The sequence below is a fragment of the Ochotona princeps genome, chromosome 2 (genome assembly GCF_030435755.1).
Source record: "Ochotona princeps isolate mOchPri1 chromosome 2, mOchPri1.hap1, whole genome shotgun sequence".
Classification (NCBI taxonomy): domain Eukaryota; kingdom Metazoa; phylum Chordata; class Mammalia; order Lagomorpha; family Ochotonidae; genus Ochotona; species Ochotona princeps.
In genome coordinates this window covers 48745405-48889583 of record NC_080833.1, presented here as the reverse complement: position 1 = coordinate 48889583, position 144179 = coordinate 48745405, and the positions used below count along the sequence as shown (strand labels likewise).

The 144179-nt window shown below is 42.1% G+C and overlaps 2 protein-coding genes and 1 pseudogene across 5 annotated transcripts; all 3 read left to right on the top strand.

The window, feature by feature from the left end:
* Positions 1-18817: 18817 nt before the first annotated feature.
* On the top strand, positions 18818-54961 carry LOC101531357 (cytochrome P450 2J1). Its single transcript, XM_058657245.1, has 9 exons — positions 18818-19149; positions 28599-28761; positions 31988-32137; positions 32507-32667; positions 34309-34485; positions 36717-36852; positions 40178-40365; positions 44178-44316; positions 54515-54961. Exons 1-9 carry the CDS (start codon positions 18940-18942, stop codon positions 54691-54693), a joined length of 1503 nt encoding a protein of 500 aa, XP_058513228.1. The 5' UTR covers positions 18818-18939; the 3' UTR covers positions 54694-54961.
* An 8590-nt stretch (positions 54962-63551) lies between these two features.
* Positions 63552-137763, top strand: LOC131478359 (cytochrome P450 2J1-like). 4 transcript variants are annotated; one of them, XM_058657267.1, is made up of 9 exons: positions 63552-63754; positions 101853-102015; positions 106478-106627; positions 107333-107493; positions 109344-109520; positions 110552-110687; positions 113317-113504; positions 121093-121231; positions 137283-137763. In XM_058657267.1, exons 2-9 carry the CDS (start codon positions 101853-101855, stop codon positions 137459-137461), a joined length of 1293 nt encoding a protein of 430 aa, XP_058513250.1. In that variant the 5' UTR covers positions 63552-63754; the 3' UTR covers positions 137462-137763. The 4 variants fall into 4 exon arrangements, with proteins under 4 accessions (XP_058513250.1, XP_058513237.1, XP_058513259.1 ...); XM_058657254.1 differs by lacking the exon at positions 63552-63754 and adding an exon at positions 93164-93539; XM_058657260.1 differs by lacking the exon at positions 63552-63754 and adding an exon at positions 96142-96199.
* On the top strand, positions 77321-78175 carry LOC101531105 (histone chaperone ASF1-like; annotated as a pseudogene).
* Positions 137764-144179: the final 6416 nt, after the last annotated feature.

The window sequence follows — 144179 nt, the reverse complement described above, 5'->3', positions numbered from 1 at the left end:
CCCCTTCCTATTCTTGACTTGGGAATTAGGTGACAACTGTGCCCTCTGCTGCTCGAAATCTGAATAGCAGCATAGTCCCCTAGGACTTCATTAATATTCTGTCCTTTCATCCCTGTCAATCTTGTCTCCTGAAAACGCGCTTCCCAGGCTGATGCAATTGCCTCTATGTAGTAATACCATCAGTGAGGCATTTTCCAAAGCAGCTGACTCATGACTTTCTTTTCAATCAAAAGGAACCATCATTCTGGGCTGAGTTAGAATTTGAATAGCTGCCTGTTCTCCTATTCCCGAAAAGGAGCCCTGCTCTGGAGCCATTGAAGAGGGCATTCTTCCCACCTAGAGAGCAACAGCACAATTGGAACAGTGTAACAAATTGTTCTCATGCACGTATGGATCCGTAGTGTTGCCATTGTCAAGGACAACCCATTCGTCTTGTTGAACAGATAACAAAACCACACACACACATACATGCACACCTCTCTACCTTCGCATTTCTAACTCCCTTGTGAAAATTCTATCCTAAATTCATTTTGGAGGAAATATCTCCCAGCCCAATAAGTCCCGTAGCCTCAGTGAAATGGAGTGTCTCTCTTTCCTTGGTTGGGGGACCAGCATTCACTGAAAGCCAACATCCAGAGCATAGGGGTGAAGCTGGACAGAAGGAACAGCTGTTTATGTCTGTAGGACATGGCATGGTGACTGCCTCACAATGACTAACTGTATAGTTCCACACAGTCCAAGGAGAATACTGTGGATATTCTACAGGAACATGACAACTGGCTATACCAATTATCCCAACCTAATCATTTCATAATTATGTATGTATTGACATATAACATGCTGAAATAAGTGTAACTACTATCTATTGAATTTGTCCAAAAATAATTTTTGAAGATTTTTAAAAATTCACTTGAAAGGAACATTTATAGAGAAGCAGAGTTGGGAAGAGATCTTCCATCTCAGTTACAGATGTAGTAACTGAGGCTGGAGACTGGGGGTCGAGAGCCACACAAGCATCAAGTAGAAGTACCTGTCGACTCCCAAGCATGAGCTCTTTTCATCATCCCACATGCAGTGCAGAGATTTAGTCACCCTGGGACAATCACAGTCTGTAGGTTGTTCAGAAGACCCCTGCAGTCACCAGGAAGCAGACACCTGCCAGGTGTGGTTGCAATAAGGGGGAATCCTCTCTCACACTATTCACTGCCCAGGGCCTGAAGTGGGACACCAGGCCTGGAATAGTAGCATGGTCCCCTAGGGCTTCATTAATATTCTGTCTGTTCTGCCCTGCAAACCTTGTCTCCTGAAAACGTGCTTCCCAGGCTCATGGCAACCCTCGGTCATCCAACAAGAACCTTGTGCTGTGTAGAGCCTTCTAGATGATGGAAAACCTCCAGATAATGTGATCTACTGGAAAATTCCACTGAAAAATTCAAGGTTAAATGATATCAATTCTACACAAACTCTTTAAAGCTTGTGTATATACATAACCCTATTCACATTTCACCCAGATATCAAACCCAAAGACATTACAAAGACACCTACTCATTGACATCCCTCACGAACATAATGCTCGGGAAATCCTTAACAAAACAGGAGCAAATCAAATCCAACAAAGCCAATAAGTATAATGCCAAATGATGAATACCCTGGAAAAGCAAGGCTGGTGAAAACTTCAAAGATCAATCATTGCAATTTACTGTAACAATAGACAAAGGAAGAAAAACAAACTGTGCCAACATAATATGGAAGAGCCCAAGTCTGGCATTCCTTGGATGAAAGGCCAGGAATTGAGATGAGGCTTCTTATGCTCAGAAATGACTGGTAATCTGGCTTTTGAAACCTGCGCTAGAGAATATTGGGTGGGGTGGTGCTGTCAGCAATGCAGGGAACCTGAGACGTCCATATGTGCAAAGGATAGTACCCAGAGGCAACCTTTGTAGTTCTCACATGTTTGGAACCTAAATAAGGAAGTTCCAAGCAAGTGACTCAAGCTGCAGTATACTGGAAAACATTTGAAGTTCATCAACGTAACCCCAGCAAGTGGGAAGGGACCGTACATGCCCCTCACTTTCCAAAAGAGATGTGAACTGTAAACAGTGAAAACAACAGAAGAAATATGTTTAGTCATTTTAAAGACGGGAGCCACTACTTTGATTTTTTTTAAATCACAGAATTGTCATCAAACTGAGGGCAGGTGGGAACCAGCTGTGAACACTGACACGAAACAATGGAGATCTCCCAGTGTCTCTATCCCTTCCCAGCCAGGATTCAGCTTTGGGACCTTCACAAACATCCACTCTCATCGACTGCCTGCACCAAGCCGTTGGGTGAAATATTCTTTCTCCTTTTCTGTAGTTTCTAACCACAAAGCGAGAGGTTTCTTTACTCTTAATTTTGGCTGTAGGAAAATACTGTCAAAACCAAAAATTCCTTTTTCCTCCATTGCAATTTCCAGGATTCTGGCCTGGAAAATCATCCCCCCCTCCCCCCGCCACCGCCTCTCTCCTGTCACCCTTCTGTTTCTTCCATGTCTTGATTCAGAGCACTGCAGAGAGTATATACTGCTGCACCTGTGTCTGGGGTCAACAGGCAATAATCAAAGAGCTGTAGAATCCAGATATGCCTGTTCCCCATGCTCTTCCTGTTACACTAGCCTTTTTAATCTGTCTCAGTTTGTTTTTTAAGATCTATTGTTCAAAATGTACTCACAGTCAATGCATCCAGTTATCTTTCGACCGCAATTTATAGACAAGGAGATCGCAGCCTAGTGAGGAGGTTTCTTCACACAAATGTACTTGTCATGAGCTGTAAACTCGGACCATGCTACAGGGTATACAGAGGCATCCTAGTTCACAGCCCCCAGAAGGTGCGACAACATTGGTGGTAACAGCAAATGTATAAATAGTGACTTAAGAATCACAACCTTTTCATAAGTTTTGCATTCCATGCCCTGAGTTACATATTTTCCCCTCCGCATCCTATGGAGCAGGTGCCATGCTCCTCATTTTACTCCAGAACACAATTCAACTGGAAGCGGGCAGTCAGCAGGCCAAAGTGATGCAGAGGTGGTGAGTGGCACTCAATAGATGGACTCAAGTCTGATACCAAAGCCTGGGCACCCCATCTGTCCATATCTCAGAAAGCCAGAGTCCTATGCAGGGTGCAAATGGAGATGTAGAGCTGGGTGAACACTGCGGGCTGGAGTGTCAGAGAACCAAGCCAATGGTCACATGTACCCGAGGGAGAAGATTGAGTCGTTTTCGAATGATGGGCAAGATTTGGCAGTGTATGCAGCAAGCCGACTTGGGGTACAAAAATCGACTTTGTAAACAGAGAATAACATCCCTGCTTGGGGATCAGATTAAGTTGTGGTGTTTCACAAGAAATATGCTACTGAAATGCAGGACAGAAGGTTGAATTCATTTAACCTTTTATAAGTATCATTGTAAACATTTTTACAAAAGCATGGCTCCTTCACTCTGGAAAGTCAGTTGCAGCACAACTGAAAGTTCTATGACAGCGTAATAGCTTGAATCTACTAATCAGAACTGATAGACACCTGCTAGAGACGTATGTGGTGCTGCCAACCAAGGACGCACCAGTGTTGCCCACATGACCGAGGACAGGAGTCTGGAAGCAGGCAACAGCTTGTGCCAAGGCCCAGACAGGAGACATAGTGTGTCACTTGCTTGGGAGGCTGCAGGTGTTCTGCCTGACTGAGAAGGCTAGAGCAGGTGGAAACTGATAACATGCGAGACAGAGGCCAGGGAGCCTACCCTGGGGTCAGCTGTGATGAGGCTGGGCACGAGTGGGCAGGAGGCTGCCCTGGGACTGTGCGGGCACGGGCAGTCAGTGGGCAAGTCAATTACGCCCTCCATCGACTCTCACCCGGTGTATTTAGAATACATGGAGCTCGCCTGCCAAACATCTGCTCTTGCTATTAACCATGCCATGGTAACCAGTGCACTCCCGCGCGTCAGCACCACCAGGATTGGTAATAATCACAAGTGTCAAGACCGGGAAAGAATGGGGAGGCAGCGCCCGGTGGCATACAGCGGCAAGAGGATTGGTTGGCAACTCGCGCTGGGGCTCCGCCAGCTGCGCCTTCTGCCGCCCCTGCTGGGGACAGGGGAATTGATGTGGCTCTGGCCTCCTCTGGCCCCTTCTGTTGATCTTCTTGCCTGTATTATTCATCCACTCCTCCCACAGACATTGGAAAACGGGTCGCGCCGTTGCCAGAACAGCATATGTGCCGTGCGTCACTGTATGTGACAGATAAACCCGCCTGTACCAGTTCTCCAGAAACAAGCAGGCGGCACAGGGTCCCGGCAAAACGGCCGCGCGGGAGCCCCGGAGGAGGCCCGGCTGAAGCTTCCAAGGGCGCTCGCCTCCCAGCCTGGAGACCTCAGGCACACAAAGAACCCGGGCACTGTGCTCGGTCCTTCGTTCCGATTAGTTTTCATAATGACATGTAAGGGAGACATCATGAGGCCCGTTTCACAGATACAGGGACTGCGGCCAGCAGAGGGCAGGCCGCACCTTGTGGACAAAAGGGCGCGCTCCGTAGCCCGTGTCCAAACTACACTGCCAAGTTCTTCCTATTTTGAGCCAAAATCTCTGTTGCTGGGCCCATGAAATAAGCCGTTTCCTCTTTCAAACCAAAGCCCTTCAGAAAGGCAGAACCAGCTCCCACCACTGCTTCCCGCATCTTCACTTTTCCAGCACAAACCTCCCTACTCGCCGAGCAGGATCCCCATAATCACTGCTGCCCTGGGCACCTGCCAGGGTCTCGTTCGGGCGGGCGGACCTCCGGTGCTTCTGGATGCCTGCGTGTGATTATGTCTTCCCTTACAGGCCCATGGGTCACCGCGCTCGGGAGCGCGTCAGGGCATCTGATCCTGGTGCTGGCAGCGCTAGCGCATCCTCCGGGACGCAACCGCTCCAATCACTTCCCGCCTGGCTCCAGCCCTCAAGCCAAAAGCGCTGCGTATTGTGGGCTCCGGCGCCCTCTAGTGGGAATGCGGAGAAACCTGAGGGAAATGGAGGTCAGCCAGCCAGAAGAGGAGCGCAGGCGCGCTCGTGTGCACGTGTGCTAAGGTTAGTTCTGCGAAATGTATGATTACATACAAGGTCCCCGGGTCAGCAAGGGGAAGTCACAGGTGAACACACCTGAGCCCGTGGGGCTCAAGTAGAGATGCTCTCTGTCATCCCTCTCCAGGACGTTAGCGAGGTGAGGGCAGGGAGGGAAATGGGAGCAATGGAGGGTGCACCTGGCGTGGCCGCGGGGAGGAGCTGCGAGCAATCAGAGGTGGGAGGGCTGCTTGAGTTGGAGCTCGGGTTGCCAAGTCATCCCACTTGCGCCCTCCTGTTTTACGCAAATGTTAACTACGGGAGTCTCATTTGGGGCTAGAAACCATGTGGTGGTGGTGTGCAAGGTCCTTCCCCGCAGTTTAAATATCAATGAGCCTCATCCTAAAATGTTCACCAGGTCAAGGCAGCTTTCTAGCTGACTCCTGAGAACTCGGATCGCCTGCCTGCTGTGGGTTTATACTGAAGTAAAACATTTAGGACTAAGGATGGGTGTTGTGTTGCAGCCAGTTAAGCCACCTTGGAAACACCTGCATCCCTAACAGAGTGCCTGGGATTGGGTCTCTGCTTGCTTGACATCAGGCTTCCTGCTGATGTGCACCCTGTGATGCAGGAGCTCATGTCTCAAGTCCTTGGTTCATTTCTACATATATGGGAGATGGGGACTGAGTTTCTGGCTCTTGGGAAATGAACTAGCAAATGGAAGATGAGTCTTCCCTTACAGAACTGCTCTGCAGTGAAAGCCAGCAAGCAGCTGCCCTGATCAAGCTGCGACACCCCCATCTCTCACTCCTTTTAAAGTTAGAGTTGGGGGGGGGGGAAGGGAGTGGGAAGGAGACTTGCGAGAGGGTAAGGGAAATTCCAGGGCGTATGGAACTGTACCATAAAATGATAATAATAATAAAAATGGGAAAAAGGGGGGGGGGAGTCAGAGTTAGGAAGAGAAAGATGAACATAGCATCTCCAAGGCTGACACAGCTGAAACCAGGAGGTAGAAATTTTATCTTACTTCTTCTACATGGCAGAGGCCCAAATATTTGGGCCATCCTCCGATGTTTTCCCAAGCACATTAGTAGGAAGCTGGATTGGAAGTGAGCATCTGTGACATAAACTGGTGCCAAAATGGGCTGCCAGAGTCACTTGTGTTGGCTTTAACTGATTTGCCAAGCCAGCCCCAGTATCAGCTTCTAGCAATCCAAATCTGATTCAGTGTCACCCCTTACAGACGTCAATGCAGAGTAGGTTACAACACATTCAGTTCACATTCCACTCATCCAAGGGCTAGTGTTATGATATTGCAGATAAGCCACCGCCAATGATGTTGTGTTCCATATAGTGCCAACCAACGTCCCAGGTGTTCCACTTCCCATCCAGTCCCATGCTAAGGGCCTGGAGAAGGCAACTGAAGAACATCCTGGTTCTTGGGCTTCTGCCATCTGTGTGGGAGACCCAAAGGACACTTCCAGCTCCTTGCTTCAATCTGGCCTTACCCTGGCCATTATGGCAATCTGGAGAATAAAGCAGCAGATGGAAGACCTCTCTGTCGCGCTCCCTCTCCCATCACAGCTGTGACTTTCAAATAAATCGACTTATTTTAAAATGGAGAGAGCAGGTTAGAATTATGCTTGCCACCACACAAGTTTCACGATGCTCCATTCTTGGGACTTACAGAAGTATAGGAGTCACAGTACTCACCATGCTGCGGAACTGTCCAGCCGTTTTTCTTTCCACCTGCAATGAAAACGTTGAGTTATTTTTAAAGATTTATTTACTTATTTCCATTGTAAAGCTAGATACACAGAGAGGAGGAGAGACAGAGAGGAAGATCTTCTGTCCGATGATTCACTCCCCAAGTGGCTGCAATGGCCAGAACTGAGCCAGTCCAAACCGAGGAGCCTGGAGCTTCCTCTGGGTCTCCCACATGGGTGCAGGATCCCAAGACTTTGGGCCATCCTCGACTGCTTTCCCAGGAAACAAGCATGGAGCTAGATGGGAAGTGGGGCCGCTGGGATATGAACTGGCACCCATATGGGATCCTGGTGCATGTAATGCAGGGACTTTAGCCACTAGGTTGCTGCGACAGGCTCAAAAAAGTTGAGTTTTTTTATCTCAAGACATAAATGGGATGGGGGAGGCATTGTAAAGCCTTCTGCTGATGATTTAAGTTCCAACTCTCCTGCTTCCAATCCAGATACCAGATAGTGTACCTGACAAGGCAACAGAGGATGATGTAAGTGTTTGGATCCCTGCAATTCATGTGGGAGATCCAAGTGAAGTTCCAAACTACTAGCTTCAACTTGGGCCAGAACTGATATTGTAGCCATAGGGGGAGCAAACCAATGGATAACAGTCTCTCTCTCTCTCTCTCTCTCTCTCTCTCTCTCTCTCTCTCTCTCTTTCTCTTCCAAATATATAATTTTAAAGGCAGAGTGACTCAGATTTTGCATTTACAGAAAAATATATAAAAGAATTCATCCAGCTTTATTAAAGTCTAATATTTTATTACTTAAAAATAACATAGTGGGGTGTCCTGAATTTGAACAACTTGTTACATGTTTTGTGAGAAACCATAGGGAAGTTTGAAGGTGTCCAGCACAAAGAAATGATTAAGGAGGTCAAAACCCTAATCACCCTGATCTTATCATTACACAATATATTCATGTATCCAATGATTACAAGTACTATCTGTCAATGAAAATGTATAATTAGGAGTGTCAATGGTCTGTTAGAACATAACTCCTCCATGCATATCCCCAGCACAGCCCATTTCACCTCATGAGGTAGAAACACAAAAAGAACTGTGCCCTGCAGCCGGGACATTGGAGGCAGAGGCTTTCCTGAGTGTGTTTTCCTTCTCACGCAAAATCAGAGCCCAAGAAGCCCAGGCTGGCTCATAGATCTGTGCTCAGAAATGGTGCACACAAAAGCAAGCCCCTTCTGCAAGAGGCAGATAACACGGCAGGTGCAGGCAAGCAGAGCCCAGCACAGGCTGGAAGGGAAGTGCCAGCCTAAAGAAAGCCTTGATAACAGAATCCCCATCCCTGCTGCTTGAGGAAGTCCATGCTAATGCAGCTTAAGGATTATTTTCTCCTTTAAAGAATAGGTTTTAGAACCCTGTCTCCTACCAGCCTACAGGTTCATACTCTGCCAAGGTCTGTTAAACACTGACTCATTGGAAAGGAACGGCCCTTTCCAAAGAGGAAATTGGTTGTATATTTGTGTAAACCTCCTTTAAGAGGTTTGCATAAACCCCTTGTGATTACATGGCCTGGAGATTTGTCCCTGGCTTTGCCACTCCTCCAGCCAGTGGTTTCTTTCGTGGTTATCTCAGCTCATTCTTAAGACTCCTGTAAGCCTTTGTATCTGGAGTTCTCAACCTAAACTATAAAACTGCATCTACCAAAAGACTGGCTGGTTCAGGGATGAAGGTTAAGGTCATATTTCAAGGGGATATAAAAGGTGAAGCTTGGATATGTATTGTGACACCAAAATGATTGGTTTAGAGAGCGATTTTTGCCTGAAGAACTTAGACTTCGTTCAACTAAACAGCTTGCATTTTTAAGCCACCCACCGCCAATACTTACCTGAGACACAGAAACCCTTACATCGCATTGATTAAACAGCCAAGAAAGTGGAAGTTCACTTTCAGTTATTTGATATGATGACATGAATGAAGCTTTACTTTGCCTGCTTTTTTTTTCTTTTCTTTTTGCTCCGAAGTGAATTCAGCCAAATCCGTATTATGTGAAGATGGTCTCAGAGAGCCTTTATCTGCCTCCATTGCAACTCACATTTTTTTCAAAGCTGTTTTTGCAAGAAAACAAATTTAAAAAATAAAAATAAATCCTACTGGTTCTTGTTTTCTAGTAGCTCCACCTGCATGTTTCCTGGTAACATTGATTTAGTCCTAAGCATCAAGCCTGGCCTGGCCCAAATTCCCCCGGTTGCAACCGTGCAGCTGGGAGAGTCAAGAACCAGCCAATACTCACTGAGCTCCACCTACAGCATGACCATGGTGGCTGGAGTCAGAATCCTGAGCATGTTGTTGACAGATGTTGAGCAGGTCTAGGCATGCTCAGGACCCTGGCTCTGCCCACCGCCGCCATGCTGTGTGTGGAGCTCAGGTGAGTCTGGGCTGAGGTGCTGGTCCTTTACTCTCCTGGCTGCCTGGCTGCAGCTGATGAAATCCAGGCCAGATGGCTGCGGCTCCAACAGTACCAGCCAAAGCCCTCGGGCTGCCTAGCAGTGCACTTTGGGAATTTGGGGATGTGGGGCTACAAGGAGTCCGGGAGATGGTAAGGTAGGGATGAGCAGGGACCTGAGGGTTCATGTCCAGGTGAGGAATTATTTCTTTGAGACTTCCATGGGCAAGGCCTGTACTTGAATGACTATAACATGGAACCCACCAGTGAGTGTTAGAAAAGGGCACAGGTACTGTAGGACTGGGCCATGAAATCGACAAATACGTGAGTGAATCAGGTCTGGGGGTAGAATCTGCAGGGGAGTATGTGGGCTTACCTGTGTGGAACAGCAATCTGTTGGCATGTGCAAGAACTGTGGCTGGGAATAAGCCTGATTGGAGAGCTAAGGGGACACCCCAGCTGGGCTGGAATTCCTACTAGTGAATGCAAGAGCCAGAATCGGTGGCTTGTGCTGGGGTGAACATGGCTGCAATCTCCCTTGGCATGGGTGTGGACTGGGTCTGGGGAGGACCAGACTGGGCTAGACTTCAGTACCAACTGGTACTTGTGAGAGTCAAGGTAGGTATAGAATGGGCTGGGCTTGGTCTTATCTCCCACTGAACCATGTGATAGCTGTGTCTGGGCATAGACCAGGTATGGCTGAGCTGCAACACCCAAAAGTAACAAGAAAGGATTGGCCAATTGGGTAAGTACACCATTCATGCCAGAATGAGGTGTGGACAAAATCTACCTGTACCAAAGACCCACCAGTGTGCACAAGATCTGCCACTGGGAAAAGACTGGACAAAGGAACTTGAGGAACTCCTTTGTCAGATTTCAGACCCTGAAGGTAAACACAAGAAACAAGGCAAGGGACAGCCCAACCCAGACCAGGTTACAGTACCTGCTAGCATATATGTGGATCAGGTCAGCAGGTGGGCCAGGCCAGGCCAGTTCATAACACCTACTGACAAATCCTAGAACCAGGTTGGGGTGCAGGAGGATTCAAGTTGGGCTGCAACAGCAGCCAGTCACACTCGAGCTGGGACTACGGGTTGGCTAGGCAAGGCTAGGTTATAGCACCAACCAGCACAAGCTGGAACTGGAACAGGTTGGATTGAACTAGGCTGAAGTACCTGCTGGTGGATGTTGCGGAGAGATGAGCCATACCACTCTTGGGGCAGTGGGTGCCACGTCCGTGAGCCCCAGGGACAGAGGAGTCGTTGGACCTGCCTGTGAGGTGAGTGAGTCCCAGGGGTGGGGGATTCGGTAGGTCCCAGGTCACATAACCTGGGGCCTTTAGTTCACCTGTACAATGGACACTGGATCTGTGAGCCCCTCTGGTGGAGTGTAAGGAGGGGCCTGGATCTCCTGGCCCAGGGACTGGGGCCCACCTGTGTGGTGGGGGTCAGGTCCATGAACCCCAGGGATGGGGGTTTTGGCAGGATCTGGGTCATATGACCCAAGACTTTCAGCCCACAAGTGAGGTACGTGAGGGATTCATGAGCCCTAGGGGTGGAGGCTCTAGAGGGTTCTGGCTCTTCTGGGCCATGGTGGCTGCTGGATCTGTGAGCCTCAGTGGTTAGTGGTCCAGAGGGCCCTCAGTCTCCTAGTCCAGGTCCTAGGACATGCCTGCACAGTGGGTACTGGATCCATGAGTCCCAGTAGTGTATCCTGACATTGTAGGTACAGAGAACAGCAGAGTCCAGAAAACTATTATCAAGATACATTTAGCAGTTTAATTGGGAGTCCATCTTTGGTTTGGAAGAAGAGATGCATACTGCATTATATATTCACATCTGGTTATGATAATCTCTATTACACGGTTACTATATGTTCCCTTAAATGAAAAGCCATAAAACAAAGTCAACAATAGGTAGAAATAAAGTTTAAAAATGTACAATGCCATGAAGTTAAATAACATGCTACTGAATGACCAATGTGTCACTGCAGAAATAAAACAGAAAATCAAAAACCTTCTTGAATGAAATGATGCTATCGCATGACCTATGAATCAGTGAAGAATTTAATAAGAGAAAATAAATTATTTTGAAGAAATGAAAATAAAAACAAAAATATCAAAACCCATGAGTTGCAGCAAGAATAGTACTGGAAAGGGCTGTTGAGCTTATATTTTGCAAGAAGAGTACATTCTATCAGAGAGAACATTTGGTATTTGTCCTTTTGGAATTGACTTATTTCACTGCATATAATGGTCTCTAGTTGGGACCAGTTGGTTTCAAACAGTATAATGTCATTGTTTTCAATGGCTGAGTAGTAATTCCATGGAGTAGATGTAGCACAATTTCTTCACCCACTCCTCTTTTAACGGTCAACTGAGTTGCTTGTCTTTGCTCCTGTAGATTGTGCTGCTGTAAATATAGGAGTACAGATCCCTTTTTCACAAGCAGATCTCATTTGCTTTGGATATATTCCCAGCAGTGGGATAGCTGGGTCATACAGCAGGTTGATTTTCAGCTCTCTTAACACTCGTCATACTGACTTCCATAGCAGTTGTACTAGCCCACACTCCCACCAACAATGAAGGACCCCTTCTCTTTATAAAAGAATATTATTTATTTTGAGTTTAATCTATAATTCCTCACATGTAGACTGCATTTAGGTATTCCATCCCAGAATAGCATACAACAGACGTAACAGACACAGGTATCATTATCTGGGAGACAAAATACAAGATGTTCCCATTATTAGTATTTTTTATGGGCTGGTTAAAGTGTTTTCACATATCTCCACTATATAGTTGCTGTTTTTCCTTCACAAATAAAAAGTATACAGTGGAGAGAAACTTTAAAATTATGAAAATATTCAGCACTTCATTAAAGGGCCCTTTTGATTCAGCATCTATTGGTGACCCTTGCCTCAAAAAGTCTTTACTACGATGGTACACAAAGATAACGACTTTCTATGTCCATCATCCGTCATATTCATGATGGTTAGGATTCTATGAAAGCAAGAGTCCTTTTTATTCCCATATATGAGAGATCTTCAAAATTCATGGAAATATATATTGTGGGGAAAAGGGTATAGATTTCAATACATATATATATATATACATATATATACATATATATATATAACACTAAAATGAACTTGCTTTTTAATTTAGCTTTTCCAAAAATTTTGAAGACTTTTCCTGTGTATTTATATAGTGAAACTGCTGATTCCATAAATATTAACCCACTTCCACAGAACGCTTTTCTATCTTCTCTTATTCCACATTTTTATCCCTTCTTTTTTAGGGAGATTCTTGGGTCCTAAAACATCAGCATATGTACTCTGGGACTTGATCCTATAGTGTATTTTTAAATATTCCAAGAATTTAAATGGACATTGACATAGTGGTTAAGATGCCCATTAGGAAATCCCATGTCCCGCAATGGTGTCCCTGGGTTTCTTTTCTGGCTCCAGGTCCTGTTCAGACCCTGAGATGCAGTGGTGATGGCTCAAGTAGTTGGGTCCATTCCTTTCCACCTATGTGGGAGACCTAAATTGTGATCCCAATTCCAGGTTCTGACTCCAGCCCATTCAAACCATTGCAGGCATTTAAGGAATGAACCACTGCCTGGGGATTCTCTCTGTCTAGTTATGTCTTGCTGACTCTCAAGTAAATAAATAAATAAAATTTCAAAATATATCAAGAATGGCTTTGGCCATACTTATGCATAAAACAAAACTACAAATAGGATCAGGATTTGTTGGCAATTTCTCCCAATCACTCCTCCCAAGATTAACTATATAATTGTAATTATTTTCTGCTGCTAATACACAGCACAACAGACCGTAGACGAGAAAACTTACAATGAGAAGAATTTTATTGGGGTCATAGTTCTGGGACAAGATCAAGTGGGCAGCATTTGAAATGGCCTTGTTGGTGGATCCATGAAGTAGTATCGAGGATCACGGTGACAGATAGGGTTACGGATACACAGACACATAGCCATTTCCTCTCCTTCCTTTATTTTATTTTGTCGATTTCTTTCTTTATCTACAAGGCTGAATTACAGAGAGAGGGGAAAATATGGAGAAGTTTTCCATCTGTGCATTTGTTACCCCAAATTGTTGCAACATCTGTGGCTGAGTCAGGCCCAAGCCAGGAGCCTGGAATCTCATCCAAATTTTCCACACAGGCTCGGGGATCCATGGATTGAGCTGTTTTCCATCACTTTTCCAGGTGATTAGAAAGAGTGGATTATGAGAGCAGTAGCCTATAACTGGAATTGGATCCCAGGAGGTCTGTCAATGTTACAGACAAAGGCTTAACCCACTGTGTCACAATGAGTGCCACAACGCTGGCCTCTCTCTCATCTTATAAAGCTGCAAGCATACAACCATGGGAGCTCCACTCTCCAGTATAAAATAATAGGAGCTTCACTCTGACGACCTTACCTAATCCTAATCACTTCCCAATGGTTCCCTTCTAATGACTATGACTGGATTAAGTTTCAACCCTCTAAACATCACACAATAGGGATTACAGTAATTCCTCATACCACCCCCCCACACACACAGGGACAACACTGTCTTCTTTATTTTTAAATATTCACTTCTTTATTTTCAAATTATGCAAAGGCAGAGAGACACCGAGCGGTTGTCTATCTGCTGCTTTACTTTCAAAATGGCTGCAGCAGCCAGATTTATGCCATGGTAAATCCAAGACCCCAAAATTCCATTCAGATCTCCTACATCAGTCGCAGAGTCAAATATATGACCTATCACCTGCACATTGCCAGAAGTTTGACTAGAATCAAAGCAGTCACCCAGAACTCTAAGCATGCATGTGGTATGCAATGCAGGCATCCCAGGCAGTACCTTGGCACTGCATCAAACACCCACAGTAGCCAGCATTGCTAAAACTGCAGTCTGTGATATTGGTATCCCACAATGGCACAGGTTTATGCCCCAACTGCTTCACTTCTGACCCAGCTCCAGCCAATGGCCTCTGAGAAGCAGTAAAGTCCGAGTACTTGGGCCTCTGTTACCCATGTGAGTGAGAGGTCCAGATGAGAGATCTTGCTTCCTGGCTCCAGCCTGGCACAGCCCTGGCCATTGCGGCCAGCTGGGGAGTGAACCAATGGAGAGCAGATCTGATTCTCACTCTGTCTCTCTCGCACTCTCTGAAGCTCTGACTTTCGAATAAATAAACAAATTTTTTTAAAAAAATAACAACCCCATGTCCCCACACTGCTGTATCTTTCTATCCACTTACTTAGTTATTTCATGTTCACAACAACTATGACTGAAAGAATATGACAGATTCCTAATTATTTTCTTCATTTGTCCCCTCAAGAATGAAGGCAACCCACTTTTATGGTGCTTCTATAATTTAACGACGTGTGATCCCTACGCCTAATATAGGGACATAATTTCTACTAAGAAGAAGGCTCAAATAATATCTACTGAACACATGCTTAACTGCTTCCCATACTCATTGCCAGAGCACAACTTCAGTGTAAACAGATGTCATAACCTTAGTGAATATGTGCATAAAGAATTTACCTGGACTCTGACATAAATGGAGCGACAGTCTTCACCTAGGACCTATCGCATCATTTGTACTTCCTTACTGGAATGTGTATTGGACTGACCAGAGTAGAGCTTCTCTAGGATTGTTCTGTGGTTTCTCTGATTTGTTCTTTTTAATTCTCTTGCCTTCTCTGACTACACAAATCTTGAGTTTCACTGCCTTCCAGTTGTTCAATATACTTATCATACCTTACCAATTCCTCCCTCCAAAGCTAACTGGACCTCTGCTTGCTTATTTTATTTATGAATGCACATGCAAAATCTTAAGAACTACAAATACCAAAACATCAAACTGTCCACTTTCAACATACACAATTACAAATTTTCTATCAAGATAAAGATTTTATAAATAATGTTACCATTAATAATAAATCTTGAAAAATAAGTAGATATATGAAGCCAAATTTTAAAAGCAGGAGGGACCACCTTTTGTTTGCTGCTATATATCAAGTGCCTGTATGCGTTGGATAGAGTCTGGTAGGAAACATGCCCTCAATACACATTTGTTGTATGGATGAGCACATTGATAACTGGTGGATCTATTGTTTCAGACACTGAGCATTGATTCATTGATAACCTGCACCTCTACTGCACCATGCCAGAGAACTGACCTCAATCCAAGAGTAACCCTCAGTGCACACTGGTTGGCCACCAACATGTTCAATATGCTGGGGTAGGTATCATCTCAGTGTTCGAGTTGCTCCTGATGTGCGTTGTCATTGCATTGTCTTGTTCTCCCTGACTCAATAAGCAGCTGTCTCCTCCTTCCAAGAAGGGTTCTTCCCAGTATCCCTCTTGCTGTCTTCATTACAACCAACACCAATTAAGCAATGTCTGATAATGTTACCTGGCATCCTACATGTTGGCATCTGGATATCCCACCCCTAACAAGTCCCATGCCTCCTGTTGAAGATGCCATTGTTAAGCACCAGCTGATGATAGCCCAGACAGAAGCCATCTGCTGGTTATTAAGGAAAGCTTAACAAGCAGAGGAGCTCTCGGAAAATTTGCAAAAAAAAAAAAAAGTGCACAGAGAATTGGCAACCAGGCGGCCCCTCCCTCTGTCACAAGGTTCACTGTGGCAATATTAGCCATGCTTCCGTAGGGACAGCTGAACTCACTGTCTTACAGGAAGACCCCCATGGAAGGCTACCCTCGTGCTCCTCCACTGCACAAAGGCAACCCACAGCACACCACTATTTATTTCTGTCAGTCACTGTCCATATCGTAGTCTCATGATGAACCTGGTTCACAGCTTCAGTTCTGTCCAAGTTGTATAACATATATAGAACTTTGTTTAGGGTAGACAGTGGTGAGCATCACATACATCCCCCTGATCCTCAGCCTTCCCTCTGGCTTTTTACGTGCTTTGAGCAATAAAACTGAGCAAACATGATGCACTGCCAGGTTGGGCTCTGACCTTAAGTTGCTTCTGCCTTCTTCCTCTAACAAACCAGCCAACACGGAGGAAAGATTCAAGCTAGACAATGAGTGATGTGACAGATGTGGCCAGCGAGACCATATACAAAAATAACAAAGTGCCACCACAGCACATAGCATGAATGCCAAAGATGTCGACTTATAATGTAATGTGATCTCCCAGTTTCAACTATGCCACACAGTTCACTCTGCATAGAACTTAGGCAAATATCCTTTCTAAGTTCTATTCCAGCTGATAGATACCATCTAGACCTGGAGAACAATCCAACTATCCAATTCATCCTCAGACCCCATTGCCTCCAACAGAAAAAGGATGCAGAACAAAACCTTCATGCATTCCATGTATAACAGCCTTACAGAGCCTGTGGGAAACTCTGGGGGAACAAGTGTCAGGGCAGGCACCCCAGCATCCTAGCCTGTGGAACTACAGTGGGTCCAAAGAGCTTGTCATGAACTCGATGAATTGTGACACGCTCAGGGAAGCTCACAGCTGTCTGCAGCAGCAAAGGAAGAAGCTTGAGTGTGGTGGAGAAAGTCTGCAGAAGGACAGGCTTTTCTCTTCCACCTTCCAAATCTGCAGCTCACGGGCACACCTCAGGTTGTATGGAAAGGGGATTCTGGGAAATGGAGTCTGTGACTATGGTTCACCCTGAAAAGTGCAGTGACTTCACATAGAAGATTGCAAAACTAGAGTTTCTTGAAAAGAATTGGACTATCCAATAAGATCAGAGGAACGTCCCCTTCTTCTGCCTTGGGATTAGTCATGCAGATGGCAGCAGCAGTAACAGGAGGGAGAGGAACACACAGAGCAAAATATATTCAGGTGACCAGGAGCCACTAAGAATATTGTGCATTACCATGCAATCAGTTTAGACAAATGATATTCTAGAAATATTGAGACATGGCCAGTCAGAACAATGGCCTTGGTTTGGGGGATGGAACAATTGGAATAAACCTGAATATAGCTGAATTATTCAAATAGCTGAGACATACGGCTCGCTTCTGCAGTTGCACATTATTACCACAAGGGGGCGGGCTCAATCCATAGCTTTCTGTGTTTCAGTTTAGATCTTCAACCAGAGAATCTGATTTCACCTGAGATTTCAAATAATTCCACTCTTTGGTGCTGAGCTCTGTATTCCGTCTTTGAGAGAATTTTTTAAAACAGATACTGATGTTGATTTACATGTTTCCATTAAATTACCCACAAGTTGGATTCTAAGCTGTTTGCTTGTTTGTTTTTATGATGTGAACTACAGACTGCATTTCAAAGGTTCTGGCAGTGCAGCCACTCACAGACCTTGTAAATGCCATTTGCTTTACAACATCAGCACACTGTGGAAATAACCTCATAATTAATCTATGATAGATATGTAAAAGGATAGATATGCAAAGGTCAGGCTGGCTCTGTGGGACTCTGGATTGTTGGACTTGGAATTCTATTGTCAACTCTATGGTCCACATTCTACCACTAATCTACTTGGAGATGCTTTGCAAGTGCTTTAAGCCCAGCTCAAACAGAGCCATAATCAAACCACCATTAGTCTTCAGAAGGCTTGGTGGCCACTTGGCCAGCACAGCATCTTCAGAAGAACACACCAGCCTCCTACAGCTGACCAATCCAGAGAAGGCCAGGAGCAGTGGGGGAGGGGGGCTAACAGGGACACACCCAAGAGCTGCTCACGGACTACTCATCATTGCAACACTGTCATCTTTGAGATTCAGTTTCCAGTATCTTGGGGAGTGGAGGAATTGAAATGAAACCTGTGCAACTCCTTGCTGTGTGCATTGCAAAATAAGCTGCTACATTCTTCATTCACTTTGGTGTCAGTAAAATTGGTCTGATGCCAAAGGGTGAGGTGATCCAGTTTGCAGATGGGGGTTAGGTGACAATTCCTACAACTAGTTTTGGGTGCTTTTGTAACAATAGGGAATTCAAGAAAGAGTGGGAGGTCAGAGATGCCTCCACAAATGTTAACTGAGACCCTATCACGAACAACACTGATGCTGAAACTTTTGATGTAATACTTTTTCATTTTCAGAACACTTTCACGTGCAGGGTTTTCCATGGCTGTGTTTCAGACCTGTGGATCCAAAGCCATTCAGCATGTACTTTGTATTTGATCTATGTTGGCAGCACTATCAAGAGCATCTCTTACATAATTTTATCAAAAGCAAATACTATGTGGGAAGCCGTGCCAGTGCTGCCTGGTAACATGGTAGATACCCAGGAAACATGCAGTGCTGTCCTTTCCATTACCAGGCACAGTGCCAATCCCTGAGGGTGTTGAGACACGGGGACCTCAACAAACCCTAGAACCCAAATACACCTGAGCAACACAGGAGTTCTGATTCTAGAACAAATTCTAGGCCTTTTTTTTGTGATCAGGAGTCCAGCCTCCACACTGTGGCCAGCCTGGCCAGGGACAGGACGATGGGGGAGCTGAGCTATGCAACTGGGAGGAGGGACGCTGGCTAGGGCGGGGCGTCTCCAGGCCTGGGCGCTGAGGGCGCAGACACACAGACCTGGCCCTGCACTGTGGCCTTGGAGACGGTCAGGGGAGGAGCTTGGGGCAGAAGGGGTTTTAAGCCAGAGCAGGTGGGGCGTGGCCGAAGAAGTGTCAGGGACTGACAGAGACTGTTTCCTGCTCAACCAGCCCCAGAACTGGACGACCACAGAGCCATGCTCTCCATGTTGGGCTCCCTGGTGTCCGCCCTCTGGACAGGGCTCCATCCCAGGACCCTGCTGCTGGGGACCGTCGCCTTCCTGTTCTTTGCCGACTTCCTCAAAAGGCGACGTCCCAAAAACTATCCGCCTGGTCCATGGCGCCTGCCCTTTGTTGGCAACCTTTTCAGTTTAAAGTTGGAGCAGATGCTGGAACACGTTGAGGAGGTAGGAGTGGGCGAAGGTGTGACTGGTGCGGTCCCTAACCCTGCTGTGCAGGACCAGGGATCTTCCAGGGAGCAGGGTGGGAGGACAGGTGGCTCAGAGGCCAGTGTAAATCAGTTGGGTAAATCAGCTTCCATGGCTGTTTTCTTTAATCTCACTGCTGGCCTTGACCCCGCCCGCACTTGTTTAGGGGTGAACTGTAGCTAAGTTTTCAAGGTTTAAGTGTGCCAGTGGCACGTTACTGCTGCTCGACTTGTTTGATTTTGTATTATCTTGTTAAACATTATCGGAACACATTTTTTTAATATCGTGATCCTCTCGTCCTCTTTTGTGTGATTTCTTTTTAAAATGCAGTATTTTTCCTTCTGCTGTACATGAAATCATGACGCTACAACCTGAAGCCTCAACTCATTTGAGTTTTTCCCAGCCCCACAGGGAGCCCGTCACCTCTACCTGCTCTGGATGCAGAACACTCACTGAAGTGATGGTTTCCCTCCTTCCTCTGCTTATATTTTCTTAATTCCTCCCATTGCCTCCCAGACCAGCCCCTGAAAAGCAAAAGAGTATCAACTCTTAATTAGTAGCACCTGAGGATACTCCTTGACCCTCTTTCTAGCCCTCCCTTGCATCCTAGAATTCTGTAAAGTTCTCGTGGACATCACTTTCTCAAAAATTCTTAGCTCATGTCCTTATTGCTCAACACAGGTGACATGCTGAGCAACAAAACTGGCAAGTGTTATGGAGATGAAATAAAATGTTCAACATTAACATGGCTTATAGTTGTGTACAAGAATTTTTAGTTTTTTTTTCTTTTTTTTTCCATACTAATGCCTGGAGTGCTTTTAACATCCCCATAGGACAGACACTTGGCACAACCAGTGAGACATCGCTTAGGGCATACACCTACCATGACAGAGTACCTGGCACCTCGATTTCCTTCTAGTACACAGCACAGGAGCAGGTGATGGCTCAAGTGCCTGGGCCCCTGCCACCCACTAGGCCCGGGTTCCTGAGTTTCGTCTGATCTTGTCCTGGCTGTTGTAGCTTTTTGAGAGTATAAGATAAATAAAATTATTGTTTTCCTTAAAATTTTTCAAGTATACACCTGTGTTCTTAGAAACACATAGACAAGGCTCTATCTCTCTTCAGGAGAATCACCAAATTGGTAGCTCTAAGTGGCAGGATTAGCCACAGAATTCTAACCCTGGGCCACTATGTCTGTGGCTCTGTTATAGCAACTTGTTGACTTTCAAGCATTTGGAAATTTTCTTTTTGTCCTGCAACTAATGAACTCCAGTTTGAGTACAGTATGTTCAGAGAGCATGCTCTAAATAATTTCAATTCTTTCAAATTATAAAACCTATCTAATGATGCAAAATATACTCTATCTTGATAAATGTACCATGCTTGCATTTTTAGAAAAATGTGTATTCTTCTGTTTCTTGAGTATAGTGTTCCATAAATAGCAATTAAATTTCATAAGATAATAGTAATTATCTCTATATAATTGTCGGCTTTGTTTCTGAAGAGTCTGTCAGTGGTCCAAAGAGTTTGTTAACATTTCCGATATATTTGTGTTGATCTGTTTCTCACTTTAGTTCTGATAGTTTTCTCATTCGCTTGAAATATCTTTTACTATCTTTCACTTTCAATTTCCTCTGATCTTTTTTGGTGACATGTGTCTCCTCTAAGCAAATGATAGATAGATCGGTTTTGTTTTTGATCCAGTCCTCTAATCCATGGCGTTTCATTGATGAGTTAATCATTTAATTCAATATTTGTATGGATAGGTGGCAGTTTGGTCCCGTCATTTTAGCAATGGGTTGTTCTTTGATTGAGCCTTCTGTTGGCATTTTATTGGGATGCTCCTCACATTTATCTTTGGTTTGGGTAGTTGCTTTTTGTTTTCTCTTCCAAGAGAACATCTTTTGAGCAACATTTGTAGGGCAGGTTTAGAAGAGGTAAATTCTTCATGTTTTTCTTTACTGTGGAAGAATTTTATTTTATTTTCAAAGATAAAAGAAACCTTTACTGGGCACATTATTCCAGGCTGAAAGTTTTTCCCTTTTAGAATTTGGAATATGTCACCCCATTTCCTTCTGGCCTGTAGAGTTTCCTCTAAGAGGTCAGCTGTGAGTTTAATTGTGCTTCCTCTATAGATCACTTGATTTTTTTTGACAAGCACATCTAAGGATCTTTTCCTATGTTCAGTTGAATAGAACTTGATGATCATGTGTCATGGTGAAGATCACTTTTTATCAACTCGGTTGGGAGTTCTTTGCCCCTCCTGGATATTGTTTTCCAATTCTTTCTTCATATTAGAGAAGTTTTTGTTTATTATTTCAGTGAATACACATTTAACCCCAGCTTCTCTTTCTGCAACTTCTGGAACTCCCATAACTCTTACGTTTGCCCTTTTAATTGTGTTTTAATTCTTGAACACCTTTCTTAAAAGATTTTTTAAATTCTTATTGCAAAGTCAGATATACAGAGAGAAGGAGAGCAGAGAGGAAGATCTTCCATCTGATGATTCATTCCCCAAGTGAGCACAATGGCTGGAGCTGAGCTGATCCTAAGCAAGGAGCCAGGAACTTCCTCTGGGTCTCCCATGTGGGTGCAGGGTCCCAAGACTTTGGGCTGTCCTCGACTGCTTTCCCAGGCCACAAGCAGGGAGCTGGATGGGAAGCAGAGCTGCTGGAATTAGAACTGGCGCCCATATGGGATCTTGGCGCATTCAAGTTGAGCATTTTAGCCACTAGATCATCATGCCAGGCCCTTGAACAGTTTTAGCTTGACCCAGCTCTGCTTCCAGCTTTTTTGTTGTTTCCTCGTTGTGACACAAAATATCTTCCTATTCTGAGATTCTTTCTTATGCTTTTTTCATTCTATTTTTGAGACTTTCCACTGTATTTTTGATTTGTTCCACTGTGTTCTTAATTTCTAATATATCAGCTTTGATTTGATTAATTGCTGCTATTTCCTGTGTGACATATTCCTTAAATTCATTGAACTCGTGCATGTGCTTCTCATTGTTGTTCAGAACTTTGAATTTTCTGAATTCTGTTTCCCCCATTTTCTCAATGTCTTCCTCAGTTTATTCTGAGGGTGGTAGAGGCTTTTGCTCCTTTGCCAGAGAGTCTTCACTAATATTCATAGTGTCTCTGTCTCTTCTTGCACCTTTGGTCATTGCAATCCTAGTTGGCAGATTCTTCTCCTTAGGGCAGGTTTCTAAGATGTGTTACCCACTGGTATCACCCACTGGCATTGCTGACACTTGCTGGCCGTTAAGTCTGAGGGCTACCTTGAGCTATTTTGGGTGTCATGATGGAACTGTTTTCTCTGAGGGACGTGTGCAGTGCACTAAACTGGAAGTGATTTTGCTTTCAGTTTAGTGCTTGCGTAGATCAGCTGTTGTCTCTCCTGTCCTACATTGTCTGGTTCCATGAAAATGGTACCTGAGGCCTACTGATTTAGTGCATGTGGAGTTTACTACTGCTCATCCTGTCCTCCCAACCCTTGCCCCTCTGTGCAAGATGGCATGTGGCAGGGCACTGGTGGAGAACCAGGGCTGCTGGCTGTCAGATTCTGGGACCACACAGACTCTACAGGATGTGAAGTCAGTGTTGCTTTCCCCTTGGGTTCAGCTCAGTGTGATTAGCGAGCAATAAGCCCACTGCAAGTCATCCCTTCAAGTCTGCACCCTCTGCCAACTACACAAGATGGCACCCGATCTGGCACTACTGAAAGTTTGTGCTGTGAGATCCACCCTGCCCTTGAACAGCCTCTTGGAGTCCTTTGCTCATTCTCTACTCATTGTTGGGTCAAACAAATTGGCAGGACAGGCAGTTCTTAGCCTGTATTCGACCCCCAAGCTCCTGGTGAGTTCCTGCTCCCACCTGACTGCTGCAGGTGCTCTGGCCACTACTAGGTCTCTGGCTGCCACTGGAGCCTGAATCACTGTCCTCGGGACTCTAGGTACCCAACCCCTACAGCCAACCACCTGACCTGTATCTTGAACTGGAATCTGCTCCTTGTACTTCAACCTGTCTAATGATTCTTCATCATCCCAAACCTGTCTCTACCCTATACCACCATCTTGTCATCTCTCTTAGTTATGATACTTTTCCTTCATGTGTTGGGAAGTTCTGTTTTTTTTTTTCTGCATAGTATATATCTAAGGTTGTTATATATTCTATCTGTGGTCATTTTTGTTTGCCTGGATATCTAGTAAAATTTAGCTGCATCAACTCTTTCTAAATTAGTATTTGCATGACATATGGTTTATAGCACTTTTGCTTTTAAGCTTTTATCATTAGGCTTGAAACAAATATATTTTTAACAAAAGAAATGATTTTTTTTCACCTGAAGTGTTATGCAGTGAGATCACAAGTGAGCGACAGAGAGAGAGAGAATCTTCCATCTTTTGATTCATTCTCCCAAGTGGCTCTACTGGAGCAGAGTTCCGCTGGTCCAAAGCTGGGAACCAGGAGCTCCTCTGAGTTTCCCATGCAATGGCAAGGACCAAACGCCTTGGGCCACCTTCCACTGCTTTCAAGGGCTATAGGCAGAAAGTTGGATTGAAAGTGAAGCATCTAGAAACAAATCCAGTGCCATATGGATGCTGATGATGGCAGGGCAGAGGATTAGCCTGATACAACACCATGCCAGCCTTGAAACAGTTTTTTGTTATGTATCATATACTTATATGAAATACGTTTATGTATTTGTTATACATAGCAAATACCTATAGATAGGTCATTTTTATGTTCATTTGTTCAATGTGCAGGAAAACCGTATTGAGTTTCAGTTTCCTAGGTTTTGATTTGGCTCAATACAAACTGTTGTGGGCACTTGGGGAGTAAAACAATGGATGGAAGGTCTCTGTACTCCTCTCTCTGTCATCTCTCTGTCTCTTTGCTTTTCAAATGAATGGAAATTAATTAATTGATTAAATTGGAGTGCTTTTATTCATTCTGGTTTGCAAAGAAGCTTGACATATTTTTGCTTTACCACCAAGTTGGATCTGACTTGGGAAGTCAGCTGCTTTCCTAATGTCACAAAACTAAGTAGTGATACAAGATATCTTATACTTGGTCCAGTGAGTTTTCATTATGTTTTATTTTATGTAGGTTTTGATCTTTATTTATGGGTGTAAAACAAATGAGATTAAATGGTGAAATTTGATTATAATTAAAGTTACACTCTTTGGGCCTGGTGCGATGGCCTAGCGGCTAAAGTCCTTGCCTTGAATGCACCTGAATCCCATATGGGTGCCAGTTCTAATTCCGGCAGATCCACTACCCATCCAGCTCCCTGCTTGTGGCATTCGAGGACATTCGAGCATCCGAGGACAGCCCAAAGCCTTGGGATTCTGCACCCACATGGGAGACCTGGAGGAAGTTCCTGGCTCCTTGCTTCGAATTGGCACAGCACCAGGCATTGTGGTCTCTTGGGGAGTGAATCATCAGACGGAAGATCTTCCTCTCTGTCTCTTCTTCTCTCTGTATATCTGACTTTGCAATAAAAATAAATAAATCTAAAAGAAAAATAAAGTTACATTCTTGCAGTTGGGAAATAGTAAGTAGTAGTTGATGGTTATTGTATCATTATTGCTATGTTCTATTTCAATTTTCATGATTGTGGGGAGAGGGATCCCGAAACCACTCCCTAAAATAGGAAAGGCCATCACAGGATGGCAGCTGGCCCAGGGCCAGGAGGTGCGGTTGGTCTCGCCAGCAGGTAAACAGGAAGTCACAGGGATAGGCTGATGTCCTCACTGTGATTATGTCATTGCTACTGGTCTATCAAGTAGCGCCTAGTGGACCCACGGGGAGAAGTGATTGGTGGAGAGCAATATAAAAAGCAGCAGCTAAAAGCTGTAAGATGGACAAGGAGAAGAATGGGGCAGCAGAGAGGGGTACAAAAGCAATAAAACCTACGGGGACAAGAACGGGGAGAAAGCAGCAGAGAAAGGGCTGGAAAAGCAGCAGAGAAAAGCTAAGACCTTCGGGGAGAAAAGCTAAGACCTACAGGAAAAAAAGCAGTGGAGAAAGAGTATAAAAGCAGCAGCTTTTGGCAATAAGGGGTCCGGTTGCGGTTCCGGCTTTTCCCATTCACTCAAGAGTGCCTTGTAGGTAGTGTTGCTGCTGGTCGGCGACACATGATAGACACTAAAGTTGACTATCCATTTGAAAAAATGTTTGAAAGAAAAAATAGATGACTTTTAAAACTGCAACGTATAGGTGGAGGGGATTTCAGATCTTGGACACATGGTTGTAGGTGCTTTTTGTGTACCGGTGATGAGCTACGCTGACAGAACAGTGTGTGGGGATGGCAGGGAATAGACCCTCTGCTGCTCGTGGGCATGTGAATGATACGCTCTTTCCTGACCCTCTCCTTGTGTCTTCATTCCATTGGCACTTAAGTTTGAGATTTAGATTAAGTTGAATCTCTATCAACTTTTAATCTTTTCATGACAATCTCTTGTTTCATTAAGTTCACATTTGTTTTTCTTTGTTCTAAAGCTTTAATTTGCTCCATCTTATTTCTTGATACTAAATATTACACCTGGAATATTGTAATTTTATTTATTTATTTGTGTGTTTGTTTTGTGTGGGAGAAATGGAATGAAGGAGGGAAAGACCTTCCACCCACTCATTTACTCCACGGTTTCCAGCAACAGCTCGGCCAGGCCAGGTAAAAGTCAGGTGTTGGAGAAATCCAATCTGCCGTGCATGTGGTGGGGACCCAGTCCTTTGCTCTATCACATGCTTATACTCGAATGTGAATACACAGAAAACAAGATTAGGAGCAGAGCTGAACCTTGAACTCAGGCATGTAATATGGGATGTGGGTGTCCAAAGCAGTGTCTTAACCATTAGACTGTCTGCTCCTGCATTTGGAATTTTTATTCCTAATGTTAAATTTCTTGTCTCCTCATGTTTTTGTTTGCGGTTTACAACTTCTGTTTCAAGCTTTTTACTTCTGTTCTTCATTTCTTATTTTAAGCCTGTCGTGGCTTTCTGAACCATTTTATTGCCATAATCTTTGTGTTCCACCGGTTTCAATTTCTTTTCCTACTTAAAGATACACACTTAAAAGTATATTCTGCCTTTTGAAGTCTTCTCAGTTGCCCCCTGGATCATTCTTTCTATGTAAAGTAGTTGGCCTGATGATAGGGTTCTTTTAAAAACCATTAGACATCGCCACCTTCAGCACTGGGAGGCTATTTAACTTCTCCATGTGTATACAGTGATGATACTATAAAAGTTTTGATCCAATTCTGTTGAACTAGGGATTTACATAGAGAGCTGGTAGAGCTGATATTCATTTTGACTGAGGTTTCCAGCTGCCCCAAGAACTTGTTTGCTAAGTATTTGAACTTAGTACAAAAATCCTTGTAAGGGTGAAAAAGTTCACCCCGGTATTAAGCAGGATGAAATCTAAGAATCTGCTAGATTCGTGTGGACGCATGGCTGCCATTTCTTCTAAGCATAGGCTTGTATTTTAGAGGCAGAGTAGCTTGAGATTAAAATGTGTCTGTGGCCTATCAAGACAGCACATATAATGCTAGAAATGGATACTTAATGAGAGACCCTGGCCTACAAGCTCACAGAAAGTATGGGGTTAAACCACGATCTTTACTCTGAGAATGAGATGATACAGTGAGACTGTAGGAGTAGGAGTGGGGCTGCAGAGCTGAGATTTCAAGAGTAGAATTGTAAAGATGAGTGCCTAGGAATTGAGATGTGAAGGAGAGACCACATGTACCTGGAAGATCTGGCCCCTCCAGTCTGATATCATACCTCAAGTAGACACACCTGGGCAAACACAAGACAAGTGGTGAAAGACTGGGATTAGTGACCACTCACTGCCATCCAACCATATTTGCACTAACTGGCACAGCTGTGGAAACAGCATGGAAACACCCTCCTCTATTCTGCCTCTATTCTGCCTCTTCAGCCAATTCCCTTCCTCACTTTTACTGTTTCCTACTACATATCAAACTCCTAGAGCCATCTCAAGTTCTCATCTTTATACTCAGGTTTTATGTAACATCTGAACAATTCCTTCTTATGCCCAATAACTTTGTCACCTTAGCTATGTGTCTTCATCTAGAACCCTTTTTGGTTTTCTGAAACGCAAGAAATATCCTTGTTACCAGCAAGTCGTCATGAGATAAAATGTGAAACGTGCTTAACTGAGCACCTCATAAACATGGTTGGAGCAGCCATAAAACTCCTTCCTCTGCCTCTGCTTGTCCTGTGTTGCCATGAGCAAGCACCTGCATCCATCTGTACACAAGAAGCATTCATTTCCCCAAAGACTCACTGGATGGCCATGTGCCCCGAAGTAGAAAACAAAATGTCTTTGGTACTATTACTCTCTTTATTCCTCACAGAACCCTTCAAGGATGGAATTGTTTTCTCCCTTTTAGAGTTTGGGTGCTGAAACTCGAAACCTGAAGCAATTTCCCAAAAACCTCCTGTAGTGACACGATTTTCATATAACGTGGTGCTACAGTGCTTCATACCTTACCATGCCCTATCGTGCACTTTGTATTCTTCCTCACATAGTCTTACAGGAAGATTTGAAGAAGGAAACATTACCTTCTGCTTTATCAAAATTCTGGTTTACTAAGAAACCTGTGCTTCCTTTTTGTTTTTTTAAAGATTTTATTTATTTTATTACGAAGTCAGATATACAGAGAGGAGGAGAGACAGAGAGGAAGATCTTCCATCCGATGATTCACTCCCCAAGTGAGCCGCAACGGGCTGGTGCGCGCCCATCCGAACCCGGGAACCAGGAACCTCTTCCAGATCTCCCATGCGGGTGCAGGGTCCCAATGCATTGGGCTGTCCTGGACTGCTTTCCCAGGCCACAAGCAGGGAGCTGGGTGGGAAGTGGAGCTGCCGGGGTTAGAACCGGCGCCCCTATGGGATCCCAGCGGTGCGTTCAAGACGAGGACTTTAGCTGCTAGGCCACGCCGCCCGGCCCCGAAACCTCTGCTTTCTATAGCAGACCAACACAGAGCAGATCTCAGCTCCTAGGCAGGTCAGAAATGCTGTAATCTGTGTCTTCACTAGACTCAAAGATGCATAAGTTTAGAGAGCTTGGTTTTTTTATGACAGTCACATATCCTTGTGTCTTGTTCTAGGAACACATGGTAGATGTACATGCAAATTGATTGAATGTATGAATGAAGTGATTTATAAGGGAACTTTCAACCTTACAATGAATTGAATCTCAGTTCAGATGAGAGGAGAAAAGGAGAATCATTTTCATCAGACAAAGGGACAAAGGAAGGTGCATGCAGACACAGAAACATGTATATAAACATGCATACACACTCCCCTCACTGTGAGCCCTTCAGCCACACATACTCCATGTATTCTAGGACACAGACAACTGACATATGTATGTTTAACTGTGATTACTTAACTATTTTTCAGATGGTGAATAAATATGGGAATGTTATTAGCCTGGAAATGGGTAACTTACCTATCATGATTGTAACTGGATTGCCCTTAATCAAAGAAGCCCTTGTTCAAATGGACCAAAAGTTTCTGAACCGCCCCTTGCCCCCTATCCGAGAACATGTGTTCAAGAAATATGGTAAGGCTTTGGTCAGTGTAAGGTGGGTATTTGATATTCTTGTGAGCTGTTAAACATGCTTCTGTGACTATAACTTTATGACACCCCCACCAATCAGCCTCATTATCACATTTTGGTTGTGAATGGAAGCTAGATACTGATATTTCCCAATTGAAAAATCTTCAGAGAGATATGAGGAAGTACCATGTGCTCTGCATAACTCCCTCTGACGACTTTGATGATCAAAGTATCACCTAACTCAGTTACAGCAGAGGAGTGTCAGTGGCTTCCTCTGTCTCACATTCTCATCCTAAACCTCTTCCTTTAGGACAGTGGATATGGACCTGCTGCTTTCTGCTGTGCCTGCTCTTGGTCCTTATGCTCTACTGAAAAGACCTGCCATAAAAGGTCAAATCTTTCAGGCTGAATCTTTAAAATTATTGCTAAATACACTTAAAGATGTAAAAAATCAGAGTGAAAATGTATTACTCTATCAAAGTGCTATTTGTAGGTGCTTACCTATTCCTCTTTAACATAGTTCATCAGTTAGTTCCACATTCACTCACTGTAACATCTGTGAATATGTGAAGCGAAGAGCCAGGTGTAACTGATATAACAATACGTAGTGGGTCAGTACTGTGGTGTGGTTGGTCATACCACAATTTGGGATGTCCTCATTCCAAATCAAAGTGCAGGTTAGAGTCCCAGCTACTTCACACTTTTTCCATGAATACCCCATGTTTTGTTTTGGATTTCCTTTATACTTTTATTAGGAGATTTTCTACCGTCTCTTGCAATATGGTGAATATCATTCTTTGTTTCTGGTGTAGTACATCCTTTGGTATCATTTGTAAGGTTGTATAGGTCTGGAAAATTCATTCCATTTCTGTTTGTTTTGGAAGGTCTTTATTTTGAGAGCTTTATTTATGAGAGCTTTGCTAGGTGCAATATTCTGGGTTGGCAGTTTCATTTGCCATTTGATTATGACATATTGAACTGCTCATTTCTAATATTTCAAATTGATTTCTTTTCAGTATTCCGATCTTCTTGCTTAATTTTTCAGCCACGTTTTTCTGTATTGATCTCATTCTTTTGTTTCTGTGTATATTTAAGTAATCCTGGGATTATTTTTTTTCCTATTCATTTTCAGACTTTTCTTCAATCTGTCTTCACAATCTAATATTGGAGAATTGTTGTGTAACTTTTGGAGTGTCACATAATCTTCCTTTTTTCTTGTTTCTCTGGCTTTTTAGGCATCTATGGATATGCTTGTAGTTTTCTCCTCTGATGCTTTAATCTTTTTTTTTAAAGATTTATTTTATTACAAAGTCAGATATACAGAGAGCAGAGACAGAGAGGAAGATCTTCCGTCCGATGATTCACTCCCCAAGTGAACCGCAACGGCTGGTGCGCGCCAATCCGAAGCTGGCAACCTGGAACCTCTTCCAGGTCTCCCACACGGGTGCTGGGTCCCAGTGCATTGGGCCGTCCTCGACTGCTCTCCCAGGCCACAAGCAGGGAGCTGGATGGGAAGTGGAGCTGCCGGGACTAGAACTGGCGCCCCTATGGGATCCCGGGGCTTTCAAGGAGAGGACTTTAGCTGCTAGGCCACGCCGCCTGGCCCTCTGATGCTTTAATCTTTGAACTAGGTCTCTATGGCTTTTTAGGCTGTCTGCTGCTTCAATGAATACGCACATTCATGTTCTGGATGGAGCCAGTTCTAGTCAGTGCTCAAGGTAGGAGCAAGATTCCAGTGTCACCCAAGTTGGGCATGTCAGATCTCATTGTCAGTAGGGGAGAGGTATGATCACACCTGTTGATATAATCACAGGCTTACCACCTCTTTCTCATTTATTAATGTTTGGGGGTTAACCCACAATACTTGCTCATGAGCAACAAAAAAGATCGGTGGATGTTCAGTATGAGCTTCAAATCTCTGCAGTGAACCTCAGTTAGGGATCTCTGCGTGTCTGACGACACAGTGATTTCCCCAAAACCCAGTCAGACTCCATGTCCTGTAGTACAGTCACAAAATTCACTAAGTCATAAGACCTAAGACTCCATGAATTTTGGGATATAAAAAATAGACTTAGCCCCACTAAGTCTACGTTGTCCAGAAAGAAAGTAGACTTTCTGAGAAGCATTTGCCTGTGAATACTGAACCTTGACAGTTTGAGTCCAGGAGCCTCTGATAGGGTGGGGTGAAAGTACCCACTCACAATAAAAGGTGGGTGCCTAGTACCTTGCCAACAGATTTTTCTCTGTGATAAAATCTCCTTGCCATGCACGCATGCTGCTGAGGCAATGTAGTCTGCCAAACTCAAGATGATGTGACTTTGCTCATTGTCAGTGGGCACCCCCTTGGGAAAATCGGGGAAAAGACAAGCACTTTTCCTAAAAGGAATCAGGTAGTTAGGTTACATTGCCCCTTTCTAGGCTCTGGACCAGGCTCAAAGCAAGTGTGTCCACCACAGGTTCTCCTTCTGGAAATAACATCAGTGTAGGCTGCCAGATACTGCTCTCCCCTTGTTACCAGAAGCCGGCAGGCATCTCCTCTGGCCCTGGCTGCAGGAGTCTTTGGTGGTGAACCCAGTTGTTGTTATTTGCATTGCAGAAGCTGCTCTATGGAGCTTCTTTCCCTTTGAAGAATTTCCACTACAATCTTCACTGAAACTCAACCTGGGACTTCATCTTCTCTGCCTTCCTTCCTTTATCTTCTTCTGATCAAAATTACCATGTCATTTTCCTACTCAGACATCTTGGAATCCTCTCTCGGGTTCCTTAAGAGTATAGACTTTATCTTGTCCATGATGCATTCCTAATGTATAGCATGATATACATATTTATGTAACTCATATTCCAAATGTGGCCTTTGGAATCAGTCACCCTTGAAATTGAGTATCTGGTTAGTTGCTTCCAGACTGTGTAACCTAGAAAAATTTGCTTTGTCTTTTACTTGTTGCTTGGTTTTCCTATCAGTAAAATGGGAGAGGAGGATAATTGTCACTGTCTTACAGGATTTCTGTGAATAACAAATTACATTATACATAAAAAAAGAGTTAAAGTACCTGAGATTACCAAAGATCAGGAATTGTTAGCATTTGTTCTCTTGTTTTGAGACTATTTCTCCATATATTCCTCAGCTTGCTTAATCCACCTATGCCAATCCACCAGATAGACAATTTTATGTTATTTGTCAGATATCTTTAAAATCAGAATACCATCACACTGGTTTTCTTCTTCCCAGGACTGGTCATGTCCAATGGCCAGCTGTGGAAGGATCACAGAAGATTTGCTCTGATGACACTAAGGAACTTTGGTTTAGGAAAGAAGAGCTTAGAGGAACGCATTCAAGAGGAGGTCCAGCACCTCAATGAAGAAATAGAAAAGGAAGCTGGTAAGCATGGCAGAACATGGGTCCAGAGACTATGATCCCTGCAGGATCTAAATAGCCCCTTAAGAAATATTAAAGTGCTGTCTTGCATATAAGCGCTATGCCAAGCACCAAAGGTAGAACCTATTCTCAAGTCCTAGAATTAAGTACATGGAGACCATTGTTCAACACATGACTGAATATAAATCTGGGTCTTCAGGTTGACTGTCATGGCATTAACTGAGTACTTCCTGTGTCAATATTCTGTAGGGTGCTGTGGCCAATGACGCACAGCGCGATACCTAGTATGTGTTAGGTCACATCTGAGACTCCCGGTAGAAAATAGAAATGAGCCAATCTCTAGAATACCTCTCTCTCTTCCTCCTCCTCCAGGACAACCTTTTGACACTCACCTCAAGATCAACAATGCCGCTTCAAACATTATTTGCTGCATCACCTTTGGGGAGCGTTTTGAGTACCATGACAGTCAGTTTCAGGAGCTGCTCAAGTTAATAGATGAGGTCATGCATTTGGAAGCTGCATTTCAGTGCCAGGTAAGACTGTTCCCTTTACATGTTCTGGCTAAGGATTTTCAGGATGATGTCAGAGACAGATGTTCTGCCTTTTTTCTGAATCTTCCAAGCACACACTTATCAAAAAAGAGATGCATGTATGTATTTGAAGGACAGAATAGAGAGATATTGAGAAACAGAAAGAGAGAAGCAGAAAGACATCTTCATCCACTTGTTTACTCTCCAAATGGTTTGTTCTGGGCCTTGCTGAAGCCTGGAGCCAAGAACTCTATTCTGAACACCCACACAGCTGTCAGAAAACCAGGTTATTGCCTTCCCAGGCATATTATAAGAAAGTGTATCAGAAGGACAGTAACCAGCACTTGAGCCGGCACTCTGCTCTGGGATGCTGGCATTGCAGGTAGCAGCTTAACCCATGGCATCGTATGCTGGCCCTTAAAATACAAACTTTTCAAATGGAATTTTCGGTGTAGGGTTTTGAATTGGTGGTTAAGCACCCCTTCAGGCTCTTGCTTCCTGAGTTCAAGTCCCAGCTTGACTTTAGTTCCATAGGTGGATGACTAATGTCTTATTCTAAAAACTCTTGCTAGATTGCCATTGTTTCTTGAAAAGCACGAACTTTAACATTGTCATGTGGCGAAGGAGTCTCTTGCGAGACTTTTCTGGACATTTCTCTGCTAATTCTCTAAGTAATTTTCTCCAGACATTATCATCATAAACAGATGCTGTCATTTTCTTATCATCCAAAAAGTCAATAGACAGGAAAACTATAGCATCCATGGAAAAGAAATCAAGCGCTGACATGATATTTGCTCCTCACCTTCTGATTTTTACTTGGTCTAGACTGCTTCCACCTGATAAAATTTTGTTTCACCTCCTGTTACAGTTCTTCAAAGAAATGCCTTAGGATCTTGACCCTCCTTTTAAAAAAATTGCCATCTGCTCTTGCTTGCAGGTAACCTGGGAGCAATAGTTGGAGCATTCATTGAGCACCACATTTGTTCAAGTTTAGTTTAGCCAGAGTTGTGCAAGCAAAACAAATTAAGATGCCTATGGTGTTGGCTATGGTTCCTCCTGTATATTATCTTTTCTTCTTCAATTCTAAATTTACATGGATGGTCTGCCAGTAAAGGCTTCATCTTTGGTGTTGTCTTATCTTTACTTAAATGAGTTTTCTATTCATACCGCTGACTTGTTTAGGGCATTGTCCCCATGAACATTTTACAAAACATCAGTGATTTTGACATTCTTTCCCCCAGATGTCACTATCAAGTGTATGTTTTTTCTTGCTGCATTTTAGCAGAATTGACGTTCTCTGAAAGGATTTCTGTTGACTGATTTCTTCTTCCTAGTACCACACACTAGATTCTGTGAGACATGTTATATTTAGGTTGTTTGGGTTTCTTTTGTTGCCAAAAGGTTGATCTCTGCACATGGTTTTTGCATAAAATGCAAATTCTCTATGAATTTTTGAAAACCCTCTGTATTTTGGGTGTACAGAAGAAATGCCGTGCTGGCAAGGTAAGAAGATGCGTGAAGGAGAAAAGATGAGTCAGGCATTAAGTAAATAAGATACAGACCCAGGGGAACTGCTTCTGTGGTATTAAAAATACTAAAGTGCTACTATGTTGTCTCCATGGTCTATTTGCTTTTCTCAATTAGCTCTACAATGCCTTTCCATCGATAATGAAATTCATTCCTGGTCCTCACCAAACTCTCTTCAGCAACTGGGAAAGATTGGAGTTATTTGTCTCTCGTATTATTGAAAACCACAAGAAAGATTGGAATCCTGAAGAACCGAGAGACTTCATTGATGCATACCTCAAGGAAATGACAATGGTAATGTGTTCCATTACTTCAGCAAAAATACCTTAGAGGAGTGTCTTAGGCGGAAAGAAGAGTTGATGTGGCTCACAGTATGGAGTTTCACAGTCCTAGGTTAGACAACTGTGTTGGATCGACATCTGGTGGTGGAAAATATGAGGAAGGAGAAATGGATAGTGACCCAGAGAGCAGAGTGAAACCAACCAGATTCAGACTAAACAGCAAACCCTCTCAAAGAACCTACCACCCAAGGGAATACTCACAGTGACTTAAAGATCTTCCATTGGGTCCACCACCAAGACATCATAATTACGTCATTTCCACTCTTAATTTAACATATGGCTTCAGAGTATAATCATCTGCGAAAGTTTAGGGAGACAAATTGTTTTCAGACCGTAACAGGTAGTAATAAAGCTTGAGCCATTTCATGTGTTTGACACCTGAAATTCAAATAAGATATTTTATTTTCTAGTTGCTGATGCATTAAGTTAGAGCAACTTTAATTTAAAATAGAACAAATGTGTTTTCTTATGCTTTTGGACACCAGAAATCCAAAATCAGTTTGACTTGGCTGAATCAAGATGTTAGATGGAGCTGTTCCTTTTGGAGGCTCCAGAAAAGGACAATATTGCCATACTGTTTTCATTTCTGGAAGCTGCCAATGTTTCTTGCCCTGTGACCCCTTCTTCAGAACATTTTGAAAGTGAACAATGAAGCATCTTCTCTCTTCTCTGATCTTCGTCTCCATTCGTACGGCTTCTCTCTCTAACTTTGACCCCCTGATTCTCTCTTATAAAATTCTTAGGATTTCTTGGACCCACTGTGATAATCTAGAATAATCTTCTCATTTATATTGCCTAAATTGTACCTACACAGTGCTTTTGGCCATTTCATGTAATATGCACAGATGTCTACAATGTTCTAGGTCATTCTTCAGCCTGTCAAGATAGTTGCAGCAAGGTAGCATTAACTTAGGATTGATGAAGCAATTAGAAATTAAAGAAAAAAATGGGTAATGAGGCTTGGCTTCAGAATTCCTAATAGTATCTTTTCCTCTCTTAATACCTAATTTCCATCTGTATCTGAGGAAGCTGTGCACAAAAATAGTGATTGAAACTCAATGATTCATTTAGTCAGTGGTTGTACATCAGCCCAGTTACTTACCACTCATGTTAGTTCCCTTTGCAAATCACCAGTAAAGCTGAGTTGGAAGCCAGCAATTCACCTTCTGACTTAGAAAAAGCTTGTGCTCCTCTGTGGAACTTCACTGTGGTTTTTATTTACATTTCCCTAATTGCTAGGGAACATGAACATTCCTGTTAGTAGTGAGAAGTAGGTCGAACGCCAAATTAGATATGAGGCTACAACTCAGTGAGTCCTCTAGGCAACAAACAGCATGGTGTTATAAGTTCTGAGACTTCAGCTTATTGTCTTCTGCATTGGGCAGATTGATTGATGTATTTCCATCTCTCTTTACCTTAGTGCCATTAACAAATAGAAGCACAGCTTTCTCCTCACAGGAGAAGAGTTTACTGGTCCAACAGTGTGTAGGTGTGGGGCATTAACATTAAGAGCACTGTTGACAATGAGAAGCATCCAGATGATGTGGTAAAATGAGGGAGTGTCTCAGTGAATTGCTGATGGAATCAGACTTAAAACTAGAAAATATCAATAGAGATATGAAAATTGTACAAAAGAGGACTTCTGCTTTTATTTTCTCACATCTGTAGATACCCTTGTGAGGTCTGTGTTAGGCATCTTTTTCATCCCACATGATTTCTAGCATCATCAGAATGGGTGCATACTGTTACTTCAATTTTATGAAACATAACTAAAGCACAGAGGTAATAAGTTGTTAAATGAGTTAAATAGTCACAAGTCAATAACTTGTCCTATGTCTTCTGGCTAGTAATTGATATGATAATAAGGGGGAAACGCGTCTTATTTACAAACTACTCTGTTTCCTATAGTAATGGTTCTTCACAAAATAATAGATAAGGTGATAGTTGCCTTGATTTTCATCTCACCATGTGCTGGAGCATCTTTGTTAGCTTCGGGATCTTTGAGTAAAACAACACTGATGATGATGTTGTAAAGTGCCTTTCCTTCCTGAACAGACCTAAGGGAAGACCTTTCTTCTGGGTCCGTTTCCTTCCAAGTCATCACTGTCCCAGAATGATGTCTTTGTGAGTTGTGTTAATGAGAAATCCTAAAAAGCTAATAACCACTGTGCTTCTTCATGCAAGGCTAATGTTACTTCAAGTTTCACTGAAAAAAACCTCATCTGCTGCACTTTGGACCTCTTCTTGGCTGGCACAGAAACAACTTCCACAACACTGCGCTGGGGTCTGCTTTACATGGCCATGTATCCAGAAGTCCAAGGTGAGCCTGTCAGGGAGTGTGGTGGGACCAGGACAACAGGCTGACCTCTGCCCAGGGAAAGGGCCAGACATAGGCTGGTGGACTGGAAGGAGGGAGAAAGCAGCCATGAGGTCATGTGCACTAGGGAGCGTTTTTTTTTTTTAAATGTCATTAGGGTTGTCATGAGTCAAGGCAATATAAACATAGCAGAGTAGTGCTGTTCCCAAGAAGCTCAGAGTCTAGGCAGAAGTTTTGGGGGAGGCAGAGCTTGAGAAACCATGAAGTGGATTAACACTGTAATTAGATCCAGGAGTTATTTTGTCATACAAAATAAAAAATCTACTCATACCCTTCCTTTCTATTTAGTAGTGCTTTCATATTTTCCCTTGGGTAATGCCCAAATTCCTGCTGGTATAAAACCTCTGCCCTTTTCTACATGCTTGGCCTCAAAACCACCTACCCTCCTAAGTGGCGTCTGCAAATTATGAATTATTTTATTTACACTTACCTTATTCATGCCATCTATCTTGACTTCTGCTCTTCCCATGACCAAGAATGCACTTTTCCAATTTTTTTGACATGGGAAATCTTCATTCTTCAATTTCTGCCCAAACGCTTTCTCTATAAGATGTTTCTCCGCTCCTCTTCCTAGGTACCTAGTATATTTCCTTCCTCCAGAGAAAACCCCCTGCACAACCACATGATTTGCCATTTACAAGGGGGTTAGAATCCTGATAATCCCATTGTAAATTGGAAATGTCTTTATAGAAGATGCATGTCACCTATGAAACCTCACTCCTAGTGAGGTTGCAATAGAGTGTGGGTATACTCCTCCTGTGATTATGCAGCTTCCCAACATGCCAAGAGAGAGTTGCGGCAGGCTAAGCAAAGACCAAAATGCAGAGTGCAGTTTCTAATCAAAAACATCCTGAATAGGGATCATCCAAATTGACAGAGCTCCCCCACCCTAGACAATGGTTATTCTCATCATTTTTCTTCAATTGCTCCCAAAAGAGGTTATGCTTATGGAGGATAGAAATTGTTATTGCATGTTTTTTCAAGTTGTTGTAACGGTTTTTATATGAGGCATGACATCCAATTATGGGAACAAGACCATAAAAGAAAAACTAAAAATATCAGGAGACTGTCCATTGAAATCCTCTTTTATATGTGGGGCAAAAATGCATGTTTTCAATGTGTTTACATTTATGTATATGTGTCCTGGGTCATGATTTGAATTGCATTTCCAACTGGATTACTCTTTCAAAAGTTTTAAGTTACTAACTTAGCATATGTATTTGGACTCTGGAATGTTCTATCAAAAATAATAATGGAATAAAATGACAGAAGTTGACACCCATGTTTACAGCAGTGTTATTCACAATAGTCAAGTGGTAAAACCAACCCAAGGACCTTTCAACAGTGAGTAGATTCATAAAGTGCAGATAAGTCTGTTTTAACAAGGAAGGAAATGCTGACATAGGCTGTAGTATAGATGATCTTTGAAAACATTATGTTAAGTGAGCCAGTCACAAATACTGTAAGGTTCCAGTTGCATGAATTATTTAAATTAATAAAATTCACAGAAACTGAAGGGAACATGGCTGTGTCCAGAGGCTCAGGATGGGGAAGATAGGGAGTTGCTTAACATATAGTACTGAGTTTCAATTTTGCAAGGTGCAGAGTTCTGGAGCTTGGTTACACCACAAAAAGGATATACTGTATATAAGTGTAAAATGACTAGGACAATACATTTTGGTAATATGTATTAAACTACAGTTACAATTTTATGGACAATAAAACAATAACAAAGCTTTATTTTCTCTTGGATTAAAAAAAAGTAAGCTGGGTTCTACAAAAAGCCCAAGGTTGCAACTGCTTCTGATTTGTTTTGTTGTATCTGGTAGGATCCCCCTCCAGCACTTTCTAGGTTGGCTTAACACTAGGGATGCCTTTATAACAGCAGAAAGAGAAGAAGGTACACACTTTCCCCTTCAGGGTTTGTGCAAGCATGAAGTACTCTACATAGTTTCTGTTGACTACAGTTTAGTCACATAGTTACACTTCGAAGAGAATCTGAAAAATAGTCTTCAGCTGGACAACCAGGAAAAAATGAAACATATATTGAGTATGGCTAGAAACCTTTCTCAATAATTATATACTTACAAAAATCAATTCATCTATGTTTTATATGGCAATCCTTAATGTGAATGTAAATTTATTCTCACTGTTCAATTGAGGAAACTTAGGCTTGAAGAATGTAAGTGGCTTGCAGCAATAATGTCATACAAGGAGACAGCAATCAGATTGGTCTTATGTCAGTACCCACTTTTGTTTTAGATTAGGGGTCTTGGGGATTTGCACTATCTGTTTTATTTTTATTTCTCCACAAATGTTACAAAGACTCCTTGTGTATCACTTTGACAAATTGTAGTGTATGTACCTGCTATGGCCTGAGAAATTAACATTCACCCACAAACTTCATGTATTGAATTCTCATGACCAGTATTACTCTTTAGGATTTAGGGCCTTTAGGGAGTGATTATCTCTCATGACTAGGATTAGTGACGTTACCAAAAAGACCCCAGAGATCTGCCTTGCTCCTTCACCACATGAAAATACAATGAAAAGGAGCCATCCTTGAGCTAGAAATTGAATACCAAATGTCCTGGTACCTGGATCTTCGATTTCCCAGGCTCTAGAACTGTGAGAAGTAAATTCCTATAGTCAATCAACCATGCAGTCTCTTGTAGTTTGCTTTAGTGGCTTGAATGCACTAAGAAAAGATCCTACTACAAGTTTAGCCATGTTAATCTGGTTATTCTATTCCTAAGCCTAGCCAGACTCAAGAAAAGTTATGGAGTTGGCAGTTTTTATAATCAGCCTTTTGAAGAGTTGTGAACCATTTTATTCTTTCAGAGTTGATCACTAATTGAAACATAGCAGGTGAGATCTTTGGGAAACTTCGTATATTGAATTCTCATGAGTATATTCAAATATATATTCATAATATATTCATATATTGAATTTTCATGACTATATGAAACCTTTTTAAATATTTTTATTAAATTTATTCATTAATTACATTGTGTTGTAACTTCATAGGAACTGGGATTCTCCCCCCACTTCCCCACACCCTCCCCCCATGGTGGGTTCCACCACCCTGTTGCGTAACCATAGTTCAAGTTCAGTCAGACCAGAGAGGGTCTCCCCAATAAGTAGTTGGACTTGACTGGACTATAAGATGCTGGACTCTATGCTTGGCATATGCTTGCTAAGAGGGAATCTCAACTGAAGTTGGACTATATGAAACCTTTACAGAAATGGAATCTCCTCTTCTTTCCAGAAAAGGTACATGCCGAGATTGACAGTGTGATTGGCCGGTGGCAGCAGCCAAGCATGGCTTTCCGAGAATCCCTGCCCTACACCAATGCTGTCATCCATGAGATTCAGAGAATGAGTAACATCCTCCCCTTCAATGTGCCCAGGGAAGTAACAGTTGATACCAATTTGGCCGGATACCACCTGCCCAAGGTAATTAAGCACTCCCAACCTTAGATCTTCAAACTCCCTATAAAATACTGGGAACCTGAACTTGAAGAGTGACAGATATTCTTGTTTGGGGGAATAGACTAAATGGAAAAAGATATATGTTACTTATCTTCCAATACCAACTTCCCTCATGCTCTGTCTTTAGAATATTAGTTTAAGTATATATACTAATGGGATTATGGGCCATGGAGAAGGGGAGATTTCCAAGTGTAACATGTTGAGGCCAATGCTGGATTGCCCTTGCTTTCTTTTAGAACTATATTCTCACTTCCACTAAAGTATGTCATGAATATTTATGGACACAGAGCAGGTCACAGTTATTTCTTTGATGTTCTCACAGAATATTTTTTGATTGTCATGGGAAAGCATTTCTGAGGACTAGGAACATGCCAAAGCAGACTTTGGAAAATTCTGTTTATATGATCCAGGGCATGTTTTGAAATATTTAGAGGACATTTGAGACCACTTGGGCCTACATTACAACAATGATGGTGTTTCTAACATTACACAATATGTATTTAACAGCTTTTCCTTGGATTGCCAAGGGGAGCGACTTTAGAGAGAGAGATGAGTAAGTATTCAATGAGCAACACTATGTTATGTAGACTCCTTAATAACACTTAATATATCGTGAATTCTATATTTTTCTATCTTACATTTCTGGAAGTCAAGGACAAAGAAGTTAAGTTTGAATGAAGTCTTTCAAATACCAAGTGACCCAAATTGGAATCTAGAATATGATTTGTTCTGATTGTTTTTGCTGAACTAACCTCTTTCCATAGGAATTGTTTGATTTCAACTTTCAAAGTGTGTCCCATCAAATTTTCTCACTTCTCCCCTGTGAAATCTTCAGTCTTCTCAGAATCCCCCCTTACTCCACCTTATCCATCCACTCTAAAGGGCAGCTTTCCCGCACTCCGTGGTGCTCTCTCCACACTGCACAGTTGCAGTTCCTTTTCTTATTTGCTGGTTAGTTTAACCAGTCCCTGTGAACCTATGGAATTTTGTCTAAGTCCCTCATAATATGTCTTACCTAGGGACAATCTCAAGTGATAGAACCAAAAGAACTTTCCCCCTGGACACTCTGAATCCTGTCCCTCCAGAGCCAGGAGAAGCAGGTGCTGCATTGACTGTTGCCTTTCTAATGGACAGTCTTCTAGATGGATGCCAAACTCTGAGTTTTCATCTTCTGTTTGTATTTTATAACAACTAATGTAACTGCAGTGACTCAGTTGAGCTTAACAGTCTTTTATTACCATCCTGAGAAATGAAAAATCTAATTGATTGTATGTTGCAGAGGCTAGGAACCATTACTGAGTGGAGACTGTCTAGACAGGGATAGATTCATAACTTGCTGTATCTCCTCTTTCTGTGTGATTCTATGCATGTCACATAACCCTCAGAGCTTCTGTTTTCACAGATGAATAACTGCATTTTTCTTTTTTAATAGTTCATAAAAACAACTATGAGGCAGAGACAGAGAGACACACATAGACAGAAATCTCCCAAAGAGTTTACTTCCCAAATCCATCAGACAGCCAAGGGTCAGGGGGTGAAACATGGAGTTAGGAACTCAGGAAGATGCAGCTGTAAGGAACCCCGTTAGCTGAGTCATCACCTGGTGGCTCCCTGGAACTGCATTAGCAGGAAGCTAGAGTCAGATGCTGCAGACGGGTATCAAATTTGGGCACTCTGACATAGGATGCAATGTCTTTTCTACTAGATCATATGCCTGCACCTTTAAAACGCACTAAACTTCTTTAATAGGATCTGTATGGCTGCAAAATGAGATCATCAGGCAGAGTCTTCAAGTTAGTAGGTTGTATAGAACATACTCAAAATAACAATTATGTAAGGTTTATTCATTTTTTATTGGAAAGGCAAATTTACAGAGAGGAGAGACAGAGAAAGGTCTTCCATCTACTGGTTCACTCCCCAAGCAGCCACAATGGCCAGAACTGAGCCAATCTGAAGCCAGGAGGTAGGAGCTTCTTCCAGGTCTCCCATGTGGGTGCAGGGTTCTAAAGTTGTTGGCCATCCTCACCTATCTTCAGAAGCCACCAGCAGGGAGTTGAAAGGGAAAAGCAGCAGCCTGTATATGAATTGGTAAACTTCTGTTATCTCGGTGGGTGCAAGGTGAGGACGTTAGCTCTAGGCTACCATGCCAGGACTAAGCAGTTGAAATGCCCAGGATAGGGAAAATAATTTTTGAACAAAAGAATCGCTTGAGCACCTCTTACAAGCCATAGCTGCCCAAAGGAAAGATTTCACTGAGTTCTGTAAAGATATTGACAGCTGGATGAAGGTAAGATTATGGGTGGTCAAGAGGGAGTGGTGTTTGAGCTGATGATGACTGGAGAGTTAGCTCAATGAGTGATGTTGAAGAACATTCCTTGCAAGATGAACATTGTTTAATAAGGCAGTATGAGGTAGACATTTGGTAGAGCAGTTAAGCTACCATTTGGGATCTCACATCCCATATTAGAGAACCTCGTTAGAAAGCCCAAAAACCCCATTCAAGTTTATTGCTAATGTGTACCCTGGTAAGGAAGTAGACGACTCAAGTTGTAGAGGCCTTGCCCTCCTGGGGGACTGTGTTTCTGATTCCTGGCTTGACCTGGCAGTTGCAGCATTGGGGAGTAAACAAATGGATTAAAGGTTTCTTTCTGTCGCTTTCTCCTTCCCTCCCTTCCTGTTCTATCATTCTGTCTGCCATGTAAATTACCTTTCAAATCAATTAAATAAATTTTTTAAATATTTTGAAATTGTGAAGTGAATGGAACATGTCATTAACAAACTGGAGGAAAGGATAGATAACTTTCTGAAATTTTATCTATGAATTAGATGAAATCTGTACTCTTTTCATTACTACAAAATTCAAATTTCAAAAAAAGAGAAGCTGGAAGTAAGCCAATATTGTGGTAGTACATACAGAGGAAGAAACTGATCAGAAAGGGAGAAACAGCATGTGTTTATCCTAAGAGCAATAGGAATTTACAGACTATAAACTTTGAAGTGAATGGGGGCATGATATGATTATGTAATGCTCAAAGTTCATTCTGCTTTCAGGGTTGGAGCACATTTAAAGAGTATGACAGGATTGCGGCATAGAGAACCAGTGACTGCAGGAGTTTAGGTACTTGATGTGATAGTGGAAGATGTGGATGTGATAAAATCAACAAAATTTAAAGTAGCATCAGTCAGACCCACTTACTGGCTACACAAAGGCAAAGGAGGAAAAGCTCACTCTGGGTGACTTCTCAATTTTTCGGTATATAATTTGATGGACAAGAATTGCTTCTGCGAGGCTACCTGATTTTTTAACCTATTATGGGAATAAGCACCATATACTAATCTGTGCAAGGAAGAGAATGGCAGAGACATTGATGGAGACATCCTTTACTTTTGTAGAATTGCCATAGTCAACTCTACATAGTCATTGAGCAGCTGAGTTGATCATGGTCTAAGGTTAAACCAGCTAGTCTAGTGGCACAGCGGTCTTGAATTCATGTCACCTCCCAAGTCCTACACTTACCTCTCCTTGTAGAAATGATCTTTGATACCATCAAGATTATCCACACTCTGCTGGGAAAACCTAAAGCCCGCAATTAAAGCCAATCATTCTAGGCTTTCCTATGCAAAGGGGAGGAGCCTGAGGCAGTAGGCTCAGGGTGAATGTGTTTGGGAAGGAACAGGTGATCAGGCTCTGACAAGGCCTTGGTGTGGGAGACCAGGGATCACCACCACCACTGCATGGGTTGTAGCCTCATCTAAATCTGAGTTGCCTTCTATAGGGGACTATGATCATGACCAATTTGACTGCACTGCACAAGGATCCAAAAGAATGGGCCACTCCTGACACCTTCAATCCAGAGCATTTTCTGGAGAATGGACAATTTAAGAAGAAGGACTCCTTTCTGCCTTTCTCAATAGGTGAGTTATAATGAGTAACAGTGTGAGAGTCCAGAGTTCCTCTCTGTTTTTTCCTCCTTTCCCTGTTCCTTTGCCGTAATTGGAATGTCTCCAGACAGCCCCACCCACATGATACTATCTTGCTGCCTGTTGCAAAGGCAGGATTCCCCAGGCTGGGCATTGCTTTAGTCTGCTCTTATTTCCTAAACCCTCCCTTAGTTCTAATAGAAATTTCAGTCTCTCTCTGTGCTCCAGAACACTGGGGACAGAGACTTATACCTGTCTTCTGATCCCAATGAAGGTGGAGGCATTTGGCAACATCACAGAATGCTCCAGCCAAGGGAGCCAGTAACATGGACAGGGAGAGGGTCTGGGGATGCAGCACCAACAGGAGACCAGTGACCGTAGAAGTCTCTCTGAAATCTCTCTTTACTACTCCTTCACCTCTCCTTATATACTCTACCGCCAAAGTCCTAATTTAGCCAAGCAATTGGATACAGCTGAGTCTAATTAGTCTAGGTGTTTTTAGCTGCAAGCCCAGTTCCTGCTACTGCTCAACCCAACCAGTGCTAATCAACTCCTTAGCCCACAACAGGTCCCGCTTTTTTGTTTTAAAGCAGACTTGAATGTGCCTGCCTTAGGTTCTGGACTCTCAGGTCATCAGCCTTACCTGTCATTGGGAATCTCCCTAGCATGATGGAACCCCTGTCTTAGGTTGGTCAGTGCCCAATCCATCTTACCCATCAGTGGCTGCCATTCAACGTGTTTCCTGCTGCAGCTGTGCAAACTATACTTGGGGAGGCTGGTAGCCCTGTTCCATGTCTTGGAGTATCTTTAGTGAGGTAGCAACAAGCATACAGTTGTTCCTAGGCATGGGAAACATTTTGCACTTGCATAGGTGTCACACACATAAAGGCATATGATGGGGAACAAGAGGCACTGATCATCTCCCACAGCTGTTACATCATAAGCATGCACACCCGTGCTTGTTCATCAATAAGTTTGTTGATCCATGACTCAAGCAGTCTGTTCTGTGAGCTTAGTCATTGTCTCCACGGTAGCTGTAGGGTGTCCTAGAGTCATTGCTGTGGTGACAGTGGCTGCTGATGCCAAGGCAGTACTGGGTACAATGGTCGCTGTTATACTTAAGTCTCTTTGAGCCTTATCAGGCCAACAGAGGTCACTCTGTTAGCTCTGACAGGCACAGGTAGGATTCTGGGCAGCTGTGTGATAACAGCAGTATCACCATTGCCATTCCAACATGCTGTTAGTTGGCAATTGACCTTGGTGTAATTGACTTCAGAGGCACTTCCTATACATACGAGAAAAACAGGGGGCTATCACAGGCGGACACGGGCTTAAAATTCAAGGAGTTAAGCTTCACCCATGTGAGTGAGTCCTCAAATCCAGAGGAGTGATTGAACTGATAATTTCCATAGGAATAATTGCACCCCTGAATAAGGAAAAGGGGGCTCCTGCAAGTGCATGCCCATTCCCCACAAGCTGCCACATAGAAAAGACAGGTATTTTTGCCATGGTAATAAAATTGGAATGATCAAAAAAAAAAAAAAGCGCAGGCAGAAATTGAGCTATTTTTAAAGGGACGGCAAGGCTCCCAACAGCTGCTGTTGTACACTTCGCAGTCTGGTAGTCTGATTTAAGGAGAAAATGGCAGGAAATATTGGGACTTCAGTGCTCACAGATAGAAGGAAAAAAAAAGGAGCAATGCTTAACAAAGGCCCAATATACTTGCTTGTCCCATTGATCTTCGACTCAAATGCCATCGCTATGGCCAGTACCCGAGCTTTCACAAAACTCAGCAGCAGGAGCTTGCCAGACAAGCCTCTCAGGAATCCACTGTGGGCCATTTTTGTTTTCTGGAAAAACACAATCTGATCCTCGCCCCATATGAGGACAGGATCTGGGCCTTGCCACTTCTGCTCCCAAAATGGAGTCCAATGACAATCTCCAGCAGACAGTCCTTCAGCATCCAATGTTAAAAATTTTAAGATAAATATTGCAAGGTTCAAATGATCTCAGGGAGTGCTATACTACCCCAATTTTTTGGTTTTAATAAGGTAATCCTTAATAGCACTGTTTGCGTGTTCCACAATACCTTGTCCCTGAGGATTTTAAGGAATGCCTGTAGTTAGTTGTATATTGTGGGAGTCAGAAAAATCACAAAACTTACTGCCGATATAACAGGGGCCATTATCAGTTTTAATAACTTTGGGAGTTTCCAAGATGGAAAAACAAGTGCCTTGCAATGGGCTAGAGCATGCCTGGCTTATTCCCCTGTTTGAGGAGTAGCTAGAATAAATCCAGAGCAAGTGTCAGCAGTAACATGCACACACTTCAGTGTCCTAAACTCTGAGATGTGTGTCACATCCATTTGCTAGACATGATTGGGTAACAGTTCTCAGGCATTCACGCCATAATGGAGAACAGGCAAGAATTGAGGGCACACCGAGCATTGCTTCATAATGGTTCTGGCTTGCTCCTTGGTCAAACTAAATCACAAATGAAGGGTGTTGGAATTCAAGTGAAACCTAGCATGTGCCTTTTGTGCTTCCGAGTCCCCCAATTTGGTGGCAGCGTCTGCAGCCACATTTCCTGATGTCAATGACCCAGGCAAACCTGTATGGGCTCAAATATGAGTCACAAAGAATTTTTATTTGGGGGACCAAATACAGGCTTGAATTTTTGTAAATAGGGATGCTGCTGCAGAGTGGGAAGAAATTTGGCTCACAGTCTCTAGCATGGGAAGGGAATGGGCAACATACCCACTCTCAGTATACAATTAAAGGGCTGCGTGGAGAATGAAAGGCCACAAGAACTGCCACCAGTTCCACAACCTGAGATGAAGACTGTGGGGATGGTGGTAAGCTGGCCATCTGCTACAAAAGCTGCCTGACCATTAGACGACCATCAGTGAAAACAGTTAATCCTTCTGGCAATGGTTGAAGAGAGATTACAAGTGGAAAAACAACAGGATGTAAAATAAAAAAAACTGTGCAATGGGATCCTTGGGATAGTGGTCGTCAAAATTAACATTTAGAGTGCTCAAAAGTATTGCCCAGGTTTCTTTCATATTTTGCAACCACAAAAGCTGCTTCTGAGTCTATGGAACGATAATGGTATCTGGGACCTTCCCAAAATGTCTTAGGCTGCTCTTAATGGCTCTCTGTATCAATTCTGCTATGGCCCAATTGTAAGGCACAATTGTCTTAGCAGGAGAGATGTGCAAATGTTCCCACAATATAGGCCCCTGCTGATAAAATACCCCCATAGGTGTATATGAGGATGCTACAACAATAAATAAAAGTGGGGCATTGTAATCAATTCTGTTCAAATGGGTTTGTTCAATGGGCATCTCAACTTTGCGAAAGGCCTGATATTCCTCCATAGTCAGCACCCTAGGGAATACTGGAGAGAAGTCGCCTTTTAAGATATTAAACAAAGGTTTCAAATCTGCATTAGTAAGTTTCAAACTGGGTCTCATCCAATTAATGTCTCCCAACAATTTTTGAAAATCATTGAGTTTGCAACTTTCCTGTGGCTATGGAAATTTTGGAGAGTGTAATACAATTCTGAAAAAGTTGAAATCCCAAATAGTTAAACAGAGAAACAAGTTGTATTTTGTCTGGGCCTATGGCTAATCCTGCCTCAACTGAAGGGAGAGACACTGAAGTTGCTCCTGTAAATCTTTCACAGCTGTGCCCAGATTTAATGGCACCGACAGCATAGGTGGCACAGAGGGCTCTGTTCCTTGCCAAAAGAGGTTTTTGCTTGTCACAGGCTCGATGGGCACATGTTCTATGGGTGGAGGATTCTTGGCAAACTCACTTCCATCCTCTTCCCCTTTCTCCTCTGAAGAGGACCGCGAATCTTCTTTGCACAGTTTCTCCAGACTTTCTCTGGTTTGGGGTTTCTTCTCCTTTTTTACCCTGGTTTGTGGTCCCCTCTGTCTTCTTACTCTGGTTTGGGGTTCTTTTTTTTTTACCCTGGCTTGGGGTTCCCTCCCCCTTCTTATGGATAGTTTTTCAAGGAAGGGTTGCACCACCACTTGAGGGGATGACAAAGCATTCTTTACCAAGCACCAGAGGAAAAAGGTGGCTACAAGGAGAGCAATCCATGGGGATACATCACAGACAGTTTCAATGAATTCCTGCAGTCTTAAGCTTAGTGTTCAGTGCCTTGTGACTGCAGCAGATCTCAAACTCCCTTAATCATCTGCACTTTAGTGAGTTCTTGCCTCATGATAACTTTTACTTATGCCTCTGCATAATTTTAATTCTAAGCTTGCCTCTGGAGTGCCAAGAGTCCCTCGGATTATCCCTTGGGCCCCAGGACAGGGAAAGGGTCTGGGGATGAAAGCACTTATGCCTCTACAAAATTTTTAACTCTAAGCTTACCTGACTAGGTCCAGGGGTCCCTCAGATTGTCCCTCATGCTGTGCCCCACGTTGGGCACTGTTAGCTCTGGCCAGGGGAGCCAGTAACATGGACAGGGAGAGGGTCTGGGGATGCAGCACCAACAGGAGACCAGTGACCGTAGAAGTCTCTCTGAAATCTCTCTTTACTACTCCTTCACCTCTCCTTATATACTCTACCGCCAAAGTCCTAATTCAGCCAAGCAATTGGATACAGCTGAGTCTAATTAGCCTAGGTGTTTTTAGCTGCAAGCCCAGTTCCTGTTACTGCTCAGCTTAACTGCTCCGCTTAGCCCACAACAACAGAGTGTTTAAGTATCCCAAGTTCTTCTTAAACATGCAAACTTACACGGGAACAGAGTTGATTGACAACAAAGACCAAAAGCTGTTGGCAAGAGCAGAAGCCTCTTTACCAATATGGGCATCAGGCAGTAACTGCATAAACACTACCACCTTCATTAAACTGGAGCTTACTTGTGATTATTCCCTTTAGAGGGCATTTTATCCCTTAATAAATTAGTTATCTATTAAAAATCTAGTGGGCAAATTTATACGGTGTATTGTTTCTAAAGTGGGAAAGATGGTGTAATGAAAATATACATGCATGTTTATAACTTATTGGCTGCCAAAAGTATTTCTAGTTCATAATATCAAAAACTCATGTTTTTAAAATTCTTACCAAGTTGTAAGTATCAAATTACATCAATAACTTTCCAAATTCTTAATCCATAAATATTTATGGATGTTCTATTGTGTATTAAGCATTTTTCCCTGATGATTTGACAATGAGTGAAATAGAAAACAATACTTCCCCATGAACTGTATGTTCCAACTGACCTGGCAGAATTTGAATTATTTCCACCGGCTTAGAGATTAGGAAGCTGGGAAAGCTTTGTGGCTCAGTGCATTAAGCTGTCACTTGGAATCTCTGCACCCATACTTGAGTGCCTTGGGACTGAGAGCCATCTACTCCATTTCCAGTTCAGCTACCTGTTCATGTGCCCAGAAGGTAGCAGACGATGGCTCAACTCTTTCAGTTCCTGCCACCCATGTGAAAGACCAGATGGAGTCCCTTGTTCCCAGCTTCCATCTGAACCAGTCCTGGATATTGTGTGCATTCTGGGGAGTGAACGAGTGGGTGAAAGTTTTTTTCTCTCTTTGTTTGTCTCTGTCTCTGTCACTCTGACTTTAAAATAACTTTTTAAAAGAAACTGGAGATTTAAAAAAGTATGAAAACTAAAGCAATAAATCATGTGGCAGAGGTAGGAATCAACGCTGAACAGATTGTTAAAAACTAAAGTTTGTTCTTTGTGTGAGTGTAAAACAACTAAACTCCACACAGTTCCCAAAGTGGAAAATGCATGATGGTTTACTTACTGTGAGCTTCAGGCAAGCATGATTTTTGAAAGTGTCCCTTTCGCAGTTGCTATTGCTAAGGCGCTGAGATGGAGGAAATGGAATTTGATCTCCGGTCTGCGTTACTCCACAGCTCGTGCTTGCACACGGCGCTCCACTCCCAGGAGTGTGTCTCAGCTCATTCTGATTGTGTCCTCTGGGTCTGTCTTCATCTGATTCTATGCTACATTTGCCTCATGGCAGAAATCACCTCTGATATGAAAGTTAGCATCCAGTCTTCCTTTCTGCAATAGTTTCAAGATTTCTGTTACAACGCAGTATCAACTGTCTACTTCAATTACTAAAAGTATTCTTATTATTTGACTTTTGTATTTGAAATGCTGAGAGGTGAAAAATATGACCCCATACATTCTGAGAAAAAGAAAGCTTCACTAAGGAAGGCTGTTTCAGCTTGAATGAGTGGCCTCCCAATAGGTGGACTTGGCCTTCTCATGAAGAAAGATCCTGAAGGCTGAGTAATGTCTTCATATTTCTCCTTGACATTGCAGAAGACCCTTCCTCACAATTATTTAGTAAGTCTCCCTGCTTTAAATGTTTCCCCTCTTCGTCATTTCTAGTGTCAAAAGAGCTACACACAGTGATTCTGGTGCTTTGCTCCTGAGTTTTTTAATACAACCTCTTAATCACATCCATCATGCGCAAGCAAATTATGCTATTTAATCTTTATAGAAAACCAAGTATTAATAGTGGTAGAGACAACAGTGTGGCATGTCATTTCTTAATATAAAGAAACTAAGATTAAGAGAGATCCATTTCTTATCCAAGATCATAAACCCAAGGAATTGGCTGGATGGGGTCTAAGACTCAAGTTTCTTATGATTTTAATCTAGTGGTCTCTCCACTACAACTAAAATGGAACTTAATTCCCCATTTCACTGATGCCACGTCATATGTATCAGCATGTTGCCGTAAAGCAAATGTACCAAACTCTGTGACTTAAAACAGTAAGTATGTGTCATGTTCACAAACCATTACGTTACATATGTGGTTCTACTGACCTTGGCTGGGCTCCCTTACATGTTGGAAAGGTCAGGTAGCTAAAGGCTGATGTATGATGATCTCTGGTAGACAACAAGGCTCTTTTTCTTGTCATCTTTCATTGTCTCTAAAGATAGTCTGGCTTGATCACATAATGGCAGTAAGTTCCCACAAAGGAGAACTTAATGTCCAGGGTTTTAACTGGCACGCATTTGGGCAGTGCTAGTAACAAGACAATTCCCATTTCAAAAGGAAGGGAAATGACTGCAGTTTTGGGTGGGAAGGGATTTGAAGTCATGGAGCAAATGATGTGGATCCAAGAGGAATGGGAAATTACAGTTGTCCTGCTCTCATCATCTCTTGCTGACTGAGATGAATGAAATTCAGAGGAGACAAGCAATTTATCCAGGGATTCCACAGAAGTTATGGTAGAGTGAAGGCTAGTGAGAAGGAACAGGAGGTAGAAACCTGAAAACTCCAGTGAGTTAAAAGATGTCAGTGCAGCTGTTTAGATTTTTTGTCACACTTTTAATCTTTATCATATAGTTGCTTCTCCTCGTTGCTCATCTAGAACTTTCTAAAACAAACCTGCTAAGAATTAGGTGTGGACAGGTGCCTCCAGTCTGTTATAAAATTTATCAGCTGGAAATTATCCCAAATGCGTATCCATACTATATCTTGACAATAGGATTCTGGACTCTCTGCCATTGTCCAGGCCCGCAATGATGAACATATGACTGAGTATGAAGAACTATATGTTAGTAGTAATGATATAGAGGAATGGGAGGGAGGGAACTGGGGAGGGGATAAGGCAATATGAAACTGTACTATAAAATAATAAGAATAATAATAAAATGTATAAAAAATAAAATAAAGATAAAAAAGAAAAAAGATTGTAATTAAACATTTATGTTATTTTATTCATTTAAGTTCATCTGCTTTGCTCCATTAAATCAGGTGATCACAAAAAAGACCTTATTCTTTTCTTTTTTTTAAGATTAATTTCCTTTTATTGGAAAGGCAGATTACAGAGAGAAGGAAAGACATGAAGATCTTTCATCCACTGGATACTCCCGAAATGACTGCAATGGGCCACAGCAGGTCCAATCCAAAGCCAGGAGCTAGAAGCTTCTTCCAGGTCTCCCATGCAGATGCAGGGTCCCAAGGCTTTGGATCGGCCTCTGCTTCTTTTCCAGGTCAGAAATACGGAGCTGGATGAGAAGTGAAGCATCCTAGGCCCAGTGCGGATGGCTAGCGGCTGAAGTCCTGCCTTGTGTACCATTTGTGTGCCGGTTCGTATCTTGGCTACTCCACTTCCCTTCCAGTTACCTGCCTGTGGCCTGGAAAGGCAGTTGATGTTGACACCAAAGCCTTGGGACTCTGAACCGGCATGGGAAACCTGGAAGAAGTTCCTGGCTTACAACTGGCTCAGCTCTGGGTGTTGTAACCACTTGGGAATGAATTAGCATACAGACGATCTTTCTTTCTGACTTCCAGGAAAATAAATGAAAAAGCATGTTTTTCTAGTTGTAAACTTTTTAAAAAATTTATGCTACAATTTGATAGGGTCTGGGAAAATATGGAGGCATGTGTACATTAACAAATTTCCCTAAGATGTGTAATTAAATGAGAAAAAAACAAAATAGCAAAGGCAGCATGTAGAATTGGCTAGAGAGGATAAGACCCGTTGTGGTGCCCAAGGGAATCCCCACAGGGACAGTGAGAAAAAATGCTAGGCTGCTGACAATAGTTTGTCTGCATTGTGGGATTATAAGCATCTTTTATGATCATTTCTCTCTCTCTCTCTCTCTCTCTCTCTCTCTCTCTCTGCAGTGAGTATTAGGAAGGAAGGACGCTATTAAAAACGCCCACAAGACAGATGGTGATAGTGACCAGTGTGAGGCCTTGCCAAGTTTTTAAGGAGCGTACTCTGAGAGCAGTGGACCCTAGAGCAGGTGCTGGCTTAGATCCAGATCTTATCTCTGCAAACTTACATTTACAATAGTTAGTTTGATACATAAAGGTAAAAATAAGAGACATAAATTTGGGCATAGAAACACACTTTTTGAGTAATATATTCACATCCGTAGTATCTTTGTCTCTGTCACCAAAATGACCTCAGAGAAACAACTGGAATGCAATTAGAATGCCGGGGACCCAAATCATGTTTTGTATATGATTATCTGCTGCAAGGACCACAGATTACAGACAAAATGGCTCATTTTAGAATTAGAGAAGGAAAAGTATACTACTAATTCATATCATTAAAAAATCATGGAAAATAGAATCAAACGATGAGGGTTTTAAATTATTTTTTTGGAAAATAATTTGAAATCTTTCATGTTGTTTAAGGCATTTTCCACAAGCATTTTTTTTAATGGAGATTTAATGTTTATTCTTATTGGAAAAACAGATAAACAGAGAGAAGGAGAGAGAGAAAGATCTTCTGCTGTTTCACTCTCCAAGTGGCTCAAACACCAAAACTGAGCCAATCCAAAGCCAGGAGCCAGGACTTCTTCCAGCTTTTAAGCAGGGAGCAGGATTAAAAGAGGGCAGCCGGGAAATTAAGCAGCATTCATATGCGATTCCAGTTCATGCAAGGCAAGGATTTTAGCCACTAAGTTATCACACTGGGCCCTCCGTGAACTTTTTGAACACTCCTCATATTATGCCAACAGTTATTAAATAATCCCTTGAAGCAGTACCTAATTGCCAATTCTAGAATATTCTGGGCAGCAAAAAATACTAATGGTAGATTTATAACTGAAAAAACTGAATTCATGAGTGAAAAAAACTGAATTCATGTATGTATATGCCATACATAAATAGATATATCAATGAATGAGAACAAGTGATTCCTTGAGCAGAGTGCTAGTAAATGTGGAACAAATGATGTAATTCTAAGAAATCAGTTTCACAAACATTGGTCATAAATCATTGCATCATGAAAACCCAAGGCAAACTATTGGATAAACAGTAAAGAATGCTTTATTAATGTAGTCACAAAATATTTTTAGTTATCAAGAAGAAAACAAGAGCTTTACAAGGGAAACTTGGTAAACATCAACTTGACTGTGTGAGAACATCAGTAATCAGAGACATCAAAATTGTGCATAGCAATTTAACTGACACAACAGCCAATCAGTAACTCTGAGGTGGTGAAAGAAAGTAGGTGCTTAATTTGCAATGAACAGGTGTTCCTGAACTCCCACATTCTGTGTTCTGCTGAATTCAGATGGTTTCCACATGCAAATAAGCTACTAGACCTCCACGCTCAGATACCTTGCAGACTGTTCCTCTGCTCAAGTTTTTCTAAAGTGAGGTTTAGGACACCAATCCCTGTCAGGCACCAACACCACCTGACAAGGTAACTCTTCTGTTTCTGTCTTTCAGGAAAGCGGGCATGCCTTGGAGAACAGTTGGCCAAGACTGAGCTGTTCATTTTCTTCATTTCCCTCATGCAAAAATTTACCTTCAAGCCTCCAAGCAATGAGAAACTGAGCTTAAAGTGCAGAATGGGCCTCACCCTTAGCCCTGTGAGCCACCGCCTCTGTGCCATTCCACGGGCGTGACAGTTCAAAAATAAAGAAGTGACATGAGCTGTGAAGCCACTGTGCCTGCCCAGATGTGAGCAGCCAAACGAAAGTGCCTGTGAAAGATGAAAGAAGTTGATCCTAATCTATATGAAATTGTACCACATAATTCAAAAATTCAAAATAAAACATATGTATGTATCTGTAAAAAAAAAAAGATGAAAAAAGTTGGCCCTTCAGGAACTGGATCCAAATTTCAGCTCTACCTTCTCCTTAGAATTAATTCAGAGCCAAGCATTTATGTTCTGATTGATTTACCCTTTCACCTGAGAGATAAAAAGATGATAATACTCCTTCCTTAAAACATTTGTAGGACTCAGATCAAAATAGTGATTTGTAATTCACAAAGTGCATCATTAAATTTCTGATTGTGATGTGTTTGTTTCACATCTCCTTTCTTAGACATGTTTGCTTCTAAGCCACATAAGCGCTCTTAGTGGAATAAACGTAAAACTGTTATGGATTTGTAAGGCTTCAGGGCAATGTGTTGAAAGAGGGGATGAAAGTGGGAATGTGGAGCCTCGATACAGCTGCAAAGATTATCGAGGTTATCTCTCCGGTGTAGTCGCATTTTGCAAGCTTCATCTTGTTTGAGCCTCAGAATCATCATTTGAGAAGGCAAGTATGAGTTCCCACTTACTAGCATGAAAATCAAGCACTGTTGAATCCGTTTCTATCGTTTAAAAACCTTGGAGAAAAATCTAGCGAGCAAAAATAGAAATATTCGCTTCTAAGGATATAATAAACACCTTAATTCTTCTGTCAGAAATTTATTCTCACACCTTTTCACAGGGAATTTAACTATGCAAGTTTACTTGCATAGTTTACTGTATGCTTTTCTTACAAGTTTACTGTATGCTTTTGGTGGCTGATTGCCTGGGGCCATCACAGGGTCTTTACAAGTTAATTCTGTTTCTGTGGCACCAGCATCCCAAATCAGTGTCATTTCAATTCCCAGATGCTCCCTGGTAAAAGCAGCAGAGGATAGTCCAAGTGCTTGGGCTCCCACACCCACATGGGAAACTTGGGATCACAGTTTCAGACCAGCCCAGCTCTTACCATGAAGGCCATTTAGGGTTTGAGATCAATTGGCAGTGAACCAGCAGAGGGAAGATCCTCTTTCCCTGTCTCATACACACAAGCACGCACACACAAACACACACACACTCCCTTTCTTTCATGTAAAATAAATAAATGTTCTTTTAAAAAATGGTTGCCAGTAGACAATCAGAAATGCCAGAGTCCTCTCAATTCTCCATGTGATCTTTGGTGGCAGTCAATAGCTGTAATAGGGGAGGACCGAAAAACATGGATGGCTTATGATTTGGGAGCCAACCCCTAATGCAAATCAGCAAATGAGACAACCCTGCTATGCTGCATTCAGCCATTTGAAAAGATCATGCTAAAGTGCTTAGACCTAGTTAGTTGAAATAGCTCAGAATCAAGCAACTACAACACCATAGGCCTTTACTTCCCTGTTGGTTTGAAATCAAAGAAAACGCAATGATGTTGACACTGTGCAAAATGGAAACAGAGCAAAGGACAGAGAAAGGAGAATGTATGTCTGGAGTTAGCCTCAGCTAGCTGGGAGACTGTGTCTTCAAGGATTCTGTGGCTTTTTAGTACACGGGAGGTTGTTCTGGTCCTTCATTCTGGGTAAAAGAATGAGCCTCACCCTTGTGCATTTGCTTTCTAAGCCTCTGACAAACCGCATTTTTACAAAGCAGATCATGTTCCAAACCAATCAGGCCTGAACTTCCAGCATGTCCAGGATTCTGTTTTCATGTCCTAATTTTTTTTCCTCAATCAAATCACCAAAACAAGAGAGTCAGTGGGAAATTGGCCAATAGTTTATATGATGTGTCACACTGCACCAAGGGTTTATATGATGTGGCACAGAGCCATCTTCAAATGCTTTCCCAGGCCACAAGAAAGAAGCTGGATGGGATGTGGAGCATCTGGGACATAAACCTGCCTGTCCTGTATGGGATCCCTGTGCATGCAAGTCAAGGACTTCAGCCACTAGGCTACTATGCCTTACCCCTCATCTAGATTTAATATATCCAGGCTGAATCAGAGTGAATGCAGTGCGACCACAATGAACCACAAGCTTATGAAAATAGCTGACAGTAATAGAATTTCCTGGATGTATACAATCTGTGTGTATGTGTCTATTCTGCAGTTTATTGGAAACGGCGTCCAAAGTACAAGCCCTCTTCCTGTCCCTACATTAAGTATACAAATATTCTGTTGTAAACATTTTTCTCATTCTTATTCTCCATGCATTTTGGGAACTCCGTATCCCTCAAGCCCATTCTCCTAGGTCCGGCACATGGCGTGCAAGTAAAGGAACATAATCTGTGTACTCATGAATGATTCATATTCCCCATAAGACGACCCAGATTGTGAACCATCTCTCCAGCAGGTTTCTGAAAGCAGGCACTGCAGCACACATTTACTGCTGGGCTGGAGTTTAAGCGTTTACACCACTGAAGGACTTGGCACAAGTGATGCCCTGAGTTTTTAAGGCAGCATCTTCAGGTCTGGCATTGTTGCATTGTGTGTACCAAGGGAAAAAAGGGAGATGAGGGGTTAGGAGTGTTAGGGATAACTACAAGGGACATTAGATTCATGGCTTGTCAACATTTTAAATGGACTTTTTTTTAAGATTTCTTTGTTTTTATTGGAAAGCCAGATATACAGAGAAGGAGAGCCAGAGAGGAAGATCTATGTCCGTCGATTCACTCTCCAAGTTGCACAATGGCCAAAGCTGCACCAATCTGAAGCCAGGAGCCTGGAGCTTCCTCTGGACCTCGCACAAGAGTGCAGAGTCCCAAAGCATTGGGCCGTCCAGGACTGCCTTCCCAGGCCACAAGCAGGGAGCTGGATAGGAAGCGAGGCCACCAGGATTAGAACTGGCGCCCACATGGGATCCTGGTGCATGCAAGACAACGCCTCCAGCCACTAGGCTACCATGCCAGGCCCCAGGAGATGGACTTGTTTCACAATCCTACATTTTCTTCTCCTGAAACACAGATTGCAGAGTAGAAAGCTATGTGGTGATAAAGAATAATGTTAAAAACCATGCAGTCCTGCCTGGGTGGGAAATGATGGCAGGAATCCTAATGAAGAACAAGGGCAACTCCAACCACGCTCACCAATATCAGTAAATAATTTCCTTTTTGCCTCAGAAGAAATTTCAGGCAGGCACCTCAGGTTTCTGGAAACTTCTACAGTGCAAATGTTTCTTGTAAATGGATTCCTAATAAGAAGTATTGTGCTCATTGCACTTTGTGACCCAGGAACTATACAACATAAGTAACTGCGTAAATTAGCTGATGTAACTACTACTGAAGTAGAAATGCTTCAGTAAATTGCCGGTAAGGTAGGCAGAGAGGGCAGCCAACTTCTCTGCACCATGTGCTCCCAGCTTCCTGACCACCCTTCACACTCCTTCACTCCCCATCTATCACCATCCCTCCAGGGCGCTCCATGTATGTGTACCTCCATGCAGACACCGCTTTTGTTTAACTCAACAGCATTCCAAGGGCCCTGGAAATCTGCCAGTTCTGCTGTTTTCAGGCCACTGTCTCTCCAGGCAGCCCTCTTGTTGGAATCCCAGATGACCCCAAGCTGAGAGTGCCCAAGGGATCTACCCATAATGAGTTCAATGCTCTTGTCACATCAATGGGGTACAGATTCCTCCCAAGAGAGTGCTCTCAGCCACCATCAGGCTCTTGCCCCAGGCAGTTCAAAGCCTTAGTCCACCACAGATTGTTAGTATCTAAGACAACACAAAGCACAGGTGAATGTCTCTTGGCTTGAAGTTTCACACCTGCTGAAACCATGCAGCTTTGCTGCTTTTTGGGAGAAGGGTCCTACTTCAAAGAACACTCCAATCAAAAAAAAGCAAAGCTCAGGAAAAGTTAAAATGGTGCAATCAGGTTTTACTTGGGAACAACTCTAATAGGGGAAAGAAACCTCACCCTGAGAAACACAGAAAGAACAAATGGGGACTTAAAGCCACCAAGCGGGAAGGGTCATCAGGTACGACTAAACCAACTTGACAGATTCTTGTTGAAGATAGGCCAAGAGCACTGAATATCAGGGGTGAGGAATAACTATTTTGATTGGCTACTGAGGGTCATCAGATATGAGGAAGAGGTACTATCTCTAGAATGACTTAGCTAACAGTGAGTCAAACATATCAAATAAACACAGATGTCAAGGCCAATGCTTAGAGGCTCAAAGAATCATTATCTTTTTCATTTCACACTAAAGTGGTCTCTTCTTCCTCCTATTCCTCAATTAATTTTGAAGTTTCTTCAAAACCTTCATGGAAAAATGAAATTGAAAGTTTATTCTGATGCCAAAACTTTAGAATTGTATGCATAGCCAGGATCTTCAAAAAGTTCAAACAAATTGTACTTGTGAAGCAGCTATGTATGGATTTCAAAAAGTTTTGGCACCAAAATATTATCTTCCAATCCCATTATTCACACATGAACCTATATTTTACGCAATATAAATTTAAAATTCACAAGATACAGCCTTGTAGGTATATGGTTCCCCTATCCCTGTCCTCCTTCCCCTTCCTGGCCCCCCACATTAGTCCCCAAATGAATACAATATTATTGTCCCTTACTGACAGTTACACGATGAACTTTCTGTTATCTAAATGCATCATGATGTTGTAGGTACGGTAGAAGTAGAATACCTAATATCACACTGTCTGTGTATATTTACATGTTTCAAAGTGGGACTCCTGCTTTATTCAGTAGTAGAGTCATATACTGAAATGTAACTTTATTCCTAGCATGCTAGTCTCCATTTTACCATTCATCGGGGAGAGTAAATATATATACACCTAATTAGGCCATATCAGAGAGAACATTGCCCATTGTATGCCCTCATCTCAGAGAATGAGCTATCAGGATCGCAGAAACAATTTCAGGTGTCCCTGAACAAGCTGCATGTAGGATTTCAATTTCCCATCTTCCAAGCTATTAGCTTCACCGCCACTCAGCATGTACCACCACTCAGCACTTGACTTGCAGAACTGGGATACTAGCTGAAAGAACAACCAAGCATCCCATTTTCATAACCTGTTACACATACAATTGGCAACTCACAGCAAGACACAGTAGTGCTATTCTTTCTTTGTTGATGGAAGAAAACTTGATGAATAATCCACAGGAGAACTCAGACTTTTCTGTGTCCCTGGAACAGCACTGTGAACCATAATAACCTCACAAACCTATAAATGTAGCAGCCACTAGCCCAAAGCTTTGCTGAGCTGTGACATGCTTAATGAAAGCTTCCTGGCCTTGTTAAATTCATAGCCTCACACACATACACGGTTGCTTCTACCACTAAGTCACTGAAAGTGAAGTTCTAAGCATACTTGTAATGAAATATGCTCCTGTTTAAAAATTCTGGTTAGTTCATAAGTGATCTTTTTTATCTTCAAACATGTATAGCTTCCCTTAAAACCCTATATGCTAGTAGCGTCTCCCTAAATGTGAATAACAATAAATTGTAAAGACTGTTTATTTTACCTGAAAGAGAGTGACTGGAACTGTGAAACCAAACCTCATGTAGTACTTTCAAACCAACTCAACAAACACTTTTTGAGCATGATCTGTGAGTCAGATCAATAAATGACTAACAAGGAGTGGGTACCATGTCCTATATTCTGGGTACGACAGGCTAGTTCTGCTGAGAGTGGGAATGGAGGATTGTAAACATATAGCTAAAGGGACGCTGGTATCACCATTAGGGAAGCTTTCTGAAACTTAAGTAAGTTCCATAACATCTTTAATGACTTCCATCACTGCGTAACAACCTTCGGGGCAGCTAAAGGAGGTAGGGTCCTCCAGGCTGATCTTCTCCATCTCGTTTGTGAAAATCGGTGCGTTGAGTACTTTGTACCCTCAACTCACTTCTCCTCCTCTTTCTCCTCCTTCTCTTCCTTTGTCTTCTTCTTGCTCTCTTTCCATAGAATGTCTTTATTTTGCATTTAGTCTTGTAAGAAAATGTCAGCAAATATAGAAATCAAGATTATCAGGTTTTTAAAATTAATTAATTTATTTTATTTTTATTGCAAAAACAAATACACAGAGAGGAGGAGAAACAAAGGAAGATCTTCCATCTGATGATTCACTCCTCAAGTGACCACAACAGCCGTTGGTGCTCCTATCCGAAGCCAGGAGCCAGGAACTTCCTGTAAGTCTCCCACGCAAGTGCTTTCAGTGGTCACAAGCAGGGAACTGGGTGGGAAGTGGGGCTGCCTGGATTAGAACCAGTGCCCATATGGGATCCCAAAGTGTTCAAGGCGAAGATTTGAGCCACTAGAACACTGCACCAGGCCCTTACATTTATATTTTTCCCACTTTATTTTTTAGCACTTTGAATTTGTCCTTTGATTAGTTTCTGGCCTACATAGTTCCTAACAAAAGATGCACAGCCTCTCATAATTTTGATTCTTAATTCATTATGAATCTTTTTCTCCTTTAGCTATTTTTAGGATTGTTTCCATCGTCATTACTCCTAAGCATTTAACTTATATAGTACTGTGGTGTAATGTTCTCGGTGCTTATCTTAATTACCTGATGTTATCCTCAGGTCACTCTGGTTCTGTTAATCTATGCTTCAGTCTTCTCTTTATAATTCAGCCTGGGTAGTTTCTATTGCCCTGTTTTCAAATCCATTTCTTTTTATGATCTCTACTTTGGCATGAAGCTTGTCGATTTTTACATATATTTTGTCATTCCATTTGAGATGAACCAATTGGAAGTACTTTGAAAATATAGCTCCTACTTCTCAATCATTTTCATATTTCCCTAAAATCCATGCATATATTTATACTGTAATTTAAAAGATCCTGATAATTCTGTCATTTTCCATAATTGTATGCTTCTATTAAGTACTTTTCCTACTTAAAAAAGTCTTATGTTCCCACTTCCTAGTTTGTCCACAGAATTAAGACTTGATGGTGTAAAATTTTCATGGTTGAATATTGGAATTATGCCAACTTGTTTTAGAGAATTATTTTGTTTCTTTTGCTTTGTTTTGTTTTGTTTGTTTGGTTGGGGTGGGGTTAATTTGTCTAGTGGCCACCATTAACGTGACAGCTAATCCAGTCTCACAAAAAGACATTAATTTCTTCTCTTAAAACATCTTGTACTCGGGGCCCAGCAAGATGGCGTAGTGGTTAAGGTCCTCGCCTTGCACGCGCCAGAATCCCATATGAGCGCCGGTTCTAACCCTGGCACCCCTGCTTCCCATCCAGTTCCCTGCTTGTGGCCTGGGGAAGCAGTCCAGGACGTCCCAAAGACTTGGGACCCTGCACCCATGTGGGAGACCTGGAAGAGGCTCCTGGCTTCGGATTGGCTCAGCTCCAGCCATTGTGGCTGCTTGGGTAGTGAATCATCAGACGGAAGATCTTCCTTTCTGTCTCTCCTCTCTCTATTTCCTCCTTTTCAATAAAAATAAAATAAATCTTTAAAAAAAAATCTTGTACTCAACATAAATACACTGGCGACCAAAGAACACAACTAGCTTTACTGGGAGCAAACCACATACAAACTAAAGCACCTGTGGCAAACGGGCTGGATAATAACAAATGTACCCTATCAGTGCTGTCATGTGACCTAGACTGACATTGACCAGGGCTATGCATAAAGCCATTACATAATCAACTAGAGTTAGCAAATCCTGCTGATGCCCATGTTAGGGTAAAAACCACGTGTTTGAGCCAGCCTACATTTCCAACCTGTGATTTGTGGTAAAATGGCTACTCTATTAAGACACTGATGTTGAGGTGCATTGTTACACAGCAGTACTTCCACAGTGTATCCTTGAAGGCAGAACCTGGTCTTCCTTGTTGAAGTCCGTGTCTGCAGTACAACAGGACTCGAGACATACAGGGTTAGTGAGCAACACAGGTAGGATTGTGTTCAACTGGAGACCCTATCACCAGAACCAAGTCTCTGTCACTTCTGGTCTTGTCAGCTCAGCCCAGGGACCTAGTTCTTAGCCTTGATGCTCCTTCTATTATAAACTGCAGAAACACAGTGGGGGTGCACAGATTTTTTCTCTGACCACACTGCTTCAATTCTAGTTCCCAGCTGCCTTTCTGGAAGGAGGCCACCTAACTCTCTTCTCCTTGTTTGTTTCTCAGGAACAGAGATGCCCTGTGTGTATGTTGTGTGCTTTCTGGGTCACATGATATTTTTGTATGTTGAATCTGAGTAGATATTTTCACTCTGTTTTTTAGTTGTCTTCATCTTCTAAACAGGTAAGATAGAATCAAAAAATACAGATTCAAATGTACAGGTTCACTTTTTAGGACTGGCACTGACTTGTTTATGATGCCTGCTATGGCAATTAGGATGAGAACAGAGGCTTCTGTTTGCTGCACTGCATCAAGGGTCCCAAAATATGAGAGTGCTCTTGTGCAGAGAAACTGGCACTGAAAACTGAAGGGGGTAGTTGGGCAATCACACAGATTTCAGGCCAGTGCTTTGCAGCTTAACAGGCCTCAATTTAATTCCCAGTTTTCTAATTTATTTCATTTTTATTGTGACTTCAGCAAGCTTCCATGTTTCCCTGCTCTTGTTTTATAATCTGCAAAGCCAACTTAAAAACAGCTACTGTGGTCAATTGTATGACTAGTGAAATCTTCCTTGCAGGAAGATTTTCTTTATCTACCCAGGAACGGCCTTCTGATTGGCTTTCGACAAAATAACAAGAACTAAAGTTCCATGAGGAACCTCTGAGTTCCTAGGACCTTCCGGTTAATAGTTCTTTCTGGTTCCTTTTTCTGTGTTACAGCACCAGCAACGTCCCAGACAAGAACGTGTCAGTCTATGCTCAGGGTGACAGAACCACGAAGCAGAGTCACAATGTATTCAAGATGCAAAGCTCGAAGAAACGCACCCATTATGTGTTAGTCACAAAGATTTGGGGATTCTTCTGCATATAACCCATTCTAAGCTATCAGATACACCTGTCTTGTAGTTGTGAGGATCACAGACAGGTATGTACCACAGTAACTTAGCTAACCTGCCATATAACAAACAACAGGAGCAATGCTATTGTGCTTATCACAGACGGTCTCCAGGTATGCTGATATGTCAGGAGGACTTACTTTTATTTCTGTATCTCACCCCTGCACACAATTTGGTCTATTCTTTACAGTTTTAATTGGATGATAGTCCCCAAAGACTCCAGGATAATTCCTTTTTCTTTCAAAATTTTACTTAATTTAAGGAGAGATTAATAATGGAAGAAAGATGGATAGAGGAGTGGAAAAGAGAGGAAGAAGGTGATAAGGAGACATTTTATGAATCACAAATCATTATTTTCATTTATTAGTTTATATTTTTAGAAGATTTCTGTAGTTCTATTGGAAAGGCAGAGTTAGAGAGAGAAAGAGAGACAAAAAGAGAGCTCCTCCATCTGTTGGCACACTCCCCAAACAGAATCAACAGCCAGAAGTGAGCCAATTTAAAGCCCTTTCTGTGGTTCACCCCTGCCCATGCATGAACAGGACTCCAAGCACCTGTACCAATTCCTACTGCAAATATAGGTGGTGGCATGAAGAAACGGAGAACTCTGTGGCTTGTCATGCTGCCTGAATGGCTGTCCATAGACACCCGCTAGGCATAGATGCAGATGCCCAGATCAAGAGGCCAGTCTAACACTGATCATGTCAGCAGCAAACAGTCCACCATCCATTCATGTAATAAAGGTATGGCTCTGTACACAAAGGATCCTGATGGTGTGAGCTTAGGTATGTCTACCTTCTCTGTAGTCTTGAAAATAGATGTTGTCCAAATGTGTAGGGACGGCAGAACATAGAGAATGAGAGAGGAAAGTAAAACCAGAACATGGGTTCAGTATTACTAAGAGGGAGAGGAAACCAGTGTGGTGCCCACTGTAGGAATTAACCCTGTTTTTTGAATGCTACTCCAAGAGCAATCTGCAGCTCACAAAACTCAAACAACTTGAGCAAACTCAGGCTACGCTTGATAAGCATCAAGGTCTATAGGTGACATTGTCAGTGTGAAAACTTCAGAAGGTAGGGAATACTTTGGAATAGTAATGTCTGAGTCAGAGGAGAAAGAGACTTGCACGCTGCAGGCAGAGTTCTATAGAAGAGAGTGGTAAACGTTGGAGTCTGAAAACACCTGCTGCTTAATTATCACAATAGATGCAAGTGCCTGAAACTTTCCTAAGCAGCATCAAATACTGTACCAGGTTTAGGGCTGGAAATAAGACCAATCCCATACCATAGGTGAAATGTTGCTTGCTGACACCAGTGATCCGAAGCCAGGAGGCTAGAGTCTCTCCAGGATCTCCACACAGGTGCAGGGTCCCAAGGCTTTGGGCCATCCTCGACTGCTTTTCCAGACCACAAGCAGAGAACTGGATGGGAAGTGTGACCACCGTGGTTATAATTGACACTCATATAGAATACTGGTGCATGCAAGGCGAGGACTTTAGCTGCTAGGCTACCGTGCTAGGCCTCCACTTAATGTTTTCAAGAGTTTTTGCAGCTCCAAAAGACATCATTTTAAGATTTCAAAAAAGCAACCCAATATAAGGTCAAGTTCAAATTGGAGGTAACACAGACTTTGCTATTGGAGAATGAATGTTTTAAAACAGAAATTAGGGAGACTCGCAAGATGGCCAACATAGGAGGATGGTTGTGAGGGAGCTCACAGACAGAGAGGGATAGAACGTGACAAAAGTGTAAGTGGAGCAGCATAGAGCTGCAGAGAGAGGAGCGTGAAGTTCCCTGGACAGTGTGGAGTCAAAAAAATCCACACAACTCGGAAGAGCACCCAGGAAAAAAACAAAACAATATAAAACAAAAGGCAGGGAAGACGGCGTTCTGCTCCAGACCTGCTGAGTCACGTTTAAGTGAAGCCACCAGGAGCCGCAGCTGCAGCCACAGCCGCAGCCGCAGGAGACGCAGGAGCCACAGAAACCGCGACAGCCACCGCACCCACCACAGACGCTGCAGCCGCCACACCTGCCGCACCCACTGCACCCGCCAGGAGCCGCACCCACGGCATAGGTCCTCGCCAGCGGCAGAAGCAAACTGCAAGAACCTGAGGTTTGAGTGAGCTGGGTAGGGGTGGCAGTGGGTCGAGGCTCCTGGAGTTAACCCTCCAGGGGCATGCACAGAGCCTGAACATCCTTGGTGCTCATCTCTGCACCCCTCCCCCCCGGAGATTCCAGCATCTGGGGACGCAGGACAAGTGCCTTGAAACTGCCAAAACTGTGTCTTGGAGGTGACGCACAGCAGTCCTGTGCGCTGAGGAGAAGGGCAGAAGGCGCACTGAATGCTCCCCCGTGCCTTGTGGACTGGCACACAGCTGGGTGGTACTGACCCACAGGAACCCACGCACGCCTCTGGGCTGTGCGGACCCGGGCGCGCCTCTGGGCTGGGCGGTACCTTGCCAGCACTGGGGTGGGCGGTCCCGTGCCAGCGCTAGGGCAGGCGGTCCCGCGCTGCTAGGGTGGGCGGACCTGCACAGGAGGCGCTTCCAGAGAGTACCTGGAACACCCCATGCCCTACAGTCCCATGCTTGCGAGACATACCAGGAGGGCACTGGGGACCCGCTTGCAGGAGGTGTTCCCAGAGAGCACCTGGAACCTCCATGCCCTGCAGTCCCTGGCACTGTGGACACACCAAGAAAGCACCTGGAATCCTCCGTGCCCTGTGATCCCGCGCACAGAGGGTGCGCACAGAGAGTGCCTTCATTCCCCCACGCCCTGTGGTCGCATATGTGTAGGGGACGAGCTGAGAGTGCGCTTTGAATCCGCTGGGCCTTGGAAGTGGCACCCTGAAGTCTAGTGTACTGGAGACACACCAAAAGTGCCTTGAAAATTCCCGCACCCTGCTACTCCATGCCTGCAGGCTCCGATCTCTGCAGGATAGTGCTTGGAGACCCCTCAGCACGCTGGTGCCTGGGTCTCTCAAAAAGAAACACCCCACCAATAGAGGATCAAAAGCCAATGCCTATTTCGGAGATGCAAGATGAAGACATGGAAGATCTACCAGACACGGAATGCAAAAAAATAATGTTAAAATCTGTCAGAGACAATGAGAAGAATTGGGAGGACTTCAAGGAATTCAAGAACCACATAGTCACAGAAATACAACAAATGAAAAGTAAAATCCTTGACTTAGAGCACAAAATTGAGAGTCTAACCAACAAAATAAATACAGCAGAAGAGAGGATCTCTGAAATGGAAGACACGCAAAATGAACATACCCAGCTCATTAAACAGCTAGAGACAAGTCTGAACAAAGCCAATAAGACCATATAAGAAATGAAAGACAACCTCAGGAAATCAAATATTGGGATTATTGGCCTTCCTGAAGGAGTGGAAAGAGAGTCAGGAATGCAAATGGCACTTGACGAAATTATACAGGAAAACTTCCAAAACATGAACCCTGCCCAAATCCAGGACGGTCAGAGGACTCCCAGCAGATATGACCCATAGAGATCTTCACCCAGACATATGGTGCTCAAGTTCCACTCCAACGAAGACAAAGAAAGAATCCTAAGACAAGTACGAAGCAGAGAAAAGATCACATACCGGGGAAAACCAATCAGAATCACTGCTGATTTCTCTGAAGAGACCTTACAAGCAATAAGACAATGCACAAAGATCTTCCAAATCCTGAATCAGAACAACAGTCAACCAAGAATATTGTACCCAGCAAAGATCTCATTTGTATCTGAGAACGAAATCAGATACTTCCATAGCAAAGAGAAATTAGAAGAATATGCCTGCACAAAACCAGCTCTACAAAATCTCCTTAGAAATGTACTAAATCCAGAAAAAATGGAGGAGACAAATCATAAGCAAAGATGGCAAACAGGAAGGTCTCCCCACTGAAGTCCACACAAGGAGGGGCAATTACACAGATATCAACACCCACAAAAACACATACGTATGGCAGGGCAAAATCGCAACCTCTCAATTTTAACTCTTAGCAGAAATGGCCTGAACTCACCAATCAAAAGGCATAGATTAACGGAATGGATCATCAAACAGGACCCAAGTATCTGTTGCCTACAAGAGACACATCTAACCAGAAAAGACACCAAGAAGCTGAAAGTGAAGGGGTGGAAAAAGATATATCATGCAATGGACGAGAAAAAAAGGCAGGGGTAGCTGTCTTAATTTCAGATGATATGGACTTCAATCTTACAAGCATCAAAAAGGACAGGGAGGTCATTATATAGTGGTGAAGGTATTGATCCATCAGAAAGTAATTACCATCGTGAACATATATGCACCAAATCCCAACGCGCCTAGCCACGTGAAGCAGTTACTTACAGACTTAAGGGGAGACATGGATATGCACACAATAATTGTGGATGATCTTAACACTCCGCTAACAACAATAGACAGATCAACAAAACAAAAACTCAACAAAGAAACAACAGAGCTCATACAAACAACAGAACAACTGGACTTGGTAGACATTTATAGAACTTTTTATCCTAAGACCACAGATTATACATTTTTTTCAGCAGTGCATGGCACCTTCTCCAGGATCGACCACATGATAGGACACAAAGCAAACCTAAATAACTTCAAAAAGATAGGAATCATACCATGTACCCTCTCAGACCACCACGGAATGAAACTGGAAATCAGCAATTCAAAATGCCCCAGGAAACACAGAAACTCTTGGAGGCTGAACAATATGTAATTAAACAAACAATGGATCAGAGAAGAAATTAAAGATGAGGTCAAAAAATTTATGGAAACCAATGAAAACTCTGACACAACATTCCAAAGTTTGTGGGACACTGCCAAAGCACTGCTAAGGGGTAAACTCATCGCAACTGGAGCTCATGTTAAGGCCCAAGAGAGGCGCCAAATACAGGAACTAAACACACACCTCCAGGAATTGGAAAAACAACAGCAGCAGAGCCCCACACACAATAGGAAACAAGAAAAATCATCAAAACAAGGGAGGAAATTAATCAGACAGAAGTTAAAAAAACCATACACAAAATCAATGAATCAAAAAGCTGGTTTTTTGAGAAGATAAACAAAACAGACACCCCACTGGCCTGACAAAGAAAAAACAAGAGAAAGCAAGAATTAACAGCATCAAAGATGAAAAAGGCAACATAACAACAGACACTGCAACTATTAAGAACATAATTAGAAATTACTACAAAGCACTGTACTCCAACAAATCAGAAGACCACCAAGAAATGGAAAAGTTCTTAGACTTCTACCACCTGCTAAAACTTAGCCCAGAGGCAGCAAATGACCTGAACAAACCCATCACTGAAGCAGAGATTGAATCAGTGATTAAAGATCTCCCAACAAAGAAAAGCCCAGGCCCAGACGGCTTCACTACAGAATTCTACAAAACATTCCGAACAGAGCTAACCCCAATCCTCTACAAACTCTTCAAAACAATTGAAAAGGAAACAACTCTTCCAAACTCATTCTATGAAGCCAACATTGCCTTAATCCCAAAACCGGACAGAGAACCAACAGAGGAGGAAAACTACAGACCTATCTCTCTGATGAACATTGATGCTAAGATTCTCAACAAAATCCTAGCCAACAGAATTCAAAAACACATCAGACAGATCATTCATCCGGATCAAGTAGGATTCATCCCTGGAATGCAGGGATGGTTCAACATTCGGAAATCCATAAATGTAATACACCACATCCAAAAATTGCAAAACAAGAATCACATGATAGTATCAATAGATGCAGAAAAAGCTTTCGACAAAATCCAACACCACTTCCTGCTAAAAACCCTAACCAAGGTAGGCATAGATGGAAAAATCCACAACATAATCAAAGCAATATATGAAAAACCCAACACCAGCATCATACTGAATGGAGAAAAACTGGAACCCTTCCCACTGAGATCTGGAACAAGACAAGGATGTCCACTTTCTCCACTACTATTCAACATAGTCCTAGAGGTACTCGCTGAGGCCATAAGACAAGAAAAAGAAATCAGAGGAATCCAAATGGGAAACGAAGAAGTTAAGCTTTCGCTATACGCAGATGACATGATTCTTTATGTAGAAGAGCCAAGAGACTCAATACAGAGACTACTAGAACTTATACGAGAGTTTGGTAGAGTGGTAGGGTACAAAATTAGTGAACAAAAATTAACAGCCATAGTGTATGCGAACAGCCCCAAGATGGAAAAAGATTTAACCAGCAAGATACCATTCAAAATAACAGAGAAAAGTATGAAGTATCTGGGAAATAAATCTAACCAAAAATGTAGGAGACCTATTTGAAGAAAACTACAAACTACTTAAAAAAGAAATTGAACAAGACCTCAAAAGATGGAGTAACATCCCATGCTCCTGGATAGGTAAAATCAATATCATTAAAATGTCTATACTGCCAAAAGCAATATATACATTCAACGCAATCCCAATCAAATTGCCCAAAACATTCTTCACAGATCTGGAAACAATGATTCAAAAGTTCATCTGGAAACACAAAAAACCACGAATAGCTAGAACCATCCTGAAGAACAGGAAGTTAGCAGGGGGAATCACAGTTCCGGACCTCTGGACGTACTATAGGGTAGTGGTTATCAAAACAGCATAGTACTGGCACAAAGATAGAGAGGAAGACCAATGGAGCAGAATAGAAACACCAGAAGGGAACCCACACAGATGCAGCCAAATAAGCTTTGACAAAAAGACAAATGACAATCCAGGCAAATGGAAAGGTCTCTTCAATAAATGCTGTTGGGACAACTGGTTGAGAGCCCGCAGAAACCAAAAAATAGACCCACATCTCTCACCATACACTAAGATCAAATCTAAATGGATAACAGATCTAAACCTACATCCAGAAACCTTCAAACTTTTGGAAGAAAATGTTGGAAATACTCTGCAAGATCTAGGGGTAGATCCAGACTTCCTAAAAAGGACACCAAAGGCAATAGCAATCAAGACCAGAATAAACAAATGGGACCTCATCAAACTAAGAAGCTTCTGTACAGCAAGGGACATAATCAACAAAGTAAAAAAGCAGCCCACAGAATGGGAGAAGATCTTCACGCACTACGTAGGTGATTGAAGGCTAATCTCCAGAATATACAAAGAACTACAAAACAACCAAAATATCAAAACAAACAAGCCACTCAAGAAATGGGCATGGGAAATGGGCAGACACTTCACAAAGGAACAAACCCAAATGGCAAATAAACATATGAAAAAATGCTCAAGTTCCCTGGCAATAAGGGAAATCCAAATTAAAACATCAATGAGGCACCACCTGACAGCAGTAAGACTGGCCCACATGAATAAAAGCACCAACAACACTTGCTGGCGAGGTTGCGGGGATAAGGGAACCCTACTCCACTGGTGGTGGGGCTGCAGGCTGGTACTGCCTCTATGGAAATCAGTATAGAGAACATTTAAACAACTCAAATTCAACATACCGTATGATCCAGCAATAGCACTCCTAGGAATATATCCAGAACACTTGTTTTATGAGAAACCAACATGCACTCCTATGTTCATAGCAGCACAATCAGTAATTGCAAAAACATCGAAGCAGCCAAAATGCCCATCAGCAGAGGATTGGATAAGAAAGCTATGGTTCATCTACTCCATGGAATACCACTCAGCTATTAACAAAAAACCAAAATGCAGTTCTTTGTGGCCAAATGGGCCAAACTGGAAACCATAATGCTAAGGGAAATAAGCCAATCCCAAAAGGTTAAATACCACATGTTTGCCTTAATTTAAGATGATATGATGTTATGTATAACATGTTATGTTATGTATGTTATATGTTGTGTATAAACTAAAATTGAAATGTCAATGAGGTGGTCACAGACGGTGGTTAAGAACTTGCATTTATTTTTAACATATTGGTTACTCATTACCATGTCAATTAATTCCATAATGATGTAAATTTTTGCTGCTGGTATGTTGGAGATTTTAATTGATTGGGATGATACTCTGCTGGCTTTGTCTTCAAACCAGAGAGGGTATACCTAAGAAGCCATTGAACTTGACTGGACAATAAGATGCTGGACTCTATGCTTGGTATATGCTTGCAATGAAAGAATCTTGACTGAATTTGAACTGTAATACTGCAACAAGGTGGAGGAATCCACCATGGGGGGAGGGTATGGGGAGGGGTTGGGGGAATCCCAGAACCTATGAAACTGTGACACATAATACAATGTAATTAATGAATAAAAAAGTTATCAAAAAACCAAAATTATAAATTTAACTGAAATTTATTTATAACAAGAAAAATTCTTTTTTTCTACACTTTTGTTTATTATTTCTAAAAGAGTACTACAACATATCAACTGCTTAGCATTTACATTATAATAATTATTCTAGAGATGATTTAAAGTATACCAGAGGATGTACACAAATTATATGCAAAGCTTAGATGCAAAGTTATATGCACAGACTACAATGTATTATTGCAAGCATATACCAAGCATAGAGTCCAGCATCTTATTGTCCAGATAAATTCAATGGTTTCTTGGAGAGACCATCTCTGTTCTAAAGGCAGAGCTGACAGAATATCATCCCAATCAATTAAAAGCCACAACATAACATCAACAACAATTTACAGCATTATGCAATTAATTGACATGATATTGAGTAACCACTATGTTAGAAAATACAAGTGCTTAACCATATCCTGTGACTACTTCATTAACCTTTCAATTTTAGTTTCTACACAGAACTGGCTGCTATACACCTTAAAATGGCAATAGGGTACTATTCAGCTGTCTCGTGTCTATTTTCATTTTAGTATTTAGCAGTTTGTAGTGTTGAAGCATAATTTTGCTGAACTTGGCAGATTTTAGGATAGTCCAAACTGACTTATGACTCTAACAAGGCATATGTCAACAGTTGAAATACAGAACAGTTTTAGGAGGGGTGTGCAGAGAAATCTTTAATATCCTAGTGAGGAGTAACTAATCTTTGTGTCCTACTTAGTAAGGTATGTGTGAGTGCATGCTGACAGATTCCTGTCTGGTTCTAAGCTTTCCTTGTTGTTCCTATCTATTCTAATGTGTGTGTGTGTGTGTGTGTGTGTGTGTGTGTGTTTTGGGGTGGGGGGCTCAGGAGAAACGCTGATGGTCATTGCAAGAGAGGGTGGAAATCCAAAGTTGCAACTAAGTAAGGATGAGAGAAAGCTCCTCCCCCGAGTCCCAAAGGAAGCTTACTGTTCTCTTTCTGCGGACAGCTCGGGGGCTCCTGCTGTTGTTCTGATGACCTTGGATCCTGTGAGGAAGGATTTGGGCTTCTTCCATCCCATGTGGTAGATCCAAATGGGGGTAGATGACCTCAGAGTTCTTGGCCTCTGAAGGCGTTTTCTCAAATGCCTTCTCTGCATCTATTGAGAGGATCATATGGTTTTTATTTTTCAATTTGTTGATGTGATGTACACATTTATTGTTTTGCGGATGTTGAACCATCCCTGCATGCCCAGGATGAATCCCACCTGGTCCGGGTGAATGATCTGCCTAATGTGTTGTTGGATCCTGTTGGCTAGTATTTTATTGAGGATCTTTGCTTTTATGTTCATCAAGGATATCGGTCTGTAGTTCTCTTTTTCTGTTGTTTCTCTTTCTGACTTTGGTATTAAGATGATATTAGCTTCATAAAAAGGGCTTGGAAGGATTGCCTCTCTTTCTATTGTTTGAAAAAGCTTATGTAAGATTGGGGTAAGTTCCTCTTGAAACATTTGGTAGAATACAGCAGTGCAGCCATCTAGTCCAGGACTTTTCTTGGTTGGGAGGGCTTTAATTACTGATTTAATCTCAGTACATATTATTGGGCTGTTTAGATTGCTAATTGCTTCTTGATTCAATTTTGGTGGATTGTATGTGTCCAAAAATCTATCCGTCTCCTCTAGGTCTTCTGATTTGTTCGCATATAGTTGCTTGTAATAGTTCCTGATGATTCTTTGTATTTCCGAGGTATCTATTGTTTTATCTCCTTTCTCATCTCTGATACTATTGATGTGTATTTTCTCCCTCCTTTCTTTTTTAAAGATTTATTCATTTTATTACAGCCAGATATACACAGAGGAGGAGAGACAGAGAGGAAGATCTTCCATCCGATGATTCACTCCCCAAGTGAGCCGCAATTGGCCAGTGCGCGCCGACCCGAAGCCGGGAACCCGGAACCTCCTCCAGATCTCCCACGCAGGTGCAGTGTCCCAATGCATTGGGCTGTCCTCAACTGCTTTCCCAGGCCACAAGCAGGGAGCTGGATGGGAAGTGGAGCTTCCGGGATTAGAACCGGCGCCCATATGGGATCCCGGGGCTTTCAAGACGAGGACTTTAGCCACTAGGCCACGCCGCCAGGCCCCCTCCTTTTTTTTTTATTAGTTGGGCTAGTGGGGAGTCGATTTTGTTGATTTTTCTCAAAGCACCAGCTCTTTGTTTGGTTGATCTTATGTATAGTTCTCTTGGTCTCTATTTGGTTTATTTCCTCCCTTATTTTGATGATTTCTTTTTTCCTACTAATCTTGGTATTGTTTTGTTGTGTTTCTAGTTCTTTCAGCTGTAAGGTTAGCTGATTTACTTGGTGCTTTTCTAGTTTCTTGACATAAGCACTGATTGAGATGAACTTCCCTCTTAGCACCACCTTGATTATGTCGCATAAGTTTTGATATGTTGTGTTGATGCCTTTATTTGTTTCAAGCAATTTTTTAATTTACCCTTTGATTTCCTCTCTAACCCATTGCTCATTTAGTAATGTATTATTCAGTCTCCATATGTTTGTAAGTCTTCCTTGGTGTTTCGACTTCTTGGTCTCGAGCTTCACTCCTTGATGGTCTGAGAAGATGCCTGGTATGATTTCCACTTTTTAAAAAGTTGCTGAGGCTTGTTTTATGACCTATAACATGACCAATTCTGGAGAAAGTTCCATGTACTGATGACAAAAAAGTGTATTCTCTGTCTGTAGGATGAAAGGTTCGATAGATGTCAACTAAGTCCATTTGCTCTAGACTTTGGGTGAGTTCTGTTGTTTCCTTGCTGAGTTTCTGGTTTTTTGATATGCCCATTTGTGTTAATGGGGTATTAAGGTCTCCCACTATGATTGTATTAAGTCTATTTCTCCCTTTAAGCCTGCTAATATTTGCTTCACATAACTAGATGCTTTAGCGTTTGGCGTGTAAAGATTTATTATGCTCATCTCTTCTTGCTGAATGCATCCTTTTATCATTATGCAGTATCATTCTTCATCTCTTTTGATGCTGTTTACATCAAAGTCTATGTCATCTAATATAAGAATGGCTACACCTGCATGTCTCTTCTTACCATTTGCTTGGAATATCTTTTTCCATCCTGTCACTTTCAATTTTCTCTGATCTTTGTTGGTGGCATGTGTCCCCTGCAAGCAGCAGATAACTGGGTTTTGTTTTTTGATCCAGTCCTCTAATCCATATCATTTGACTGATGAGCTTAAGCCATTTACATTCAGCGTTATTATGGATAAGGGGCAGTTTGGTCCTGTCATTTTGGCGATAGGTTGTTCTATGATTGAGTCTTCTATTAGCCTTTTAGTGGGATGTTCTCCACATTTGCCTTTGTTTGGGTGGTTGCTATTTCTTTTTTCTTTCACGGGAACATCCTTGAGTATCATTTGTAGGGCAGGTTTAGATGAGACAAAATTTTAAGTTTTTCTTTATTGTGGAGGAATTTTATTTCATTTTCAAAGACAAAGGAGAGCTTTGCAGGGTAAGTTATTCTGGGCTGAAATTTTTTCTCTTTTAGAATCTGGAATATGTTACTCTAGTCTCCTCTGGCCTGTAGTGTTTCCTCTGAAAGGTCAGCAGTGAGTTTTATTGGGATTCCTCTATCTGACACTTGATCTTTTTCACATGCACATTTAAGGATTTTTTCATTTTGTTCAACTGACAAGATCTTGATTATCACGTATCGTGGTGACGTTCATTTTTGGTCAACTCTGTTGGGAGTTCTGTAGCCCTCCTGTATATTATTTTCCAATTCTTTGCTCAGATTGGGGCAGTTTTCCTTTATTATTATTTGATTGAATACACCTTTAATCCCAACTTCTCTTTCTGCACCTTCTGGAACTCCCATAACTCTTATGTTGGAACTTTTAATCATATCTTTTAATTCTTGGATACTTTTTTTTAGCTTGACCTAGCTCTGCTTCCAGCTTTTTGTTTGTTTCTTCATGGTGACAGGAAATATCTTCAAATTCTGAAATTATTTCTTCTGCCTCATTCATTATATTGTTGAGACTCTCTATTGTATTTTGAATTTGCTCTACTGTGTTCTTAATTTCTGATATATCAGCCTTAATTTGATTTATTATTGCTATTTCTTCTTTGAACTCTTGTTTGTGCTTCTCATTGTTGATCAGCAGCTTTATCACTAGTTTTCTGAGTTCTTTGTCTCCCATTTTTTCAATGTCTTTCTCAGTTAACTCTGAGAGTGGGCAAAGCTTTTGCTCCTTTGTTGGAGAGTCTTCAGTAGCATTCATGGTGTCTTTGTCTTTTCTTTTCCCTTTTGTAGTTGCCAATCTGGTTGACGAAATCATCTCTAAGGTTTATTACCTACAGGTCTACATGGTGAGTTTTTATGTTCAATCAGTGCCCTGGATTTGGAAAACACAGCTGTCCTGAATAATTGCTTTGTCCGAGACACTGATTTTGTTTTTTTTTTTTTTTTCTTTGTTGGAAAGTATTTTATTTTTATTTTATTGGTTTTTTTTTAGCATTTTCTCTTAATTGCAATTAGACAAAAAGACTTTATTCTCATAAACTTTTAACAGTCGGAAGTACTCTGCTTTTAAAAATCTGTGAACTAGTCAATGCACAATATTTTAATAACCTGGTATATTAAATTTCTAAGTTTAACATTTAGCAAAACTGCTTCACAATTTCACTTTTACAGGAATTATTACAACCTAGAACCCAGATTTAACAAATGTCCTTCCTTTCCTCAAAACAAACTTTTAAAAGTGCAATATAAAAGTTTTAGATATAAAGGCACTGCATAACCTGCATCATATGGCTGTCATTCTTTGCAGCAAGAATAAAAATATTCTACCCTTAGTTTAATGAAGCATAAGGAATTCCTGAAGAACCTAGCTCTCAAATAAAAACTTTTGGCCCACTTGATGAATTTCCTTCCCAGGGTTGTTTTTAACAAGTTGTAATTTGGCAAAGCTATCTCGAACATATCTACCATGTAAATACACACTTGATCTTATTATTAATGAATGTCAGAAGATATGGACAGGGAAGTATTTCCAACGCTATACCTTATATATTATGATAAATCTAAAATTGTTTACTAATTGTACTGTTGCCAACAATAGATGCTTTACCGAAAGAATTTTTAAGAGTTCATAGTATATTTGTGAATCCAGTGATATTTGAGCCATTAATCTCATGTTCTTAAACTCTGGAGTTTGTATCTGCTCTTGATTTGTTGAATTCATTGGGCAGTAGTGATGAACCTAAGTGCTTCGATGCCTTAATTCTGTCTAAACAAAAAATGTAAACACGTAGCCACATTTGTTATTTTATACAACGTCGGGCCGGGGCGGGAGTCTGCACTCAGCCGAGCGGCCGCGGGCGGGACTTTATCGAGCCGCAACGAGCCCCCGTTCCCACTGTTTGTGTGTTTTTTCAAAATATGGCAAAGGTTCAGGTGAACAATGTAGTGGTGCTGGATAACCCTTCTCCTTTCTACAACTCGTTCCAGTTCGAGATCACGTTCGAGTGCATCGAGGACCTGTCTGAAGACTTGGAGTGGAAAATCATCTACGTGGGTTCTGCAGAAAGTGAAGAATATGATCAAGTTTTAGACTCTGTTTTAGTGGGCCCTGTTCCTGCAGGACGGCATATGTTTGTATTTCAGGCAGATGCACGTAAGCCAGGACTCATTCCAGATGCTGATGCAGGAGGCGTAACAGTTGTGCTAATTACTTGTACCTATCGAGGCCAAGCACTTATTAGAGTTGGCTACTATGTAAATAATGAATATACTGAGACAGAATTAAGGGAAAATCTGCCAGTAAAACCAGACTTTTCTAAGCTTCAGAGGAACATTTTGGCATCTAATCCCAGGGTCACAAGATTCCACATTAATTGGGAAGACAACACGGAAAAACTGGAAGATGCAGAGAGCAGTAATCCACACCTCCAGTCACTTCCTTCAACAGATGCATTACCTTCCGCCTCAAAGGGATGGTCCACGTCAGAAAACTCACTAAATGTCATGTTTAGAATCCCACATGGACTGCATGTGACCACTTGCCATCCCTTTAGTACAAATTAAGCTATTAAAAATAAACAGAACTATTTCCCTGAAATTCCGTAAGTACATAGTCAAGACAAAAATGTGAAGAAATTTGTTTAAAAACATCCTGTAGAAAGTTTATAAGAAAACCAGTATTTGAGCAAATTGTGGAATATAAATACAACTATTTTTAAGCAATTTCTTCTCTAATGTGTTATTTTATTTGTTATGAAACTAACCTGATTAAAGCATATATATTATTTTCTTCTTCTTTATATGTAATTAAAGCACTTAAGAACAGTATAAATCATTAGTTAGAACAGGTCATGAAGATATCTTAGCTTCTCAGATAGTAATCTTTGGAACGTTATTTTTGCTGGCCTTTGGATGAAGAAAGTTCACTTCAACTAAAACGTTTCTGCCTGTGAAAGTGTGGTTTTAGTTTAAGGGGAAATTTTCCATTCTGTTTTGGCATCACTTTAAAAGAGGGATTGAAAATTATTACATGCTACCAAGGATATTAGGATCTGATTCTTCCAGGCCACCCTGAAGCCTCTTTTGGCTACTATTACAACTAATACAATATGGGGCAGCATTAATTTAGTTCCAAAGAGACACTGATTTTGTAGGCAGCACTGATCTTGTCGCCCCCTGCTGGCCGACAAGTGAGTACCTCCTGGAGTTATTTTGGGTGGAGTTGGTGGCATGCCTTGTCCAGACTGTGTTTCTGTGGAGCTTGTGCAGTGCTCTAAGATGGTGGTATTTTTGTCCCCTGCTTAGTTCTTAGGCAGCTCAGCTGTCCTCCCTTCAGTGTAACAGTGTCTGGTCCCGTGACACTGTTATCTGAGAGATGCTCAATTAGTGCATGCGCAGTTTACCGCCTCTCCTCTTGCAGTTTATCAGTGTTTGGAGCACTTGCCTCAGTGTCCAAGATGGCACCCGTAGGGGCACCAACAAAGATCGGGGACTGTCGGCCGTCAGCTCCAGGGATCACACACACCCTACAGGCTGCAAGGCTGGTGCTGTGGGCTCAGGTCAGTGCAATTAGCTAGTAACATGCCCACTCTGGACCTTCACTTGGGGTCAACACTTGCTGCCCTGCTACCCGAGATGGCACCAGGCAGGATGCTGCTGGAGAGTTGCTGCTGCTGGCTTTCAGCTCCAGGGACCACATCAACCCTGCAGGGAGCGAAGCTGGTACTACCCTCCCCACTTGGATCAGTTCCGTGTGATCAGCCAGAAATGAGCCTGCTCTGTGCTGCTTGTTCCCTCAAGTCCAACAGGAAGTCAAGACAAATACAATACAGCTCAACAGTACACCAAACACATTTGCTGCCAGCTGTTTGTAAGCAAATAAACAAAAAACAGCAACATGACTTCAACATGACTTGATAAAGATGAGCAGGACACACACTGCCTGGAATCTTGAGTTCACAGACTGCTGGTGCCAGAGAACAGAGGTCAAACTCTGCAGGCAATGGTCTATGGGTAGGCAGAAGTCTGAGTCCAAGGCCGAGGCCTGTGAACCAAGGTCTGCAGTGGGGCAATGGTTCAAGGCCACCGGACTGTGTGCTTTAAGATGTCCTGAAGACAGTCACACTCGCTTCTGTGCTTGGTTCACGCCTTTGCTTCCCGATCATCGATCATCAGGTGGGTAGCATCAACAAGAGACGTAGCTATCAACATTTGTGCCACATCAATTCCTGTCATTTCATTTCACAAGCATTTCAATAAAAGCTTGAGGCAGCGAGACTTCTAGATCAACCTCCTTCCTCAAGATAGTTGACGGTCACTCCAGAAAGGAGAGCATGTGTACACCCCATAGTCGCATTCTCTGGTTCACTCTCCAAATTCCTTCAATGGATAAACTGGACAATGCCGAGAGTGCAATCCAGGTTTCTCATATGGAGCCGAGTTACCAGAGCCATCTCCTGTACTGCCAAGGTCTACATTAGGAGAAACCTAGAAACAGAAGGCAGAACCAGGAATTAAACCGAGCTATGCCCATACAACTTCTGAGCATCCTAACCACTAGCCTCTGTTGTTTTCAAATGTGATTCAGAGCCTCTGAGAAAAGAACTGCCTGCTTCCTAGTGAGGTGCTCAGCCCCAGGAACTGGGATTCAACAGCGAGAAGAAACATCGCATTCCTCCCCCAAATAACCCCATCTGATGGCTGTGGGGAGGCCAGCAAACAAGGGTCATGCACAATGCTTCACTCAGATCTTCCAGGGTCATGGAGATTTGTTCTGTAGAAAGAAGTGCAAAGGGCACTCCACAAGCCAGAGCAATGAGTGTGCCCAGCATGTGTGGGCACTGGAGAGGTACCTCATATGGAACCTATGGCCCTGGCTCACAAAGGGTTAGAAATGCTGAGCTAAGGAACTTCTGCAATATCATGCAATCAGTTTAGACAAATAATATTCTAGAAATATGGAGACATGGCCAGTCAGAACAATGGCCTTGGTTTTGGGGATGGAACAATTGGAATAAACCTGATTATAGCTGAATTCTTCCAATAGTTGACACATGGCTCGCTTCTGCAGTTGCACAGTATTACCACAAGGCGGCGAGCTCAACCCGCAGCTTCCTGTGTTTCACCTCAGAACTTCAACCAGAGAATCCAGTTTCACCTGAGATTTCAAGTAATTGCACTTGGGTGCTTTTCTGTGTATTCCATCTTTTTGGGTTTTTTTTAATAGAGATTGATATTGATTCGCGTGCTTTAATTAAATGACCGTTGCTATTCTACAAGCTGGATTCTAAGCTGATTTTTACGACTCAAGCTACAGACTACAGTCCATAGGACCTGGCAGCGCAGCCCCCCACAGACCTTGTAAATGCCATTCGCTTTACAACATCAGCACACCGTGCAAATAACCTCATTACTAACCTATGGCAGATATGTAAAAGGAGCCTCAAAGAGGGGCATTATCAGAGAAAGGAACAAAAAATAAATGTAGCCAGAATATAAGGACTCAGAGTCCAGGAGACCACCAGCCTGGGTCAGCTAGCTTCCTCATTCGATGGATGGATAGCTTCAGGCCAAGTTCATCACCTTTATGCCTCAGTATTCCCAACTCACCTCGCAGACTGAATTATTTTTTAAAAAATGCTTTACACATACAATAGGTGTTATAATTTCAAAGATTATGTTTTCACATTTAAATTTTGTATCAGTCACTAGAGGGATACTAGCAACATATGTTAGATAAATATCTAATTCCCTTAGTATGCAGCTACTTCAAAAACTTCACAGAAAACTTCCATTGCATGCTGTGTTTGTTTTGGTGCAAAAACATTAAATTCATCCAGAGGTGTTTTTTCATAACAAACATTTTCCTATGAGCTTGTGGTACCTACATGTAAACATGATCAACTCCCCAAAAGAATAGTACTTTCACAGAAAAATAAAATCAATGACTGGAAGAAGAGACACAGCATCACTTTGGAGATTTAGAGGAATACCATGAGAAAGTAGAAGTAGCACAATTCAATTCCATTGTCACCGTTCCTCACTGACGGCGAGTTAGCACAGGCTTGGTGCTGGCATGCCGAGCAGAGGCAGCTGTTCCTGCACACAGGTGGCAGAAAGCCGTGGTGGGGGAATCAAGCCCTATCTATCAGTGTTTAAATGAACATGCCCTGCCACCCAACTGCTCTACATTTATGACTTTGTCCTACGAACATCCTCACAGGAGAACAGAAAGAAAATGCAGCAAAAGCACTTTCCCTGAAGCATATTTTACTATACCAGATAGCTGAACACACTATCAATGTTTTATAATGCATGGCGTTAGATGTGGTCTTCCTTTACTGCACAGATTAAATGATTGCTCACTGTTGTGACTTCTTTGAGCACGTGGGACTTGCCACGCAGTAGGCGTACAATACCTGCTGAATGAAATGCACTGTAGCAGACAGGTAGCCACATTTCCACAAATACCAGACACCTCTTACATCACTCAGTGATTCACGACATCAAAGATACACATTTCTTCTTTTCCCATGATTGAACTAATACCACTGATGCCCTTAAAAACCGAGTAGGGAAGAGTAACAGAAATTTACATTGCCGCGAGTCTAAATAACGTGCTACTGAATGACTAATTTTTTTTAAGATTTTATTCATTTTATTACAGCCAGATATACAGAGAGGAGGAGAGACAGAGAGGAAGATCTTCCATCCGATGATTCACTCCCCAAGTGAGCCGCAACCGGCCGATGCGCGCCGATCCGAAGCCGGGAACCTGGAACCTCTTCCGGGTCTCCCACGCGGGTGCAGTGTCCCAATACATTGGGCTGTCCTCAACTGCTTTCCCAGGCCACAAGCAGGGAGCTGGAAGGGAAGTGGAGCTGCCGGGATTAGAACCGGCGCCCATATGGAATCCCGGGGCTTTCAAGGCGAGGACTTTAGCCGCTAGACCACATCGCCGGGCCCCATGACTATTGTTTTATTGCGGAGGTGAAACTCAAGAACATTCTTGAAGAAAATGATGTTACTCTGACTTAGAATACAGTGAAGAATTTAATATGAAAAAATTGTTTTGAAGAAATGAAATTAAAAGAAAAGACATCAAATTTCATGAGATAGTTTCTGCTGATCTTGTTGGTGAGATGTGTCTCTGGTAGTCAAGGGATAGATGGGTTTTACTTTTTCATTCAGTCCACTAATCTATGATGCTTCTTTGGTGAGTTTAAGCCATTTATATTCAGGTTAATATGAATCAGTGTTAATTAAGTCCTATCACATTAGCAATGGGTTGTTCATTGCTTGATTTGGTCTGCTCTTGTCATTTTATTTGGCTTTTCTTTATATTTGGCTTTGTTTTGGGGAGCTGTTATTCCTTTTCTGAGTCAAGAGAACATCTTTAAATATCATTTATAGGGAGAATAAAGATGGCAGAATAGGATAAGGACACGTTTAATCAGATGGAGAAATATTAGCCAGTGTTAAGCAGAGCGGGCACATTCCAGGATATAGGAGAGGACAGAACAACAGCAGAGAGGTACACGGAGACTGACACACACAGGAAAGCAGTAAAAACAACGCTGTGGTGTTGCAGTTACTGATAACCCAGCAAAATTCAGCGAACTGCGATCTGAACTCCACTGGCAGCAGGAACTCCGTTAGCAAAATGGTGGGAAGGGATGTTACTTGGAAGATCAGGAATGAACCCAGACAAAGAATTGCTAGTCCTGTTGGTCTGTTCGATTTGACCAGCAGCAGACATATACCAGCAGGTCCGAAACCGGCAGGGCAGGAACAGGTTGGTTTTACAACTCAGTCTTATACCTAGAGCTGTATTGGGTGCGATTTTATTTAAGGAGGCAAGGGTTATGGGACAGGACTGCGCATGAACTGTGCTGGAACTGAACTAATATCTGGTACAATGAACTGCAACACCATGGCATCCTACAAGTTCTATCCAAGACACTTCCTGGAAGCCCTCAGACCTGACAGCCAGCAAATTAACAATTCTAGTAGTGGCACATCAGGCACCATTTTGTATGGTGTGGCAAAGAATTTAAGACTGCAGGGAGAGCAGGGAGCTATGCAAGTACTGAGCTCAGGGAGAACTCACTGAGCTCATTGCATTGCATTGATCCCACAGGAAAGTAATACAGACTGTGGGGTCAAACGGGACAAAATAGGTCTGTGTGATCCTCAGAACTAACAGCCAACAGATTCTGGCAAGATCACAGCCACAAACAACCTAGCTATATAGGACACCTGGTGTCTCCCTAATCTTGCGACATACTCTAACTGGAATTGGGAGAAAGTTTGTACAGACAACGGTGCAACCTAAGCATGTTATCACAGGAGGTGGAGACTGGTGGGCTAGGAGCTGGGACGACAGAGAACATGGTGGAAATCGAACATAAGAACCCAGACCTGGAACTCACTGGACGGAGTGGCACAAGTGACTGCAAACAAAGAGCCATGTACCAGCTGCAATAAATAAAATCAAACTGCATACATGTGGGTGGCAGAGCTTAGAAACCTACCCCAAGGAAGAATCTGATAACCAGAAGTACAATGACCAAGAGCAAAAGAAGAGACAAAGGCAGAGTGAATAATACTGAAGACTCCCCTGCAAAGGAGTAAAACCCTTTGACAACCTCAGAGTTCACTGAGGAAGACATTGAGAAAATGGGAGATACAGAATTCAAAACACTGGTTATAAAGCTTCCTATCATCCACTAGAAGCACATAAAGCAGGCATTCAAGAAATTTAAGGAATATGTCACACTGGAAATGTATCAAATGAAAGCTCATAGATCAGAAATGAATATGTTGAAGCATATCGAAAGTACAATGGAGAGTCTCCAAAATAGAATGAAGGAGGCAGAAGAAACAACCTCAAAATTAAGATATTTCTTGTCATCAGGAGAAAACAAACAAAAAACTGCAAGCAGAGCTTGGATCCAGCTTAAAAAAAAGTATTCAAGAATTGAAAGACACTATTAAAAGGCCAAATATAAGAGTTATGGGCGTCCTAGAAGGTGCAAAAAGAGAAGGTGGGTTTACAAATGTATATAATGAAATAATAAGGGAAACTTTCCTTAATCTGGAGAAAGAATTGGGAAGCAAGATCCAGGAGGGGCACAGAACTCCCACTTCTCATCCAGCTTCGTGCCTGTGCCCTGGGAGTGCAGTTGAGGACTGCCAAAATCTTTGGGACCCTGCACCCACGTTTTAGACCCAGAAGAAGCTCCTGGCTCCTGGCCTCGAATTGACTTAGCTCCAGCGATTGCAGCTGCAGAATCATCAGGCAGAAGATGTTCCTCTCTGCCTCTCTTCCTCTCTGTACATCAGCCTTTCAAATAAAAATGAATAAATCTTTAAAAAAAAAGCTGAAAGAATGTACCTCTTCCAAAACTGATTTACAAATGCTACTTAAAGAAGTTCTCCTGACAGAGAAAAAAGAGCGCCCACCAAAACCAAAGGCAAATGCGAAGAACATCCCAGTAAACAAACAAAAAACCAGAAGACTGAATCAATGAACAACCCATTGCTAAAATGACAGAACCAAATTACCACCTATTTGTGTTAAAACTAAATATAAATGGTTTAAACTCATCAATCAACTATTATAGATTAGTAGACTGGATTAAAAAACAAAACACATTTATTTGGTGCCTACAGGAGACACATTTTACCAGCAAAGATTAGCAGAAACTATATCTCATGGATGTTGCTTTTTTTTTTGTTAGTTTCATCTTCTCAAAACACTTTCTTTTCATTAGACTTTTCAGTGACTCATAGTCATACAGAAGCATCATTTTATTCAAGAAAGTTCTTGATTTTCTTTTTCATTTCTTCCGCAACACATTAGTCATTCAGTAGCATGTTACTTAACTTCATGGCATTTTAAATGTCTTTTTCTTCCGGTTGCTGATTTTGTATCGTGGCTTTCATTTAAGGGGATGTATAGTAACTGTGTAATGGAGACTATCATATCTAGATATGAGGATAAAATGCAGTATGAATCTCTATTTCCAGACAAAGATGGACTTACAATGAAAGTGTCTAGAATATCTTGACAATAGGATGCTGGACTCTCTGCCATTGTCCATGCCCACAATAATGAACATATACTGTGTATTAAGAACTATACCATAGGGCCCGGCGGCGTGGCCTAGTGGCTAAAGTCCTCTCCTTGAAAGCCCCGGGATCCCATATGGGCGCCGGTTCTAATCCCGGCAGCTCCACTTCCCATCCAGCTCCCTGCTTGTGGCCTGGGAAAGCAGTTGAGGACGGCCCAATGCATTGGGACACTACACCTGCGTGGGAGACCCGGAAGAGGTTCCAGGTTCCCGGCTTCGGATCGGCGCGCATCGGCCCGTTGCGGCTCACTTGGGGAGTGGATCATCGGACGGAAGATCTTCCTCTCTGTCTCTCCTCCTCTGTGTATATCTGGCTGTAATAAAATGAATAAAATCTTTAAAAAAAAAAGAAAAAGAACTATACCATAGTAATGATATAGGGGAACTTAATGAGGGGGGAGAGAATTGGGGAGGGGATAAGAAAAAATGCATAATATAATCATAACAATAAAAAGAAGTAAAATTTTTAAAAATTTAAAAATAAATATCATTTGTAGAGCAGATATGTTAGAGGCATATTGCTGTGGACAGCTAAGGGAAATCCCAGAACTTAAGGAATTGTGTAATAAAAAACTCAGTAGGAAAAAGAGTAACTCTGAGCAGAAATCACTCTGTGGATAATTACTGACTGTTTCGCAATCTTGATTCTTGACAAGCCATTCCATGAATTGCTATTTAATCTGCATACTCTCTCCCTGGCCAGCTGACACTTTTCTTGATGAGAAGCCCTGAACACCATCCCAGGGAAGATCTGCTCTCAGCTTCTGGAACAGCCGGTCTTTGACCCAGACTTCGATGTTTGGGCAGAATTTTGACAACTGGTCTAGGTAGAGAGGGCAGGCAAAAAATGTGAGTCACTGAGCCAGATCAAAGCAGAACTGTTTAAAAATAGTAGATGAGGCAGGACTTCAATGGGATCTTGAAGGTGAATACGTTTTAGTTAGACCAAGAGTACAGAAAAGGCATCCCAGGCAGGAAGTCCAAGGCAAGTGTGCCTACACGGACAAATAAATTTTTTTTTTTTCATGTAAAGGAGGGTGTGAGTTCTAAATGGGGCTAAAATGTGTCATTAGATATAACTGGAGATGGAATCAGATGTGTTAGGCTAGGGAGGAAGAAAGGTGGCATGTTGAGGCCGGCACTATGGCTCAACTAGCTGATCCTCTGCCTTCAGGCACCAGCATCCCATATTGGTGTTGGTTTGTGTCCAGCTGCTCCATTTCCCATTCAGCTCCTTGCTAGCAGCCCTGGGAAAACAATGAATGAAGGCCCAAAGCGTAGGAATGCTGAGAATCAGACTAGGCAGGGCCAGGCCAAACCTTAGCACTCTGGCATGTGCAGGAACCAGGAAAGAGTACAGGCATTGCTAGGCGAGACTACCATACCTACCAATTTGCATGAAAGCCAGGGGACGGAGGCAGACAGCAGGGTTAGGCTGGAGTACCCACCAGTGAAAGTTGAAATGGGGGTTCGGCCAGAGCAGATAGGGCTGCAGTATCTGATGACAAAGGCCAAGATGGGGGATGGGTTGCATCAGGCTCGGCTGGAGCAACCACAGCCAGGCAAAAATCTGTGCTGGGAGCAAGTCTGGTTGGGGAGCAAAGGGGAATTCCCAACTGGACCGCTGTGCCCACCAGTGAGCACAAGAGTCAGAATAGGGTAGCAGAAAACTGGGGTGGACACAGCTATAGTATCCCTTGATATGGGTGTGGATTGGATCTGGGATGTGCCAGACTGGGCTAGGCTCTAGGACCCACTGATGCTCACAAGAGCCAGAGTGGTAGAGGAAAGGCTGGGGTAGGTCTCTGTACCTGCTCAACCATGGGAGAGCTGAATCTAAGGATGGATCAGGCAGGACTGGGTTTTAGAAGCCAAGACAAAGAGCCAGGATGGGTGTGGGCTGGTCAGTCAAGGCCATTGCACCTGCCAGGGCAGGAGTTGGGCCAAGTCAAACTGGGCCAAGAATCCACTAGTGTGCATCAGATCTGCTACTGGGACACTGGAAGGTGATCTGATAGAGGAGCTTGGGAAACCATTGTCAGGATACAATTCCTACAAGTTAGCACAACAACCAAGGCTTGGAGCAGCCAAGATCAAGCCAAGATACAATACCCACTGTCATACCTGTGGGTCAGGGCTGGGGTGGGCCAGGCTAGGCCAGCTCACAGCACCCACTGGCAGATATGAAAGTCTGGATGGAGTGTTGTACAGGCTGGGTTGGGCCATAACACCAGTCATCTCATATTAGGGACATGACTCGGGGCTGGCTGGACTCGGCTGGGCTAGGCCACAGCACTTATCAGCATGTGCTGGTACTAGGGGCAGGCCGGGTCTAGCCAGGCTGCAGCACCACTGGTGAATGAGGTGTGATGAGCCATGCTAGTCTGCACCACACTCTCACCAGCACATGTAAAATCCAGGATCTGGGGCAAGCCAAGTAGGGGAGTTGCAAGGATTTCCCCATTGGACAACTGTTTCCACTGATGAGCATGCGAGTTGGGAATGGGAGCAGACCATGTTGGGAAGGACTAAGAAGCCTGTTGGCCTGCATGCAAGCTGGGTTGGAGTAGAGCCAGGTTGGGCTAAGTGACCATACACACTGGTGCATGTACGAGCCAAAGTAAGCACAGCCTGGTTGGGCTTTGCTGTAGCATCAGGCAGCAGGTGTTGGGTCTGGGGTCAAGTACTCTCAGGCTAGATGATAGAAACACCTGCAAAGTACAAGATCTGGGGCTTGGAGTGGGCTATAGCTACCACTGGTGAGCATGAGAACCAAGGCTGGGGGTGGACCTGGTTGCACAGGCAATGGGACCTGTGAGTATGAGTATGAGTTGGATTAGGTGTCCAGTTGGGCTGAGTATACAAGAGCTGAATGGGATGTGTGACAGACTGAACCAGTCTACTGTACATACCAGCATGTATAGCAACTGGTGCTTAGGGTGGGCCTGATAGGGGTGATTAGGGTTCACTTTGATTAGGCTGCATTTCCTAATGGTTTGCATGAGGGCTCAGTGTGTGGTGGGCAAGTTAGGCTGGGCCACAGCATCCATTGATTTGCGTATAAGATGGGGCTGAGGACAGAATTATACAGGTGACTATAGCCACTAATGTGTGTGTAGGCTCATGTGGGTGATGGACTGAGCCAGACTCTGCACTGGCTGGCACATGCAAGAGTCAGTTGTGGGATCACTTCTGGTGATGTTTCTTTGGGGACATCCAACCCTCCAAATGGATCACTGACTCAGAACTCCAACTACTGTGAAAATCACAAGATCATGGAGTGCACATTTCAGAACTGTGTCTCCATCCTTGCTGAGGCCTGAGGAGTGGACGGAATGCCAAGTATATGGCACACAGAATATGTAAACCAGTTCATTGAGCCCTGCAGAGCACTTCTGGTGCAATGGAGGGCAGAATAAATTGGAGAGCTCTCTCAACTAAGGTTTGACAGTGAGTATCTGGCTGAATTGCGACTTTAAGGTGAATTATGTTGCCAGATAGACCTTGGAAGGATTTCCACAACCATGGAGCAATGAAAGCAAGAGTATCTCCAAACTATCAAAACCACTTAAGCAGTAGCCTCAGAACATGATCCATATCAGGGACCTTGGGATGACATGGTGGCAGGGGGTGGGCTTCCTAAGCCTGGTATTTCAGTGGTATGTCTTGCCAGCCTGGGTCCGTGCCTGCTCATGGGTCCCCAATCCCTTGTCTGCTGGTGTGCAGGCATCTGCAAATATTCCTTGCCCTATATCTTCAAAATAGACAGAATAGGCCACTATGCTGACACACTGGTGTAGTTTACACAAAGCTGGCATTAACAAGGCTCAGGATGCCCTCCAAGTATTGGCTGCTTTTCTCCCAGCAGTGCAAAACCTGCTGAGGTACAAGGCAACTTGAGCAGTTGCATAGAGCTGGGGCCCTTCACTGGGCTTCCTCTGTACGTATTGTATAGGCTAGGCAGCTTGTTGTTTTCTTGGAATTTCACACCTTTACAGCTTTTATTTCTTAGCTATGCTTTTGCTCATTCCAACCTACCATCTTCTCAACGTCTCTGATTACACATATGCTGGTATGCTTATCAGTGTCTGTGTTTCTCTGAATCTCCATTCACCATTCTTGATACTTTTTCTATTTACCAGATTGCATAATCTCTATCCCTCCATCTTCAAACTCATTAATTCTTTTCTCTTCTGGTTTATAACTACTGTTAAACTTCTCAAGTGATTTTCTCAAAAAAAAAAAAAAATTCACTTATTTGTTGTACTTCTCAACTCCAAAAATTCCATTTGGCCTTTTATTGTGATGATGATGATGATGGCCATGATGATTCTCTAGTTGGCAAAACATTATTATTCTGCTTCCCTTGCTTCCTTGATCAATGTATGACTTCCTTCGTTCTAACACACTGACAGCAAGAATGCTTGACACACTTGGACTCCTACATTTGACACCTGGACTCTTTTGCTGCTTCCGTTGCCTGCTTTCTTTTCCCTGTTTGGGTCACAGTTTTCTGCTTCTCAAATATTTTCTGTTTCAAAGATTTTCATAGATTTTTTTTAAAATGAAAATTGTACGTTTTAGCTAAGACAGAAAATCTGGTTACTAAACCCTCCCCCCACCGCTTGCCACATGTCCAGGGCTTCCTGTTTCTGCACTGTCACTTGATCAGCAGCTCCACTGAGATGACAGTTTGGGTGAATTCTATCTCCCCTGGTATCCTGTAGCATAAAGGCTCTGATGTCGCTACTCCCAGGGCACAGACTTGAACGGGTACAGTCATAATACAGTGATCTTTGCTCTGGGGTATTTTTGTTTGGTTTGGATTAGTTTGCTCTTTTGGTTTTCCTTTTTTTTTGCACAGATATCTTTGTCTTTCTCCCTGCTTTCTGTTAAGCTGTCTGTCTCTGTATTATGCTCAATTGTCGTTCCCCATTAAAATCCAGATAAACCAGCTTCCATTAAATCAGCTTCCAAAGCTGTTTCCTTTAACTGTCTGCTGGACTTGACCCCATGTGCACTTATTTAGGGGTGGACTGTAGCTACGTTTTCAAGGTTTAAGTGTGCTAGTGGCACGTTACTGCTCCTCAACTTGTTTGATTTTATATTATTGTTAAACATTATCGGAATATCTTACTTATATCATGATCCTCCTGCCCTCTTTCGTGTGATTTCTTTTAAAATGCAGCACTTTTCCTTGTGCCGTATATGAAGTCATGATGCTGCCACCTGAACCCTCAACTCATTTGGGTTTTTCATAGCACCGCAGGGAGCCCCTCATCCTCACCCTGCTCAAGATGCTGAATACTAACTGAAGTGATGGTTTCCTTCCTTCCTCTTTTCTGCAGAACAAGTGGATCACAAATCAATTCATAGTCTAATCCAATGAAGTTTGAGGGTCCTCCCAGCTAAGCTTCGGGGCTAGGCTTTGGGATTTGTTCTGACCTGGGAAAGCTGAATCTGGCTGTCTCTTTGTTTGATTGACCCAGAAAACTTTTCACTTGCCTACAGTTTAACATCATATTCTAACAGAGCTACCAGCCTCCCCCTAGTTACGTATTGCAAGAAATCTCTTTTGCCTATCTTTTGGGGGGCTGTTCTATCGCACTTTGGACCCTGGGTTTGCGAGCAAAAAGTAGTGAAGCCACTAGTGGCCCAGGATTTCACTATGTTGGCCAAGATGATGCTTGTTTCTTGTCCTGCTAGTGGGATCTTGGATGGAGTGGAGCATATGCTGGGACTTTCCAACCACACTTGTCATGAATAGAGTTTCTGTAGCTCAGACTTGTGGGGAGAGGCCATGTAAAATGCTGGCCACCTTTCTGTCTCAGGAAATACCATAGCCTTCAGCTGGGATTCAGGGTAATTGTTCTTGCCTGGCTAACATATGCACTGAGAATGGACTCGGCCTGAAATCTTTGAAGTCCCCTGGCACGCATAAATTTTTGTAACACTTGCATTAATGTGAAATACCCTTAAATTTAAATTCTCCATGAAACAGGGGAAGTGTTTTCATATCTATTTGGATTTTTCAATGATTGCAGAGATTTTAACTCTGTTTTACTCTTTTTAAATAACATGTTATAAGTAGAATATATATCTGTTTGTTGGGCATGTGAGTGTATTATATATTATTCCAGAAGTACCTTGATATTTTGTATATCACACAGTGAGGAGGCACAGCAAAGTGCCACGTGATGATATGGAAAGTGGGAAGAAGAGCATTTCAGACTGGGACTTGCAGTGAAGGTGCACACCCATAGCTAATGTCTTCCATGTAGACTTGTTCAAGCCCCGGTGCTCGTCGTTGGCTTGGAGTTCCTGAGTCTGCACTGTGGTAATTACAAGGCAGCTCCTAAGATGAACTCAAGTCCAGGAATCATGCAAAGGTCAGGCTGGCTCTGTGGGACTCTGGATTGTTAGACTTGGAATTCTATTGTCAACTCTATGGTCCACATTCTACCACTAATCTACTCGGACATGTTTTGCAAGGGCTTTAAGCCCTGCTCAAACAGAGCCATAAGCAAACCACCATTAGTCTTCAGAAGGCTTGGTGGCCACTTGGCCAGCACAGCATCTTCAGAAGAACACACCAGCCTCCTACAGCTGACTAATCCAGAGAAGGCCAGGAGCAGTGGGGGAGGGGGGCAACAGGGACACACCCAGGACCTGCTCATGGACTACTCACCATTGCAACACTGTCATTTGAGAGATTTGGTTTCCAATCCCTTGCAGAGTGGGGGAATTGAAATGAAACCTGTGCAACTCCTTGCTGTGTGCATTGCAAAATAAACTGTTATATTCTTCGTTCACATTGTTAAAATTGGTCTGATGCCAAAGGGTGAGGTGATCCAGTTTGCAGATGGGGGTTAGGTGACAATTCCTACAACTAGTTTTTGGTGCTTCTGTAACAACAGGGAATTCAAGAAAGAGTGGGAGGTCAGAGATGCCTCCACAAATGTTAATTGAGACCCTATCACGAACAACACTGATGCTGAAACTTTTGATGTAATGCTTTTTCATTTTCAGAACACTTTCACGTGCAGGGTGTTCCATGGCTGTGTTTCAGACCTGTGGATCCAAAGCCATTCAGCATGTACTTTGTATTTGATCTATGTTGGCAGCACTATCAAGAGCATCTCTTACATAATTTTATCAAAAGCAAATATTATGTGGGAAGCCGTGCCAGTGCTGCCTGGTAACATGGTAGATACCCAGGAAACATGCAGTGCTGTCCTTTCCATTACCAGGCGCAGTGCCAATCCCTGAGGGTGGCTGAGACACGGGGACCTCAACAAATCCTAGAATCCAAATACACCTGAGCAACACAGGAGTTCTGATTCTAGAACAAAACGAAACGAAAAACCGTTTGGGTCCTTTTCTGTGATCAGACTGCATTCCCCAGGAGTCTCCAGCACTGTGCACTGTGGCCAGCCTGGCCAGGGGAAGGACGATGGGAGGGCGGAGCTATGTGACTGGGAGGAGGGACTCTGGCGGGGGCAGGACATCTCCAGGCCTGGGCGCTGAGGGCGCAGACACACAGACCTGGCCCTGCACTGTGGCCTTGGAGAGGGTCGGGGGAGGAGCTTGGGGGAGAGTGAGCTAAGCCAGAGCAGGTGGGGCGTAACTGGAGAAGTGTCAGGGACTGACAAAGACTGTTTCCTGCTCAGCCAGCCCCAGAACTGGACGACCACAGAGCCATGCTCTCCACGTTGGGCTCCCTGGTGTCCGCCCTCTGGACAGGGCTCCATCCCAGGACCCTGCTGCTGGGGATCGTCGCCTTCCTGTTCTTTGCCGACTTCCTCAAAAAGCGACGTCCCAAGAACTACCCTCCTGGTCCATGGCGCCTGCCCTTTGTTGGCAACCTTTTCAGTTTCAAGGTGGAACAGTTGTCAGTACAGATACAGGAGGTAGGAGTGGGCGAACGTGTGACTTGTCCGGTTCCTAACCCTGCTGTGCAGGACCAGGGATCTTCCAGGGAGCAGGGCGGGAGGACAGGTGGCTCAGAGGCCAGTGTAAATCAGTTGGGTAAATCAGCTTCCACAGCTGTTTTCCTAATCTCACTGCTGTCCTTGACCCCACCCGCGGTTGTTTAGGGGCAGACTGTAGCTAAGTTTTCAAGGTTTAAGTGTGCTACTGGCACGTTACTGCTGCTCGCTTGTTTAATTTTATATTATCTTGTTAAACATTATCGGAACATCTTATTTTTATAGTGATCTTCTTGTTCTCTTTTCTGTGTTTTTTCTTTAAAATGCTGCACTTTTCCTTCTCCCATTCGCGAAATGATGAGCCTGCCACCTGAACCCTCATTCCATCTGGGTTATCCCCACCACCGCAGGGAGCCCCTCACCCTCACCCTGCTCCAGATGAGGAACGCTCACTGAAGTGATAGTTTCCTTCCCTCATATGCTTACATTTTTCAGTTCCTCCCACTGCCTCCAGACCAGCCCATGAGGATACTGTTTCTTGACCTCCTTTCTGGTCCTTCCCTTTTGGAACTACTTCATTGGTGTCCTAGGTTATTTTTTAAATTTCTCTTAAACATCCATTTCTCATCATTCTTAGCTGGTTTCCTTGACACATGGCACAGGTGACCTGCTGAGACACAACACTGACAAAATATTGTTATGAAGATGCAATAAAATTTTCAACATGAAGGTGACTTATAGGCAAATTCTCAGTTTCTTTTCCCTGTTAATGCCTGAAGTGCTGTTAACATGCCCATGGGACAGGCGCTTGGCTCAGCCCATGAGAAATGGGGCCTACACATACCATATCAAAACCTTGGTGGCGCAATTTCCTGCTATTGCACACCACTGGAGGCAGGTGATGGCTCAAGTGCTTGGGTCCCTGCCACCCACATGGTCTGGAGTCCTGATGTTCTTCTGATCTTGTCCTGATTCTTGCAGGCATTCAGCTGTGTGAATTGTCTGTCTACTTTCAAATAAAATGAAATTAAATTGAGATTATTATTTTCAGTACATGCCTGTGTTCTTAGAAACACATGGACAAGGTTGCATCAATCTGCATTAGAAACAGCACATTGGTAACACTAATGGCAGGATTAGTCACAGAATTCTAACTCTTGGCCCCTAAGTCTGTGCCTTTGTTATAGCAACATATTGACTTCCAAGCATTTGGAATTTCCCTTTTATTCTGCCACCAACGAGCTCCAGTTTGAGGGCAGTATGTTCAGAGCGCATAGACTTTCAATTCTTTTAAATCACAAGGCCTATCTAATGACACAAAATATACTCTATCGTGATAAATGTGCCATGCATGCTTTAAAAAATGTGTCCTCTGTTGTTGAGTGGAGTTTTCCAAAAATCGCAAGTAGATCTCATAAGATATTTGTAGTTGTCTTTGTATGCTTGCCAGCTTCATATCTGAAGAGTCTGTCAGTGGTTCAAAGAGCTTTGTTAACATTTCCAGCCATGCTTGTAGTGGTCTATTTCTTCCTTTCATTCTAACAGTTTTTCCTTCATGTGTTGGGAAGCTCTGTTTTTCTGCATAGTAGATATCCAAGATTCTCAGATATTCTCTGTATCTCTGGTCATTTTATTTGCCTGAATACCTTGATGAAATCTAGCTGTGCAACGCTTTTTAAATTAGTATTTGTGTGCTGTATGCCTTGTAGCTCTTTTATTTTATTCTGATTGTTATTAGGTTTGAACCTAATTATTTTTTTAACAAAAAAAATTTATATTTTTACCTGAAAAAGTTATGTAAAATGAAGAATTGAGGAAGAGAAAAAGAAAGAAAGAGAGAGACAGAGACAGAGACAGAGACAGAGACAGAGACAGAGAGAAACTTCCATCTTCTGACTCACTCCCCAAATGGCTGCACTGGAGCAGAGCTCAGCTGGTCCAACGCTGGGAGCCAGGAGATCCTCCAAGTGTCCCACATAGGTGCAGGGACCCAAGGCCTTGGGCCACCCTGCACTGCTTTCACAGGCCATAACCAGGGAGCTGGATTGAAAGTGAAGCACCTGCAAACAGTGTCCAATGCCATATGGAAGCTGGTGATAACAGGCATAGGATTAGCCTGATATACCACCATGTCAGCCTCTAAGCAGTATTTTTATTTGATATATGTAGCAGATACCTATAGATAGGGCATTTTTCTCTCCATTTTACTGTTGTGTAGGAGAACCATATTGAGTTTCAGACTCCTGGCTTTGGTCTGGCTCGACCCAAACTGTTGTGGCTACTTGGGGAGCAAATCAAGAGATGGATGATCTCTGTACCCCTCTCTGAATCATCTTTGTCTCTTTCTTTATCAAATGTATGGAAAATAAATAAATAAAACTGGAGTGCTTTTATTCATTCTGGTTTACAGTAAGAAGGTTGAAATGCTTTTGCTTTACCAACAAGTTGAATCTGACTTGGGAAGTTAACTGTTCTCCTAACGTCACAAAACTAAGTAGTGATAATAGGCTAGGCTAGTATCACTGGTCCAGTGAGGTGTCATTGTATGTTTTATTTTTTGTAGGTTTTCATCTTGATTTGTGGGTGTAAAATAAATGAGGTTACATGGTGATTTGTGGCTACTTTCTTGCAGTTGGGAAATAGTAAGTACTGAATAAATAGGCTGAAAATAAACATTAAGATGATTTATCTTATTTATTGAGTTAAATAATGGCAAAACAAGGATTTGAACCCAAGAGTATTTGACACCTATACTTTATCTCTACTTAATACTACTTATAATTTCTTCAGGTAATTGAAGGATAGCTACTCTGATGACCTCATTTATTGAACACTTATTAAGTGCTCTTTATGCAGTAGGCTTTGCACAACACAGTATGCTGAAAAGTGTAGTAACCAGAGTGCCAGGAGATCATTGTGAGTGGGAAGCTTTGGGAAAAAGTTTTTATAACTCTTGAGAACAAATTGGACTGTGTTTGTAAGATTGATTGTGCCTTAGTGGAATAAAAGGACAGGAGACGGTAGGGGAGAGAAACTGCATAGGCAATACATGGCAATAGCCAAAGGGAGAAGGGTGACACTGACCTATTGGCTGGGCATTTGGGAATGTTCTTCCTCTCCCAATTTCCATTTTCTAAACTTTCTCTCCATAACTATGTGGTTTGTTGTACGGTCATTTGTTTGGATGGGAGAAAATCCCATTGGACTAAACTGGAAAAGCAGCAGATAAAGTATTAACCAAGCTACTTGAACAAGGCGATCCCAGAATGTATTAATGGAGATTGAAATTTGCCTCTTTCAACAATGGAGTTCAGAGGGATACAGAGGGAAGCTATTTGAATCACAATGTCACCTCAAACTCGTGTTCCTTCTATCTTCTTGCTCTTGTGGTCCACAAGCACCATCATGTATGTGTCTGACCCATGGAAAGGGGGAAAGCAAGTGACTCCCACTGAAGGATGGAATCCCATACAGTGCACATAGAGCTACTTCTTGCAGTCATTGGCCACATCTAGAGAGGCTGGGAAGTGTGGTAAAGAAGGCATGTGGCCCCTAGTCTCCCTGTCCTTCCTAACTGCCACATCAAAAAATCGATTGCATAGAATAGTTATCAAAAGAGCTGAAGTGAAGGGTTTGTTGAACTCCCAGCACCTGGTCAGGCCTACTGCATGGTCTGTGAGCTTTAATAATGTGCCCTATTCTCTTCTCAAACAGTAGCTGTCTTACTACCTAAAATCCTCATTTTCCTGCCTTCACAACCTAAAATGCCAGGCCTTTCTTCATGTGGTGCTTTTTGCTCCAGCCTGGCTTTCATATAAGATGCGACTGTTAGCATTCCCTCTTAAGAGGTTTTTTTCTGATATCTGCAGTGGAAATTCACTTCATTTTTCCATAGTCCCTGCCACGTTTTATCGACAGTGTAGCATATGTCAACTTATACTGTATATTACAGTTGTTTTTCTCACCAGTCACCCTTGCTTAAGACTTTGACACTTCAGGAAAACACCACATCTCACTACTGGTTCTATTAGCTTCATCAACAACATTACAATTCTAGATGGTATCTGACAACTCCTGAGCATCTCATAAAATCCTACTGAATTTAATTTGATTGGTTACCCAAGGTTGTTTTCAGAAACTTGCATAGGTAGCTAGGACCTTTCTATGAGACCATTATTCTCAGTCTGTGTTACCTATGTGAAACAGCATTCATGTGTGCAGGATTTTACTAGGAGTAGATGCGTGACATTAATTAGAATTACAAAGGATCCCATGACTCAGAATAGATAAAGGCTCTAGGTGGAGAGAAATCCTTAAGTATAAAAGCAATATATATGCAATGAGAATACAACACAGAAGAGCAAGTTCATGTTGACCAGCCACCAGTATATATGCACACACACTCACACTCACATTCATGCGCAAACTCATCAGACCCTCTATAGGACTTTGGTATATAGTCTTCCTGATTTGCACATAAAAAATAAAATTTCATTTGTACTTTTTTATTGGACATTTTTGTATCAATAATAAAAAATTGAACACCACTATACAAAATGTTTGAAAGACACAAGTCAATGTCTTTTGAAAAATGCATTATATAAATGGAAGAGATGTTAGATCCTAGGGAACATGGTAGTGGACACTGTTTCTGTACTTGTGATGAGCCACCGAGACCCAACACAATGTAGGGAGGCCAGGGAGCAGATCCCCTGCTGCTGATGGTGGTGTGAGTGGTACACTCTTTCCTGACCCTCTCCTTGTGTCTTCATTCTGTTTGTTCTTAAGCTTGAGAATGTAGAATAAGTTGAGTCTCTATCAACTTTGACTCTTTCCATCATCATGACTTAATCTTTTATCTCGTTATGCTCACATTCTTCTTTATTCTAAACCTTTATTTTGCTCCATAGCATTTTTGATACTAAATATTACACCTGGAATTGTTATAATTTTATGTATTTTTTACTGTGTTGCTTGTTTTGAGAGGGAAAAGTGGAATGAAGGAGGGAATGATCTTCCATCCACTCATTCACTCCCCTTTGCCAGCAACAGTTAGATCAGGCCAGGTAAAAACCAGGAGCTGGAGAAATCCAATCCATGTGTGTGGCAAGGACCCAGCCCTTTGATCCATCACCTGATATGTTGTCAAATGTGTATACAAGAATTGGGAGCAGAGCTGAACCTTGAACTCAGGCATGTAATATGGGATGTGGGTGTCCAAAGCAGTGTCTTAACCATTAGACTGCCTGCTCCTCATTTGTAATTTTTATTCCTAGTGTTAAATTTCTTGTCTTTGATGCTTTTATTTGCCACTTAGAGCTTCTGTTTCAAGCTTTTGGTTTCTATTTTTCATTTCGTATTTTAAGCCAGCCTTAGGTTTCTGAACAATTTTATTGTTAAAATCTTTGTGTTCCCTCACTCTCAATTCCTTTCCTTTTTAAAGATACACACTTAAAGTGTACTGTGGCGGTGGGGGCTAGTTCTGTCAAGTTAAACCACAGACCCACCGAGAGACTACATAATCTGGGAAGGGGGTGGCCTGGGAGAGAAACAGTGGGCTCCTCTCTCTTGGGTTACCACCTCCCATGGGAGGGCACAAAAGCTAGGGCAGGGGTTGGGGTGGCTAGACAGAGAGACACCCAACAACATCCATTAGGGCTGGGTAATTGAGCTGGTTAGATGGGACATGGTTCTCATGCCCATTGACATGTATGAGAGCAGAAGGGGATGTGGGATAGACTGGACACACATATTTGCAAACCAGGGTAGGGGGCGAGTCTGGTGGGATTATTGTGGGTCGCTCCAACTGGACAGCAGTCCCCACTGTCTTGGGCGAGGGCCCAGTATGTGCTGGGTAGAGCCAGTCTGGACTGCGGATACCCATTAGTTCCAGTGGAAGGCGGGACTGAAGACAGAATCAGCCCAGCAACTGCAACTGCCAGCTGATCAGGGCGATGGACTGTGACGGGCCCAGTTCTTGCTGGTACAAACAGGAGTTCAGTATGGGAACATCTCTGAGAAAGGCTCTATGGGGATTTCCCCAGTCGAACTTTGGGACTCTAAAGCTAACCATCAGTTGACGGAGGACAGAACAGGTCGATCAACTACCTCAGCTATGTGTTGGCAATGTAAGTGCTGGGCAAATGGAGACTCTATGATGGACTGTGTCAATCAGTGGATTCTCCAGAGACCGCATTGTGCTTGGAGTGGTGAGGGTGGCAGCAATTCAGATCCTTTGAAATGTCAAAAACACTCTGCCATCTCTACCTTCAGACCAGAGATGGTCTCCCCAAGGAACTGATGAACTTATCTGGACAATATGATGCTAGACTTTATGCCTGGTAGATGCTTCCAATGAAAGAATCTCAGCTGAATTTGAACTGTGGTAATGCAACAGGGTGGAGGAGTCCACCATGGAGCGGGGCTGGCGGGTTTGGGGAGGGATGGGGGGAAACCCACTGCCTATAAAACAGTGTCACATAATGCAATGTAACCAATTAAAAAAAAAGAGTAAAAAAAAAACTGTACTGTGCATTATGAAGTCTTTTCAGTTGCCCCAAATCATTCTTTCTATGTAATGTAATTGGCCTGATGATGGGGTTAATAATCATTAGACATCACCACATTCAGCATTGAGAGGCTATTTAACTTACACATATGTATAGAGTGATGATACAATAAAAGTTTTGATCCAATTCTATTGAGCTAGGAATATACATAGAGAGCTGGTAGAGGCAGAATACTGATATCCATTTTAAATGAGATTTCCAGAAGCTTCAAAAACTTGATTGTTGAGTATTTCAACTTAGTTCAGAAATCCTTGTAAAGCCAAAAAAGTTCACTAAGACATTACGCTATATGAAATCTAAGAATTTGCTTGATTTGTATCGATTCATGGCTGCCATTTCTTGGAAGCAATGGCTGGTATTTTAGAGGCAGGGTAGCTTGAGATTCAGGTTTGTCTCTGTACTAAATAGCAAGCCAGCACATACAATGCTAGAAATGGATACTTAATGAGAGACCCTGGACTGGAAGTACAGAGATATGACTGGTTTAAACTTGATTTTTGATCTGTGAACAAAATGATATAATGACACTGAATCCATTATATATGCTTTGATGGGTAGGGGTAGGGATACAAAGCTGAGGTTTCAAGAGTAGAATTGTAATCAGTGAGTACCTAGAGATGGAGATGGGATGGGGTGGAGAGACCACACGCACCAGGAAGAAAGGGATCCTCCTTCCGATATCATTGCCTTTAGTTAGACACACCTGGGTAAACACAAGACCAATGTGGAAGCACTTTGATTAGTGACCACTCACTGTCATCCAATCCTTGGTCACCTTAGCTGTCTATTTTCAGCTATAACCCATTTAGCTTTTCTGAAAGGCAAATAATATCCTTATAACCACCAAGATATAGTAGTGAGATAAATGAGATAAAATGTGAAACGTGCTTAACTGAGCTCCTCATAGACAGGGTTGGCTGCAGCGATCCTCTGACTCTGCTTGTCCTGTGTTGCCATGAGCATACATCCACACACATCTGTACACAAGACTCATTCATTTCACAAAGGCTCACTTAATGCCTGCGTGCCCTGAAATAGAAAATAAAGTGTCCTTGATGTCATTACTCTCTTTCTTCCCTTTTATAGCCTGGGGGCTGAAATTCAAAACCTGAAGCAATTCCCCAAGACCTCACACCTAGCAAATTGCAGTGACAGGATTTTCGCATTACGTGGAGCCACAGTGCTTTTCTTCATATCTGACCATGCCCTATCATGCACTTTCTATTCTTCATCACATATTCTTGCAGGAAGGTTTGTGGAAGGAGATATTGCCTTCTGCTTTAACAGAAAGTCTGGTTTGCTAAGAAACCTGTGCTTTCTACAGTAGGCCAACACAGAGCAGATCTCAGCTTCTAGGAGGGTCAGATATGCTGTTATCTCTGTCTTCACTAGACTCGAAGATGCTTAATTTAGAGAGCTTGGTTTTTTAGGACAGTCACATATACTGTGCTTGGGGATGTACACTCCATATATTGATTAGTATGTATCAGTGAAGTGTTTTATAAGGTAATTTCCAAGCTCACAATGAATTGAATCTGAGTTCAGATTAGAGTAGAAGGAAAAGAGAACCACTGCTGTCAAACAAAAGCAGATGCATACAGACACAGAAACACGTGTTCATGTACACATACACACTCCCCTCGCTGTGAGCTCTTCAGCCACACATACCCCATGTATTCTAGGACACAGACATCTGTATGTTCAAGTGTGCTTAACTATTTTTCAGATGGTGAAGAAATATGGGAACGTTATTCGCCTGGAATTGGGTGACATGTCTATGGTAATTTTAACTGGGTTGCCCTTAATAAAAGAAGCCCTTGTTCACATGGAAAATAACTTTTTGGACCGCCCCTTGTATCCTATTCGAGAACATGTCTTCAAGAAAAATGGTGAGTCTTTGGCTAACGTGAAATTGGTGTTATTCTTACAACTTTGGTATGATTTTGTAAACATGCTTCTGTGACTGTAATTTTCTCAGGATCCCACAATCAGCCTCAATATCAAACTTTGGCTGTGAATGGAAGCTAGATACTGATATTTGGAAATTGAAAGTGGCTAATGAGAGGATTTGGTGAAATTAACTCTCAGAGAGATATGGGAAGTACCATGTGTTCTGAACAAATAACTTTGGCGTCTTTGATGATGAAGGTATCACCTAACTCAGTTACAGAGGAGTGTCAGTGGCTTCCTTCTTCTCACATTCTCATCCTAAACCTCTTTCCTTGGGACAATGGATATGGACCTGCTGCTTTCTGCTGTGCCTGCTGTTGGTTCTAGGTCCTTATGCTCTACCAAAAAGACTTGCTCTATAAGATCAAATCTTCCAGGCTCTGTTAGAGAAGTTTGACATGAATCTTCACAATTACCATCAATTGAATTGGTCCCTGTGTCTCTCAACAGTTTTGACACTAAAGTGAATGGCTACACCTGCTCAATTTCTTTTGTCTTTATTTTTTCCCATTTTTTTCACTTTCAGGCTATGCATATTATTGGTTAGATTTTTTCTTGAACGCAGGAAATGGATTTGACTTTCTTATCCACCCAGCCAGTATGCATCTTTTGTTGGAGAGTTTAGGCAATATTCCCTCAAGATTATTGTTGAAAGGTAGAAACTTGGTCCTGACATTTTTCCAAAAATCTTCATATTATTTGTTTTAGATTTCCTTTATACTTTTACTAGGAGGTGGTGCACCTTCTTTTTCAACATGGTGATAATCATTCTTTGTTTCTCCATATCATCCTTTGATATAATTTGTAAGGCTGTAGGGGCAATGGAAAATTATGTTGGAAGGTCTTTATTTTGACTTCATTTAAAAATGAAAGTTTTGCTGGATACAATATCCTGGGCTGGCAGATTCTGATAGCATCTTTACTGTGACATATTGAAGTATTCATTCCTAATATTTCAGATTGATTTCTCTCAGTATCCCAATTTTCTTGAATAAATTTCAGCCATATTTTTGTATTGATTTATCTCACTAATTTGTTTCTGTGTTTTTAAGTAATCCTGTGATCATTTTTTCCTATTCATTTTCAGACTTTTCTTCAATCACTTTTTCTTCATAATCTAATATTGAAGAATTATTCTGTGCTTTTGGGTGTCATATAATCTTCCTCTCTTCTTGCTTCTCTTATTTCTCTGTTTATTTTTAGGCATTTTGGAAATACTTGCAGCTTTCTCCTCTGACGGATTCAATCTTTGAATTATGTCTCTAAGGCTTAGTGAAGTGCCTAGTCCTTCAGTGAATATACAAACTTATGTGCTGGGTGGGGCCAGCTATAGTCTGTGCTTCTCCTAGTGGCTGGATTCTAGTCTCAACCAAGTTGTGCATGTTAGATCTTTTTTTTTTTTGAATGTTTTAATTATTTATTTTTAAGAAACTAAGTTTATAAACATTTCTTAAAGTTTTACACTTTTTTTTAATATTCATTTATTCATTAATTACATTGCATTACATGACACAATTTCATAGGTACTGGGATTCCCCCCCCCTCACCAAAAACCCTTCCCCCATCATGAATTCCTTCACCTTGATGCATAACCACAGCTCAAGTTCCGTTGAGATTCCCTAATTAAAAGTTTACACCATACAGAGTCCAGCATCCCACTTGTCCAGTTCAAGTTCAACGGCCTCTTAGGGAGGCCCTCTCAGGTTTGTAGGCAGAGCCAGCAGAGCATCACCTCGATCAATTAGAAGCTCCAACATATCATCAGCAACAGTCCAGGTATGATGAGGCTGGTGCAGAGTCCACTGATTGACATAGTCCATCTTAGGGTTTCCCCTTGTCCAGTTTTCCGCTGCAAGCATAAAGCTGAGGTGGTTGATTCATCTACTCCATTTTCCATCTTTTTTTGATTAATGCTTTGGTTCCTCCATTTTGTTCAGGGGAATCCCCCTAAAAAAAACTTTGAGGCATTCCCAGTCCAGGCTCCTACATGTACTACTAGTAAGCACAGTGCCCGCCACCGTCCATCACTCCGATCAGCTGATGGTTTTAACCCCTGGGTTGGTTCTCTTCTGAGCCCCGACCTCTATTGGAACCAATGAGTATCGCATCTCTCCCCGGCTCTGCCCATCACACTCTTGTCCCTCACCTAAACCAGTGGGAGGAGTGCTGGTCGGGTGTTGCATTCCCTACTAGCACAGACCATTTCACCTTGGCATTTTGTGTTTTGTACTATTTTGGTTTTTTTTTTTTTTTTTAGATCTTAACTACAGTAAAAGAGAGAAGGTATCATCTTATCTGTTGGTACAATCACAGACTTACCACCTCTTTCTAAGTTGATCAGTGCCTGGGGGTTAACTCACAATGCATACAACTCTCACCCTTGTTGTCTCAAAAGTAACAAAAACGATTGGTGAGTGTTTAATAAGAGCATGGAACCTCTACAACAAAACACTTTAGTCAGGTAGGGATCTCTGTGTGTCTGAAGTCAGACACAGTGATTTACCAAAGACCATTAGACTCAATGTCCTGTAGCAAAGTCACAGAATTCCCAGTAATACTACATAAGGCTTCCTGATTCCTGGGGTACAAAGGATCCAATTAGCCCCTGTAAGTTCACTCTGTCCATGAAGAGAGTAGAGACTCTCCCAGAAGCACTTGCCTGTGAACACTAAACCTTGGCAGTTTGAGTCCTGGAGCTTGTGATTGGATGGTGATGGGAATGACTCCCAATGTCCAGCGGGCACCCAGGCCCGCACAACCATCTCAGTTGGAGCTAAAGTCTGTTTGTAAATCAGACTTTTCTTTCTGATGAAATTCCTGGCCATGCATGCACGCTGCTGAGCCAGCACAGTCTGCTGACGTCAAGATAATGCCACTTTCTTGTTTGTCACTAGGAACCCTCCTGGAAAGATGGCGAAAAAGACATGCACTTAGCATTCAAGGAAGTAGGTGGTTATACTGCCTGCTTCTAGGCTCTGGACCAAACTGTGCCCACAAGTTCTCCTTCAGGCATTAACACCAGTGTAGGCCTCCTGGTACTGCTCTCAACTTGTTTTCAGAAGCTGTCATCTCCTCTAGCCCTAGCAAGAGACTCTAGCAAGAGTCTCTGGCAGTGTACCCAGTGGCTACTGTGTGTTGGCACTGCCCAAGCTGCTCCATGATGCCTCTAATACTTTTGTTGAATTTCCACTACAATCATCATTCAAACTCTCCTTTGGAAGGCATTAACTTTGCTTTTCATCTTCCCCTACTTTATCTTCCCCTACTCATATAGGCATGTCATTTCCTAACTCAGACATCTTGGAATCCTCTCTTGGGTTCCTTAAGAGTATAGACTTTGTATTATGCATGATGTATCACTGGTAGATAGCATAACATAATTGTATGTAACTATGGTTATGTAACTCATACTGTAAGTGTGGCTTTTGGAATGAGCTACCATTGAAATTAAATACCTGTGTTTTTTTTTTGCTTACAAACTGTGTGATCTAGAAAAATTTGCTTAATGCTTTGTTGTTCATCAGTTTTCCTATCTGTAAGATGGGAGAGGAGCGTAAGTGTAACTGTCACATAGGATTTCTGTGAGTACTAAATTATATAAATCATAAAAAAGAGTTAAAGTACCTGAGATTACCCATGATCAGGAAATGTTAGCCATTGTGCTCTTGCTTTAAGATTATTTCTCCGTATATTTCTTAGCTGGCTTAATGCACCTACTTCCAACCATCAGATACACAATCTTGTATTATTTGTCAGATATCTTTAAAATCAGAATACTATAGGGTTATGGGGAGCCACCCTAACTAGGCTGCAGCTCCCACTGGTTTGCCTGAGTGTCAAGTGGGCAGGATCAGGCTGGACTACAACATCCATCGGTCCGTGTGGAAGACAGGACTGGAAACAGAACTGACCCAGCAATTGCATCGACCAGCATGTGCATAAGCTGATTGGGGCAAAGGACTGTGCTGGACCCTGTACTGGCAAGCACACACAAGAATCAGGTCACGGATGACCTCAGACAAAGTTTATTTGGGAATCCCTCCAACTGAATTGCTGATCTCAAACTCCAACCATGAAGAGTCTGTGTCAGCCAGTGGATTCTGAATAGATTTCACCACGACTGAAACAGTGAGATCAGCAGCAATTCGGAACTGTTGAACTATCAAATTGCTTGAGCAGGACCCTCGGAGCATGCCTCACATCGAGGACTTGGGATGAGTCGGAGGCTGGATGGGGCTTCGCCTTTTGTTTCTCCCCTGACCCCAGATACAGGGGGAAAAATTAGTGTGGCAACAATGGTATTTACCCACTTTGCTGTAGCCCTTGACCCTTTGTAACCTAGTCAACTAAGATTATAAAAAAAAAATCAGAGTACTATAGCACTGGTTTTCTTGTTCCCAGGATTGATCATGTCCAGTGGGTTGGTGTGGAAGGAGCAAAGGAGATTTGCTCTGATGACACTAAGGAACTTTGGTTTAGGAAAGAAGAGCTTGGAGGAACGCATTCAGGAAGAGGCTCAGCACCTCAATGAAGAAATGGAAAAGGAAGGTGGTAAGCATGGCAGAGCATGGGTCCAGAGAGTGGGATCCCTGCGGACTCTAAATAGACCCTTAAGATGTTTTCAAGCGCTGTGCTGTCTTTAGGCGCTTTGCCAAGCACCAAAGGTAGAACCTGCCCTCAAGTTCTAGAATTAAGAATGTGGAGACCATCACTGAACACATGACTGAACGTAAACCTTGGTCTTCAGTTTCACTGTCATGGCATTGCCTATGTACTTCCTGTGCGTCAACCTTCTGTAGGGTGCTGTGGCCAAAGTCTCACGGCTCGATATCTAGTATTTTAGGTCAGGAGACTCCTAGCAGAAAACAGAAACGAGCCAATCTTTTTTCTTGAATATGTATTTAACTTTATTGGAAAGTCAGATATACAGAGAGGAGCAGAGACAAGTTGAATATTTTCTGTCTGTTGATTCACTCCTCAAGTGGCCATAACCGCTAGAGATGGGCCAATCCAAAGCCAGGGGCCAAGAGCCTCCTCTGGGTCTTCCATGCAGCTGCAGAATCCCAAGGCTTTAGGTTGTCCTCAACTGCTTTCCCAGGCCACAAGCAGGAGCTAGATGGGAAGCAGGACAGCTGGGACTAGAACCAGCACCCAAATGGGATGCATATAATGTAAGGACTTAAGCCGCTAGGCTACTACTCTGGGGCAAAAATGAGCCAATCTCTAGAATACCTCTCTCCCTTCCTCCTCCTCCAGGACAGCCTTTTGACACTCACTTCAAGATCAACAATGCCGTTTCAAACATTATTTGCTCCATCACCTTTGGGGAGCGTTTTGAGTACCATGATAGTCAGTTTCAGGAGCTGCTCAAGTTACTACACGATGTCATACATTTGGAACCTACATTTCAGTGCCAGGTAAGACTGTTTCCTTTACATTTTCTGGCTAAGGATTTTAAGGATGATGTCAGAGACAGATGTTCTGCCTTTTTTCTGAATCTTCCAAGCACACACTTATCAAAAAAGAGATGCATGTATGTATTTGAAGGACAGAATAGAGAGATATTGAGAAACAGAAAGAGAGAAGCAGAAGACATCTTCATCCACTTGTTTACTCTCCAAATGGTTTGTTCTGGGCCTTGCTGAAGCCTGGAGCCAAGAACTCTATTCTGAACACCCACACAGCTGTCAGGGAACCAGGTTATTGCCTTCCCAGGCATATTATAAGAAAGTGTATCAGAAGGACAGTAACCAGCACTTGAGCCAGCACTCTGCTCTGGGATGCTGGCATTGCAGGTAGCAGCTTAACCCATGGCATCGTATGCTGGCCCTTAAAATACAACCTTTTCAAATGGAATTTTTGGTGTAGGGTTTTGAATTGGTAGTTAAGCACCCCTTCAGGCTCTTGCTTCCTGAGTTCAAGTCTCAGCTCGACTTCCAGTTCCATAGGTGGATGACTAATGTCTTATTGTACAAACTCTTGCTAGATTGCCATTGTTTCTTGAAAAGCATGAACTTTAACATTGCCATGTGGAGAAGTAGTATCAGGCAAGAATTTTCTGGTCATTTCTCTGCTAATTCTCTAAGTAATTTTCTCCAGACATTATCAACATAAACAGATATTGTTTTATGATCCAGAAAGTAAACAGACAGGAAGGCTATAGCATTCAGAAAAAAAAAAATCAAGCGCTGACATGATATTTGCTCCTGACCTTCTGATTTTTGCTTGATCTAGTCTACTTCCATCTAATAAAATTTTGTTTCACCTCCTGTTACAGTTCTCCAAAGAAATGCCTTAGGATCTTGATCCTCCTTTTAAAAAAATTGCCATTTGCTCTTGCTCACAGGTAACCTGGGAGCAACAGTTTGACCATTCATTGAGCACCACATTTGTTCAAGTTTAATATTTTTTTAAAGATTTATTTATTGATTTTTACAAAGTCAGATATACAGAGAGGAGGAGAGATAGAGGAAGATCTTCCGTCCGATGATTCACTCCCCAAGTGAGCCGCCACTGCTTTCCCAGGCCACAAGCAGGGAGCTGGATGGGAAATGGAGCTGCCAGGATTAGAACCGGCGCCCTTTTGGAATCCCGGCGCATTCAAGGCGAGGACTTTAGCCACTAGGCCACACCGCTGGGCCCTCAAGTTAGGTATTTTAGCCAGAGTTGTGCAAGCTGAACAAATTAAGATGCCTATGGTGTTGGCTATGGTTCCTACTGTGTATTATTTTTCCTTCTTCAATTCTAAATTTACATGGATGGTCTGCCAGTAAAGGCTTCAGTTTTGGTGTTGTCTTATCTTTACTTAAGTGAGTTTTCTATTCATACCGCTGACTTGTTTAGGGCATTGTCCCCATGAACATTTTAGAAAACATCAGTGATTTTGACATTTTTTCACCCAGATGTCACTATCAATTGTATGTTTTTTTCTTGCTGACTTTTGGCAGAATTGACATTCTCTAAAAGGAACTATGCTGAGACTGACTTCTTCCTAGTGCCATACACTAGATCCTTTGAGATATGTGATTCCTAGGTTGTATGGTTTTTGTTTTTGTTGTTTTTGTTGCCAAAAGGTTGATCTCTGCACATGATTTTTGCATAAAATGGAAATTCTCCATGAATTTTTAAAAAACCTCTGAAATATTTTGCTGGCAAGGTAAGAAAATGGATGAAGGAGAAAACAATGAGGAATTGCTTTTGTGGTATTAAAAAGAACAGAGCAGTGCTACTCTGTTGTCACCATGGTCTATTTGCTTTTCTCAATTAGCTCTACAATGTCTTCCCATCAATAATGAAATTCATTCCTGGTCCTCACCAAACTCTCTTCAGCAACTGGGAAAGATTGGAGTTATTTGTCTCTCATATGATTGAAAACCACAAGAAAGATTGGAACCCTGAAGAACCAAGAGACTTCATTGATGCATACCTCAAGGAAATGACAATGGTAATGTGTTCCATCACTTCAGTAAAAATACCTTAGAGCAGTGACTTAGGCTTTCCTTACATTTCCCTGATAGCTAGGGATCATGAGATTCTGTCAATATCTAGAAGCAGGTTAAAAACAAATTGGATGTATCGCAGTACAATTCAGTGAGACATCTAGGAGGCAAAAATCATGGCGTTAAAAGCTCTGACACTTCAGAGTATTGGCTTCTTCTGTACTGGGGCAGATTGATGGATTTATTTTCATCTCTCTTTACCTTAGTGCCATTGACAGATAGAAGCACTGCTTTCTTTTTATAGGAGAAGAGTTTAATTATCCCATATTGTGTATGTGTGCGTGCATTTACATTAAGAGCACTGTTGACAATCAGAAGCAACTAGAAAATGATGGTGGTAAAATGAGAGCATGTCTCAGTGAATTGCTGATGGAATCAGAGGGACGTAAACTAAAAAATATTGATAAAGACATATGAAAATTGTAGGAAAGAGGACTTCTGTTTTTTCTTTCTGATGTCTGTAGATACCCTTGTGAGGTCTGTGCTGTGAGCCTTTTTCATCCCACATGATTTTTAGCATCATCAGAATGAATACATACTGTTATTTCCATTTCATGAAACACTGACTACAGCACAGAGTTAAATAAATTGTTACATGAACCAAATAAGCATGAGTTAAATGACTTGGCCTGTGTCGTCTACCTGGCAAGCAATACAGTAATAAGGAAGAAACAGATCTTATTTACAACTCATTCAGTCTCCTATAGTAATTGCTACTTGCAAAATTATAGACATAAGGTGATAGTTGCCTTGATTTTCATCCCACCAAGTGCTGGAACATCTTTCTTAGCTCGGGATCTTTGAAACATCAATTGTGCTCTTGTAAAAAGCCTTTCTTTCATAAACAACCTAAGGGAAATCCTTTCTTCTGGGACCCTTTCCCGCCAAACCCACCACTGGTCCTAGAATGAAGCCTTTATGAGCTGTGGTAATGACATCCTAAAAAGCCAGTGAACACTGTGATTTCTCATGCAAGGCTAACACTACATCAAGTTTCACTGAACAAAACCTCATCTGCTGCACGTTGGACCTCTTCTTTGCTGGCACGGAGACAACTTCCTCAACACTGCGCTGGGGTCTGCTGTACATGGCCCTGTATCCGGAAGTCCAAGGTGAGCCTATCAGGGAGCATGGTGGGACCAGGACAACAGGGTGACTTCTGTACAAAGAAAGGGCCCAGACATAGGCTAGTGGACTGGAAGGAGGGAGAAAGCAGCCATGAGGTCATGTGCACTAGGGAGCAAGATTTTTTTTTTCAAATTTCCTCAAAATTCTCATGAGTCAAGGCAAGACAAACATAGCAGAGTAGCTCTGTGCCCAAGAAGCTCAGAGTCTGGGCAGACATTTAGGGAGAGGTAGAGATGGGGAAGCCATAAAATACATTAACCTTGTGGTTAAATCCAGGAAAGAATCAGTTTGACACACCAAAAGGAAAATTTTACTCATACCTTTCATTTCTGATTAGTATTGCATTTCTATTTTCCTCTGGGAAATGCCCAAATTCCTCTTGGATAAAAACCTCTGATGTGCCTTTTTCTGCATGCTTGGCCTCAATACTTCACTCCTTCTTGGTGGTTTATGCAGATTACACATCATTTTCCTTACACTTGTTTTCTTATTCATGACGTCTGCTCTTCTCACTACCAACAAGGCACTTTCCCAAATTTTCTACATTAGAAATCCCTCAATCATGAAGAATCTGCTCAAATGCTTCCTTCTTAAGATGTTTCTCTGCTCTTCTTTCTAGGCACGTATTACAGTCCCTTCCCCCAGAGAAAGCCTCATGCACCACTGTAACTGGATTTGCTGCACATTGCATATGGTCCACAATTTACAATGTTGTTGGAATCCTATAATCCAATTGCAGATTGAAGTATCTCTGCAGAAAATGCATGTGACCTATGAAACCTCACTCCTAGTGAGGTTGCAGTAGAGTGTGGGTATACTCCTCCTGTGATTATGTAGATGCCCAACATGCCAAGAGAGAGTTGTGGCAGGCTAGCAAAGACCAAAATTCAGAGTGCAGTTTCTAATCAAAAACATCCTGAATAGGGATCATCCGAATTCACAGAACTCCCCCACTGCAGAGAATGATTGATTTCATCATTTTTCTTCCTCTACTTCTCAGAACAGCTTAAACTTATGGAGGAAGAAAATGGTCATTGCATGGTTTTACGAAACGTGGCAACAGTTTATTTATGAGACATGAAATCCAATTAGTGAAGCAAGACCAAATTTCTCTTTCCAAGAGAAAACCAGAAACATTAGGCGACTGCCCATGAAGTTTTATTTCATTACATGTGGGCAAAAATGCATGCCTTCAATGTGTTTACATTTATGTATATGTGTCCTGGGTCATGGTTTGAAGTGCATTTCCAACTGGAATATTTCTTCAAAGGTTTATAGTTACTAACTTAGCATATGTACTTGGATTCTGGAATGTTCTATCCAAAATAATAATGGAATAAAATGACAGATGTTGACACCCGTGTTTACAACAGTGTTATTCACAATAATCAAGGGGTAGAGGCAGCCCAAGGACCCTTCAAAAGTGAGTAGATTCATAAAATGCAGATTATTTTGTTTTAATGAGGAATGAAATTCTGACACAGGCTGTAATATAGATGAACTTTGAAGATATGCAATCACAAACACTTTTCCAGTTACATGAGTTTTTTTTTAAAATGATCAAATTCATGGAAACTGAAGGAAGCATAGCTGTGTCCAGAAGCTCATCATGGGGAAAATAGGGTTGACAACTGAAATTGAGTTTCAATTTTGCAAGGTGCAAAAAGTCTTCAGCTGGACACCCAGGCTTCTAGCCAAAAATCTATCTTACTACAGGAAAAAATGAAACATATATTGAGTATGGCTAGAAATTTCTTTTATTTATTGTATACTCACAAAAATCAATTCATGTACGTTTTATATGGCAATCCTTAAGATGAATGTAAATTTATTCTCGCTGATTAAATGAGGAAAGTTCGTCCCGAAGAATCTGAATGGCTTACAACAGCAATGTTGTACAGCATGAGAGAGCAATTAGATCGATCTTGTCTCAGGACCAACTTTCTGTTTTAGATTAGGGGTCTTGGGGATTTGCACTATCTGTTTATTTTCATTTGTCCACATATGTTACAAAGACTCCTTGTGTATCACTTTGACAAATTATGCATGTATGTGCAAAGGCCTGAAAAATTAACATTCACCCACAAACGTCTTATGTTGAATTCTCATGACCCCTATTACTCTTTAGGGTGTAGGGCCTTTGGAGAGTGATTAACTCATGATTAGGATTAATGACATTACCAAAAGCATCCCAGAGATCTGCCTTGCTCCTTCACCACATGAAAATACAATGAAAAGGAGCCATCCTTGAGCTAGAAACTGAATAACAAAACATCCTGGTACCTGGATTTTGGATTTCCCAGGCTCTCGAACTGAGATAAGTAAATTCCTATAGTCTATCAACCATGCAGTCTCTTGTAGTTTGCTTTAGTGGCCTGAATGCACTAAGAAAAAATCCTACTACAAGTTTAGCCATGTTAATCTGGTTATTCTATTCCTAAGCCTAGCCGGGCTCAAGAAAAGTTATGGAGTTGGCAGTTTTATAATCAGCCTTTTGAAGAGTTGAGAACCATTTTATTCTTCCAAATTTGATCACGAATGGAACCATAGCAGGTGAAATCTTTGGGACCTATATGAAACCTTCACAGAAATGGAATCTCCTCTTCTTTCCAGAAAAGGTACATGCTGAGATTGACAGTGTGATTGGCCGGTGGCAGCAGCCAAGCATGGCTTTCCGAGAATCCCTGCCCTACACAAATGCTGTCATCCATGAGATTCAGAGAATGGGTAACGTCGTCCCCCTGAATGTGCCCAGGGAAGTGACAGTTGATACCAATTTGGCCGGATACCACCTGCCCAAGGTAATTAAGCACTCCCAACCTTAGATCTTCAAACCCCCTATAAAATAATGGGAGCCTGAACTTGAAGAGTGACAGATATTCTTGTTCTGGGGAATAGATTAAATGGGAAAATATATATGTTACTTATCATTTAATATCAATTTCCCTCATGCCCTCTCTTTAGAATATTAGTATAACTATATATACTAATGAGGTTATGGGGCATGGAGAAGGGGAGATTTCCAAGTGTAACATATTGAGGCCAATGCTGGACTGTCCTTGCTTTGTTTTGGAACTTTATATTCTCACTTCCATTAAAGTATGTCATGAATATTTATGGACACACACCAAGTCAGAGTTACTTCTTTGATGTTCCCACAGAATGTTTTTTTTTATTCTCTTGGGAAAGCATTTCTGAGGAACTGGGAACCTGCCAAACAGACTTTGGGAAATTCTGTTTATATAATGCAGGTTTTGTTTGAAATGTTGAAAGAACATTTGAAACCAGTTGGGCCACCATTACATCAATGATTGTGTTTCTAACACAATAGAAGTGATATTTAACAGCTTTTCCTCTTTTGTTAATTTGTGGTACAATTTCACAGTTTCCAGTACTTCCTTTACCCCCCCCAAAAAAATTCCCTCCCATGTCACTAATTGCCCTGGATCATTACAGTAGTACAGTCCTTTATGAGCAGTCATAAGTCCGTCATTCTGCTCTTTAAGTATATCATGACATTATAGGTACAGATAATGCTACACATTCCAGCATCCTATTGTCAAATTATAATGAACACTTTCATTGGAAGTCCATTTTTTATTTGAAAGTAGAGATGTATACTAAGTTTTATTTTCACATCTGTATATGATAGAATGTAATACACAGTTACTATATATGCCCTTAAATTAAGTCTTAAAACAAAATTTTAAATTTCACAACACGATGTAGTTAAATACCATGCTACAGAATGATCAATGTGTTGCTGAAAAACCTAAAAAAAAAAAAAATTCAAAAGAAAAACCCTTCTATGATAAAATGACGTAACCATATCACCTACAAATCAACAAAATTAATAAGACAAAAATATTTGTAAGAATGAAAATAAAAACAAAAATGCAAAAAACATGAGTTGTAGGAAAAACAGGATTGAAAGTGTTATTGATCACTATAGAACATGACCCAGCCATTAAAAAGAGTGAATTTGAGTGGATCATGATGGTGGAATACAGTAAGGACACATTTAAACAGACAGAGAAATAAGAGCCAATGTGAAGCAGAGAGGACACATTCCAGGAAAAAGGCGAGAACAGAATAACAGCAGAGGGATACCTGGAGACTGACAGACACAGGAAGGCAGCAAAAAAAGTGGTGAGGTGTTGCAGTCACTGATAACCCAGAGGCATTCAGCAAGTGGCAATCTGAACTCCAATGGCAGCCAGAATTACACCAAGGAGGGAAGAGACTTTCACCAGGAGCTCAGGAGGTGAACCCAGACAAAGAACTGCTGGTCCTGCTGGTCTCTTAGATTTGACCAAGAATAGAGACAGCAGCATATCACAGATGGACAGTGTGGGAACAGGGTGGATTTCACAACGCAGTCCATCCTCTAGAGCTGTATTGGGCCCTATTTTGTTTAAGGAGGCAAGGGCACTGGACACTACTGCACATGCACTGAGCTGGGAGCGAACCCATTTCTGGCTTAGTGAACTGCAACAATCTGGCGACCTACAGGTTCCACCCAAGATAGGTCAGGGTAGACATCACACCTGATGACCAGCATATGAAGAACTGTAGTAGTGGCACATCAGGCACCATTTTGTATGGTGTGGCAAAGAATTTAAGACTGCAGGGAGAGCAGGGAGCTATGCAAGTACTGAGCTCAGGGAGAACTCACTGAGCTCATTGCATTGCATTGATCCCACAGGAAAGTAATACAGACTGTGGGGTCAAACGGGACAAAATAGGTCTGTGTGATCCTCAGAACTAACAGCCAACAGATTCTGGCAAGATCACAGCCACAAACAACCTAGCTATATACGACACCTGGTGTCTCCCTAATCTTGCGACATACTCTAACTGGAATTGGGAGAAAGTTTGTACAGACAACGGTGCAACCTAAGCATGTTATCACAGGAGGTGGAGACTGGTGGGCTAGGAGCTGGGACGACAGAGAACACAGTGGAAATCGAACATAAGAACCCAGACCTGGAACTCACTGGACGGAGTGGCACAAGTGACTGCAAACAAAGAGCCATGTACCAGCTGCAATAAATAAAATCAAACTGCATACATGTGGGTGGCAGAGTTTAGAAACCTACCCCAAGGAAGAATCTGATAACCAGAAGTACAATGACCAAGAGCAAAAGAAGAGACAAACGCACAGTGAATAATACTGAAGACTCCCCTGCAAAGGAGTAAAACCCTTTGACAACCTCAGAGTTCACTGAGGATGAGAAAATGGGAGATACAGAATTCAAAGCACTGGTTATAAAGTTTCTTATCATCCACTAGAAGCACATAAAGCAGGCATTCAAGGAATATGCCACACTAGAATGAATCAAATGAAAGTTGATAGATCAGAAATGAAGAATACAGTGGAGCAAATCAAAAATACAGTGGGGAGTCTCCAAAATAGAATGAAGGAGGCAGAAGAAACAATCTCAAAATTAAAAGATATTTCTTGTCACCAAGAGAAAACAAACAAAAAACTGCAAGCAGAGCTTGGATCAAACAAAAAAAAATATTCAAGAATTGGAAGAAACTATTAAAAAGCTTTAATACCCATTGACAAGTACCAGAGCCAAATGGGATGGGGGACAGACTGGTCTTCTGCTACACAAATTGGCAAACCAGGGTAGGGGGCAGGCTTGGTGGGGGTTATTGTGGGTCGCCCCGACTATGCTGCAGCTCCCACTGGTTGATGTAAGGGCCGAACCAGACTGGACTGCAACACCCATTGGTTCCAGTGCAACTCGGGACTGAAAACAGAACCAACACAGCAATTGCAACCACCAGCTGATCAGGGTGATGGACTGTGCCGGGCCCTGTGCTTGCTAGAACATACAAGAATCTGGTCTGGGAATACCTCAAAGTATCTTTGGAGATCTCCCCACTTGAACTGCTGGACTCAGAATTCTAACCAAGAAAAGACAGAAGACAGAATAGGACAATCATTCATCTCAGCTACATGTTGGCAGCGAAATATGGGACAAATGGAGACTTCATGATGGACCATATCAATCAGTGGACCACCTCATCGAGCGAAACTGGCAGTGACTCATAACTGGAGAACTATTAACTCCACTTGAGCACATATCTCAGAGCATGCCCCACATCCGGGACTTGGGGTGGGCGGGAAACCGGGTGGGGCTTCTCCCTCAATATCCCCTTTTACCTCAGATACATGATGGAAACAATATGGACATAATAGCATTGCCCACCTCCCTATCCCCCTGAACCTTTTTTTTTCTCTTCTCTTTCTTGATTTTCCTTCAACTATAGTTAACTATGTAAAGATTGTCAACAACAATACAATAAAATGGATTATAAAAAAAAAAAAAAGGCCAAATATAAGAGTTAGAGGCGTCCTAGAAGGTGCAAAAGAGAAGGTGGGTTTACAAATGTATATAATGAAATAATAAGGGAAACTTTCCTTAATCTGGAGAAAGAATTGGGAAACAAGATCCAGGAGGGGCACAGAACTCCCAGCACGCTTGACCAAAAGCAATCTTCACCAAGACACAATGTAATCAACCTTTCTTTAATGGAACATAAGGAAAGAGCCTTAAATGTGCACATGAAAAAAATCAACTGACATCTAAAGGAACGCTAACTAAACTCGCAGGAGACTTCTCACAGGAAAGTCTACGGGCCAGGAGAGAATGGAGCAACATCTTCCAGATTCTAAAAGTAAAAACTGTTGATCAGGATAATGTACCCAGCAACACTTTGCTTTGTCTTTGAAAAGGAAATAAAATTCTTCCACAGTAAAGAAAAGAATTTGCCTCTTCCTAACCTGCCCTACAAATGATACTTAAAGATATTTTCTTGACAAATAAGCCGAATAGCACCCAACAAAACCAATGATAAATGTGAAGAACATCCCAGTAAATGAACAACAGAAAACAAAGTCAATGAAGAAACCATTGCTAAAATGACAGAACCAAATAACCACCCACACATATTAATCCTGAATGTAAATGGCTTAAACTCATCATTCAAATGCCATAGATTAGTGGATCGGATTAAAAAAAATAAAACCTATCTATTTGTTGCCTTCAGGAGACACATTTCATCAACATAGATCAGCAGAAACTGTATCTCATTTATTTTTATTTTTTTGGTTAGTTTCATCTCTTCGCAACACTTTCTTCCCATTAGATTTTTCAGTGACTCATAGATCAAACAGTACCATCATTTTCTTCAAGGTCTTGATTTGCTTTTTCATTTCTTCAGTGGCACATTAGTCATTTAGTAGCATGTTATTTACTTCATGGTGTTGTTAATTTCTTGTTTTTTTTTCTTCCTGTTGTTAATTTTGTTTTGTGGCTTATGATTTAAGGGGATGTATAGTAACTGTGTAATGGAGACTATAATTTCCAGATGTGATGATACATTACAGTGTGTTTCTCCACTTCCAGACAAAGCTGGACTTCCAATGAAACCGTTTGCTATACCTTGACAAGATGATGCTGGACTCTCTGCCATTGTCTATTCCCACAATATTGGACATATGACTGTATATGAAAAACTATACTATACTGTATTTTTGACAGAGGGGAACTCGGTTATGGGTGAGGGAACTGAGGAGGGGATAAGGCAAATGCATGGGCCTATGGAATGGTATCATAAATGTGAATAATAAAAAGAAGTTAAAAAAAAAGAATGAAATTGCAACTTTGCAACCAAATGGTCCCAACTACACAGCATTATGCTCAATGTAATAAATCAATCAGAAATATATACATGTATATATCATATGTTTTCTCTGATATGATGCAACAGCTTATTCTTATATCTCCATGATGGGGAACTTAATATTTCACAAGGAAACTAATCCAAGTGTGTGAAATATTTACCATTAGAAAGGGAGTAAAGAGCAAATACTCATTAAGCAACCTTATGTGTTGAAAACTCCGTAATAACACATAATAATAATATCATGAATTCTGTGTTCTCCCTATATATCAGGAAGTCAAGGCCCAAAGAAGTTAAGTTTAAATAAAACATCTCAAATAACAAGTGACCAAAAGTGAAATCTAAAATCTGATTTGTTCTGATAGTTTTTGCTGAACCAGCCTCCTGCTACAGTAATTGTTTTATTTTAACTTTATGTCCCATCAAATTTTCTCACTTCTCTCATGTTAAATTTTCAGTCTTCACAGAATCCTCCCTTACTCCACCTTATCCATCTACTCTTAAAGGGCAGCTTTCCTGCACCATGTGGTGCTCTCTCCATACTGCACAGTTGCAGTTCCTTTCCTTATTTGCTGGTTAACTTGCCCAGCCCCTGTGGACCTATCGAATTTTGTCTAAGTCCCCCACAATATGTCTTACCTAGGGACAGTCTCAAGAGATAGAAACAGAAGAACTTTCCCCCTGGACACTCTGAATCCTGTCCCTCCAGAGCCAGGAGAAGCAGGTGCTGCATTGACTGTTGCCTTTCTAATGGACAGTCTTCTGGGTGGATGCCAAACTGAGTTCTAAGCTTCTGTTTGTATTTTTATAGCAACTAATGTAAATGCAGTGACTCAGTTGAGTTTAACGGACTTTTATTATCTCTTACTTTGATGTAATTTTAATAACCCTTCTGATAAATGATAAATCTAGTTAACTACATGTTTCAGAGGCTAGGAGCCATGACTGAGCTCAGATAGACCTAATGGGGATAGATTTATATTTTGCTGTATCTCCTCTCTCTGGGTGACTCTGTGCATGTTATATAATCCTCAGAGCTTCCATTTTTATAGATGAATAAATTAAGATCTCAGTTTTATTGGTTCATTAAAAAAATTATGAAGCAGAGAGAGAGAGAGACAGAAATCTACCAACTAGTTTAATTCCCAAATCCATACAACAGCCAAGGGTCAGGGGATGAAATTCGAAGTCAGGAACTCAGTAAGTTGCATTTGGAAGGAACCCCGTTAGCTGAGTCATCACCTGGTGCCTCCCTGGATCTGCATTAGCAGGAAGCTAGAGGCAGATGCTGCGGCTGGGTTAGTTAGCTCAATGATAAAGTGATGCTGACAAGATGATCAGTGTTTAAAAAGGCGGTATTGGGTAGGCGTTTGGTATAGTAGTAAGCTCCCACTTGGGATCTCACATCCCATATTAGAGAACCTGGTCAGAGAGCCCAACAACTCCAATCAGATTCCATGCTAATGTGCATCCTGGGAGGCAGCAGCAGATGACTCAAGTATTGAGGCCTTGCCACTGCTGGGAGACTGAGTTTCTGGTACCTGGCTTGAGCTGGCTGTGGTAGGATTTGGGGAGTAAACTAGTGGATTAAAGGTCTCTGTCTCTCCCCCTCCCTTCCTGTTACCTATTTCTGTTGCTCTTTGCCTCCCTTCCTCTTTCCTATTTCTCTCTCTCTGTGCTGTGTTTCTCTCATCTTTCAAATCAAATAATTTTTAAAGAAATTTAAAGGCCTTTGCAATAAGTAGGAACACATTATTAAGAACCTGGAGGGAGTATGATTATCTTCTTATAATTTTATATATGAAATAGATAAAATATGTACTCTTTGTGAATAAAAATTTCAGATTTCAAAAAAAGAGAAGCTGGAAGTAAGCCAATATTGTGGTAACACAGAGAGAGGACGAATTTGACCAGACAGGTAGAAACATGTGCTTATTCTAAGAGCAGAGGGAATTTACGGACTGTTAACTTTGAAGCGAGTGGGGGCATGATATGATTATGTAATGCTCAAAGTTCATTCTGCTTTCAGGGTTGGAGCACATTTAAAGCGTATGACAGGATTGCAGCATAGAGAACCAGTGATTGCAGGAGTTTAGGTACTTGATGTGATAGTAGTAGATGTGGATGAGATAAAATCAACAAAATTTAAAGTAGCATCAGTCAGACCCACTTATTGGCTACATGAAGGCAAAGCTCACTCTGGGTGACTTCTCAATTTCTTGCTGTATAATTCGATGGACAAGAGTTGCTTATGCTAGGCTACCTGATCTTTTTAACCTACTGTGGGAATAAGTACCGTGTACTAATCTGTGCAAGGAAGAGAATGGCAGAGACATTGATTAGAGTTGCCAGTCATTACTTCATTGAGCAGCTGAGTTGATCATGGTCTAATGTTAAAACAGCTAGTCTAGTGGCACAGCTGTCTTGAATTCATGTCACCTTCCAAGTCCTACACTAACCTCTCCTTGTAGAAATGATCTTTGATACCATCAAGATTATCCACACTCTGCTGGGAAAACCTAAAGCTCTCCTATGCAAAGGGGAGGAGCCTGAGGCAGTAGGCTCAGGGTGAATGTGTTTGGGAAGGAACAGGTGATCAGGCTCTGACAAGGCCTTGGTGTGGGAGACCAGGGATCACCACCACCACTGCATGGGTTGTAGCCTCATCTAAATCTGAGTTGCTTTCTATAGGGGACTCTGGTCATGACCAATTTGACTGCACTGCACAAGGATCCAAAAGAATGGGCCACTCCTGACACCTTCAATCCAGAGCATTTTCTGGAGAATGGACAATTTAAGAAGAAGGACTCCTTTCTGCCTTTCTCAATAGGTGAGTTATAATGAATAACAGTGTGAGAGTCCAGAGTTCCTCTCTCTGTTTTTTCCTTCTCTCCCTGTTCCTTTGCCGTAACTGGAATGTCTCCAGACAGCCCCACCCACATGACACCATCTTGCTGCCTGTTGCAAAGGCAGGATTCCCCAGGCTGGGCATTGCTCTGGTCTGCTGTTATTTCCTAAAACCTCTCTTAGTTCTAATGGAAATTTCAGTCTCTCTCTGTGCTCCAGAACACTGGAGACAGAGACTTCTGCCTGCCTTTTGCACACAATGAAGTTGGAGGCACCTGGCATCTTTACAGAGTGTTTAATTATCTCAAACTATTCTTAAAGATTCTTACACAGGAATATAGCTGATGTACAGTAAGGATGACAAAAAGCTGTCAGCAGGAGGGTGAGCCTGTGTACCAATATGGCCATCAGGCAGTAATTCCATAAACACCACCACCTTCACTGGACTGGGCCTTACATGTAAGATCTCTCTTTAGAGGTCTTTTTATCCTTTAATAAATTAGTTACCTGTTAAAAATATAGTTGGCACATTTATAAGTTGTATTGCTTCAAAAGTGGAAAAGATGATGTAGTGACAATTTCTGTACATGTTTATAAGCTATTGGCTACCAAGAGTATTTTTAGTTCATAATGCCACAAACTCATTTTTAAAATTCTTAGCATATTGTAAGCATTGAATTATATCAATACCTTTCCAGATCCTTAATTCATAAATATTTATAGAGTATCTCTTGTGTATTAAGCATTTATCCCTGAAGATTTGACAATGAAAGAAATAGAAAACAACACTTTCCTTATGGACCATATGTTCTAACTGATCTGACAGAATTTTTTATTATATTTTTATTTTGAATTTTGAATTATGTGGTACAATTTTGTATACACTTGGATTCCCCTCAAACTCCCACCCCAGACAGATTTTCCCCATTGTACTACAATGGTGTAGTCCTTCATAAGGAACATAATCCTGTCAGTCTCTTATTTAAGTGTACCCTGACATTGTTGATACAGACAATGTCAGACAGTCCAGCATCTCATTGGACACATGTCCAACAGTTTCATTCAGAATCCATTTTTCGTCTAGGAGCAGGGATACATGTTCCATTATACCTCCATATCTGTATTTGATAGACCCCAGTACTCCATCACTATACATTTCTGTAATTGAGAAGCCATGAAACAAGGTCAACAACTGGTATGAGTTAGAACAGCCACAACAACAACAACAAAAAACAACAAATTACAATACCATGAAAAAATGTGCCACTGAGTAACCAACACATGAGTGACAAAAAGGAAACACTGAAGTCTCTTGGGAAAATTGATGCCACCATGTAATCCATGAGCCAGTGATAAATTCGACAAGAGAAAAGAGATTATGTGGAATAAACAAACTGTAATAAAAAACATCAAAACACATGGGATACAGGCAAGCAAGCAAACAAACAAAAAATAGTATGGATTAGATTATTGAAGTTACGCTTTCCATGCTGGTTTCCTTATATAAGAGAGAAAATATGGTATTTGTTCTTTTGTGATTGATTCATTTCACTGAGCGTAATAGTCTCTAATTGGGACCACCTATGTGTAAATAATATAATTTCATTCTTCTTAATAGCCAAATAATATTTCATGGAGTTAATGTACCACAGTTTCTTTAACCACTTTTCTTTGGACGCACATCTGGATTGTTTCCATGTCTTTGCTGTTGTAGATTGTGCTGCTGTAAATATAGGATTACAGATCCTGTTCTCATATGCAGATTCCACTTTTATTGGGTAGCTGGGTCATATGGCAGGTTTATTTGCAATTTTCCAAGCACTCTCCATACTGATTTCCACAGTGATTGTATTAGCCTACACTCCCACCAGTGGTGAAGGAGGGTGCCTTTCTCCCCACATCCACATCAGCAGGTGTTGTTAGTTGAGTTCTGAATGTAGGCCAGTCTCACTGGAGTTAGGTGGTACCTCAAGGTGGTTTTCATTTGTATCTCACTTATGGCTAGGGAGCCTGAGCATCTTTTCATATGTCTGTTAGCCATTTGAATCTATTCTTTTGAAAAATGTCTGTTATTTTCCTTTGTCCATTTTGCTACAGGGTTGGGTTACTTTAAATTTTGTTTTGGGTTTTTTTGTTTGTTTTTTGTTTTTTTGTTTTTTTCTGTACCTGGGTTTCTGAAGCTCTTGGTAGATTCTGGATATTAGTCCCCTAACACTTGGATAGTATGTGCAAATTTTCTCCCATTTCTGTTGGTTGCTTCTACACTTTAACTGCTTCCTTTGCTATTCAGAAACTTTTTAGTTTGTTGTAGTCCCATTTGTTTATTTTGACTTTGATTGCCTTTGCTTTTGCTGTCTTTTCTTTTCTTTTTCTAAAGATTTATTTGTTTTTATTGCAAAGCCAAATATACACAGAGGAGGATAGACAGAGCAGAAGATCTTCTGCCCGATGATTCACTCCCCAAGTGACTATAACAGCCAGTGCTGCGCTGATCTGAAGCCAGGAGCCAGGAATTTCCTCCAGGTCTCCTACACGGGTGCTTTTGGGCTACACGGCTTTGGGCCATCCTCAACTGCTTTCCCAGGCTCCAAGCAGGGAGCTGGATGGGAAGTGGAACTGCCAGGATTAGAACCGGTGCCATATGGGATCCTGGTGGTTTCAAGATGAGGACTTAAGCCACTGTACTGGGCCCTAAGTGTCTTTTCTAAAAAGTCTTTCCCTATTCCTATATCTTGGAGTGTGCTTCCTATGTTTTCCTTTAATAGTTTGATGGTTTCTGGTGTAGATTTAGGTCCTTGATCCATTTAGAGCTAATTTTCATATAATGTGATAGGTGTGGGTCTTGCTTCTTAATTCTGCAAGTTGCTATCCAATTGTCCTAATAGATTTGTTGAATAGACCAGGATTTTTGTCTGGATTGTTTTCAGTTTTCTTGCCAAAGATTAGTTGAATTTACATGTATGGGCTCCCTTCTGGTTTTTCTATTCTGTTCCACTGGTCTTCTTCTCTGTTTCTGTATCAGTACAAGACTGTTTCAATAACCACTGCTCTGAAATATGTTTTGAGGTCTGGAATTGTGATTCCTCCAGCTTCATTTCTATTTTACAGGATAACTTTAGCTATTCATGGTCTTTTGTGATTTCAGATGAACTTTTGTATAATCTTTTCTATTTCTGAGAAGAATATTGTTAGGATTTTGATTGGGATTATGTTGAATCTATGTATTGCTTTTGGTCATATGCTCATTTTAATAATGCTAACCTTGCCAATCCAGGAACACAGTAAGATTCTCCATTTTTCAAGGTCTTCTTCTATTTCCTTTTAAATGACCTGGCAGAATTTGAATTATTGCCACCAGCTTAGAGATTAGGAAGCTGGGAAAGCTTTGTGGCTCAGTGCATTAAGCTGTCACTTGGAATCTCTGCACCCATACTTGAGTGCCTTGGGACTGAGAGCCATATACTCCATTTCCAGTTCAGCTACCTGTTCATGTGCCCAGAAGGTGGCAGATGATGGCTCAACTCTTTTAGTTCCTGCCACCCATGTGAAAGACCAGATGGAGTCCCTTGTTCCCAGCTTCCATCTGAACCAGTCCTGGATATTGTGTGCATTCTGGGGAGTGAACGAGTGGGTGAAAGTTTTTTTCTCTCTTTGTTTGTCTCTGTCTCTGTCACTCTGACTTTAAAATATCTTTTTAAAAGAAACTGGAAATTTAAAAAGGTATGAAAACTAAAGCAATAAATCATGTGGCAGAGGTAGGAATCAACTCTGAACAGATTGTTAAAAACTAAAGTTTGTTCTTTGTATGAGTGTAAAATAACTAAACTCCACACAGTTCCCAAAGTGGAAAATGCATGATGGTTTACTTACTGTGAGCTTCAGGCAAGCATGATTTTTGAAAGTGTCCCTTTGCAGTTGCTATTGCTAAGGCGCTGAGATGGAGGAAATGGAATTTGATCTCCTGTCTGCATTACTCCACAGCTCGTGCTTGCACACGGCGCTCCACTCCCAGGAGTGTGTCTCAGCTCATTCTGATGTCCTCTGGGTCTGTCTTCATCTGATTCTATGCTACATTTGCCTCATGGCAGAAATCACCTCTGATATGAAAGTTAGCATCCAGTCTTCCTTTCTGCAGTAGTTTCAAGATTTCTGTTACAACACAGTATCAACTGTCTACTTCAATTACTAAAAGTATTCTTTTTTTTTTCAAGTACAAACACAACATTTTATTTTATTTTTTTTACTATACGAAAATTGCCATTTATTTATTTTTTTAAAAAAGATAAAGCAAACATTTATTAAACAATAATAAAAACATTCCATCAAATTACAAAACCTGAGCAAGAAAAATAAACGGCACATGCTTAACTGTAGTTGACATTCAAATAAAATTTACATTCCCAAAATATTATACAGTAATTAGAAAATACCAGCCAAAGTAATATTAGGATACTTTTACGTGCGATCTCAACAAATTTGAACAGAAGCAAATTTTAACAAAGGTAAATTTTACAGTGAAACATAGCAGTAGATTAAGGATCTTAACATGTTTATTTTACTGCTATTTGACACTATGATACAAAAATAAGAGGATTTACTTGACATTTTTAATAAATATCTCATGGGCTGTTGAGTGCCTTACTGGTGAAAAGATTTAACTGGCTAATCTCATCAATCCATTTTGTACATTTAGTAAGCATCATCTCTGCCCTACATAACTTTTAATGCAATTCACAGCACACAAATGGTTATCATATTAAATACATAATCAACTCGGACTTCTCAACAACAAGGAAATTAGTAAACCATCAAATGGACTGCTTACCATACACTTTCCTCATAACTAAATAACACACAAAAAAATCAAAATAATATTTGTCATCACTCTAAACTATTGGCAGCAACTGACGGAAACTGCCAATTTGCCATATTCATGTTCACAACATGCTCAATATACTCTGCTATTACTTCATCCATGAAATGCCAACATGCCTAGAACAGAGAATTTTCACCATCTCTTGCTGTGGGACCTGACTTGCAGCAATCTATATTTAGATCAGAACTCCATGGGCACTTGATGAACTCTACCTTTCCATGTTGGCTTTCTTATATGAGAGAGAATATATGGTATTTATTCTTTTGTGATTGACTCATTTCGCTGAGCATAATAGTTTCTAGTTGGGACCACCTGGATTTGAATAGAATAATATCGTTCTTTTTGACAGCTGAATAATATTCCATTGAATAGATGTACCACAGTTTTTTTAACCATTCTTCCTTAGATGCACATCTGGTTTGTTTCCATGACATTGCTATTGTGGATTGTGGTGCTGTGAATATAGGATTACAGATCCCCTTCTCGTGTGCAGATTTCACTTCTGTTGGGTATATTCCTAAGAGCGGGATTGCTGGGTCATATGGCAGCTTTATTTGCAATTTTCCAAGCACTCTCCATATGGATTTCCACAATGATTGTACTAGCCTAAACTCCCACCAGCAGTGAAGGAGGGTACCTTTTTCCCCACATCCACGCCAGCATGTGTTGTTTTTCGAATTCTGAATATAGGCCAGTCTCACAGGAGTTAGGTGGTACCTCAAGGTGGTTTTCATTTGTATCTCTCTGATGGCTAGAGAGCCTGAGCATCTTTTCATATGTTTATTAGCTATTTGTATCTGTTCTTTTGAGAAACGTCTGTTCATTTCCTTTGCCCATTTTGCTACAGGGTTTATTTTTTCACTATCCTTGGGTTTCTGAAGCTCTTTATAGATCCTAGATATTAGTCCCCTGTCACTTGTGTAGAATGCAAAAATTTTTTTCCCATTCTGTAGGTTGTTTCTTCACTTTGTTAATTGTTTCTTTTGCTGTACAGAAACTTTTTAGTTTGATATAGTCCCATTTGTTCATTTTGGATTTGATCGCTGTTGCTTTAGGCGTCTTTTCTAAAAAGTCTTTCCCTGTTCCTATATCTTGGAGTGCGCTTCCTATGTTTTCCTTTAGTAGTTTAATGGTTTCTGGGTGTAGATTTAAATCCTTGAGCCAATTAGAGCTGATTTTTGTATAGTGCGACAGGTACGGGTCCTGCTTCTTTATTCTGCAAGCTGCTATCCAGTTGTCCCAACAGCTTTTATTGAATAGACCAGGTTTTTTACCTGGATTGTTTTCTGTTTTCTTGTCAAAGATTAGTTGACTATACATGTGTGGATCCCCTTCTGGTGTTTCTATTCTGTTCCACTGATCTTCTTCTCTGTTTCTGTACCAGTACCAGACTGTTTTGATAACCACTGCTCTATAGTATGTCTTGAGGTCTGGAATTGTGATTCCTCCAGTTTGATTTCTATTTTTCAAGACAGCTTTAGCTATTCGTGGTCTTTTGTGGTTCCAGATGAACTTCTGTATCATCTTTTCTATTTCTGAGAAGAATATTGCTGGAATTTTGATTGGGATTGCATTGAATCTATATATTGCTTTCGGTAATATGGCCATTTTGATGATGTTGGTCCTGCCAATCCAAGAACATGGTAAGGTTCTCCATTTTTCAAGATCTTCTTCTATTTCTTTTTAAAATGATTTATAGTTTTCATTGTAGAGGTCTTTCACATCTTTAGTTAACTTAATTCCTAGGTATTTAAGATTCCTTTCCTCTATTTTAAAGGGAACTGTACTTACAATTTCTTCCTCAGTGGCGGAATTCTTATGATTTGACTTTTATATTTGAAATGCTGAGAGGTGAAAAATATGATCCCATTCATTCTGAGAAAAAAAAAAAGCTTCACTAAGGAAGGCTGTTTCAGCTTGGATGAATGGCCTCCCAATAGGTGGACTTGGCCTTCTCATGAAGAAAGATCCTGAAGGCTGAGTAATGTCTTCATATTTCTCCTTGACATTGCAGAAGACCCTTCCTCACAATTATTTAATAAATCTCCCTGCTTTAAATGTTTCCCCTCTTCGTCATTTCTAGTGTCAAAAGAGCTACACACAGTGATTCTGGTGCTTTGCTCCTGAGTTTTTTAATACAACCTCTTAATCACATGCATCATGCGCAAGCAAATTATGCTATTTAATCCTTATAGAAAACCAAGTATTAATAGTGGTAGAGACAACAGTGTGGCATGTTGTTTCTTAATATAAAGAAACTAAGATTAAGAGAGATCCATTTCTTATCCAAGATCATAAACCCAAGGAATTGGCTGGATGGGGTCTAAGACTCAAGTTTCTTATGATTTTAATCTAGTGGTCTCTCCACTACAACTAAAATGGAACTTAATTCCCCATTTCACTGATGCCACGTTATATGTATCAGCATGTTGCCGTAAAGCAAATGTACCAAACTCTGTGACTTAAAACAATAAGTATGTGTCATGTTCACAAACCATTACGTTACATATGTGGTTCTACTGACCTTGGCTGGGCTCCCTTACATGTTGGAAAGGTCAGATAGCTAAAGGCTGATGTATGATGATCTCTGGTAGACAACAAGGCTCTTTTTCTTGTCATCTTTCATTGTCTCTAAAGATAGTCTGGCTTGATCACATAATGGCAGTAAGTTCCCACAAAGGAGAACTTAATGTCCAGGGTTTTAACTGGCACGCATTTGGGCAGTGCTAGTAACAAGACAATTCCCATTTCAAAAGGAAGGGAAATGACTGCAGTTTTGGGTGGGAAGGGATTTGAAGTCATGGAGCAAATGATGTGGATCCAAGAGGAATGGGAAATTACAGTTGTCCTGCTCTCATCATCTCTTGCTGACTGAGATGAATGAAATTCAGAAGAGACAATCAATTTATCCAGGGATTCCACAGAAGTTATGGTAGAGTGAAGGCTAGTGAGAAGGAACAGGAGGTAGAAACCTGAAAACTCCAGTGAGTTAAAAGATGTCAGTGCAGCTGTTTAGATTTTTTTGTCACATTCTTAATCTTTGTCATATAGTTGCTTCTCCTCGTTGCTCATCTAGAACTTTCTAAAACAAACCTACTAAGAATTAGGTGTGGAGAGGTGCTTCCATTCTGTTAGAAAAAAAAAAAAGATAATCAGCTTGAAATAATTCCACATGCATATTGACATAAGTTTAAAATATTAGTGGGCATGGTGCAATAGCGTAAAAGTTAAAGTCCTGGCCTTAAATGTGCCGGGATCCCATATGGGCGCTGGTTCTATTCCCGGCAGCTCTGCTTCCCATCCAGCCCCCTACTTGTGACCTGGAAAAGCATTTGAGGACAGACCAAAGCCTTGGGACCCTGCACCCGTGTGGGAGACCCGGAAAGGAGTTCCCGGCTCCTGGCTTCAGATTAGTGCAGCACTGGCCGTTGCGACCACTTGGGGAGTGAACCATCGGGCAGAAGATCTTCCTCTCTGTATCTCCTCCTCTCTGTACCTTTGCCTTTCCAATAAATAAATAAATAAATAAATCTTTAAAAAGATTGATATTGTTATCTATAAATTTTTATTATTTTATTCATTTATGTTCATTGTCTTTACTCCATCAAATCAGAAGGTGATTACAAAAGAAAAAGACCTCATTATTTTCTTTTTTAAAAAAGATTTATTTATTTTTACTGAAAAAGCAGATTACAGAAAGAAGGGGAGATAGAAAGAGCTTCCATCCACTGGTTTACTCCTAAAAAGGCTGCAATGCCTAGCAGGGCTGATCCAAAGCCAAGAGCCAGAAGCTTCTTATAGGTCTCCCATACAGCTGAAGGGTCCCAAGCTCTTGAGTCATCCTCTACTGCTTTCCCAGGCCAGAAGCAGGCAGCTGGATCAAAAGTGAAGCATCCTAGACCCAATGTAATAGGCTAGTACCTGAAGTCCTGTTTTGTATCTCATATGGGTACCAGTTCCTATCCCAGCTGATTCACTTTTCTTTTAGCTCCCAGCTCTTTGCCTGGGAGGCAGTTGAGAATGGTCCCAAATCTTGACTCAGCTCCAGCTGTTTTGGCCACTTGGGCAATGAATTAACACATGGAAGATCTTTCTGTCTCTCCTTCTCTTTGTAAATCTGACTTTCCAAGAAAATACATTAATAAATCTTTTTTAAAATAAAAATAAATAAACAGTGAATCATCCAGGACATGAATCAGCGTCCATTTGTGATGCTGGCATTTGGGGGTAGAGGGTTGAACAGTTGAGCCAATGCTCAACCCCCTACACATTTTGCAGTTAAAATATCTGGGCGATAGAATATTAGGAAGAATATAGCCAAAGACCCAGTCAATTCTCTCACTTTACTAATAAGCCCACTATCCTGTTGGTTAATGTAAGCCAATTAGTAGCAGCAAGAAGCAACCCAAATTTTATTTAATGAATATGAAGCTGTGTAATAAAATACTTATTTTCATACTTTTAAATTTTATACATCTGTTTCATTGGAATCAAGTCTACTCATGTCACACATAATAAAGATTATTTCACATATTTATAAGATATGTTTTATATGACTTAGAAGTCAGATATACAGAGAGGAGGAGAGACAAAGAGGAAGCATTTTCATCCCTTGATTTACTCCTCAAGCGGCCACAATAGCCAGAGCTGCACTGATCCGAAGCCAGGAGCCAGGAACCTCTTCTGGGTCTCCCACGCAATTGCAGGATCCCAAGGCTTTGGGCCATGCTTCACTGCTTTCCTAGGTGACAAGCATGGAGCTACCGCACCAGGCCCTGATTATTTCAGATGTTTCACAGGGCTAGTTCGGTGAAAAGACATGATCAACTCATTCCTGATTCAGGCAATTGGAGAAAATGCTTCAAAACCAGTCCATTTAATTTTCTTTATTTCCCAGGTTCGGCTTTGTCATAATACTTGAATTTTATCCAAAAGAATCTTTTCCTTCCACACAGCTGATTTGGTATCATTTAACAAATTGCTAATTGCTGTTATGATAGGTGAAAAGATAAAGATGAGGTCATTTAAAGTTTGAAACACATAATATATACTATCTTACATAACATATAGAAATTATATCTTATATGACATACATATAAATATATAACATGGGCACAAATTAATTTAACAATGTCAAAATTTGGAAGTATATTTACTAAATATCATTGCAAACATTACTTAATTTTATTTCCTCAACAATGTGTATAGACAGAAGACAAAATGGAGGCATGTGTACATTTACACATTTCCCTAAGATGTTGAATTACATGAGGAAAACAAAGCAGCAAAGGCAGCATGTAGGATTAGCTACGGAGAATAAGACCCGTTGTGGTGTCCAAGGGAATCCCCACAGGCACAGTGAGAAAAACAATGCCAGGCTGCTAGCAATGGTTAGTCTGCATTATGGGATTATAAACACCTTTTATGCCCATTTTTATTTCTTTTTGCAGTGAGTATTAGGAAAAAAGTAAGCTATTAAAAGTGCTCACACGCACTGTGGTGATAGTGACTGTTGTGAGGCCTTACCAAGGTCAATAAGGAGCATATTCCAAGAACAGTGGAACCTAGAGCAGGTGTTGGCTTAGATTCAGAGCTTATCTCTGGAAACTCAGGTTTGCAGTAGTTAGTTTGATATATAGATGCAAAAATAAAGAAGCATACATGTGGGTATGGAAGCATACTTTAGAATAATACATTCATATCAATATTTTCTCTGGCTTTGTCACTAAAATAGCCTAACTGACACAACTGAAGAACAATGAGGATGCTAGGGGTCCAGATCATGATTTTTAATTATCTACTACAAGGACCCTGGATTTCAGACAAAATGGCTCATTTAAGTATTAGGGAAGGGAGATTATACTATTAATTTATACCAAGAAAGAGAATATCATGGAAAATGCAATTAAAATATGAGAGATTTTTTGCAAAATAATTTGAAATCTTCCATGTTGTTTAAGGCATTTACTACAATCATTTTTTTAAAGATTTATTTATTTTTGTTTGAAATTCAGTTATACATACAGCAGAGAGCCAGAAAGGAAGAGCTCCCATCAGATGTTCTCTCTGCAATGGCCAGAGCTGACTGATACAAATCCAGGAGTCAATAGCTACTTGGTCTCCCACGCTGGTTCATGGTCCTAAGGCTTTGGGCAATTCTCTGCTGCTCTCCCAAGCCACAAGCAGGGATCTGGAAATGGAAGTAGAGCAACCAGAATGTTAACTGGGGCCAAAATGTGGTCCTGGCACATGCAAAGCAAGAATTTAGTGACTAGGACATCACACTGGGCCCTCCCAAAACTTTTTCAACACTCCTCACACTCTTCCAACAGTTATAAATATCTCCTTAAAGAAGTATCAAATAACCATTCAAGAATATTCTGTGTACCAGGAAAAGTAATGATAAATTTATAACCATTTGAAGAAACAGTAATGCATGAATCCATATGCCATAAATCAATTAGTGGATCTGTGAATCAGGAAAACAATTGATTCCTTGAACAGAGTGCTAGTCAATGTGGAAGCAATGATGGAATTTTAAAAATCACAGTTTCGTGAGTCTCAGGCCAAGGCATCTCAATGCTCAGATCCCTGACTCCAGCCACTGTGTGCACGTGGTGAGCTGTCCCAGGCCCTCCTGGACTCCAGAGGCTGCTCCCTTTGGGGTGAATACACCAAAGAGGGAAGTCTTGGGGGCTGGGCAGGTCCGGGGCACACCTGCCAGTCTCATTGAGCAGTGAACGGGATTCGGGAGGGGTGCGACCTTGGGCCTGGTGGTTTAAACCTGCAGCCTGCCAGCTGCTAGTGGGTCTTAGGCCGAGATGTCTCCATGCTCGGACCCCTGACTCCAGCCACCACGTGCACGTGGTGAGCTGTCCACGGGCCTGCTAGTGCATCATTGGGCACCAGACTCCGCCTGCTGACGACCCGGCCGGGAGCTCTGGGATTTTGGTTCTTTAAATCGCTGCTTAGGTAGCGTCAGGTTGAACCCACTGTGCTTCTGGGATGTGAATCAATCCTAAAGATTCCAAATGACAGTAACTGTTCCTTTAAAAAACTTATAATCACTGAACAATACTGACCACTGAACACCAGTCCATGCAAAATCTAAGGCTCGGGGCTTGTCTAGCAGGATCATACCGTTACCTGACATGATGATGGATCAGAAGACGGGTCACATTAGGCAGGGTCATGACATTAACTAGCCCTCGAGAGAACCATATCCAGGGAAAGATTCTGTGGGGGATGTGTGGGCCAAACCTTGTGATAATTCTAGACCCACTGCTTAGCTCAAGAGTTTGGGTGGTCATGGACTAAGCTAGTTGTGAGCAAGGAGCTTGCCATCAATCACAGGTAAAGGAACCTTAACAGTCTGGACTGGTAAAGGCATCCTGAATAGGGTGTGGGGTGGGCCAGGCTACAACGTTCACCAGCTCATACAAGGCCAAATGGAAGGCCAGACTTCACTGGGACCTGGCCTAAAACACAATGACATGTATGAGAACTGGGTCTGGGAGAGGATCAAGTGTAGGAACTAGGGAAACTCCCTTGGTGAGTCATAGCTCCCGCTGATGAACATGTGGTCCAGACCTGGGGATCGGACAAGCTGGGCAAAGTAACTCCAACAGCTGGCCAGTGTGTGAATTGGTAATGGAATGGGGTGTACTGGGCAGGACTGAGCAAACCTTAGCTAACAAGCAAAACTAGATACCAAGATGGAGCACAGGTCATGCCAAGCTAGGCTCTTGCACCTACTGATTTGCGTGAGCCAGGGATGCTAAGCCACAGTATCTAAGGCAGGGGTCAGGACAGGTGAGGGGCTGAGCCAAGCTGAATCAGAGCAACCACTGGCAGGCACGCAATCTATGGCTGGGAACAGGCCCAGCTGTGGAGCTAAGGGGACACCCTAACTGGCTTGAGGTTCCAATCAAGAGGCACGTGGGCTGGAATGGGGGCTGCGTTCTGAACAGAATATGGTTGTAGTCTCCCTTGGTATGGGTATGGACTGGGACTGGATGCACCAAGCTGGGCCAGACCCCAACACCGTCTGGTGTCCTGGAGTACTAGAGTAGCTGTCCGACTGACTAGGCTAGGTCTCAACCCCTACTGAGTCATGTGTGAACCATATGTGGGTATGGACGAGCCATGGCTGGGCTGAAACATCTACCAGCAAGGGCTGGTTGGGTTGAAGGCAAGTCAGGAAAAAACACTGTTCTTGCTAGGACAGGAGGTGAACTGAGTAGGGCTGGCTCATGGACCCCCTGGTATGCGCGAAATCTGGCATTGGGAGGGGTTCTGATGGAGGAGCCTGGGCAACTCCTCTGGCAGGACACAGAACCGGCAGGGAAGCGCAAGAAGCATGATAGGAAACAGCCCAGAACAGGCCATGGAAAGTTTCCCACTGGCATACATTTGGCATGGTTTGGACACAGACCAGGTTGAATCAGTTCACGTCATCCACTGGCAAATCAGAACACCAGAACAGAGTGTGGGTCAAGCCAGGTTCAGTAGCAACAAAAACCAGCACACAATACGGAATGCCAAGATGAAGTTACCTTTACTGGATGTGACTGCAGCACCCAACAGCACACATGAGAACCAGGAAGCCAGCAGGTGGAATATGGGGGAGCTCCCATGCTGGACAGCTACTCCCACTGGAGAGCATGAGTTGGGATGGGAAAAGTCCAGACTAAGCAAGGCTGCAACACCTGTGTGCCTCATGTGGACTAGATCAGGGAAAAGCCAGGCTGGGCAGATTATTCCTACTGGTGCAAGCATAAATTAGAGTGGGTGGGGATTGTTTGGGCTTAGCCACAGCATCAGCTGGCAGAAGCTGGCACTGGGGCAAATTCTGTCAAGTCAAACCACAGAACCACCTGGAGTTTGCATAACCCGGGAGTGGGAGAGGCCTGGGAGGGAAATAGTGGGCTCCTCCCTCTTGGGTTACAACTTCCATGCGAGGGCACGAAAACTGGGACAGGGGCTGGGGTGGATAGACAGAGAGGCACCCAACAACATCTGTGAGGGCTGAATAGTGGAGCTGGTTAGATGCAACTAAACTTTAATACCCATTGACATGTATGAGAGCCAAATGGGATATGGGACAGACTGGACTACTGCTACACATACTGGCAAACCAGGGTAGGGGGCGGGCCTGGTAGGGGTTATTGTGGGTTGCTTCGACTAGGCTGCAGCTCTCACTGGCTTATGGGAGGGCCAAGTATGTGCTGGGCAGAACCAAGCTGAACTGCAACACCCATTGGTTCCAGTGGAAGTTGGGGCTGAAAACAGAATCAACCCAGCAATTGCAACCACCAGCTGATTGGGGCAATGGACTGTGCCGGGCCCTGTACTTGCTAGTACATACAAGAATCTGGTCTGGGAACACCTCAGAAAAACTTTATTTGAGGATCTCCCCAATCGAACTGCCGGACTCAAAACCCTAACCATGAAAAGAAGACAGAACAAGTCAATCAACCAACTCATCTATATGTTGGCAGCGAAAAATTGGGCAAACGGAGACTATGATGGGCTATGTCAATCAATGGATACGTAAACGACCTTATCATGCTTGGAGTAGCGAGAATGGCAGCAATTCATAACTGGTGAACTATCAAACCACTTGAGCAAGAACCTCGGGGAACTGGAGTGGGTGGGAGACTGGGTGGGATTCTCCATTATTATGCCATTTTACATCAAATACATGAAACAAACAATATGGAAATAATAGTCTTACCCACTTTCTTGTAGCCCTTGAAGCTTTTTTAAACTAATTAGCTATGTAAAGATTGTCAAAATTACAATAAAAAATGGAAAAAAAAAATCACAGTTTTATAACCATTGGTCTTAAATATTTTAGTCAATAAATAGCAATGGAAACTAGTGGACATTAATTTAGTAAGGAATGATTTATTAATGTAGTCAAAAAATATTTTTAGTTATCAAGAAGAAAGCAAGAGCTTTACAAGGGAAACTTGGTAAACATGAACTTGATTGTGTGAGAAAATCAGTAAGGAGAGAAATCAAAACTGCACAACATAATCCAAGCACTAACTCTGAGATGGTAAAAGAAAGTAGGTCCTTAATTTGCAATAGGCACATGTTCCTGATTCCCAGACTTCTTCCTGAAACCCTGACACAAAGGATTATGGTGGAACCTTGTAATTGTGGAAATGAACCGTCCGTGAGTGATCAGGTTGTATGTGGGTCTCTGGTTGGTCCCGAGTGCTCATGGCTTCCTTTACTCAGCAATAGGAGGCAGGCATGTTCTGCTACATTTACTGCATTGGTGACCTGGATGCAGTCTTCTGGAGACTAAAGGCAGATGGTTGCCATTGGTTTGCTCAAGGTCTGGGGCTTCTCAGAATGGAGTGGAGCATTAGGATACTAACTATAGAGGTAAAAACTGAAAGCTGGTCTTGTTATCTGCAGTCTGTTGGACTTGCCTAAACCAGGCACTACTCCCCATTCCCTTAATTTAGTGATTCACTTTCTAGCAAGGAGTTGGCTTCTTTGTAGTCATCAGAGAGTGGAGAGAAGAAATTCAAGGTAGGAGAGAGATGGGGACCTAATAGAGTCTGCCTCAGAGGCTTTGGAGTTGAGGCTTTGTTTCAGTGTTAGAAGCAGAGGGAGAATGGGGAGGGAGGCTGGAGCAGTTACACAATCAAAGCCCATCAGTGTCACTGTGGTGTCCCATGATGAGGGAGGAAGATGTTTCTCCAGAGGAAGGGATGACTTAAATTTTAGGAACCCCGGTTTCATACTTACTTGATTGTATTTGGAAAAATTTCCATTTATGGACTGAAGAATTTCATGCATAGTTTTGTTGTTTGTTAATTGATGTTTGAAAGCCTAGAGGCTAGATGCACATGGGAGGTCAGGCAGGCCTCCACTTCTGCTGTCCTTTTACTTATTGTCCTATTACTTTTACAGTACCTCACCTATCAGCCCCCAAACACATGGACTTTGAACTCCCACATTCTGTGTTCTGCTGAATTCAGATGGTTTCCACATGCAAATAAGCTACTAGACCTCCACGCTCAGATACCTTGCAGACTGTTCCTCTGCTCAAGTTTTTCTAAAGTGAGGTTTAGGACACCAATCCCTGTCAGGCACCAACACCACCTGACAAGGTAACTCTTCTGTTTCTGTCTTTCAGGAAAGCGGGCATGCCTTGGAGAACAGTTGGCCAAGACTGAGCTGTTCATTTTCTTCACTTCCCTCATGCAAAAATTTACCTTCAGGCCCCCAAGCAATGAGAAACTGAGCTTAAAGTGCAAAATGGGCCTCACCCTTACCCCTATGAGCCACCGCCTCTGTGCCATTCCACGGGCGTGACAGTGTCAAAAATGAAGAAGTGACATGAGCTGTGAAGCCACTGTGCCTGCCCAGATGTGAGCAGCCTAAACAAAAGTGCCTGTGAAAGATGAAAGTAGTTGAGAGAAGTTGCTCCCTTCAGGAACTAGATCCAAATTCCAGCTCTACTTTTTTAAATTAACCCAGGGATAAGCATTCATGTTCTAAATGATTTACCTCTTCATCCAAGAGATAAAAAGGGATAATACACCTTTGCTAAAGAACGTATTTGTGAGACTCATTGCAAATAAATTGATTTATAATTCACAAAGTGCATCATAAAAGTTGTGATTGTAATGGGTTTGCTTCCCATCTCCTTTCTTAGATTTGCTTCTAAGTCACATAACCACTCGTTGTGGAATAAACATAAAACTCTTTAGGGTCTTTAAGACTTCAGGGCAAGATGTTGTGAAAGAGGGGATGAAAGTTGGAATGTGGAACCTGGATACAGCCACGGAGATTATCGAGTTTGTCTCCCCTATTTAGTAGCATTTTGAATGCTTCACCTTGTTTCAGCCTCAGAATGATCATTTCATAAGGCAAGTATTAGTTCCCACTTACTGGCAGGAAAGCAAGCACTGTTGAATCAGTTTACACAAGGTGTTGAATTGTGCAGTAAGTGTGTTCTTTTCTTGCAACTGCATTACAAGATTTTGGTGGCTAATCTTGTCTGGGGCTGTCACAGTGGCATTGCTGGCAAATTCTATTCCTGTGTCACTGGCAAGCCAAATGGGCACCGTTTCAATTCCCAGATGCTCCACTTCCAATCCAGCTCCCTGCTAATAGCCTGGGAAAGCAGCAGAACATAGCCCAAGTGCTTTGGCTCCTGTACTCACATGGCAAACCCATGAAAAGCTTTGGGCTCCCAGCTTCAGACCAAACCAGCTCTTATCATGCAGGCCATTGGAGGTTTGATACCATTTGGGGAGTGAACCAGTAGATGGAAGACTCCCTGTATTTCAAGTAAAATAAATTAATGTGTTTTTTTTTTAAAGACTGCCAGTAGATGATCAGTAACCTCTGAGTCCTCTCAATTCTTCTGCATGTGATCTTTCAGGCCAGTCAATAGCTGTAATAGGGAGGACCAAAACACTGATGGCTCATGATGTTTTGGTCCAACCCCTAATTCAAACAAGCAAACAAAATAACCCTGTGAAGCTTCATTCAGCCACTTGAAAAGATCGTGCTAAAGTGCTTAGACTTAGTTAATTGAAATAGCTCAGCACCAAGTAAATATAAAACATCATAGTCCTTTACTTCCCAGTTGGTTCGACATCAAAGAAAACTCAATGATGTTGACACTGTGAGAAATGGAAACAGAGCAAAGGACAGAGAAAGGAGAATGTATGTCTGGAGTTAGCCTCAGCTAACTGGGAGACTGTGTCTTCAAGGATTCTGTGGCTTTTTAGTACACGGGAGGTTGTTCTGGTCCTTTATTCTGGGTAAAAGAATGAGGCTCACCATTGTGTCCCTGCTTATAATCCTATGAGAAGTTACACTTCTGCAAAGCAAGCCATGATTGAAACTCATCAAGTCTGAACTTCCAGCATGTCCAGGATTCTATTTTCCATGTCTGTTTTTTTTTCAATCAAATCACCAAAACAAGAGACTCAATGGCAAATTGGGCAAAATACTTTATATGATGCATCACAGTTTCCTCAACTTTACAAGTGAGGATGTTTGAGTCAGTAGCATGACTCAATAGGCTAATCCTCCCTATTAGAGCACCATTATTCCATAATAGCAGCAGATGTAGTTCTTGTTGCTCCACTTTCTATCCAACTCCCTGTTTATGGAAAAGTAGTAGAGAATGGACCAGAGCACTGGAACCCTGAATTTGTGTCAGGGATCTGAAAGATGTTCTAGCTCTTGGCATTGGTTTGGTGCAGGGTTCTCCTTCAAAAAACAGTCCAATCAAAGAAAAGCAAAATTCAACAGTAATTAAACTGGTGAAATCAGGTTTTACTTGGGTTCAACTCCAATAGGGGAAAGAGACCTCATCCTGAGAAACAAAGACAGGACAAATGGGGACTTAAAGCCACCAAGCTGGAAGGATCTTCAGTTACGACTAAACCAACATGAAAGATTCTTGCTGAAAATAGGCTAAGAGCACTGAATGTCAGGGGTGAGGAATGACAACTTTGATTAGATATTGAGGATCATCAGATATGAGGAAGTTACGTTTTCTCTAGACTAACTTACCAACAGTGGACTACACTTACCAAATAGGCACAGACGTCAAGGCCAATACTTTGTAGGCATAAAGAATCATGATTTTGTCATTTCACATTAAAACAGTGGCTTCTTCTATGTTGAAACTTCTTCAAAAACTTCTCAGAAAAATGTAATTAAAAGTTCATTCTGGGAGAAAATCAAGATGGCCAAATAGGATGAGGATACTTTTAAATGGATGGAGAAACATTACCTAGTATGAGGCAGAGAGGGCACATTCCAGGAAATAGGAGAATACAGAACAACAGCAGAGGGATACCTGGAGACTGACAGACACAGGAAGGCAGCAAAAAAAGTGGTGAGGTGTTGCAGTCACTGATAACCCAGAGGCACTCAGCAAGTGGCAATCTGAATTCCAATGGCAGCCAGAATTACACCAAGGAGGGAAGAGACTTTCACCAGGAGCTCAGGAGGTGAACCCAGACAAAGAACTGCTGGTCCTGCTGGTCTCTTAGATTTGACCAAGAATAGAGACAGAGCAGTAGGAACAGGGTGGATTTCACTACGCAGTCCATCCTCTAGAGCTGTATTGGGCCCTATTTTGTTTAAGGAGGCAAGGGCACTGGACACTACTGCACATGCACTGAGCTGGGAGCGAACCCATTTCTGGCTTAGTGAACTGCAACAATCTGGCGACCTACAGGTTCCACCCAAGATAGGTCAGGGTAGACATCACACCTGATGACCAGCATATGAAGAACTGTAGTAGTGGCACATCAGGCACCATTTTGTATGGTGTGGCAAAGAATTTAAGACTGCAGGGAGAGCAGGGAGCTATGCAAGTACTGAGCTCAGGGAGAACTCACTGAGCTCATTGCATTGCATTGATCCCACAGGAAAGTAATACAGACTGTGGGGTCAAACGGGACAAAATAGGTCTGTGTGATCCTCAGAACTAACAGCCAACAGATTCTGGCAAGATCACAGCCACAAACAACCTAGCTATATAGGACACCTGGTGTCTCCCTAATCTTGCGACATACTCTAACTGGAATTGGGAGAAAGTTTGTACAGACAACGGTGCAACCTAAGCATGTTATCACAGGAGGTGGAGACTGGTGGGCTAGGAGCTGGGACGACAGAGAACACGGTGGAAATCGAACATAAGAACCCAGACCTGGAACTCACTGGACGGAGTGGCACAAGTGACTGCAAACAAAGAGCCATGTACCAGCTGCAATAAATAAAATCAAACTGCATACATGTGGGTGGCAGAGTTTAGAAACCTACCCCAAGGAAGAATCTGATAACCAGAAGTACAATGACCAGGAGCAAAAGAAGAGACAAATGCACAGTGAATGATACTGAAGACTCCCCTGCAAAGGAGTAAAACCCTTTGACAACCTCAGAGTTCACTGAGGAAGACATTGAGAAAATGGGAGATACAGAATTCAAAACACTGGTTATAAAGCTTCCTATCATCCACTAGAAGCACATAAAGCAGGCATTCAAGGAATATGCCACACTAGAATGAATCAAATGAAAGTTGATAGATCAGAAATGAAGAATACAGTGGAGCAAATAAAAAATACAGTGGAGAGTCTCCAAAATAGAATGAAGGAGGCAGAAGAAACAATCTCAAAATTAAAAGATATTTCTTGTCACCAAGAGAAAACAAACAAAAAACTGCAAGCAGAGCTTGGATCAAACAAAAAAAAATATTCAAGAATTGGAAGAAACTATTAAAAGGCCAAATATAAGAGTTATGGGCGTCCTAGAAGGTGCAAAAGAGAAGGTGGGTTTACAAATGTATATAATGAAATAATAAGGGAAACTTTCCTTAATCTGGAGAAAGAATTGGGAAACAAGATCCAGGAGGGGCACAGAACTCCCAGCACGCTTGACCAAAAGCAATCTTCACCAAGACACAATGTAATCAACCTTTCTTTAATGGAACATAAGGAAAGAGCCTTAAATGTGCACATGAAAAAAGTCAACTGACATCTAAAGGAACGCTAACTAAACTCGCAGGAGACTTCTCACAGGAAAGTCTACAGGCCAGGAGAGAATGGAGCAACATCTTCCAGATTCTAAAAGTAAAAACTGTTGATCAGGATAATGTACCCAGCAACACTTTGCTTTGTCTTTGGAAGTGAAATAAAATTCTTCCACAGTAAAGAAAAGTTGCATGGGCGCCAGTTCTAATCCCGGCAGCCCCACTTCTCATCCAGCTTCGTGCCTGTGCCCTGGGAGTGCAGTTGAGGACTGCTCAAATCTTTGGGACCCTGCACCCACGTTTTAGACCCAGAAGAAGCTCCTGGCTCCTGGCTCCTGGCTCCTGGCCTCGAATTGACTTAGCTCCAGCGATTGCAGCTGCAGAATCATCAGGCAGAAGATGTTCCTCTCTGCCTCTCTTCCTCTCTGTACATCAGCCTTTCAAATAAAAATGAATGAATCTTTAAAAAAAAAGCTAAAAGAATGTGCCTCTTCCAAAACTGATTTACAAATGCTACTTAAAGAAGTTCTCCTGACAGAGAAAAAAGAGCGCCCACCAAAACCAAAGGCAAATGCGAAGAACATCCCAGTAAACAAACAAAAAAACCAGAAGACTGAATCAATGAACAACCCATTGCTAAAATGACAGAACCAAATTACCACCTATTTGTGTTAAAACTAAATATAACTGGTTTAAACTCGTCAATCAACTATTATAGATTAGTAGACTGCATTAAAAAAACAAAACACATTTATTTGGTGCCTACAGGAGGCACATTTTACCAGCAAAGATTAGCAGAAACTATATCTCATGGATGTTGCTTTTTTTTTTGTTAGTTTCATCTTCTCAAAACACTTTCTTTTCATTAGACTCTTCAGTGACTCATAGTCATACAGAAGCATCATTTTATTCAAGAAGGTTCTTGATTTTCTTTTTCATTTCTTCCACAACACATTAGTCATTCAGTAGCATGTTACTTAACTTCATGGCATTTTAAATGTCTTTTTCTTCCGGTTGCTGATTTTGTATCGTGGCTTTCATTTAAGGGGATGTATAGTAACTGTGTAATGGAGACTATCATATCTAGATATGAGGATACAATGCAGTATGAATCTCTATTTCCAGACAAAGATGGACTTACAATGAAAGTGTCTAGGATATCTTGACAATAGGATGCTGGACTCTCTGCCATTGTCCATGCCCACAATAATGAACATATACTGTGTATTAAGAACTATACCATAGTAATGATATAGGGGAACTTAATGAGGGGGGAGAGAATTGGGGAGGGGATAAGGAAAAATGCATAATATAATCATAATAATAAAAAGAAGTAAAATTTTTAAAATTTAAAAATAAATATCATTTGTAGAGCAGATATATTAGAGGCATATTGCTGTGGACAGCTAAGGGAAATCCCAGAACTTAAGGAATTGTGTAATAAAAAACTCAGTAGGAAAAAGACTAACTCTGAGCAGAAATCACTCTGTGGATAATTACTGACTGTTTCACAATCTTGATTCTTGACAAGCCATTCCATGAATTGCTATTTAATCTGCATACTCTCTCCCTGGCCAGCTGACACTTTTCTTGATGAGAAGCCCTGAACACCATCCCAGGGAAGATCTGCTCTCAGCTTCTGGAACAGCCGGTCTTTGACCCAGACTTCGATGCTTGGGCAGAATTTTGACAACTGGTCTAGGTAGAGAGGGCAAGCAAAAAATCTGAGTCACTGAGCCAGATCAAAACGGAACTGTTTAAAAATAGTAGATGAGGCAGGACTTCAATGGGATCTTGAAGGTGAATACGTTTTAGTTAGACCAAGAGTACAGAAAAGGCCTCCCAGGCAGGAAGTCCAAGGCAAGTGTGCCTACACGGACAAATAAAAATTTTTTTTTTCATGTAAAGGAGGGTGTGAGTTCTAAATGGGGCTAAAATGTGTCATTAGATATAACTGGAGATGGAAACAGATGTGTTAGGCTAGGGAGGAAGAAAGGTGGCATGTTGAGGCCGGCACTATGGCTCAACTAGCTGATCCTCTGCCTTCAGGCACCAGCATCCCATATTGGTGTTGGTTTGTGTCCAGCTGCTCCATTTCCCATTCAGCTCCTTGCTAACAGCCCTGGGAAAACAATGAATGAAGGCCCAAAGCGTAGGAATGCTGAGAATCAGACTAGGTAGGGCCAGGCCAAACCTTAGCACTCTGGCATGTGCAGGAACCAGGAAAGAGTACAGGCATTGCTAGGCGAGACTACCATACCTACCAATTTGCATGAAAGCCAGGGGACGGAGGCAGACAGCAGGGTTAGGCTGGAGTACCCACCAGTGAAAGTTGAAATGGGGGTTCGGCCAGAGCAGATAGGGCTGCAGTATCTGATGACAAAGGCCAAGATGGGGGATGGGTTGCAGCAGGCTCGGCTGGAGCAACCACAGCCAGGCAAAAATCTGTGCTGGGAGCAAGTCTGGTTGGGGAGCAAAGGGGAATTCCCAACTGGACTGCTGTGCTCACCAGTGAGCACAAGAGTCAGAATA

Coding starts and splice junctions, on each gene's coding strand:
- LOC101531357 (XM_058657245.1), top strand. CDS start 18,940: ATGCTCTCCATGTTGGGCTCCCTGGTGTCCGCCCTCTGGACAGGGCTC. Junction 32,138..32,506: donor AGAAATAGAAAAGGAAGCTG/GTAAGCATGGCA, acceptor CTCCTCCTCCAG/GACAACCTTTTGACACTCAC. Junction 40,366..44,177: donor CCGGATACCACCTGCCCAAG/GTAATTAAGCAC, acceptor TGCCTTCTATAG/GGGACTATGATCATGACCAA.
- LOC131478359 (XM_058657254.1), top strand. CDS start 93,330: ATGCTCTCCACGTTGGGCTCCCTGGTGTCCGCCCTCTGGACAGGGCTC. Junction 102,016..106,477: donor ACATGTCTTCAAGAAAAATG/GTGAGTCTTTGG, acceptor TCTTGTTCCCAG/GATTGATCATGTCCAGTGGG. Junction 110,688..113,316: donor CCTGTATCCGGAAGTCCAAG/GTGAGCCTATCA, acceptor TCTTCTTTCCAG/AAAAGGTACATGCTGAGATT.